General features: G+C 34.2%; 1 protein-coding gene across 1 annotated transcript; it reads left to right on the top strand.

The window, feature by feature from the left end:
• Nucleotides 1-48,626: 48,626 nt before the first annotated feature.
• On the top strand, nt 48,627-141,338 carry LOC129220755 (BMP-binding endothelial regulator protein-like). Its single transcript, XM_054855184.1, has 16 exons — nt 48,627-48,687; nt 53,721-53,806; nt 76,262-76,364; nt 84,483-84,565; nt 89,376-89,469; nt 102,522-102,601; nt 103,899-103,998; nt 107,227-107,333; nt 117,367-117,516; nt 118,449-118,608; nt 121,563-121,750; nt 122,826-122,961; nt 128,581-128,753; nt 128,875-129,035; nt 131,513-131,646; nt 140,923-141,338. The coding sequence occupies exons 1-16, from the start codon at nt 48,627-48,629 to the stop codon at nt 141,099-141,101; spliced, it is 1,995 nt and encodes a 664-aa protein (XP_054711159.1). The 3' UTR covers nt 141,102-141,338.
• Nucleotides 141,339-144,179: the final 2,841 nt, after the last annotated feature.

Raw genomic sequence — 144,179 nt, 5'->3', positions numbered from 1 at the left:
TCTTTTGTAGTAAGCAGGGTTTAAGCTACGTTCAAATATTCTTCAGAATAAAAGCTAAAATTAGGGAAAAGTTTTAGCAAAATGCTAAAATGTGGTACATGTTCTCATATATTTCTAAATGCCTCAGTGTGTTTCATCTCACGTTAAAAATAAAATTTAAATTTTATCTATGACAGCTTTAAAGAAATAAGTGCACAGCTATTTTTTTTCAAACGTAAATTAAAAAATCTTGGATTATGTTAACCATTAAGAAAACACACCATTAGTTTTTAAAACGTTGCAGTCCCCTCCTCTTAACAATACAATTATTGGGGGGACATGCCGGATAAGACTGAGTGTCATTGAACTTAACAGTAATTTAAACATCTTTGCCAAAATTTGAAAAAGCTTAAGTTGACTATCGCAATACTTACTTCCTCTCTTGGATCACATTGTTCCTTTTTTAAAATTAATTAATTTTTTATTTGATCAAAAAAGCGAAAATGCTTTGCTTTTTTTTTTCTCAATAAAGATATTGTTTTCACGTTTAACGAAAAATGCGACCGTTGCGGAAACCATGCGTAGTAAGTGAGCTTAAAAATATTTGTTTCGCTAAGAATTACCTTTTGTGTTAAAAGTTAAGAGTAAATGCTTATTTTGAAAAATATACGCTTCTATTGTTTTTTAATATACGCATTTTACTCCTCACTTGTAGCATTATCACAAGAAAATTCTTCAGCAATTAAACGATTAATGTGCACGGTATATCCTTATCAAACAGCTAGGCTCGTAGTACTTTTCAAGAAGACTTAAACCTAGAGATCTTTTTTATTTGACTGGAAGAAAAAATTTCATTTAGTGAATATGAGACAGTTCCCTTAAAGCTATTTTAAAGATCATTCTTTAATTGACTTCTGATTTAGTGGTAGAGATAATTGTATCCTCGTGTCAGAAAAATTTCAGCCAAGTTTTTTGAGCCTCTTTGTTCGACAAATATCCCGTTTTCAAAATTTTTTCAGTGTTGATTGAAGTTCAACACAGAATAATCAGTGTTTATTTTTGGTGAATTTGTTTTGCATTCATTTTTAGCGATCATTTTAATTCGTAGCAATATTTATAATTCTATGTTTTACAATTATGTTTTCGTTCTTGTTATAAACTATGGAGCAGCATCAAACTGGAAAAAAAATCTCCCAGATTTTTCTACTTGTGTGTGTGTTTGTGTGTATGTATGCGCGTGCTAGTGTTTTTTTTTTTTTTTCGCTTGTTACTTATTAACTAGTACTCAAGGGGTTCGCAAGGGAGAAAGGTTGGGAACCGCTGGTATAAAGTTATTATAAGGGGTAAAAAAGCTGTAAAAATGTATAATTATTATTTTGCTGCTGTTAGTTTGTAAATTTATTATTAAGAATAACAATAGTATAAGTATTATTTATTTATTAATTTTATTATTATTTATTTTCTAAATTCTTTTGTTACTAATCAGATGGGCAATAATTTAGTGTGATATAATAATAGCAAGGAAAAAAAAGACAAAATTTTTTCCATTAACTAGAAACTGAAGTTTAAAACAATTTAATTTTTATCATCATATTTTGAATGAAGCTTGAATGTACTATATAACAAGAACAAACTATGTATGATAAAATATACGTTGTATTGTTTAGCCTTGTAAGTTTTCTTCTTGTCGATCCAATGATTAAAATATGCTACGAAACTGTAAAATTTGATTGCGAGCAGAGTTTTAAAGTTCTGAAAAAAATATTTTCTTATTTACAGTTAATGCACAATTTAAACTGACACAACATAGGTTACAAACCTTTCAATGTAATTGGTATATACGTATATGCTTCACTTTAAAAAGTTTTTCGTTGAAATATGATGCTTGTCCTGCTTTTTTCAATCGTGTTCATATGTGCCCCTGACCATCAAATATTTTATAATGTAAAGAAATATATGTATATTTTTTAATCTGAAAAAAAATCTAGGACACAAAGAAAAGACTATTTAATCATGTTGACACTTTTGCTCGGAGAAATTGATAATACTTTTGAGAAGTTATGAAAAAAAAAAAAAAAAAAAAAATGGCATGAACCCCCTTTAAACCTATACTCCCCTATCCTTTCTTACAAACTAGTGGTGCGACATTGATGAAAAAACATCAATGTTTCAAAACACCGATATTCCACATTTAAAAATCGACAGCATCGATGCGTCGATCCCAAAACATCGATATTTTGAAACATCGATGTTCTGAAACATTGAACCTTTTAAATAAATATTCCTGCATAATTAACTCTGATAAATGCTTTAACGCTAGAACTCAATTCACAACCTGTATTTAATAATTAATATTAAGGATTTTTGAACTTTTAAAGAAAACGCAATAGCAATAATGAAAATGAAACACTAACATTTTACACAAAATATCTTAAAAATACAAAAAATTGAAACATCTCTACAAGTTCATAGGAATATTTTCGTAATATCTTTTAATTTACCTTCTGACTGATACAAAAACTGAAGGTAAGTTATTTAATAAGTGATGAGATTTAATTTGAAAAGTTTGCAGCATTTTTCAACAAGAAAAAAAAACACACAAAAGAAAAAAAAAGAAAGGAAGGAAAGAAATAGAAAGGATAAAAAAAACACTGAAGGAAGAAAGAAAAGAAAAGGAAATATAACTATAAAATTATTGTTTTAGTACATTTAATTCCAAGGAAATTGCATGGAAGATTTGTATAAATCATAATTTTGACCACAAAATATAATCAGATTAGAAATTTTTATAGCGACTTGAAAATACGTACCAGTAACAGTATACTTTCTAGTTCTTTTTTAAAGTAAGTTTATTATTATTATCTTTACTAATAATAAAGCTCAAAGTCTGTCTGTAGGATGTCTGGATCTCTGTGACGCGCATAGCGCCTAGACGGTTCGGCCGATTTTCATGAAATTTGGCACAAAGTTAGTTTGTAGCATGAGGGTGTGCACCTCGAAGCGATTTTTCGAAAATTCGATTTTGTTCTTTTTCTATTTCAATATTAAGAACATTTTCCGGAACAAAATTATCATAAGATGGACGAATAAATTACGAAATTATCATGACGTGGAATGGGAGAGCGAATGAACATAGCCAATTGGCGAGAAATTCGTCATCCATTATTTGTAAATATACAGGCGAACCGAATGACCTTTTTATTTTCAACTACGGGCAAATCCGTGCGGGCACCACTAGTTTTCTAATAAATGGCTTACTGAGAGCGGAGGATCATAATTTAGGTTTATATAAAAGGAATACTATAATATAAACTCATGGTTATGTATGGGGGAAGACTGAAGTACTAACTTATTACTCAATGTTCTAGTTAATAGTCTGCTGAAAAAAAGGGCTGTTAACTTTTCAGCAATGTAAGTGTATTTCTATATAGACAACTAACGATGGAAAACTCTTTCCAATATGAGAGATATCACGATAACGATATATTTAATAATGAAGTTTCATCATAAAAGTAAACACGTTCACCTTTTTGAAAGTATATCAGGTTCAATTATAAAACATCGACATCGAAAAAATATCAATCGCAGAATATCTTTAGAAAAAAAATCGACCTAAAACATCGACATAGATGTCGCTCCATTGCTACTGACCTTTTTTTAGTACAAAAATGAAAAATAACAAAGCGTATTGCACAAAATTACAGATTACTGCAGACACATGTTTTGGGGTTACAAGGAACCCATTTTTCAATGCAACATCAGTGAGTTTAAAGATGAAAAGATGCCAGACCGGCTTTTGTTGGATGTCTTTTCATCCATAAGTTTCCTCAATTCTGTTAATGGTTTGAAAACTTTTTGACATAAATTTTAAACAAGTTAAACTAATTTTCTATGAACAAAAAAAAAGTCTTAGTCACCCTCCCCCTGAATCTGCTACTTAGAATGCAAAAAAGAAAAAAAAAAAAAAAGAAGAAGAAGATTTGTACGAGGAGCAACTTTTGAAATTCGCTCGGTGGGTAAATTTTATCAGGTTTTAAATGGCACAAAAGCCTATGAGCTTGTATTTGACGCCAAACTTAAATTTCGTTTTTTTTTTCACTCAGAAGGAGAATTACCGATCCCGACTCCGACTCCTAGATTTTTAAAGCTTCGGAAACTATGAGTCCGACTCCGCAGCTTTGTAAAAAAAAAAAAAAACTCTTGTTTTCGATTTTTTTTTTTATCATTTCAGTGTGCGTGCCAGCTAGTGCCACATTGAAAATTATTCAGTTTTGCTTTCCTGATGTGATGATATTCTAGGAAGTGACACGCTTTTTTTTTACCTAACCTTCCCCCCCCCCCCCAAAAAAAAAAAAAAAAAAGAAAAAGAAAAAAATTGAAAGACTTGACTCTTCTTGAGAAAATGATCTCTATTTCTTTTTCTTTACTGTACGATTCCGAAAATTTTAATCAATGCAGTTTGAACTTGAGTCTATGTACTAGGAAAGAGAGATTGCGCGACCGGGACTGGTTACATCTCAAGCTGTTTCGTCTCATTTTATTCAACTTTGGAGGTCTTTTGTTCCATTATCTAGCCAAGTCGTACAATTAGAGGGAGAGTAAGCGAAGAATAATTTACCCGCGCATTTTACAGTTATTTCATTCTACGCGGGAGGTCCTTTTGCCATAAAAATCAATATGCATTGCTGCCCGCTCTGCAAAATATCTCCGCAAGTAGAAGATAAAGAAGATGCGCTAAATATGTTTTAGCAGTTTATTTTTGAAGAAGCAAAAAGAACGGTGACTCTCGGAAAGCTATTTTATTATAGTTCCGTCTAAATATTTACGGGTTCTTAAAAGGGAGAGCTTTTAGGTAGCTCTAAGGCGACTTACCCCCTTGCTTATTAACCCACTAAATTACCGAATAAAATGATGTCTCGTTTTGAAGATGTTTATTCTCAAGAAGTACTCAGAAATTTTTTTGAAAAGGAACGGCTGGACAAGGACTTTTTATAAACTTGCCAGTCAGCAGATACAAGATTTTGTAATAGTCTGAAGACCTATCCTTTTCTTGTTTTTGACCAGCAAGAACTTGCGTAATTTTTATGCGTTGTTTTAAGAAGCGAGACTACGGTGAAATTTCTTTTTTGGTACATGCAGAAAGAAAAGGACTTAAAACTTGATATCGCCCGACGCGTGGCCTGGCTTAACCATTTTTCTCGGAATCAGAAAGTCCTGGGTACTAATCTCGAAGTTTTGCTTGTGTTTTTCTACCTTTTCTCGAAAGAAACGACGGGATAGGGACTTTTTATAAACTTGTAAGTCAGCAGATACAAGATCTGTCTGCACACCTATTCTTTTTGTGACAAACAAGAACCTGCGCAATTTTTATACCTTGTTTTATAGACGTGAGAATAAATGAAATCTCTACTATTGGTACACGCAGAAAGAAAAAAACTTAACTTTAAGTCTTTTTACCGACTTTTAAACCCGACGCGTATCCCCGGGTTAACCATTTTTCTCAAAATCAGAAAGTCCCGGGCACTAGTCTTGAAGTTTTTATCTGGGTTTTTAACCACTTCTGGAAAGAAACGACGGGTCAAGGACTTTTTGTAAGAAGATTTTTTGAGATAGTCTGAGGATCTATTCTGTCTGTGACAAGCAAGAACCTGCGCAATCTTTATGCGTTCTTTTAAACGCAATGAACACAATGAAATTTCTTTTATGCGTTTTGTGATACTTTAAGACTGTTGTCTTATTCGGTACACATTCAAAGATAAGTCCTTAAAACTTTATATTGCCCGAAAGCTCCTGGTAGGAGCTTTACTCGTTTTTTGATGTGTACATAAATTATAAAATATCCATCAAATATGAAGCGTGGGGCATGCACCATTAATAGTTCTCCAGTAAGGCACCTTTCCATTAAGCTGCTGTCCGTCGAAGAAAATTCACGAAATAAAACTTCATCTGTCTCAGAATATTCATTTGAGTTATTAAACACTACAAAACAAGTAAACAAATGAATCTTTATACTGTAATTTATCTAAGAAAATATAGTTCGTAAAACAAATCATACGATAAAACAGATCGGAAATCAAACGAGAAATTCTAATCTATATTTTTACTTCCTTTGACAAAAAAGGAAGTATTGTATTCGCAAAAAAATTTTCACTCAAAAATCGACCTTAATTTCCATTTTGCTCACCCCTGAATGAACGCCGAGTTTTTTTTTTTTTTTACCCAAATTGTAAAATACCCATTTTGACAATTCCCGAGTTAATTACAAAGAGTTTTCTCGTGACGTCTGTATGTACGTATGTATGTGCGTACGTGCGTATGTTGCATAACTCAAAAACGGTATGTCCTAGAAAGTTGAAATTCGATACGTAGACTCCTAGTGAGGTCTGGTTGTGCACCTTCCCTTTTGGTTGCATTCGGGTGTTTCTAAAGGTGTCTTTTGCCCCTTTTGGGGAGAGAAATCATTGTTAATTTCGATGTTAACTCAAGTGGTGTTATAATTTGGCGGACACTTGGCGATATATCCCCAGTCTTTTGGTCGTCAAGTTTTGTCGTCAACTTGGCGACAAATTTGGATTTTTTTTTTTGGTTTTAATTTGGCCCCTGTTGGTGATATTTAGAGAGTAAACTATTGAATCAAATTAAAATTGCCAGTTATGAGGAAATGACATTAAATTGGAGTAAAAGGAAGTCATGTGATGCACATATCAGCTCGTTTCCCCTCGAATCGTTCCAATTTTTAAAAATAACCTCCCAACTATCTTCTTATGTATATAATAGACGATGATCGAGTAACCCGTGTATTTCGACAATGAAACTCGCACCATGGTATGATAATTTGATAATATGTTTTGGTAATGTTTAACATGCAGGGAAAGGCTTTATCGTGACTAGGCTGAACTGGATCCGGTAACTTAACTGTTTTACTGGTAAAACTATCATTTCAGGGGAATGAAGAAACGAAAAACGGTCAACAATAACCGCTTCCTACTGGAATTTAGGGTTAATCCACTGGAATTGGGTTACAATTTCAACTATCAAAATATCACCAAACAGGCAAAGGCTTCGTTCAAATGTAGAAGCAATTTTCACCCGTCATACCTTGACGGGCGACTGTCTAGTTTTAAAGCAAAAGTTAAAACACGTGAAATACCTAAATTTGTAAATTATTGCAGACAAGAGTTTCGGTTATGCACAAAAAAAAAGTTCAAAATTAAAATTTAGGTTTTGATCAATTAGCATTCGTACCAAAAATTAAAAAGTTAGCAGTTATCTGGCGCTGTGAATTCATTGTTTTGGCTCAACTGGCAAATCTCTACCCTTCGTCAATGTTAAGTCTATGAGAAAATGAATTTTGATTGTTGTTAGTAGCTATTTCTCTATTCGCTAGAAACAAAAAACAAGAACTTATTCCGGATCTCTTCATTTTTCGTAGTTTTTCTGGTTCAAAACGTGATTTCAGTGTAATTAGTTTTTAGATGAAAAGGTTTGTTTTGAATTCCTCCAGTAAGTGTTAATTTTAAAAAGGCTTTAGTTGTTCAAAAAACACCCTTAAGAAAAAAAAAAGATTTTTTTTTTTTTTTTTAAATTTAAAGCTTTTTGCCACAAAATTATTTCTAACCAAATCCCCTTCTAATTTCCCTGAATGAAACGGTGCCTTTTTGAACTGATTGAACGAAAAAATTTTCAAATCATGAAGTGAAATACTTAAAAGAGATTCATGTCCGAGATCTTTCCTAATAAAAAACAAGAAGTTCTGTCTAGACTAGAACTAAACGAGCCTACTTTCTCATATACCAATATCGACTTTCTAGTATCTGATCAGTATTCTCAAAATTATCTAAAATTGTAAATTATTTCAAACATATCTTTTTCATATTTTAAGCTGATTTCGAGATATAAAGTATGCCTCGCTCATCTAAAGAATTAGACATGTAAAAAATAAATTCGCAACTCCAGAGCCCGAATACGCTACCTTGCGGTGATTAATAATACTAAAGAAAAAGGTAAAACATTCCATTCCACGTGTTTTCCTTGGGGCAAATTACAGGCTTCAGACAGTTTATGGTGTAGTGTATTTTCATAAGAATAGAAAAGAAAGCTTCCCACTAAAACGATGAAAATTACTGTCATTCACTAAGCGTCAAAGCAAGTTATAAGTTACGGCATACGTTTGTTTTACCTTTTTCATCCGCCATTAGACAGTGACTGCAGCGCCCCCTATAGTTTATTGGAGTTGCGAATAAAAGAACAAATAAAATAGCAGCACCTTTTAAACAGAGCAGCTAAATACATTTTTTTCATAAAAAAAAATCTTCAACCGCTTTCAAAAAAGAAAAAAAAAAAAGAATTCAAATTAAAAGCTCATTAAAATAAATACATCATATCAAAAAAAAAATCGTTTGTTTTTTCCCCTGATGCCAAAAAAATTTTTAAGAATGAATTAATGTACTTTCAAAAATAGATAAAAACAATAAAATGTCAACTGAAATAAATAATTTTCTCTGTCGAAAAAACAATCGTCTGCGCATATCTTTATGTAGAAACATGAAGGACTCTGAATTTCTCCGCCAAAAACTGAATACATAATTTAAAACTTTAGCTTGAAAGTAAAATCAAAACACATTAAAAACAATTATTTCACAGTAAAAACCGTGGCTGCGGAGTCAGAGTCGGAGTCCATCTGATTTTGGGACAAAAGAGTTACATTCAAGAGCCGAAAGGTTTAAATTCAAAGACTCGGAGTTTAAATCGGTCATTTCCCCAAAAAATCTACAAGTCTACTAATATTTGCAGAGTCGGAGTATGATTTATTATTTGATACAGGAGTTGGAATCAGAGTCGAATTTCCAAGAATCGGTCATTTTTCCTCCGTGCATAAATTTTTGCCAAATCTACGAAGTCAGATTTAAAGTCGGGGAGTCGGAGTCCGAGTAATTTTCGGGCACAGGAATCGGAGTCGGAGTCAGGAGCCCCAAAATTATCGGAGGTGTAGTCGGGAGTAGGTGGTCAAGAGCTATTTCCAACAAAGTTTGTTTGAAGTAAATCCGCCTTTAAGTTCGGAATCTATATTGACTTTCAGTTTCCCCGTAGGTGCTAATGTTAAGAGATTTGAACTGTTCAAAATTGAACGAAAACTTGTTCAAATCAAAAAGATATTTTCGATACATGGTTTTTCATCAAAAGCTTTTCCCTACAAAGTTTGTTTGGAGACACTTCGCCTCTAAGTTCAAGATTTATTTTTGCTTTGAATTTCCCCGTAGGCGCTAATGTTAAGTTTTTTTGAACTGTTCAAAATTGAACGAAAAAGTATTCAAATCAAAAAATGAATTATGGGAATGAAATGTCCTTGCCGAGATCTTTCTAACAAAAAAAAAAAAATGTTCGAATCGGACAATTCATTCAAAAGTTATTGGGGGGGGGGGGGGACAGACAGACAGACATTTTTCCCCATCTCAATACCCTGTTTTCCGATTTTTAATTTTTCAATATTTATCTAACTATTTTATTTATTTTTGACTTTCTTTTTGTTTTTCGGGATATTTTTAAGATGCATTAAGCCTTCTTTCATGCTTTTTTTCTTCTTTTTTCGACTTTTAGTGGGAAAGTAGGCTAAAAAGAGAAAATAGTTTGTTTGAAACCGATAATTCCTTAAAAATTTTTTTGTTCCTTTTTTGTGTGTAGGGGGAGCTTGACACACATTTCTCCAAGTCAACAAAACTCTATTTTTCTTTAGTTATTCTTTTTCTATTATTATTTATTTATTTATTTATTTATTTTTAATTTTCAATACTAATTTGTTTTTGAAAACTTTTTTTATGTATTTTTACGAGTCTTTCTTCACACTTTTTCAACTTTTACACTGAAAGTAGGTCAAAGAAAAAAAAAGTTCTTCACTAAAGAAGTCAAAAAGGAAAAAAAAAAAAAAAAGAAACCGTCCAGGATCATTTGCGCATTGCATCATCTGTCAAATTTTCTCGTTATGCACAGAGATTTATTTGACGACAAAGCATTGCTAAGTGTATCGTGTTATTTTACCTGCTCTCGAACTGTACACGTGTTCGTACTGATTAATTTATTGCAATTAAATATTCACTCTAAAACTATTCAGCATACATAGATGCAAACCATAGAAGTTTTAAACGGTTCAAAAGAAAAGAATTAATAACAGAACTTGTCAACAAATATTATTGGTTTCAAATCATTCAAATTCCAAAAATCCATCAACATAACGTCATAATGGATTAAAACAGTTCCATTATGTTTTCGAAATGTCAATTTTGGTAGCTGATAGATAATAAATTATTAATGTTTTGATGTTATCATGTTCGAATAGTCTTAAGGTCGTCAAAGTGCAAAGTTAAATTTAAAAAATAGCACTGTGCTAATTTTGTTGAAACAGGTTGTTGCTATGGGTCTCGCACGAATATGAGAGGATTTATCTATTTTATATGACGTCATAGCTGTAGCTCAATTAACAAATCATAATTACAGGTAAAAGTATTTTTTAATGATGGAATAGTTGAAGCCATTGAATAAGAAAAAAGGGCGGCAGTTGATGTTGAATTATGTCGGATCAAAGACAGAAGTTTAAAGTTTGAGAGAAAGATTTTGTTACGGGTTGCCGATTGTGCGAAAATATCATGACGTATTACAGAGGTTTTCAAAGTCCAGGACACCACGGACCCCCACCTGAAAACGAACCAACTTTCAAGACCCCCTCCCCTCCCCCCAAAAAAGGAAAACAATTTGCATGATACATTTAAACTTTATTTTCTTATTCGTTTCTTAATATTGTTTTTGAAATTTATTCATTTTTACTAACGTTTTTTTTTTACTCTATCTAGTTTTCATTACTAAAATAATTATTTTGGGCTTTAGTAGAAAAACTTGATTCAAAAATTAATATGTCCAGGAATAAATCTTGTCAAATTATTTCTATAGGAAGTTTACTTGTAAATAAAGAACTTGTTGGAGTTAATAGTGAATAGAATAATTTAGTCTTGTTTAAATGAGGTCATCCTTCATATGAATTGTGTTATGCACAACATGACGTATTAGGATTTCGGTAGGTAAAAATACGGAAATTTATAAATGTGTTTCACTACACAAAGAGTGAAACACTAAATCATTTATGATCGTATTTATAATATATTTTTGAATAATGTTCAGCGAGCTTCCTTTCACAAATCCTTATTTGAGAGACGTACTCCTATCTTCAGTCTTCACATCAGTAGCGTTTGTATAGGATCGAGCGCCCCAAGCGAACTTTAGGGATGGTGGAAAAGTTTTCATCATTTACAAAATGACTTTTCTACACATTAAGATTATTAATTTATTTTTTGAGGTTGTTGTTGCATTGTGTTTGACGACAGATTTTTCAATCGCATTGTGACCGGTGGCAATCCTCACCATTTTGCCCCTTTTATATTCATTCTAATTTGAGAAACAAGCAAAACGACCTTTTCACTTCTGATAAGCGAAAGTCCATTCGTTTAATATTTCAAAAATTCGTGAAGACATACGCGTCATCCTAAGGAGTGAATGGCTGATATCAAGGAATTGTGTCAGAGGCATTAGGACATGATCCTTTTCATCACATTTTGCTTTCGAATTCACAAACAGCGGGGAAATGGGTCAGAGACAAGTCAAATGTAGGAAATAAAAATGCAGAATAGATGCCCTCACACCTAGCAAGGAGTGGAAAGTAAAAAAGAACGCGCGCAATTCGTATGAGTTATGGGATGAATAATGGAATGCAACACCCGATGAAAACGTGTTGATTTCCTTTCTCAATCAGTTACTTCCTTTTGTGAGAAACTGTAATTTTTAATATTAGGCAACAACCGCCTTCTGGATACATTAATCTTGTGCAAATTCCTTTCATATTCAAATCCGAATGATTAATTATTTATGTTAATCTCGAGTAATGCGGTAAAACCCTCTAATTTGGAAAGCAGTGTGATTTATTCAATGCATGCAGCACGAAGTCATTTTCTTCTAAAACCACTCTTATACCGAGCACAAACGAATCTCGTTGATCCGAAACTTTGTATTCCAAACTTTCTGTAGTTCGAATGCGATCGAGACATTCGTTACAAACTACGCTGGGGAAAAATGAAGTTTTCAAAAATAAGTACATTCATACTTTCAAATTTTTTAAAAACCTTTTGACATGTTTTTAAACATGTTTTCAAATGGTGTGTTGATTTATTTCTTACTCAAAATGAATACATAACTCGGTTAATACTCAATTTAAAATTAATACAAATTAAAAAATGAGCACAAATACCTCAAAAACGAACGCATGTTGATTTGAGTACTTGATGAGTATTTGAATATTTCAAATTTGAATACCACATTGTCGGAGCGATTTTAACTGTGCGATATGTTCAAATTTTAGTACTTTTTCGTCATTTTTGAAATTGTTGTTTTTAGAGTGTAGCCAGACTTTTGTTTCGGGGAGGCACCAAACACATTTTCTCATGAAATCTATAATCAATGCAATTTGATTTGATTTCTTTTTTTTTACTGCTTTTGATGCAATATGTTATTTAAATGAGGGGGAGCTACTTGATGGACATTAACATGAGCTAATGTAGGAAATGACGCATCTATTTAATGGAGGAAAATAATCTGATGTGTGCACTGTAACTTAACCCCTGTTAAATAAATATTCGAAGTCTTTTCAACAACTTACAAGAATAGATGCCTGTACCCATACACGTGAGTTCGAAGTAATACTTCTTAAATTCGTACTTTATGACACTTATAAAATGTAGTAACTATAGAGTTTAGTACTGTCGAACTTGCTTATAACGAGCCCTGATTTACCGAGAACTCGGATTTAGCGAAGGAATTAGAAGTACAGTGAAACCTGTGCAAGTTGACCACTCGCGGTGCAGTACTTTGGCGGTCAACTTAGACAGGTGGTCAACTTATACAGGGCAGTAATTATTATTATTATTATTATTATTTTTTTTTTTTTTTTTGTGACATTTCTCGCACCATGTATTCATTTTTTAAATAATTCACCCTTACTCTTTCTGTTCAACTGACTTTCATTGTTTCACATCATTAAAAGTGAAACAATAATTAAGAATACTATTCAAATAATTTTGTTTTTTCCTTGTTTTTAACTATATTAGACACTGTAGTTTTAAAAATTCCATATGTGCCAGCTAATTTTCTCTGGCTTTCTCCATTTTCAATTAATTTTTTTAATATTTCATGTTTTTTGTTAATCTCAAGTTCAACTAACTTTCTTTTTGAAGAATTTTTATGTGAAACTTATAGCACAAAGAGCAACAAGCTCGACTCTCCCAGTTCATAAAGACAAAATTAAAATGTCCTATCTCTTAATCCCTTGCACCAGAAATATTTAACTTTACTCATTAGCAGGCGCAGATCTGCGTATCCGCAGTGCGAGGGGCCCTTGTCCTTAAAGGGGTTAACAGCCCTAGAAATTGAAGAAAAAATAGAAAAAAACTAGCACTAAGACTTATTTACTTTACAAATAGACACTGCTGGCCACTAGGGAGAGGCCCTACATATTTTGTTGCAGGGGGGGCCAAAATGTATAGATCCGGGCCTGCTCTTTGTAGCACAAATCCTGTGTTGCCACAAGATATTGCAACTGAAAGAATAGACTTGGAACTTTTCTACTGACACCTATTTTCATTGAACAGTACAAAAAGCTATCTCAAATAGAACAACAAATGAAAAACAAGTTTGGAGAATAAAGAGCAGCATAAGCTTTATGCTGCTGTTTAGTTAGTAAAATGCTAGTCTGTCATCAAAGCATTAAAAACATTCTTGGAAGCTATCAAAAAGATAATAATAATAATAATAATCAAAAAGAAAATAATAATAAGAATAATAGTAATAAATAAATAAGTAGATAATAAAATAGAACAATTTGCTGAAGAAAGTTTAAGAAAATAAACCAAGTGGTCAACTTACAAAGGGTTTTTTACAATACTCCAAACCAAATTTGGTGTACATTAGTGGTCAAGATAGAGAGGTGGTCAAGTTACAGAGGTTTTCCTTCATTATATGAGATAGGACTAATTCCGTTCCTGACAAAAGCGGTCAACATAGACAAGTGGTCAACTTACAAGGGTAGTCAACTTTACAGGTTTTACTGTATTTGGTTGGTGCAATGTTAAGTCTATGGGAGTATAACTCGCTTTTAACGAGCAAAGCCCGCTAATATGAGCAATATTTTTATAATTCATAAATGTTCTACTGACTTACCGCTCAGTTTATTCTTTTTTGGTATGGTAAATTTTCTTTGACGTTCCGAAGTCAACCGAATGTTAGTGAAAAATCAAAAAATCCTAAGAATAAGCGATGACATCACTTTTTACTTCCTTTTACAAAAAAGGAAGTATTGTATTCGCAAAAATATTTTCACTCAAAAATCGACCTTAATTTTCATTTTGCTCACCCCCAAATGAATGTTGAGTTTTTTTTTTTCGAATAGATCACTCGTGGATAAGTGCCTAAGAACGCATAGACACGCGAAATATCCATTTAGACGATTCCCGAGTTAGTTACAACGAATTGTCTCGTGACGTCTGTATGTACGTATGTATGGATGTGCGTATATGCGTATGTATGTCGCATAACTCAAGAACGGTATGTCCTAGAAAGTTGAAATTTGGTACGTAGACTCTTAGTTGGGTCTAGTTGTGTACCTCTCTTTTTGGTTGCATTCGGGTGTTTCTAAAGGGGTCTTTTGCCCCTTTTTGGGGGGAAATCATTGTTAATTTCGATGTAAACTCAAGTGGTGTTATAATTTGGCGGACACTTGGCGATATATCGCCAGTCTTTTGGTCGCCAAGTTTTGTTGCCAACTTGGCGACACATTTGGCGATTTTTTTTGTTTAAAATCTGGTTTCAATTTGGCCACTGTTGGTGATATTTAGAGAGTAAACTATTGAATCACATTAAAATTACCAATAATGAGAAAATGGTATTAAATTGGAGTAAAAGGAAGTCATGTGAGGCACACATCAGCTCGTTTTTTAATTTGTGGAGAAAAGGAGCATTTAAAAGTTATTTATGTGTGTATCTGTGAATCACCTCAAAAACAGTGACACGAAAAAGAGACATTGAGACAGTTAGTTCAAAGTAAATTAACCAACGTTTTTAGTGCTGTACATAAATTTAAAAAAATAAAGTAAAAAAGCAACTGATGAATTTTTATGACTTTTTTTCACGAACTCACTCTTTTTTTTTTTTTGAGTACTATATTGCGGTCCCTTTGCGCTCGTTAAAACGAATTCAACTGTACTTTCAAATTCAAGGAATTTGTATGTTTTCCTTCGCGTCAGGTACTCTAAAAGCTGAAGGAAAACGCTGTATTGTTTTGAAAGAAACGGTGATTGCAATAACTATACCATAAAAGTAAGTAGTGCAGATAAAGCACTGAATCTTGGCAATTATTCCATTAAAAAAATTCATTTTTCAAATTAAATTGAAAATAAATAAATAGTAAATAATAATTATTTTCGCAAAATAAATAATAAAAAGCATTTCTGGAATAGTTTGGAAAATTTTCGGGAAGGAGTTTGAACCTTAAAAGCCCGAATACTTCAACCAAAAGTCACTGGAGCTGTTAAAACATTTTCATACCAATAAATTAAATAATGCATTGCCGCCTGTCTTGTCTAGTGGTCAGTTTGACTGTGACAAGAAGGTCCGGGTTCGAATCCCGGCTCGGGCATGGACTTACTTGCTCTCTCCTGTCCTTGTCCTTTCTTTGTGTGAATGTGTTGTTATGCTGTGAATGGTTGCCTACCCTATAAACGGGTTCTTATGGCATGTGTGTACTGTAGAAGACTTCACACCAAATTATGGTACAGTTGGAAAAGTGAAGCAGCGCACCTCAAATTGCCAGCATCGCTGGCACAGGACAACAACAAAAACAAATAATGCATTGCATAATTATTTGATATATTTTATGTTTCAAAGGCCCTAAATACTCTCATAGAAAGGGTATATTTTTTCTTGTGACTAATTCCTCGCAAAAAAAGCAAGGTTGCAAAACTGCAGTTCTTGAAGCAATGTTGATTTTAAAAGTAAATTGTATGAATTTATGGCAAAAATTTCCTTCTTACTTAAAATCAGCCACCAATGTATTCAGGTATATTTTATTCCAAATTACATAGCACCGATTCTTCACTTTAAAGAGTTAATTTCTGTTTCTGTCTGTCATAAACAATTTTTTTGAAGCATTTTTCTTAATATACCCTGGAAGATGCCTAAAATTAACAAATGTCTCGTTTTGGGGGGGGGGGGGGAATTAAATGGCCACCTTACCCAGGGGTGCCGACTTCGAGGGTGCTGAAGTGCTCGGACACTCCCTTCCCGAAACATTTGTGGGGGTGCTTAGCACCCCCCACTGCCAGGAAGCAGAAGAAAAAGGGAAATATAATAAAAAAAACAATTTGAAAATTTTTCCTTTGTTCTGGACCCCCCCCCCCCCTCCCTTCTTTTTTAGAATGTGTATTTGAGCACCCCAACTGATTTTCGAAACCCGGCGCCACTGACCTTTCGGCATCACCCATGATCCCACTCCCCTTTGGATCCGTGCCTGTTTTTAGGCACCATCGCCTCCAGGTTGGGAAAAACTGTCGTAGACAAAAACAGTATCAATTTATGAAGAAAAAAAAAAGGAAAGAACATTTTCGAAAATTCTTGAATTGAACTGGCTCCGATGCAAAGCACCTCAATTATTTTACAAACGACTTTCTGCATTTGCTTTTACAAATAGAAATCCTTTCAACTGCCCTTGTCCGAAGGCGAATTTGCAAACGAGCATTACTTAACAATAAATAAAAACGATCGGAGAATTAGAAAAAGAACGAACTCTCTTGTTTAAACCAAATCAAGGTCGTTTAATGTTGACTACAAATGCTTCCTAGTCTCTCATCTCGGGAGGAAGAACGATTCGAAAACCTTCGAGGCTTTCGTGAAGCTAAGGGCAGATAATTTATGGGTTGTTGACTGTAATCTTCTATAAGCATCAGTGTAGAATTATTCAATCAACACAAGCGATTATGCTAATGTAAACCGAGAATCGGCAGGTCAATATTTTCCATTATAAAGAACAAAACTTTAACCTTAACGGACGCCGATTTCTTTAAACGTTCCAAAAAACTTCAGTGATGTAGCAATTTATTCTTTTTTTTTTTTTTTTTTCTGAGCCGGCTGTTTACAATTACTGTATCTTTGGAATTTCCTGTAAGTAAACTTTCTTGCTTTATGGTTTGTTAATAACATTTGTTGCTACCAACAGCACCTTTTTTTGACAAAGTGACGCAAATAGTTTGACTCGGAAAAGAAACAGCTCTCCCAATTTATACATACTTCGGAATAAATGGATCGTCAAGCCTGCTTCAATTAACTAATGAATTAGCTCAAAGGAAATATACTTCCGGCTGTAATATCTATACCGGAAGCTTTTTTTTCTGTTTCAATTTCGTAAAGTACTGCAGAACTTCATTCAACGTAATATTAAAATTCAGTTTTTTAGGGGGGTAGATATTATGACCGATCGAATGAATCGGAAGTTTATTTTCTTTGAACTAAAATTGTGTGTGCACAACTTTTCTTTCGAGAATATTTCAAATAATGTGTTGCCAGTATATTAAGCATCTGGGCAAAATTTCAGAATATCGATTCTTCCTACGGAGGAGATCGTGGAATGCAGAATTTAAAAATAGGTATACTTTTTAGTTTCGTGTTCCAAGACAAATGAAACATAACTAACAGTCACTAATATTAACAGTTAAAAATAATTTCACCATAGGAAGATGTTTGACTGTTTTGTTGAATGAAGTGAACAATATCGATCTCGACTGAGGTTTTCGCTACATGCAAACAATTTTCCAAAATGAGTATCAATAATTTGCATTCTCAATGGGGTTGTTTCCTTCAGTCAAAAGTAGTACTTTTAGTCACTGAAATTGATAGAATAAGCAAAAAAAAAAAAAAATAATAATAATAATAATAAATAAATAAATAACATGGACCCAGAAAATTCTTTCATTTTCCCAACAGTTACTTTTTAATTATTTTTTTTTAATGTCCAATTTTTCAAAGAAAGCGTGGTCTTGATGACGTCACAAATGATGCTCTTAGGCGCATATTGTACCGCGTTTCTACGTTATGATAATCAAGAAGTGAATGAAAATTGCGCTCAACGCTTGCTATCAACCATATCGTTGCCAATACACGTGAGTACAGATACGAATTAAATATTTTGCTCTGTGAATGGCAACACAGAATGGCACATCATCATTTGTGATGTCATCGGTAAGGTAAACAATGAAAGCGCACCTATTTAAGTAATTTTTTTAAAATATTAAACTTAAACAAATTATTTAAAAAATGGTTAGATCCTCTGTTTTTAAGCATGTTCTTTCAGAAAAAAATATTTTTAAAATTTTAGAAACGACCCCATTGTAATTTGATGTGCTTTACGGGACTAGACAGCTGTTCACCAGGCATAAGTGTTTCTAAATAGCAAAGTAATGAACAGAGCATATTTGAAACTGGGGAGCAGTAACGCAACGGGAGAATTGGCCTGTCATTTCAAAGTTTTCCGGGGGGGGGGGGGGGGGGGGGGGGGAGAGAGTTTAAGGGTTGTGTTCAATACATTTTTTTGGGAGAAAACTAGGAACTACGCACAAAAATGCATAATTTTACTACGTTTCTAAAATCTAAGGGGGGAGGGGGAGAATTGACCTCCCTTGATTGCCCAAATGACAGGCCTGCGGGAGGAGAGGGGGTTGACAGGCCCGACGAGAAGCCATGTTTGCCTAGTCGGAGTCGGAAACTAGGGGTCCGGGCCTTGGGGGAAGGGTCGACAATGATGCAAAAAATAAAGAAAGAAGAAAAGATAGAAAGAAAGAAAAAGAGGGGAAAACTCCGAAAAAGCGGAAACGTAAAGACAAAGTAAATTTTACTTTTTTGGTATTTAGTAACACTTATGATAGAGTTAATTATTTTCTAGTAAGCAGTTTTATTATTTTTCTTCTTTTTTTCCTTCTTTTTCTCCTTTTTCTTCTTTTTTTTTTTTTTTTTTTTTTGAGGAGCAAGGCGGCGACAAAACTGACTAGGGGCCCACCTTGGCTCTCTACGGCCCTGGGGGGTGGAGGTCAATTGCGCCAGAGTTTTTGGTTTTGACAGAAATTGCAAATCCTAATATAATGGATTTTCATGTGAGGAGTATTATAGCCCCCCCCCCCTTCTCTCGTCCAGAAGATAAATTCGGGCTGCGATAGTGACTGACGGTGTTTATCTTTTTTCAAATATGATTTATAGAACTCTTTTTCATGGCAACTTAATGAAATTTTTCTCTAAAGCATGGAATAAGTGATGGAATTTCTCTTTGTAATCTTCCTGTATACAAAAACACTCGGCGTTGACTGGCTCTGTAGGGTATTGTGGGGCAAAGTGAAGAGTGGTTAAGATCACTTACTTTTTTCAATATGAACAAACTGGAATTTGTTCTAAAATTTACGGTTTATAAAGAAAGAAAAATATATTTTATGATAAAACTTGCACTGAAATATTATTTTTTATTTTTGGCAGTAGATTTGTACTTCTAAAAAGAAAAGTGGAAAATTTTGACTTTTTTTTCCTTGGGCAAAGAAAAAAATACATTTTTTTTCGAATGAAACATTTTGTAATTGATGTATATTTTTGAGCAAATGAATGAGTCAATAAAAGAATGAATGAATTAATAAAAAAATACATTAATAAAAATTAATTAACTAATTAATATACGAGAAAAAATAAATGAGTGAATAAAATAGTGAAGGAATAAGAAAATAAGTGAATGAACAATTAAATAAGTAAATTATTACATGAAGGAAAGTAAATTAATAAATAAATACGTAAGTGATTTAGTAAATGAGTAAATGAGCAAACGAAATCACCTATTTCACTCTGCCCCGCATGCACTTGAACTACTGTATAAATTATTTAAAACACAAATAAGCTTGATATTCAATAGATACATATTGCAACGAATATTAATAGATATCAATTAATATTTAAAACGTTAATAACAAGAACTTTTATCATTTAGTGATAACAAAAATATTTTTTGACCTTCAACAAAATATTACAATATGAGTATCAATTTTTGAAAATTGCTTTTTTATCATATTCTTTGATTTTCAGAGGTAACTTTTTCTTTACTGGAATAGACTACAAGAATTATTACACAGTTAAAATATTAATAGATAAGTGGTGCTAAAAGCGGAGTAAATATTTTACCATTTCACTTTACATCACACTCACTTACTAGTCGTGAGAAGCAATAACTATTTGTTTCGCAATAAAAAAGTTAGAGTTTTTTTTGTTTTTTTTGCTTCAAACTTTTCATGTCTTAAATCTGCTTCTAATTGTGACCATTTTTGTAATTGGAAGTATGCACCAAGGAATAACAGTTGCGAAAATAGAGGTTTTGCAAATTAAACGAGGACACGCTGCACATTCACGAAGGTGCAACAAAAGCTTTTACTTATTTTTTGTGAAGGGGGGGGGGTAGGGGGTCATGAATAACTCTTATACACATACACTTAACAATGGGGTCGCTTCCAAAATTTTAAAAGTCTTTTTTTCTGAAAGAGCATGCTTAAAAACATAGGATCTAACCATTTTTTAAATAACTTATTTAAGTTTAATATTTTTAAAAAATTACTTAAATCGTTGCGATTTCATTGTTTACACTTCTGTCGTGTGACATCACAAATGATGAAATGCCATTCAATGTTGCCATTCACAGAACAAAATATTTAATTCGCATCTTTACTCACGTGTATTGGCAACGATATGGTTGATAGCAAGCGTAGAGCCCAATTTTAATTCGCTGCTTGATTATCATAACCTGGAAACGTAGTAGAAAGATGCGCCAAATTGCATCATTTGTGACGTCATAAAGACCACGCCTTGTTTGAAAAATCGGACATTTAAAAAAAGTAATTTTAAAAAAACTGTTGGGAAAATGAAAGTATTTTCTGGGTCCATGTAATTTCTTTTGCTCATTCTATCCATTTCATTGACTAAAAGTATAGTACTTTTGACTGAAGGAAACCACACCATTGACTAGCAAACCAAGAGGTTGTGGTTTATGTATATGAATTGAAAGTGTATTTGCTCTACTAACTATCAGTTTCTGAGATAATCAATTCATATCTGAGAATATCTATTTTTTTTCTCATTGCGTTTAAGCTAAGCAACTACTAACAGTCTTTCAAACACCTCTTTAATCTTTAATCATTTGAAAGTTACAAATCTTTTTCATATCAAGCTTTTGTACATGTTAAGGGTCAACTGATAGCCAAGGTCTTTATGTTTTGTTAAGTTTACATGGTACTAGATAAGCGATGATATCGATAAAACATTTCTTAGGTTACTCTTGTGTGAAGGGAAGGATAAACTGATCAAGTTGTTACTGATCTGTTAATTTGTGCTAACAAAGTTTTATCAGTTTCGTATGAATTTATTTGTTTTTTTCGGTGCTGATTTGAACAAATGTTTTGTTTCTCTCTTTTTTTTCAATTCATTGAAATAAAAAAAACACCCAATAAAGAAAAAAAAATACATTTTTTAACAGTTATAATACGCTACTTACGCTAATTACGGAAAGGATATGTGAACTTTTCACCTGTGCCACTACATGTTGTGTTCACTAGTGTCCCATCATTTACTGGCAAAAATACTGGCAAAAATAAATAAATAAATAAATAAAATCGTAATTTAATAAAAAAATTTTAAACATTGTCATAAATTTACTGGAATGTTCACATAATGGTTTACAGTAATTAAATCTCTTACCTAAACAGTTACTTTAAAATATGTTTTTACGAGCAAAAGACAGTGATAACATTCCATACAACACCTGGTCAAACGAAGATGCTTCCATCAAAGAAACACAAAATGTCTCCTTGCTCTGAAAGTTTGTCCAAGAGGTAGGACAGGTACTGCCATTACTCGAGAATTTTTTAAGATTTTTTGCTTCGAGTTATTTTACCATGTTCACAAGTTCCCCGTGTTGACATATGCTCCTCTTCACCACTTATTTTATCTTATACTCTTTAGTTACAAAACAAGCTCATAGAAATAGTCTTTATATTCAAAAAAAATTTTTCATATTTTATTTATAATCAAGATCTAGGTTTCATTAACATCCTCGTGTAAATATCTTTCTTGTATTCCTTAAAAAAAAAAGTGAGTAATTACTTTAATGGAATGATAATGAATGCAAAAAAGAAAACAATCTTTCCCAATGATTTACTTCAAAAAAAAAAAAAAAAAAAAAAAACACAAATTACACAAAATAAATAGATAGATGCGATAACTGAAAATTTAAAAAAATATGATCGATACTATATGCTGCTGTCCTAAGCAAGAACGGCGTCTTTCAATTTTTCAGTTTACTACTCGACCATGGCCGAATAGAATACTATGCAAAAAACGTATTTTATTTCCACGCATTGAAAGTTTTAAAAAAGCGTATTGATGCTTATCTTATTTGATGGCAGTTTGATTGAAATCTTGTTATACTGTAGTGCATTACCATTTTTAAGGGTATTCATGAATAAATTGCGAGTTAAAATGTCTGGACAACAAATCTTCACCATCTATTAACACATAAAATATATCTATACAAAAATTTTCAGATAAAGGCAGAAAAAACAAAATACTTTTCCTGGCATATTAGGAAGGTTGATAGTTTTAACGAAAGTAGTTCTAATACAAGAAGAATCTCAATAGGTAAAATCGAAGTATAAATCACAAGGGAAGCAAATGTTAGTTTTCACACTCAAAATAAAATACATAAAAATTAAATTATGATATAGATCAGGGCTTCCCGAACTTTATAGCCGGCGGACCCCTTTTATTGACAAACTTTTATATTGGACCCTTTCATTCAGAGCGGACCAATGTCATTAAAATGCATAGGTACTTATAGTTTGTAGTTAATTGAAATTAATTAAATTAACTATTACTAATTCTAGGGGACTATCAATATTTTTAAAAAAAAATTGGTAAATACAGTTTATTATGCTGAACTTTATTAACAAAATCTGGAGCTAAAAAATCAAACTAATCATATAAAAATCAATTGGTAACAAAACGATTAAAATTTATCGGGCACAACTTGAATATATTGGGTTTTAAATTTTGACTTGATAATTGATAATCAGTTCAGAATCGAATATTAGTTCAGAACCTAGACAGCTTCGATATTTAGTTTTTGTGGCTGCATAGGTAGAAAATCTGGATTCGCACAGGTGTGTCGTGACAATGGAATAACACGCACTGCTTTTTAGTCATTAAGCTCAAAGTAAATGCATAATCTTCCAGGATTGAAACATTTCGAAAGTTTTTCCCCTGGTTTTTATGAGAAAGAAAATAGTATTTCACTATTTCTAAGTTCATCAATGCACAATAGAAAGAAGGGACGGGCTGTGCTTTCGGTTCTTCTTGTTCATCTTCATTGACGGAGGAAAAGTCCATAAGGACGGCTACGGATGGAGCAGTAGCATTTCTGTTTTCATTGATTAACTTTCGATAGCTTGGACTACCTTCTTAAAAAGAACAAGGGAAACACAATGCTTATTTTAGAACTTTTTTTGAGCAATCACATTGCTTATTGTTCTCATTTGACTGTTTTGATGCTCCTATGATTTTATTTTCCCCCCGCCTCCCTCTGCATCACCACCGTCAACCGGCCTCACGATACTGCTACTCTAGCGAAAACTGTCTCCAGGTTACGTCCATATCCTACATACACATACGCACACACCTACACACACATACACACTAACGTACACACATATATACACACACACACACGCATACATACATACCTATACACACGCACACACCTACACACACATACACACTAACGTACACACATATATACACACACACACACGTATACATACATACCTATACACACGCACACACCTACACACACATACACCTACACGTACACACACACGCATACATACCCACACACACCCCTACACACACGCATACATACACACCTATACATACACACACATACTCACACATTCATACCTGCACACAGACATAAACACACACGCTTATATACACAGTCGTGATTGCGAAAAACATAATTTGAATTCCAAATGTCAAAATTCAACTTTTTTTTTTATTTTTTTTTATTTGGACAACGTAAAATGTGGGAAATTCATAACAAGCAAACGAACAATTCGGATTAAATTAACGTTATTAGTGTACGGAAAAACTGGGGACTGATGAAAAAACGTGAAAAGCGGGGAAAACGTAGATATGGCGACGTAAAATCAGGGTTTCACTGTATCAATTAATGTAAAATTCCTCTCCAAATGTATCAAAAATAAGTAATTCAAAGACGTGAGAGAGAGTTATTGGAAAGATGCTCACTTCAACAGATTTACTTTTTCCGAAGAGGACGGCGTTGTTGTTGTTATTTTGAAAAAGAGTTACTAACGATGACGGAACTGAAAAAGTGGTTTTGAGCTCATCTTGACTTTTAAAATTAATAGTCAGGACAAAATATTCACTATTTACTTATTGTATGTCATGTAACTGGTACTTGTCAAATGAAACGAGGGCTTAATTGCTGAGTAAATCCCGGTAAATTCTTTGACGCGCGTTAAATTGAATTTATTAACCGACGAAAAATCGGAGGAGGTTCTCAAGTCAACCCGTATATTTTTTATTTAATTTTTAATATGTATATGACCACGCATAACTTTTTACAAAAGTATCCGATTTCGATAGTTCTTTTTTTTTTATTGAAAAGGGTGGTCCCATATAAAATTGGAAAAAAAAAATCCTACCCTAAGGGTGGAAAAAGGTGGGTGATTTGTTATTCACTCACAAATTTTTAAATTTTTTTTTATATATGACCACGCATAACTTTTTACAGAATATCCGATTTTGATTATTATTTTTTTATTGGAAAGGGTATACTTTGAAGTTGGTCCCATGTAAATTTGAAAAAAAAAAAAAAATCCTGGCCTAAGGGTGAGAAAAGGGGGGTAATTTGTTTTTCACTCACAGATTTAAAAAAAAAAAAATTATATATGACCACGCATAACTTTTTACAGAATATCCAATTTTGATTATTCTTTTTTTATTGGAAAGGGTATACCTTGAAGTTGGTCCCACGTAAATTTGGAAAAAAAAATCCTACCCTAAGGGTGAGAAAAAGGGGGTGATTTGTTGTTCACTCATAGATTTTTTGATGCTGAGTTGGGTATTACAAAAAAAAAAAAAAAACTCACGATGAGTGGGCTTCAGACCTGTCTGTCTCTCGTGTGTACTGCCGTGGGCAGGTAAACGGCAGTATCCGCAGAAATGAGTATTCGAGATGCTTGAAGAAATGTGTGTTGGATTCAATACTAACAATAGGAAAATGTTGGAAATTAGACGTTTTTTTCTGCGGAAAACAAATAAGCAAGCTTGTACAACAAAGCTAACGTACAATAGATGACAAAATGCAAAAAAAAAAAAGAAAAATGAAAAAATTGCAGTTACTGCCCTTTACCTGCCCACGGCGTGTAGGCCTCTCAATCTCTGGCATTTGTGATTAGGATTAGTTTTTAGGGCCAGTCGTTTAAAAAATTTTACATTCAGGATTTGTATGAAAAATAGGGTGAAGTTTTAGTGATGGTGACATACTATTTTTGTACATTTACACTGAAAAGAATGAAATAAAGAATTTTAAATAAAAACATTATAACCGACTTCAGAAATTGCAGCTGGAAAATGCTCTGAAAAGTATAAAATAATTTCATTATTTGAAAAACATCTATACTACTTTTTGAACATAATTTTTGAAGTCGGCGCAAAAACAGTAGATAAAAAGCATAGTTAAACATAATTCAATGACAAACGTAAATTTTCATAGACCTAGGTTCTTCAATCGAACTCGCATACAACATTTTTAACAATATATTTGTGTATCAATATAAATGTTTCGTTCGAACTTTGACTTGTTTTCATGAAAAATGGTTACACATCATTTTCCCTATCATTTTTGCGCCGACTTCAGAAATTATGTTCAAAAATTAGTAGATGTTGTTCAAAGAATGAAATTATTTTTTACTTTTCAGAGCAATTTCCAGATGCAGTTTTTGAAGTCGGTTCTATTTTTTACTTTAATTTTTTTATTGTTGTTAAAAATATTTTGCACTGTGTGTGAGATATTTTTTTTTTAAATCTCTTAAAACTGTTTTCGCGCCCCCAGGATTCTCAACCTATGGTTTCGCGGACTACTAGTGGTCCAGCAGCTAGTAAAAATCAATATATATATACCATTTTTTTTAGTTGTAATAAATTTCATTAAAGAAAACTTTCGGATCTCGTTTAACCTGATATAATTGGTGTGAAAACATCACTTCTGTCGCATGTGGTCCACTTAGGAATCAGAAGTGGCTCTCAGTAGTGAAAAGGTTGAGAACCACTGCCCTAGGACACTAGAGAACCCTGGTTGAGAGACGCTGTTCTAGACTATGTCTAAAATTAGCGAAGCATTCATTTTAAGGTACTTTAAGAAACTATTTGAATTTTGATACTAAAATACTTATGTACACATATTTTTTTTATAATGTACCGCTATCATTTTTATTTTTTTCTCCTTTCGACTTGTTCTCCGAATCGATTCTACTTTTCCACATTGCTAAATGCATTCCAACGAATCGCAGCTCGTTCGTTTATATGTTGAGTGGTCATTTCAAAAACACGTTAAAACCTTTCCTAACCTACTGGTATTAAAACAACTCTAATGTCTTTGGGAAGGAAAAATGCCAGCTACTCCAGCATGCCAGAAAAGTAGCGCAAAATCCCCCGGGCTCTCTGGACTCAGGGAATTTATATCCGTTACGGATACATGTCCTAGTTTTCTCCCTCGCTACACAAGGGTTAAAAGCATTGCGGGATAAAGAACCTACGGATTCGATTGTCTTTGTATCAGTTGATTCCAAATATTGGACGTAAGTTACATTTTCAACCTCTTAAACACTAAAAGTTCTGTTCTGATTCCATAACTTTTACTCCGGCCTTTTTTATTCAATTTCAAGATAAGATGGAAAAGAACCTTGTAGGTAGGACTCAATTTTCGGCAAAGAAGTGCGCGAGCCACTGGCGCAGCCAGAAGTTAGGGGAGGGGGGTATAGTATAATTGTTTATAAAATACCTTGCATGTACATAAAATGCCATACCGTTAATAAAATACCGTTAGAATTAGCAATATGGATTAACGTAAAAGGTTCGGAGGGGAAGATCTATTGAGGGAGGATCTCACCTCCAGCAAGAGCCCTACAAACCTTCAGAAGCAAAAGCCTGTGTTATTTAACATGAATACTGCTACGCTACGATGCGCAAAATCTTTCTTTAACTGTAAGAAAATTTATACTTCTCTTTTTATCTTTACTAGCTTCAGATGAAACAGTGCGCTTAGATGCCATTTTATTAAATGAACTTTCATGTTTAGAATGGAAAATGTAAAGGGAAATACGTACATACTAAAAAACCTTCACTAGTACGGTGTGGAGCGTTCCGCCTTCAGTATGCTCCATTCACGAAGCTAATCTAAGAGTCAATAGTGAAACCGACAGTTACACCCCGCGCTTTGCTTCCGAAAAATCTTCTGTAGCGGGCGAGGAGCTCGCGTTAGCTCTGAGATACGTTATTCGTCAAAGCTCACGTTACAGCCCTCTCGCGTAATTCAAATCGCGATGTAGCTCGAGTCCACTGTAGTCAAAAGTTTTGCAAACATCTGAAGGGTGTGGACTTAGTGCAGTATAATCCACTTGGTGCGTATGCGAATTTTTAACGGATAAAATTCTAATTTCAACAAATTATAATTGAAACTTACATGTTTTTTTTTTTTTTTGCAAATTCGAAGTTATATCTTCCAAATGAATTTGCAGTGCATTTTGGATATGTAGTTTTGATTTTGATGTTTCATCTCATGTGATGACCGAATGGGATATGTTGTTCATAACGAAAATGAATCTAAAACGAAAATTCAAATAGAAACTTTTAAAACTATAGTGTTCATGCGTACGAAAAATTCTAATTTTTTCGTGAGTGATTCCAATTAATCAAAAGGAACTTTGAAGTTAAAGAAAAACAGCTTTTAAGAAATTATTTATTCGATTCAGCACAACTTGTGAGAAGGTCAATGATGCAACCATACCTGCTTTTTTTAGAGGGGCTTGTCTCGCGCCAATGTTTTACATACGATGCTTGGCAGTATCACCCTAGACTTTTCCCTGTTAAAGGGGGCAGGAGAGCAGGGCCGACGAGAGGCCATGACATCCTGGTCAGAAACTTGGAGCTCGGCCCTCGGGAAGGCCAGGCTTGAAATCGAAGAAGTATAAGTTTAATTTTATGGGGCAAGGGGAACCGGTGAACAAATTGACAAGGGGCCCGCCTTGGCTTTTGGCGGCCTTGCAAAGGAGCGTATATGTACCAGGTTCCGAGTTTAAAAACGGTTTAAACTCTAACAGATTGAGGAATCAAAATACCAAAAGAATTATCTGTGTCATGCATCAAAATATACGACTCTGACATGAGGCTGAGGGTTCTGGAAAGAAGGAGAATTGGGATGGATTAATCCCTGCTCATCGAACCCAGCTAAGGACGTACGGGGTTAAAAAATGGGGGGTGTTTTTCAATGCGAGAAAGTTTTGATCTTCCAACGCAAATCAGCGGTAACAATGCGTTTAGATGGCAGTTTTAATTGATGCAATCTAAAGAAAAGGCTATTAGAAGAGATCACTCTGCTTTTACCCTACTTACTACCATTTATATGTATAAACAGATATCGCTTTTCGTTGCATACTTGAAAACACTTTCACTAGTAGTTACAGATTCGAAAATCTCCTAAAAATCTGATGTATTCTAATGCTTTACAGAAAGGGAGAAGGGTAATTACTCAGGTTTATAAAAAGAAACATTCTGAGAAAAGATTCGAACTGTTTTCGTAAATAATGGCATTTAAATTGAAGGGCCAGAAAAATTGTTTTGTCCTCTTTTCGGCAATTTCTGTGTTTCTTAAATAGGTATCTGAGCGCCCCGAGCGCTGACAACAAAAATCTCCTCGGACCTCTTAATGAACTTCCATCGTCTGCAGCCTTGACCCCGAAAAAATGGCAATTGGAAATCTTCTGTCTGATGAGCTCTTGGGCTAGAGGGAGGGCAGTCCCCCCGGGGTGTAGTAAAGAAGAAAAACTAAAGAATTAGAAAGATGCTTAACCTGTACTATATCTCCGCCCCGTTTGGGCATTTCCGCCATTTCAAGCCCGGATCCTCAAAGACCTTTTTAAATGCACCTTCTTGCTTATATTAAATGTACGAGGAAGAAGTCCAAATGCGATGCTACTAAAAGGTACAAATAAATAAATAACGTATAAATATAAGAATAAAAAAATGCGCGGTAAACCGGCATTGCGAAAGATGGTGGCTGGGGGGGGGGGGAGGTCGGAGTTTTCTCGTTTGAGCCACGTGATCTCGGTCCCTGCCACTTGCCGAAGGGACCTTGGGGCAAGGTGAAATTCTTCAAGTGCCCAGGTAAAAAAAAAAAGGAACAAATAAACTAAAGTAGGAAAAAATAAGATAATACGGCGTCCGAGTTTGGGTTCAAGGTCGTTTGACGTCACACCTGACGTCATGGACTCTCGATTTCGACTTCAGTAATCGAAAACTTTAGCATTCAAAAATGAAGTTTCTGTTTTAAGTTGCCGAACACTTGAGTTAAAAAAGAAAATTAGGTACAGGTGAGAGTCAAGAACCATATTCTACTATTTGATTTTTGTTTTGTTTATTGAATTATTACGCAATTTTTACAAAAATTAGAAAAAACATTTCTTTCGCTCTTCATTTATAAGTTTTTATCATACTCTTCGAATCGTTATTATTTAAGGGGCCCAGAAATAAATTTAAAACTGTTCATTCGACTAAGAATTTTGATATTATTCAAATTGATATTTGGAAACTTCTAATAATACTTAATTTGAGCCCTTCCCGAAATAAATTCGCGCACATTCTTTTGATTGTAAAATTATTACCAATTACAAAACATAAGAAATTTCTCCGAGCTTTGTTTTAAAAAAATTACTTTTGCTTCTTGTTCTTTTTTTATTTTCTTTCTTATTTGAAAAGTTTGTTGATTCCCTTAAAACGGTGGTGCCCAACCTACGGCCCAAGAGCCATGTGTGACCCGTTGCTGTGGTCGATATTACGAATCGAAAACTATGTTCTGGAAACGTCCAAAACGACCGATCATCTTCAATTAAGACTGCTTGTTGCGTATTTGGAACCAAATAGTAAAAAATTGCGTGCTGAAAAAGTGGTGGAATCGTTGTCAAGCATGTAATAATGGTAACAAGGCAATTCTATGGGTAACTGACTGATATTTTTAAAGCAAAACAATACGTATTTTGTAATGATCAACGCAAAATATGCATTGTAAAAACAATCTTTCCCCGTGAAATATTTTATTTTTTAGGCTGAATTCAATGGTATTGTTAAATTTTTAAAATATATTTTGGGCGATTAAAAAAAAAATAGTTAAAAGCATGGTAATTGACTGACATACTTCTTTTTAAAATTTCAGTTAGGTACCATGTTTCTGATAAATATTTAAAAACGATCCAAAATGTATTTCGGAAATTCTACCATTAAATTCTGCTTAAAAAATACAATATTTCAGGGGAAAAGATCGTTTGTACAACATCGTTGAATGTTGCAAAATACGTAATGTTTCGCTTCAAAAATGTCAGTTACCTGTGGAATAGCTCAACAACAAAATTCTTGGTTAATAATTTCCTTTCTGATTGCCTGTGATATACACCTTAATATGAGGTGCGGCCTTCGGGAGAAAAAAACGGTTGGAGAGCACTGGTTTAAATAGTTAGTGCAATTTAACAATCTGGGCATATCAAATCTGAACTTAAATCTGGCTTCACTGTAAAAGAAGTACTTCGTTAAGAAAGCCGAATTTACAGGATCGTATACTCCGGGTAGTTCAAAAATTTTACTTAATTTTCGAGGTGCGACATCGATGTTTTTTCATCGATTTCTAATTAAGGAACAAAGTAGAGAGTAGCATATTGGAGAAACTATGGAGGTTTGACTATAGGGTAGGTTTGACCTACCCTCTCTTTTCTATATTTAAATATTTATTTAACAGATGAGCACCTAGTGGGCAGCAGAGTATCAAATAGAATCAAAATCTGCATCTATTTTTAGGCTTTTTCGGCACCACAATTGTTGCTAAAGAAAATACAAAATCTATGTGTGGTTTCTAAAGCTTAAATATTGTTCAATACACTTTTAAATTATTATTTTTAATTAAATATATGAGATGGAACGTGCGACTTTTTCGTGGATAGCCCAAATGCAAAATTTTGAAAATGAGTTTGTACCTACTTTAGGGAGAGAGAGGGGGGGAGTTGCGGGAAGAGGGGGGAGCCCCACAATTTACAAATAAATGTTAGCAGTTAAATACTTTCAGCACAAGTGGAAGACATTTATTGCTCACACAGTGAAGTCACGTTACAACGAGCTTCAAGGGACCACAATTTTTTTCGTTGTACTGGAATTTAAACAATGATTTATATTAAATCTGTACTAATAAATTATTTCGTAGAGATTTATATTTCGTTGTGTTGGTATTCGTTATAAAGGGATTGCACTGTATTGCATATCAGAATCTAATAGCTTTTTTCCTATGCTATTTTGCGTGGCGTTGCCATTTCTTTTGTCCAGACAACTTGTAAAAATTCCTTACGTTTCAATAACTTTTTTTCACTTCATATACACTTTTCTGTGTGTTACTTAGTTTTTGAGGTCGAGCATTGCTGTGTGGAAGTTAATATAATACGTACATTAGGGTGCGTTTTATTTTTAAAGGTGTTACTTTTTCATGAGGCACCCTCTCATTTTGTTCCTTTGGAGGAAAAAAATCACATATCTTAAAAATAAAAATTGAATAATATTTAGAGGTTGCTACCATTGCTGTAAAATTTGTGAACTTTTACTTTTTTTTGCATTGATTATTATAATATTTATTTATGTAACCTTTTTGTCATTCATTTTAATTAATGATAAATGAGATTGCTATTCACTTTGTAATTATTTTATACTTCATTAAATCATGTTAATTAACTATAGCTACAATCAACTCTCAACCTCTTAACTAACTGTTAGTTAACAACTCAAAGAAACACAAGTTGTTAGCTAACAACTCAGAAAGTAAAGTAAAAGCATCTTATTTCAAACAAAAACAAAATTATTGAAATCTATCATTAGATTATTTGCTTGACATTGCTCTTGCTGGTGATACTTTACGCAAGACTACGATTCCAGACGAGAAATTATTTCTGACTGAACAAAAACTAGGGTGACAAGGCAAAATTGGTAACTAATAAATATCTATTAAAAAAGGCAAGAGAACTTGCGCAAATGAAGAAACTTTGAAAGAAAGAAAATCATGAAGAATATGTATCAATTTTCTTGAAAGTGTAGTTGTTTTAGCCTCTGTTGTAACTGAATGTACTTCGACTGATCCTGAAGAACAAGAATTTGCATTAAAGTTTATCTAGATTTGGTCCTATGTTGTTGAAAAGCGTTTTTACTATCAAGAAGGAAAATGCCAAAATTTCAATTGTTGTTTCAAGTAATTTTATTTGACATCTACTTGTCAGAAGAGGATGTTGCTTTTATTTGCTTTGAAGACTACATTTCTGAAGAGACACACTCCAAATTGGCCTCTTTCTTAACAAAATCTAAAAGAATAACTCTTCCAATGAAACACTGTATAGCAGATGTTGTAGAACTAAAACCAAAGAAAAAAGTTAGAGGATTTTATTGCTAACATTCAGATTTTTCTCCATAAGGGTCTTTTCATCAAGTTTTGGAAAAGATACTATCAAATAGTTTGGATGATGAGTAGCAATCGGAAAAAGGTTTGTATGTCTCACATACTAAGTAACTGAGGGAGAAAAATTACAATATTGGTGGACGTAAAGACTGAAATTGTAAACATATGAATGGCGTAATCGAACTTTTGCTTGCTTTTTGTTTGACATTATTATAACAACAACCATGAAATGCTTATTATTTTTTTGTATATATAAGAAATAAGTATTTGGGTTACCCTAACAAACCCAATTTCATGCTGATTTCAAATATTGCAATAAAAATTGGGAGCATATTTTTTACTCTTTTTTTTTTTTTCACAATGAACGCAATTTTAATCGCTGGTAGCAACCTCTAAATTTTCTCCAAATTCTATGAAACTTTTATGTGTGTTTTTTTTCATCAAAAAGAAGCAATTAAAGGGGTGCCCCAAAAGAAATTCAAAATTTTTTTTAAAAGTGCAATTTAAGACGCACTCTAACGTACATAATTGCAAGCACAGATTTTAAGGAATACCAGAACCTTCATCAGTGGCGTACCTAGCATGAGGGACATCCGGGGCGGTAATTTGTGGTGTCACACCCCTCCTACAAAAATAAATAAATAAAAAATAAATAAACGAAATAACGAAACTGTAAATGGGCTAATGTACAAAAAACAAACAAATGTGGGGGGGGGGCTTGGGGTCTGAGTGAAAATTTTCAAATTTGTAGTCTTAAAAATGCATTTTAGCTTCATGTTTTTCAAAAACTTGCAATTCCACTTTTGGTGTCACCCTCCTGACGGGTGATACCCCGGGCGGACTGCCCCCCCCCCTCGCCCACCTCCCGTCCCGTAGCGACGCCACTGACTTCATGTCTAATATCTTTCTTTCCCCTCTCACAAAGTGTACTAAAATGACTGCTCGATTTAAAAGCATGATGTATATTAACACGTTTCCTTTCTCACTTTGCGAAAAATTGTTTCCTGTTGGCACGAGGTTCGAAGGCTCCCACCTACGTAAGTGGCGAGAGCCGCAGAACACCCCTTGTTGCCAATTTTGCAAAAAAATGGATCTTGGTGCGGATACTTTTATAGATCGTTTGGCGTCAGAAGTACAGACGCCGCTTCCGCGTTCGATGAATGAAATCGATGAATGAGAAGCAATCTGTCCTGCTGGGAGTTGAAAAGGGCAGACTTTTTCTGGCTTCCCCCAATAATTCACTCATTTACTCTCAAGAACTGTATAGTCTTCGAAGTTAGTATGTTTAAACTACAGAGATCCTTTGCACTTCTTCCTTTTCGATGTACAGAACGAGTGGCAATGTCCCGCATTTGTGAAATTAAAAAAAAGAATATATATATATATATATATATATATATATATATATATATATATATATATATATATATATATATATATATATATATATATATATAGCTGTATGTGTGTGTGTTCATCGTTCTTACACAGGTTCACAGTTTACGTCGGATCTGTGCCGAACTTATGACAGAGGTCCTTTTATGTTCAGGAATTCTCATATTAAAGGGAGGGGAGTGCCAGAAAATCCGCGATTGTTTACACTTTTTTATAAAATGACATTGTTGGAATTTAAAACCCCCCAAAAAGGTTAAAATTTAAATTTTGATTCACAAAATTTCTCTTTTTTGTACGTAGGCGAGAAATTTTATGCCATTTTTTTTTTCATTTTATTTAACTCTGATTGTTGAACATGTGTCGCTTGACACAACATTTGTTTTCTTGTTAGACCGTGCAACGCCGGGCATCACAGTTAGTTCATCGTAAAGCTGCGAGAGTTAGTGTCCCACCGAATCCACCTACTTACGTCAATAGTAATCTACTTCCTTTGCCTAGGTAGGAACTTTCTAAGGCTGTGGATATTATATTTACTACGAATCCCCTTCATTCAGAAAACAAAGGGGGGGGGGGGGGTGGAATGGCAAAAATTTAACTGATTTTTCTCAATAATCAAAATTGACTTTTTTTCTTAAGCCAACAACAACTCCGATTTTTGTATGCACCAGACCACTGGAAAACATTTGGCCTGATAAAAGAATAAAGAAAATGGGAACGCTTGAATGGGGTTGTTTCCGAAATTTTAAAAGTATTTTTTTCTGAAAGAGCATGCTTAAAAACATAGGATTTGACCATTTTTTAAACAATTTGGCAAAGTTTAATATCAAAAAAAATATTTTAATCGGTACACAGATTGAATTTCCTTTTTTAAGTTTCTGCACATGACATCACAAGTGATGAAATGCCATTCGCTGATGCCATTAGCGCAGAGTGCAATATTAAATTCGCTTCTTTACTCATATGTAATGGCAAAGTTATGGTTGATAACATATTTAATTCGCTTCTAAATAAGCATAATCTGGAAACGCGGTAGACAGCAAGCGTCAGCATTCAGCGCGCGCCTAAGTTCATCACTTGTGACGTCATTAAGACCACGCCTTATTTGAAAAATCGGACATTTAAAAAATTAGTTAAAAATTAAACGTTTTGAAAATAAAAGATTTTCCTCGTTGCATGTGTGTTATTTATTTATTTATTTATTTTGCTCATTCTATCAACTTCAGTGACTAAAAGTAGTACTTCTGACTGAGGGAAACAACCCCATTGTGTTAAATTTTCGGAAAATAACTAACTGTATTTTTCGAAAGAGAGCCAACCGTCAAAGACGTTCAAAATTTTAAAGGAGAATAAAGCTTCCAAAAGTTTGCTTCTCCGCGTTAAAGTAACAGTAATCACAATCCAGAGGTGAATATTGAAATATTTTACCCTTTTAAATTAATACCCTTTCTTAAATGGGGTGGTTTCCTTCCGTCAAAAGTACTATTTTTAATCATTGAAATGGATAGAATGAGCAAAAAAAAAAAAAAAAATATATATATATATAACATGGACCCAGAAAATACTTTCATTTTCCCAACAGTTTTTTTTTTAATTAATTTTTTAAAATGTCCGATTTTTGAAACAAGGCGTGATCTTGATGACGTCACAGATGATGCACTTTACCGCATCTTTCTACTACGTTTCCCCGTTACGATAATCAAGAAACGAATTGAATATTGCGCTCCACGCTTGCTACCAACCATATCGTTGCCAATACACGTGAGTAAAGATGCGAATTAAATATTTTGCACTGTGAATGGCAACACTGAATGGCATTTCATCATTTGTGAGGTCATCGGCAGAAGCCGTAAACAATGAAAACGCTCCGATTTAAGTAATTTTTTTAAAATATTAAACGTAAACAAATTAATTAAAAAATAGTCAGATCCTATGTTTTTAATCATGCTCTTTCGGGAAAAAAAGTACTTTAAATTTTAGAAACGACCCTGTTACTTCCTTTTCCATAATGCCTGCGTTGTGCTTCCGCTTTTTAATTGTTGCTAAAAACAGGGAAGAATAATAGTTCTTATCAAGTTAGAATACAGTAAAACCCCATTAATCCAGTCAGTGGCGCACACAAGGGAGGAGTCCAGGGTGTCCGGACCCCTCCCATAGGTCTTGCTTTTTTCCCGATTGTTTACGAATTACGAGTCTATGTATTTTGTATGTAGAATATTTTCAAACAAAGGTAACAATAAGTTCAGTTCTAATAAGTGAAAAAATAAAATTCTGATGTTAAAAGATTTTTGAAAATATTGTGCACTTTTGCTATTACGAATTTTCTATTAGAAAGAGAATGGTGATTACAAATGAATGCACTGTAATAACGATGTTTTTATTTTCGTAATTACATATTAAAATGAGATTCTATGAACTTGAATCCATTTTTTAATTATGAGAAAAGTAAAGGTGCACTAATTATTTTGCTTTCTGGTTACTTATTTAAGTCAAAATTAAATAATGCTAATTATATTTATTCAATAGTTTATTTCTTTAATTCGATAAAACCAAGTGAATATGGTCGACAGCGTTTGAGGTATGATATGAGAATAAGGTTTTCGATCTTGAACCCTCCCCTTGCAAAATTCTTTTGTGCGCCACTGAATCTGGATCCTACTAAACCGGACTTCTGTTAGTTCAGACAGGCCTTTAGATGAATGCATTTTATAAATAAAAGGCGAGTTAGCACAATAATGTGTTTTTATTCACCTGTTTTGTATTTTTGTAATGCATTTTCGTAATTTTGCATTGTGCGGCTTTATATTTCATTCTCTTGAATTGAAAATAGAATTTTTACTGTGTACAGTAGTTTATTTATATACGTTGACTCAATTTATTGGTTATTTTGTTTAATCTGTATTTTCATTAATTCATTAACTTAACTAATAAGAGACCTGGATTAGCCCAGATTAATACGGTTCGACTACTTTCGCTTTTTAATTGTTGCCAAAAACAATGGAAAATAATAGTAATCATAAAGTTAGTTTTGTTAATAAATTTAACTAATTAATTTGAAGACTAAACGTAAGCAATCATATATTTGTGGATTTTGAGCATTTTAAACTTTTTAAATACTGCAGGTTTTCTAAGCATCAGTTTAAAAGTGTTTTTATCCACTATACTTGTTCAAAATTGCCTTTAAATTCAAGCGTAGAAACTTGCAATATTTAGAGTAGATTAAAGTAACAAAAAATATTCTCTCTGCATGGGCAATACATTTGCTAGAACAAAATTTAATTCGGTTTCTTTTTTTTTTCTCAATTTTAAAAGGGACAGTTACTAACGCCTTTTTCAAAGCTGAATTTTAAGTTATATCCTATAAGTAGGAGAATATGAGACAAAGTGAAATAGTTAAGTTATCTTATCTTTTTCTAAATGAACAAATTGGAAATTTGTTTTGAAAATTATAGTTCATAAGGAAAGTATATAATTGATTATTTTCAATAAAACCTGCATTGAAATTTTTTTTTTTCATTTTTGGCAATAAGTTTGTGGCACCTTCGTAAAAAAAGGGGGAGGGGGAGAGGTCGAAACTTTTCTCCTTTTTTCAATGGGACAAAGTGAAAAATAAAATGTTTTTTACTGAAATATTTTCTGTTTGATTATGAAAAGCATTTTCAGCAAATGAATGACTAAATAAACGAATGAATGAGTAAATGAATAAATAATGCAACAATAAACAAACAATTGAATTAATTAATTAATAATGAGAAAAATAAATGAGTGAAAACAATGGTGAATTAATAAGAAAATACTGGAATGAATGAATAAATAAGTGAATTAATAGGTGAAAGAATGAAAGTGAATTAATGAATGAGGGCGTAAATGATTTAATAAATGAGTGAATAAATAAACGGTATTGATTAGTGCAAACATTTATTTGTGCATTAATTATATCATTCGGTTGTTCTGCACAAATATAAGCGCATTATTTCTTACAAAGAGAAAATCTATACATCCCAATCGTTTGTTTCCCTTTTTAGGTTTTGACTTTTTGAGTAGTTCAATCACTTACAGCTCAAACATCCGAATCCCTACTGACTATTATGTTGGGCAAACTAATGCTTATTGATAGCATATTTTTAATCTTTTATTTTAGATTAAAGTGCAAAGAAAGAAAAATCCGCCAGCTTGTATTTTATTTGACCTGGTGTTTTCGCTCCTCTGTGTCACTCTCACGTTATCACATCGTATAAGGTCTTTTCAACCTCTTGAAGTTCAATGAAACCTCTTTATTTTGATCCAGCTGTGTTTTTGCTCAGACGAATTGAAAATATTATTTTAGATCGGTGACGTCATTCCGATTAGATGACCGTTAAAACTCGACCAGAAATTGAAAAACATTTAAAATATGGACAACTCTTAGAGCAGCATATGGGCAAACAAAGCAATCGGCAAAACTATGGTTGAGATAAAATTTGCCTGAAAAGATTTTGTATCCGATAGGAACAAAAGAAATAAACTTAATAAAAATATTTTATGATTCAAAGGCTTGGTAAAATTTTGAATTTTGAAAATAACAATAAGGAAATAAATAAAATATTAGCAAACTAATAAAATCCATGAAAGCCCAAAATGTGTAAGGAATAAGCTTCAAACACCAAAAACAAACCTTACTGCACGGAACAAAAAAGATAAAAATAGATTTTTATTGGTCTCTAGTTGACTTTTTGTTTTAAAAAAACATGTGTTTACGAAACATAGGAAATGTGTAGTTGCTAATATCGTTGCCAGTAGCTAATAAACAAAAAAATGTTTTGCTTAATTATTGCAAAGGAAATTTAAAAAATAAGCCTTGAAAAGCCTGAAAAGAAATAAATTTCATTTAACACATAAAGAAGCAACTCGAATCATTTTACCAGTCAAATGTTTTTCATTGATGCTCTGACTTTTTTCCTTAGTATTATTGCAGCCACTTTGGTGTGTTATTAGTTGGAGTCAATATTTCGTTGGATGGAATCTCCTTTTTTTTCGCTTTAAAATATGGGTTCAATATGGGGTCAGGTACTTATAGAACAATTCTGTTTACGCATACCATAAGTAACCTTTTGGCATCTTCCCATCCTTTCCATCGAATTTCCGCAATTAAGAATTTTGATAAATTGGATGACCCTTTCTATCAAGTGAAAAATATTTCATTTTCTTCTTTATTCTGCATTAGACCTAGTTCTTGTAGTCTTTTACAGTGCGTTAAATTTTAAGATCAAAATTGATTCGTTGGAGCACTTCGCTTTTTAGTTAGATTTTTCTTCTAAATTCGAATGCTCAAGTGATTTTAGAAAATATTCCTTTATTTTTTTCGCAGATACATTTATTGAGCAGGTGAACAAATTCTACTTTCTAGCTACAAATCTGGGTACGTTCTGTTCCTGATATAGGGGTGCATTCTATATACCTGTTAAATTCGATGGATTCTGTTGAGTTCGACGGATTTTTTTTTTTTTTTTTTTGTTCTCTTTCTTAGTTATTTTAATAAGTAGAGCAAGATTATACGCAATTTACGTATGTATGCATATGTAATCGGCATATCATTGGCTCTTTTTCCATCAGAGTACATAACTGACAAAAAATATCAATCTTTAAAAATAAATAGATGCACATTTCTGCGCTTCTCACATGCCCAGAAACACACCCAGAAAATTTTGTTTATTTATTTATAAATATTTTGTTCTTTCTAAAAAAAAGAAAAAAGCGGGCGACCCATAAAAATCCACTAAATGGAAATGAATATTGTGCCTTCCCAAACCCATCAAGAAAAGAGAAGTATTTTCAGAGGGGAGAGAAGGTTCAGTGAGAGACAATGAATGAGATTCGTATTTGTCTATGACAGGCGGTCGACTACCTTAATGAATCAAAAGCCGTTTTTTTACAGGTGCAGGAAATTATATTTTTAAAGAGCCAAATATAAGTAGGGAAATGTGGGGCAAAGTGAAATGGTTCAGATGACTAAGCTTTTTCAAAATGAATAAATTGAAAATTTGTTTTGAGAATTACAGTACATAAAGAAAGAACATTGTATTTCAAACAAAACTTGCATTGAAATAGTACTTTTTTTTTTTTTGACTGAATTTTTGCTTTCAAAAAAGAGTCGAAAAATTACACTTTATTTTTTTCAAGGGGCAAAGTTAAAGATGAAATATTTTTGTAATGAAATGTTTTCTTTTCGATTACAAAAATGTTTTTGATCAAGTGAATCAGTAAATAAAAAGTTGAATGAATAAATGAAACGATGCTGAAAAAAAAAAAAATTAAATAAATAAGTTAGTTAATGTATGAGGACAAATTAACGAGTGAGTAAAAGAGTGAATGAATAAGAAAATAAGTGAATAAATGAATAAATTAGTGAATTACTAAATTAAGGTATGTTAGTGAAGTAATTAATAAAAATACGAAAGAGATTTAATAAATAATTGAATAATTAAACGAAATTAACTATTTCACTCTGCCCCATCCACTTTACCCTACATGTGCTTCTCTAATTGTACAAAATATTTAAAATACAAATAGGCTTAATATTAACTAAATAAATGTTGCACCGAATATAAGAAAGTCTCATTGAATATTTCAAATGTTAAATACAAGAACTTTATCATTTAAAGACACCAAAAATAATTTTTGACTGACAACAAAATATTACACTATGAGTATCATTTTTTTTTTTTTTTTTTTTGAAAATACTTGTATTATCATATTCTATGATTTTCAGTTTATTTTTTCTTGACTGGAATAGGCTACATGTGTTACTACATAGTTAAAATACAGGGTGTTTCAAAATGAATAGCGGGGTTTTAACATGTTATAATATTTATTACACCAAACTTACAGCCACAAGTGATATATCAAATGAAAGAGAAACTCAAATAGTTTTTTGTTTGTTGGCATCAGTGCGCATGCTAACTGGTACTTCTTATCTGTAATTGGTACTTCTTATCTGGATACTTTACAGCTACGGCTCTTCCCTCAACTGACACAAGATGAACCAGAAAACTTCATCTTTCAGCAAGATGGTGCGCCACCTCACTGGCATAATGAGGTACGCGATTGGCTTAACCTAACTGTACCCGACCGCTGGATTGGCCGTAAGGGGCCTAATGACAGGGCTTGTTTCCCATGGCCTCCACGGTCACCTGACCTAACGCCGTGTAATTTTTATCTTTGGGGGTTTATTAAGGACCGTGTGTATGTGCCTCCACTGCCAGCCGACCTTCCCGAATTAAGGAACAGGATTGAAACAGCTGTTGCAGCAATTACTAATGAGACACTCATCAAAGTTTGGGAAGAACTCGCATATCGTCTTGACGTGAGCCGAGTGACGAATGTTGCTCACATTGAACACTTGTAGGCTATTATGTAAAACTGTTTGAGTTTCTCTTTCATTTGATATATCACTTGTGGCTGTAAGTTTGGTGTAATAAATATTATAACATGTTAAAACCCCGCTATTCATTTTGAAACACTTTGTATTACTAGATAGGTGACGCTAAAAGCAGAGTAAATATTTCACTATTTCACTTTTCCCCCGCTATTTCACTTTGCCCCACATTCCCCTCTATAAATCACTCTTAAGGGCTGTCCATAGATGATGTGACACTTTTTTTCCACCATTTTCACCCCTTCCCCCCTTATTCACAAAGTGTCACACTTCATGCCATCCCTCCACTTTTGTCACATGTTACACGCTATTTTCCATAAACATATTCTTATAAAAAATGCGTGATGTCACAAACTCATAATTTGACGAAACCCCCTCCTCCCTCAACATGTGGACAGTCCTTATTAAAAAAATTGAAAAATGATTATCTGATGTGAAAAATGTATTTAACATGAAACCAAAACATTTATTTTACGTAGTAGCAAAACATTTAGTCCAACGTCTTAAAAAAGGGGGATTAACTTTTCAAAAAAAAAAACTAGTCAAAATAAACCCTTACTAATGCGAAAGGGACTTAATTTGTAGTTTGTTTGTTTGTAACTCGTTCACACCTTAATCACTCAATCGATCATCATGAAATTTTGTGTAGGGGAAACCCGGTTAACGTGAATACCTTAAGATTTTCTTGATAATTGTCGTTTAGTTATAACTTTAGAAATTGAAACAAATGTTTATAATCAGTCTTCATTTAATGAACTTGCGTAATGCAATAACAGTTATTCTTAATATTAATTACACTATTAGATATAAAGACGGTTTTCAAAAATGGCAAGAATATCCACTTTGCCCAACACCCCGAGTAAAGTGGATTCGTTACTAGGGCAAAGCAAACAGCAACATTATTTGTCATGAAATTAAATATTAAAAATAAAATAATCATCGAAAATTAAAGGAACATATCCAAAAAACATTTTTTTACTACAATGCTGATTATTGTAGTAATTGCAAACAAAAAAATTAAAATTAAAAACAAAATAAACGTTCAAATTAAAAGGAACATATTTAAAAACATTTTCTTTGCTGCAGTGCTAATTATTGTTGCTATTACAAACAAAGAAACTGAACTTAAGAATAAAATAAGCATTGAAAATTAAAGGCTTGCATTAAAAAGCATTTTTCTACAATACTAATTATTGCAGTAATTATTGTAACAAGCAAAGAAATTTTTTTAAAAATGTCAACATACAAAATTTAGGAGCATATTTTAAAAAAACATTTTTCTTCTAAAATACTAATCATTGCAGTTATCACAAACAAAATCATTTCCATTTTCGAATGCTGAACACTCTGTATGACACACTGAGTACAAATACAACATTGTATCCTGTTTTCCATTGGCTGATCATCTTCTTCAATGAACATTTTATCACAGAAAATGCACGTTACATCATCAAATTTCTTTACTTCCTTCTTATTATTCTCTTATGCAGTCCTATGTTTTGTAGCAGAGATTTTTGATTAGTCTTTTTGATACTTCGTCTTTTTAATAGTCTTCTGAGAAGCTTTAGTCGAAACATCATCTAGTTACTCCATGACAGTCTTTTTCGATTTTTCAAATTTGTCTCTGATTGTCCTTTACTGGAGTACTTGTCTGGAGGGTAGATCTCTGTAGTTTTTGTCTAGGTGTTGTTATTGGTTTAACAGGCTGAGGATTAGGTAGTAAAAATGAAGGACTGTAGTACTTTGTAAAACATCCAGGTTTTGGTGAAGCGGCGGGAACGTCATTGCCTTGGATTTATTCTGTTGTTTCAGATCCCATGGGAGTATAAGGAGAGTCTTCAGTGGTAGTATTGTCTTGAGATCTTAATATTGAAGGACTTCCAGATTCGGATGAAGTGACTTGTCATGACTGGGCAAAGTGAATATGGTATTCACTTTGCCCGATCCGCTTTGCCCTTCATGTACATTTTTGAGATTACTAAAAAACCAGAGCATCTAAACTCGTCGTCTACGGAGAGTTGAAAGCTACATAATCGTACATCAAATCCTACTCATAACAAGGAACATGTCACAAACAGTATTAAAGTTATAAATGAAACACTAACCTCTGTAAACTAATTCTGTTTTCCAAAAAACATACTTTGTTCGGTCACTGGCGTCGCGTGACGCGAACTCGTCTCGACATGTTTGCCGCACACGGAGCGGCGACAGACGACCGTTGCTATGACAAGGCGGCTGCCGGCCAACTAATTATTTGGGAGTTATAGGCAAAAGTCGCTTTGCCCGGGGTATCCACTTTAGCAGGGTTTCCCCTACACATTGTCAGGGGTGCATAATAGAACATAGACTACCTTTCATTCATTAAAAAAAAAAAAGTATTCCAAGATTTTTGTTCCTATTTTATAGAAAATCATAAATTTGCGAGTTCGAAAAAAGTTATCTATGTTTGATTTTTTTAGAATTTTAAAGCCCTTAAAAAGTTTCACAATGTGAACTTTACCCGAAGTTCAAGGAATAACTAGAACACCCGTTAGTTCTTCCTATTAAGTTGATTTCATATTCTAAAACGAGGTTTATCTTCATTTTTAAAGCATCGTCTGCCGTTTTGATCACGGAATTGAAATTAAATAAAGTTGAATTTCTGATTCGCAGCAGATGGTATTTTCGTGAAGAAAAGCAATTCGGAACTCCAGCGCTCGAATACGCTACCTTGCGGTGATTTACAAAACTGCCGATGAAACTAAAACTTTGCCACGTTGCGTTCCACGTGTGTCTGTTGACGTAAACAAATCTGAAATGCTATTTTCATCCAAAAGAAAGACATTGAAATAATTTAAACAAGGCAACCTCTGACAAAAGAAACCTTGAAGAACGGATTGTGATTTATTGCAATAGTAAACGTAGTTAAAGTGCATTACATTTTCTGTTTAAATGATTGTCTTAATACGTATTTATCACCTTAATAACAAAATGTAAAACAGAAAAGCTCTTCTTTCCTATTCAGTTGTAAAGACTTGCTTTATGTAAGATCAAAAAAAAAATTATTAATGCATATTTTAGGGACTTTTAGTGCAGCTCTGTGTGCATATTTTAATGGTTTTTAAGTTTTAATGGTTTTGGTAGTTAACAATGCTTAAATAATCTGGGAAAAATGAACTTAAATCTGGCTTCACTGTAAAAGAAGTACTTTGTTAAGAAAGCCAAATTTACAGGAACGTACACTCTGAGTAGATTTAAAGTCTACTCCAGCTTTAAAAACTTCAACCTTTTCCTTTACAACTCCCCCTCCTCCCAGTTATTGGAGCTGTCTATATGGTTGAAAGTATTTTTTCCTAATTACAGTTTTTTCTTTTCAATTCGGTCATTATTAAAACTTTATTTCTGATTGCCTCACAAATCATCATGTTTAAGTCTTTGATCAATTATAATTTTATTTCTCTAAATTGTATGACTTCCATACATATGCATCAAAAATAGAGCATTTCACTAAATGCGAAAACATTTTTTTTCTGCATTTAATTGGTAACTTAAACTTTTTATTATATCTATGGTCAATTATTAATTTTTTATTTTTATACATTTACGACGCTTGAAAATATAAAAAAACGTAGACTTTTAACTGTTGAATCGTTTATTAAAAGCTCTTACAAGTTAAGAATAAATTTCAACTTATGTAATTGGTTATATGTTGAAAATTCACCCCATATCAGTAAACCTGTCTGGAAATTTATCAAAAATCCGAAATAAAAAAGCACTTTATAGTTTAATATAATATCTAGAATGATTATTGAATTATTATTTTTTCTAAACAATATGAACATTGGGTTAATGATCTATGTTCTATGCGGACTACAGAGAACATAAAACAAAAATGCAAGTTGTATACAAAGCCTTGTTTTGAGAAAGAAAATTTATTAAAAAAAAGCTATTTAAGAGCTATATATAAATATTTTTTTCTCAATAGTAAAATATTAGCTGAAATCATGTAGGTGGCGCTTGCGTCGAAAACTAAAAATGACATCCATAAAAGAAAAAACTACCAGGGGCGTTGCGAGGGGGCTTTTGAGGGATTAAGCCTTCTATAACCTTTGGTTTCTATTTAACACATAGTATTGCCGATTTTATTATGAATTAATGTCCATATGAGGACTGTTATGACCACCCCCCCCCCCACCCTTCCAGAAAGTACATTCTGGCTGTCCTACTGCCAGGTATTAAGTTGAAGATCTAGCCGAACAAAAATACAAACATAACAAATGTTTAAAATGTATCGCATATGGAAAATTTCAAACCTCTGAATAATGCATAATTAAACAATTATGTAGCATGCTCTCATATTGCCTTCAGACCTGTTTTAGCAATCGCAGTTAATTGTTTCGAGGTTGGATTTTTTCCATACTTAAATAACAATGTTTGGAATGCGTTTCTTTCCTTTTTCATTTGGCTACGGTGATAAACTTGTTTCTTCCTGATAGTCAGAGCTTTGCGGGCTCCTTCTGCAGAGCTCTCCTTGAGCATTAAAATACATTAAGTACCTTCTAACTCACAGATTAATATTCGAAACAACCAATGAAATAAGCTTGGTTTTAAATAGCTTTTTCTAAACAGTGTACTACTGCGAAATTGTTAGATTTTTAATTTAACGAATCTGATATCCTTAAAGGGTATTTTTACTTCTAATGATTTAATTAATATTAAAAGCACGTACTTTTTTTTGCATTTTGTTAATTTTCATTTGATGACTAATATCGTTTATAAAATTATTAGGTATTCAGAACGTAAATAATTTTTGACTGATATTGGTAGAAATGTGATAACATAATTATAGCTTTGAAATGTATGTAATTGTTATCTGTTGTTTGATGGATGGGAAAAAAATAGAACAAAGTATCATTTGAGTGGCTCGAAGTCATTGCGTTTAAATCTATTTCATGAGATCATTTTGTTTTTTGTAAATCTAGAAGCGGTGAATTTAATAGTTATTATACATAACATACGCTTAATTGTTATTGTACATAACATAATTAATAGCACATAACATAACCTTTCTGATAAAATGAATAAACCTAAAAGTTTAAAAGTTAATGTATTAAAAATCAAACCTTTTCAATTTTTATTCTGAACTTTTCTGGATCGCTTTGGCGTCAGAAGGACTATGAATCTATCTAGAATAGTGAGGAACAAGTGCAGATAAAAAAGTTATTACACTTGTCATCCATCAAAATAAAGATAAGAATCGCTTCTTTCTTACTAAATGTGAAAATAATCATATACAAAAAGAATATGGAGCCTCATTTCTCTAAGTAGAATATGTTTGACATTTTTTAATTTTCATTTTTCAGGCCAATCTTGCAATATGTTTTTCTTACAAGCAATGCAATTCAAAATGGCTGAATACATTTTCTAAGTTAGTAGGAATACTGAAGAGGTGATTTTCGGCAAAGAAAGGTTTATACAATGAATTTCAAAATAATAAATAGCAAATTGAAAATAAATTATTGGTGTGTCGCAACCGTAACAAAAATTATGTACTTAAACAAAAAATATTTGAATTAAGTCATATAATTGCTTCTTGAAATTTTTCTATGTGAGCAAAAGTAATGTTGACCATGTGTTTTAATATACAATATGTGTTCACACTAAGTTTCAAGACTGGTCTGAGAACACAAAATATACTAAACATTCTTGTGCAGTGAACTAAAAGTCTTCCAATATGAACCTTAAACATCAACACACCGCTGCTAGTACTTTTAGCCAACTTTCCCAGTAAAAGTTAAAGAAAGTAGAAAACATGAAAAGGCTTAATGCATCTTTAAAATATCGCAAAAAACAAGAAAATTCAAAAACTGTTCAATTTTGAACAGTTCAAATCCCTTAACATTAGCGCCTTTGGAGAAACTAAAAATCAATATAGATCCCGAACTAAAAGGCGGATTTATTTCAAATTCGTTGGAAATAGCTCTTAATGACTAACTAAATTTTAAGGCTTATGAACGAGCTAAAAACTGCAAAGAATATAAACAATTTCAAAGGTGCATGAAAAGAGTGTTAAAGGGAAGCATTTGAATAGCATTAGGAAAAAATTATAACTTTTAATTTTCATAAAAAAAATCTGAAAATTGACCATTTTTTCCTATTTTTGGAGAAATTCAAGCTTTGGTAGAACCCCCAAGGAGTTGGTCAAACTGGATAATACTTTAAATATGTTTTTTATTAATCAATGCACAACTTTTGGGGGAATATCAAATCAGGATTCCAACTTTTTTTTTTTTCGGGACAACCTAATGTACACATATGTTCGTCTAATAAAAAAAATACATCAAACGTCATCATTTTTTTTTTTTTTAAGTTTTAAAAAATGGCAATATTGACATGCTGTCTCCAAAGTTGTCGAATCGTCTGAAAAAACTTGCCTAAAGAATTTTTTGGGAGTTCACAGTGACCTCCCGTGCCCTTATTTCGGGGAGCCTCTGATCTGCGATGTAAACTCGCACCTGAGTAAGTGGAAAAGAAAATCGGGAATGGGCAGGGGACCCCCGAACTTAAGTTTTTGGGAAGACAGAAATTCTCAATTTGCCAAATGGAATTCTTTTGCTTTGCCGAATAGAAACAGTGGCGACTAAAGGCCATGTCAGCCTAGTCGGAAACTAAAGGCCCGGCTCTTGAGGGGGTCGGGTTCGGAATCGGAATCGGAGCTGTATAAGTTTTATGGGTTTAAGGGGCCATGGCGACCAAACTGACCTCCCCGCCTTGACTCTTGTCGGGAGGGGGGGAGGGGCTAGGCTCTCGTTGGCAATGAATAAAACTAACTCCTGCCGAATGATGATATTTGCGCCGAATAGTCAGACAAAATTTGCCAAATGAGGAATTTATTTTGGAGGTCACAGTGACCTCCTGTGACCTCCCATCGGAATGCCCCTGGAAAAATGGGGTTTAGTGCACATGACGGGCTTCAGAGTCGTAACGACGAAAGGTAATTGAAATGCTACAGTAGCTGACAGTTTGGGAAAACGGCTCACATGTGTGGAGTGCCAGAGGGACGGGGGCCTAAACCGGTAACAACTTGAAATTCAATTCCGAGAAATGAATTAAGGCGTAGTTGAAGTTCTCTCGCTAATCTGGACCCGGACATCCTTGTGGCTAAATTGAGGGGGAGGAATAAAGAGCGGGGAGGTGGGGGGGAGAGGTGAAGAAGGTTAAAAACGCATCTCGCTCGAAGGGAAGAAAGGCTGCGAATATCAAAGATAGCCGAGAGTGAGGGCGGTGGTTCCCATTCCCGGATGAGATGGAGGAGGAATACTAATGGCAAGATGCTTGACAAACATTTCTCTGCTTTTGCTTCTCGGGTTTCTTATTAAGATGAGGAAATAATCACTTTGAATTAAATTGATAGATTGAATTTACGAGCCCGGAGTGAGTTGTTTGGATGAAAGGTCGCTCTCTGGACGGACTTGTCTGGCCGTTAACGAGGGTGTAAAATCCGAAGCGCACTAGTAACGTGTTTATGATCGCACGACTGATGAGAGTCGCGAAGTAATTCTCGCAGCAGCTGTTTTCGTCCTGTTGAGAAAAACTGATTTCCTAAGTTGAGGCAGTGAGAAGCAAAGGGATGTATAAGCGCCACAATTTAAATTGTGGAGATAACCAGTGCAAATGGTAGGAGAACCTCTCTTCTATTTTGGGGTAAGACATGGTAGGGGAATGTGGGGCAAAGTGAAATGGATGAGGTGACTGAGTTTTTTCAAACTAAACTAATTGGAAATTTGTTTTGAAAATTACAGTACATAAAGGAAGAACATTGTATTTTATATTAAAACTTGCGTTGAAACAATATCTTTTATTTTTGGAAATAAAATTGAATCTTCAAAAAAAAAAAAAAAAAAGAAATTTTTCAAAATTTTTTTCTATAGTGCAAAGTGAAAAATAAAATATTTTTCTACTGAAATATTTTCCATTCGATTATAAAACTTTTGATCAAAAAAATCAGTAAATAAAAGCTTGAACGAATAAATGAAAAGATAATGAAACAATAAAAGAATAATTAAGTGAATAAATCAATTAATATATGAAGACAAAGAAATGAGCGAGTAAAAGAATGAATGAACAGGAAAATAAGTGAATGAATGAATAAATAAATAAGTTAATTACTAAATGAAGGAATGTAAACGAATTAATTAATAAATAAATCATAAGTGATTTATATTAAATGATTGAGCGAGTAAATGAAACTATTTCACTTTGCCCCATCCACTTGGCCTGCATGTGCTTGAATGATTGTATAATTTATTTAAAAAACAAATAAGCTTAATATTAACCAAATTAATACCTACAGTGAATATTAGGAGTCCCCAATTTATATTTAAAATGTTAATAACAAGATCTTCATAATTTTATAGTATCAAAAATAATTTCTTAATTGCAACAAAATATTACAATATGAGTATCAGATTTTTTTAAAATTGTCTGTATTAACAAACGCTTTTATCTCCGGCGGTATTTTTTCCCTGACTGGAATAGACTACATATGGAATGGACTACATCATGGTTAAAATAATACCAGATAGGTGGAGCTGAAAGCAGAGTAAATATTTCACCATTTCACTTTGCCCCGCTATCTCACTTTGCTCTCTATTCCCTTACTAGTAAGTAGTTCTGGTATAGTTGCTGTTATACAGCATAATGTTTGTAAGACAGATATTATAAAGATAACTAGCTGCGTGCCCGGCGTTGCACAGGCTACTTAAAAAATGAAAGAGATGTCCAACTGGTGTTTTTGTATTACTCTGACATCAGTTTCTAAAGCGCTAAGGAATAAAAAAAATAAGCATATTGCAAGGTTTTCAGAACACCAGTAGAGCATAATTTTGGCAAAAATCTCTTTACGCTAATCATAGTTATCAATGATACAAAGTTATGAGTATTTTCAATTGGCACAAAAGATGAAAATATATGCATTATCAACTATAATCTGTGCTCACTTTAAACTGAATTAAATTTGATAGACTATATCTGAAGTATTTATGTACAATTACAATCAGCTTTTTGCATAAAATGACACACCCTTTTTTGGTTGATTATGTGAAACTAAAGCACCAAGACTTACTAAGTACCAATAAGTATTAATTTAATATCAAATCATCAGATTTCAATTAAGCTTTAGTTAAAATCCTTAAAAACAATCTTTTTTGTTTAACTCTGTTTCACTTAAAGAAATCCAAACAATCTTAATTTAACGTGTTCTTTTAACGATACAAACTGTATTTCAAAAATAAAAACAGGAAGGAAAAAGAGTGCTATTGCAATTCGAAAACTCACCCATGTGACGGTAAAAAGTCCAACAAAATAAACATAATTAGTTGCACATCCTAAATGTACCAAAATATGAGGCCAGTAAATGATAAACTTACACTACAATCAATGAACATAGCTAAAGAAACATTTTTCATATGCTGAAAAGAGTTAAGAACGTTGAATGTAAAAAAAAAAAAAAAGACAGACGATAAATAAGGGCTATGTCCGAATACAGCAACCAATTTTAAACTAATTTAAAATGAAATTCCAGATGGAAACGTTGTTTTAAGATTTGGACAGCAGCCAAAAAAAATCTCTTTTAAAACATTTTTTAGAATTTTATTTTCTCACCCATATGCAAAATGGCAACAGGAAAGAAATAAAAATTCCTGAATAACGTTATGTTAATTTACGTTTTAATTAATATCTCCGCTAATTAAAGTCGTACAATTACGAGATTGGTTCTATTGTTTTCATTGGAAAATTTCAAATTGATTGGTATCTCGTTCGACTCTCGATTCGCAGCGGTTCTCGAGAAGATCGATCTTCAGACAGACAGACGGACGCGAACAGATTTTAATATTATAGTGGATTCTATGAATGCTTGCCTAGGATCTAAACTTCAAACGTGATTTGCTCAAAACCTTAATACTATCACTTAATCCTTTTTTTTTTCTTTCTCACTGCCTCAATTGAACGGTTTTTTTTTTCTTTTTTTTCAAAAACCAGTCAAGCGACTAACTCTAAAATTTCGAAAAACAATTTTACCTTCGTATTAAAATTTTTCTATAAGGTTTACAATGGTTCAAACTGAAAGGAATACGTATTTTGGTATATTTCTGTCAATAAACAATTAGTAAGCTTCATTGAATAATTTTGTAAGGCGACATAAATGTTTTCCTATAATTAACAATTTTTGGTATTGAACTGGTTTTTGAAAAAGGCGATTCAATTCAATACTGTTCCATTCATTGCATTTTCATTATCTCATATCTACAAAGTTAGTAATAACGGATTGGAAGTTTCTAATCAAATCCTGCTGTAATTTATGTTTGGGTTTTTAACAATGCTTGAGAATACTCCTTAACATTTTTTAGATGTTGCTAAAAATTAAATGAAAGATGATAGGAAAGGTACAATAGAGCTGCATACAATTTTTATTTTTGACATTAAGAAATCTAGCCATTTTGTTTAAAAAATATATTTTTGCATTCAAACGTAATATTTTTAAAAAATTCCAGTTGCTTCCTACAACCTTCTTTCTACGATGCTAAGTGGTTGGTTGAAATGCTAAGCGTGAAAATACGCTTGAATAAATACGCTTGTAGAGACATTAAAAATACCCGTGTATGGGCATGAAAATGTATGCAACACAAACGAAAAAAAAAATGTACAGAAAATTTAAATATGGAGAACAAAACGATTATTCTGCGCAACGGGACCTGATTACTTTCTTTCCGAACAGAGTCGTTTTTTCGATCTCTCTCTCTCTCTCTCTCTCTCTCTCAGCAGTGTTTTTTTTTTTTTTACTTCCTCTTTCATATGCAACTGTTCACTATGGTTTGGAAAGTAAAGTAAGAAAGAAAGCGTATCTACGGAGTTTACATAGTTTTATTTAGTTAAAGTTGAAAAATTACATTCATTTTTCCACCTAGATCAAAAATGTGACTGGGTGCATTTCATACAGGTAAAAGGGCACTTCAACTCATTTAAAAAGACGCTTTTTTTTTTTTTTTTCAAAATAGAAGAGAAAGGCGCGCAGCGCCCTTCTAAATATGCCTGGAAGATGAAACATTATTTCGAATACAGTAAACTCTCATTGCAACGAATAACAATACAACGAAATGCCGGCTAGTGCTCAGTTCCGTTTTGATTCACATTATATTGCATGAATTCCATTTAAACGAAAGTCTCATGACGACCTCATTCGTTCCATGTTCTTTATTATTATTAAAATAGCTTTTACGGTGTCTTCAAACTAAAAAAAAAATTCCCCAAAAAATATATCATTGAACTTTTTGAACAGTCGTATACTACCGTAGACAGGTAAACGGCAGCATCTGCTGAAATGAGTTTTTGAGACATTTGAAGAAACGCGTTTTGGATTCAATGCCAACAACAGAAAAACGTTGGAATTGGACGTTTTTTTTCCGCTTTTTTTCAGCAGAAACCAAATAATCAAGCTTGTACAATAAAGCAATATATACAATCGATGAAAACAAACAATAGATGGGGGGGGGGAGATGAAAAGTGAAATATTAGCAGTTACTGCTATTTGCCTGCCTACGGCAGTATAGCTTGTTGACTGCCATTTGAAGAGAAAATTTGAGTAAAATTGTAATATGACGTTATTGACTTATTACAGAGAGTTATTTTCAGGCATTGTGAACGCAACGTTCATTGTCGTATCTGCATTTACCAATAAGTTTTGAACTTTCATTGTTCAAAAATGTTCGTGTACTTGAGCATCGTGTTTGCAGCATTTTGAAGCTAAAAAAAAGAAAAAGTTTTTCTTAGCGGAAAGTTAGTTCAATAAAATGTTCAGAAGTTGTAACCATATCGCGTGCTCACCTACCCGTTTTTTCAATCACGTTCTTCAATTTAATGTGTAGAAAAGCATTCATGTAAAAAGTGTTCTAAAATTTTCTTGATTATTGAAGCTGTTTTTCTTTTTAAATATTTTGTTGCTGATTGTATGTTCGTTTTTATTCATAGGTTCTCCAGTGCCTTGTGATAAAGAAGGTGCAGAAGTTGAAGTACCATGGATTTCTACTGATCCGTGTATAAGTTGTAAATGTCAAGTAAGTATTGTATTGAGTAGTTCATCGTATTGCTCACTATATCTTTTAATTATCTGCACTGTATACAAATCCTTGTTTTGCACTAATAAATTTTGGGGTGATTTTTTAAACAATGATTTTATTACACTTGCTCTGTTATGTGGGTGGGTTGGGAGCAGCCCACTCTTAAATGTTTGAAAGGAGGAAAAATCTGAATTTACCGAATGAAATTCCGAAATTTTCCGAATGATAAGCGCGTGTGCTTTTTATGGACATCGTTAAAAAAAAAAAAAAGCGTTATACTGCCCTCTTGTCTCCCGAATAAGGAAAATGTTTAGAAGGTCACAGTGACCTCTCGTGATATGAATGGGGTTGTTTGCTTCAGTCAAAAGTAGTACTTTTTGTCACTGAAATTGATAGAATAAGCAAAAAAATTACATGGACCCAGATAATACTTTCATTTTCCAAACAATTATTTTTTAATTAATTTTTTAAAATGTCCGATTTTTCAAACAAGGCGTGGTCTTGATGTTGTCGCAAATGATGCACTTTGCCGCATCTTTCTACCGCGATTCCACGTTATGATAATCAAGAAGCGAATGACAATTGCGCTCTACGCTTGCTATCAACCATATCGTTGCCAATACACTTGAGTAAAGATGCGAACTAAATATTTTGGACCGTGAATGGCAACACGGAAAGGCATTTCATCATTTGTGATGTCATCGGACAGAAGCATAAACATTGAAAGCGCTCCGATTTAAATATTTTTTTTTTAAATATTTTACTTAAATTATTTAAAAAATGGTCAGATCCTATGTTTTTAAGCATGCTCTTTCAGAAAAAATACTTTTAAAATTTTGGAATTGACCCAATTGGTATACAATAATTGCTTAGTGCTTCAATGTGTTTGTCAGTAAATGATTTTTAAAATGTTATTATTAGTTGCCTACCTACTACAGTTATTTACGTATATATATTTTTAAAATAGTGATTATAAAAAACACTGCTCGTCCAATTTTTTTCACTAATTTCCATGAGACAAAAAAGGTCGGGAAACACTGTCCTAAGCTATTATACTTATCATGCATGCCTTTTTTAGCTTTTGACATTTTTGTGCAAACAATTATTTATTCATGAATACCTGTTGTAAGACGTTAAAAGTTCAAATTCGAAGTAGAAAATTCTATGTTTAGCACATAGCAACATTCGTAACACCTGTGTGTAAGATTCACTCTTCAAGCAAACAGTCCTAAAGATTTTCTCTCTCTCTTTCTCAAATACCGCTTGGAGAACCCTGGACATGACAGCACGGAAATAAAATGAAGAACTCCGCAAACAACATAAATCTTCTGAATCGTCTCTTTCTTTTTTTCCATTCCTTCATCTTGTTCGTGTTCAAACGTTTCACCGAATATTTGATTTTTGTCGAGTGGACACTCCATTTGAAGTAAAGTTGTTTGTAAGAGAGGAAAGAAGCAAAAAATAACGAGCGAGCGGAATTTGAAGATTAAGTTAACCACTATAGATTTTTTTTCCTTTTAATGCTTCTTTCATTACATTTCATTAACGTTGAAAAAAAAAAGTGTGCTTAATTGTTTGATAGATGGTGTGCCGAAATAGTTGGGAAGTTGGGCAATAAAAAAAGAGGAACTGAAAGTGTTACTTTTATTTTTTTTATTTTTTCTATTTCAAAGAACGTTACTCAACGTTATTCATGAAAAAATTACGAATGCGCCAAATGAATATCAAAAAAAAAAAAAAAAAATCTATTTTCATTTTCAAATAATTTTCCCCAGTTTTCTGTCATTTAAAATTTTTTGTAGCAAACGAGGATAGCACTAAGTTGAATAAATACCTTTGTGCATAAAAAATAAAATAAGAAATAACAGCGTCAAACAGCACACATTGCAGGTTACTGCATCCACGTGTTTCGGCGTGACAAGGAACGCCTTTTTCGATAGAAAAGAAATGAGCTTTTAGATGAAAAATCTCATTTCTTTTGTATCGAAAAAGGCGTTCCTTGCAACGCCGAAACAAGTGTCTGCAGTTTTGCAATTTGTGCTATTTGACGTTATTTCTTATTTTACAAGGTAGTACTGTTTCCTTTCAAGCATATTAATGCCAAAATTAATAACCTAATCAAAAGAATTGCATTAATTTACAAAATAAGAGTAAATGTACAGCAATATTTTTAAAAAGTAAGTTTTGTTCCTTGTTTACTATTAATATCGTGTTCAAAGTCGACCTTAGCAAATACAGGATCCTTTACAGAATGATTGTACAAATTTCAGCAGTGCATGACCTTCGTTTTTTTCGAGGTGGGCAAAGATTTCCAACTGCTGCAATTATCTGTCTTCCTTCAAGATTTCTGCATCACATTTTATTTTTACTTATTTATTTATTTTAAAATGAAATGAAGGAATATCCACAAAAATGAGGGCGAATTTCAAGAATGTAAGATAAGTTTAGCTCTGAGATTTTTTCTGCGCAATTTACCGCTTTGACGGAAAAGGAAGCAACAAAATTTACAAGTTCTGAAAAAGCAATTTTAGACTGTCTTTGTTGACGTCAGTAGTGGAGCAGAGTTGCAGGAAAGGGACTACTCCTGGGGAAGGAATTACTCCTGGAAGTTTTTCGAAGTTGAAGTTTAAAAAAGCAGTTTTAGCACGGAAATGAGTTTCGGGGGGGGGGGGGGAGGACAGGTCAGTTGAAATGTCCACGATCCCCGGAAGACTGGCATCACACATTTGATCAATTTTTCACAAAATTAAGGGAAGGGAAGAGGGGTTCCCTACCATTCAAATTATTTTCAAAATTTAAGATAAGTTCAGGCTAATTTTGGTGACGATAGGGAATTAAGAACTCCTCTCAGAAAATGTTTTCCAAAATATTAGTCTCAGTTGTAGATGATGCTTGATAAAGATGGAGAGGGCAGGTAATTTGGTGATTTCCTCCGGAAAACTTTCAAAATCGAATTTTTTGAGGCATAATTTCAGATTATTTTTGGTGGCGTTAGGGGACTCGGTGACTTCGAAGTTTTTTCGCCATTGAAGTGTTAAAAGCGCCCTGTTAAACCAGAGGAAAAGGGAGAAGAGCCTCTCCAGAATTTTTTTCAAAGCTGAAGTCAATTTCAGGCCATCCATGGGAAGGAATGATGGTAGTATTTCTCATATGGTAGTATTTTCTAAAAGCGAAATTTTAAACTATTATACTGACGCTAAGGAAACGAGTCATTTATTCGGGAAAGGGTTTCAGAGGCTTTTTCTAGAAATGTTTCGAAATTGAAATCGTTAAAACACTATTTTAGACTGCCTTTGGAGACGTTGAGGGGGAAGAAGGGAGAGGAGGTGAAATTTAGAAATTTTCTTTGGAAATATTTTGAAATGGAAAACTTAAGAATATAAATCTTTGGTGGTAAATTTGAGGTAAGGGTGAACGTTCAGGTAGCCTCCTCCTGAGTTTTTTTGAAATTGAAGTTTTAAAAACGAACTTTACGTTATCTTCGATCACGTCAGGAAAAATTTCAGGGTTTAGTGGCTGCCCCTAAAAGTTTTTCAACATTGAAGATTTAAAAACAAAATTCCAAGCAATATTTATAGATGTTAAAGAGGAATGGGTGCTACACAGGCATTTTTTTTTGTAATTGTTATGGAAATGTTTTACGCGTATCAACCACGCTGTATTGAGGTTTATTATTTTTCTTATTTATGTATTCATTTTTCAGAATTGCAGTGTTAATTGGGTTTTCCTACTTTTTGCAGACTTTTAAAATTTCCTCCCCCTTTAAATATATTAAAAGGTAAGGTTGATACTTAAAAACAGGGGGAAGGAAATTTCGTGTCGGTTAAAAGTTGGAGCCTCCTTTAGTTGCACATTAGAGAAAACTGTTGCTGAGTTTTAGCCTTTTTTTAACAAAACAAATAAAGAAATGAAATAAATAAATAAATAAATATATAAATGAAATAAATTTAAAAGATAGCTTTGGGAGTCCCTCAAATTTGGGGTCCTCGGGTCAATTCCTGCATTGATCATGCTATAGCAAGGTGCACAAAAAATAAATCACGAAAAAAAAAACCGCGTCAAGTTCTAATGTTTCCCTATTGTTAGTATTGGATCTAGTAGAGTTTCTTCAAATACATCTCAAAAACTTATTTCTGCAGACACTGTCCGTTACCTTCTCACGGTAGAAAAAACCTCTAAAACCTTGCGCCGTTTTTGCTTAAAAGGAAGCAAAATGTTACATTTCACAGATGTAAGGCAAAAATTAGCCCATCTCTGCTATTTTGGATTAATAAACTGAAGAAAATAAAAGTTACTTCAAAATAGTGGCAAAAAAAAAAAAAAAAAAAGAAGGGGAAAAAAAAAAGGGAATGCATATACAGAGCGGGGCATTTTGACGTCACATTACAAGTGCCACTTAGATGGAACGTGCAGTGGCCTTTGCCTGGTTGTGTACACTCATTCATTGTTGATGCGCTGCGACTGGGAGGCGAAGCCAGAAAAGGAAATGAAGAAATGTTAAGAATGCTACAGGAATACTGAGACAGAAGCGCTCGGTTTATTTCTATTTCGAAAAGCATTTTCATCATCTTGGAAAAAAGAACCATTTAGAGCTTTTGAGCGATGCAAATGGCTGAATTTTGCATTGGCCAACATCAGCATCAATCGCTTGATTCGCGTTTCTCTCTTTGACGTTAAAAAAATTCCTAACAATTTGCCCCGATAGCATTTGAATTTTTATTAGATTTCGACAGTTTAGGAAATTTTAGAATTTTTAGAGAAAGTTTTTACACGCGCACGGTGTTTTGGAAAGATAAAACAAATGATACAACGAGTTCAGAAGGGATAGAATAGTCGGTCTGTAAGAACTCAAATTGCCATTGACTATCGTAAATCGCGAATACTAGGTGAAAACCATGAAAATACTTGTGATGAGGGTGACAATGACGAAAAAAAAAAAAAAAAACAAGAAGCATCAAGATCATCTGAGGACGTAAAGTCGTTGTATGTTGTGCCCTGTATGTTGTGCCTTGTATGTTGTGCCCTAAAAAGTACAAGATGATTCAAAACGAATCGCTGGGTTTCAAACGTGTATATTTCTAAGAGTTCAAAATGGTACAGACTAGAGCACACACAGAGCGATATTTTCATCTTCACTTTCACTTCTTCCATTTCTGAAGAAAAAGAAGTTTGCTTCGACTCATTTTCGTATCTTGCTCGATATTAGACCCTACTCCATATTTTGCACTTCTCCCACCTGATTTTCATTTTTAATTAGATGCATTAATTGTACTTGAAATCACGCACTTAAATCACACTAAAGAGCAAAGCGTCAAAAGCAGGACACTCTATGTGTCCTGCTTTTGACGCCCGAATGATATCCGACCCGCACTCCAATTCCTGCCGTACGCTAATGCAGTCACAGGTGCAATCGCTACACAGATCCAATTTTTCATTAAGTCAAGATTAGCAGGTATAGATACAGCATCTTTTACGTGTCCCTACCCAAAAAATCCCATGGTTTAAAATGGGATGGTTAACATGGTTATAATGGTCCCGTGTTAAAAATCCCATGGTGTTAGATCTGGTGAGCTAGGGGACGAACAATAAAGTATAGGGCAAAATCAACTCTCCATTGATCACCATTTTGAACAACTGAATAATAAATAACAAGTGGGACACATACGATAACACGCTGTGACATCTAGCCAATTGAAGCTTTACAACTAGCTGTTTCATTCAAGCTCTAATAGAGAGCTGTAGGTCCAATGTTCCCAAACCGGTAGCTTTGTGAAATCCCACCATTCTTTTTGAACTATAAAATCTCCCGTCATGGTATGACGGATGAAAATTGCTTTTAAGTTTGAACTAAGCCATTGCCTGTTTGGTGATACGTTGATAGTTGACATTTTAATCCTAAATAAAGTGAATAACCCTAAACTCCCGTAAGTAGCGTTCATTGTTGACAATTTTTTTGTTTCTTAATTATCCTAAAATGACAGTATTACCAGTAAAACTGTTAAGTTGCCAGATCGAGTTCAGCCTTGTCAAAATAAAGCCTTTCCCTGCATGTTAAACATTACCAAAACATATTATCAAATTATCATGCATGGCGCGAATTTCATTGTTGAAACACGCGCGTTACTCGATCATCGGTTATTATTTATCTGTGGATTACCCTGTACAGTAGCGTGTTCAAGAAATAAAGTGCAACAATTAAATGCGATTTTTTTTGCCTAATGAGCAAAATTGAATTCCGCGAATTTCAACCTCCAGAAATTCCGCTATTATCCTTATCAGCCACTTTTGAGGTAAATAATAGAAATGCAGGAATTAAAAAAAATTATCACGCTAATTTATTATTATTGGTAGTAATTTAATCAACGGTTTATTAAAAGCTGGAGACTATAATCTAGGTTCATGTAAAGGGTAAAAGCACCGAATATGGAATACCTTTTGCTTTTGTTCCCTACAACTGAAATGACAATGAAAAAAAAAATAAATTTAAGCGTAATACAAATTTCAAGATTCTGGAATATTGATCATATCAGTTCAAAAGCTTAGTACAAAAGTTTTAACTATGAATTTTAATTTAAAAAAATGCGGAAAAAATTTGTTTACACGGGTTGCCTCCTACTTATGGGGTACTACAAAAATAACATTAGAATGCAAGTGTTAGCTTTTCATAAATCAACTATATGCACTTCAAAGAAAAAAAAAATGTTATTTTTTCGATAACTAACGAGTTTATGCTAGTCTATTTGAGGTATTTTTTACACGAAACCTAACTTTCATCCTGATCATTTGAAAATAAATTTGGGCAATGAACCACACACAGAGCGCCATTTTCATCTTCACTGTCACTTTTCCATTCTTTCATTTTTGAAGAGAAGGAAATTTGCTTTGACTCATTTTCGTATCTTGCTCAATATTAGACCCTACTCATTTTGTGAGCTTCTTCCACCTGATTTTCATTTTTAATCAGATGCATTAGTTTTATCAAAACAATACTGGGGGAAAAAAAAAGAAAGAAAGAAAACATGTACTAAATTTCAACACAAGAAAACATTACAACCTAAAGAGTAAAGATTCAAAACATATAAAAACGGTGTAATCTGATTTCTGTAACACTAAAAAAAATTGGAACTTATAAAACCAAAAATTCTTACAACTTCTACGACTACAGTTCAGACCATTTTCTCTGGTCACACAGCACAAAGAATCGACTCTTAGACATCTAGTTCCGTAAATGTCGGATGACTGTACAAAAAAATACATACAGTGGCTCCCAAAAGTCTTCGTACACCTACGACTTTCAACGAAATAGGCCCCAAATCATTGGTTAGAGTTAATATTTCGGAATAGGTATTTAATTATAAGATCTATGATCAATTTTTAACAAAACTGCATGAAAACTTTTTAAAAAATATTAAAACTTAATTTTTTAGAAATCAAAAACCGAAAAGTGCCGGAAATTTTATTCCACAGTCTTCGTACACTTTATAAAATGTCTATATATTATTGAATTATCTAACTTTTGATTAAGTTATTAATTAGTAGAATATCATACAGTATTCATATCACGTTTTAAACGTCTGGGAATAGATTTCATTCTTTTTCTTTCTTTTTTTAGCGTAATTTCTGAGTAAGTGTTCTACAACACTTCGAGTAGTATTACTATTTCTAGCTCTATTTTCGTTTTAAAGCCCTATTTTCGTAATCTAGCCTCCAGATATCTCTAAATACGTTACATTAAGTTACAATCTGGAGATTGAGGGGGTATTTTCTAAACTTTAGGACATTTTTCGAGGCACTAGACGCAAACGTTGAAAACCGTGTGCTTTTTATCGTTATTTTGATAAAAAAAAAGTTGTTTCCAATAACCAAATTTTTGGCTAAGAGTTCAAAAATGGTTTTTAAAATAGTTAAAGGAACAGCATGATTCATTGTTTCATCAAAAAATTACAGACTACCAAGTCCTGATGCTGATATGCACCCTTACACTAAAACACCTTCACCGTCCTGATTAACTGATCCAACTAAGTTCTTAAGATTAAGTTCCTAATTCTTTCTTCTACTTACAGTTATACAACAATTTAACCAAAAATGTTGAATTAATTTTTATCTGTAAGTAAGACATGATTCTAAACTGGTTTTAGCTTATTTATCATTGATTTTGGGACGAAAAGCGTAAGCTTTTTGTTTTTCGCACGACCAAGAAAATTTCTGTGGGAAGAGGTCCCATTTAATCCAGCTAATCAAAGAACTTGGCGAACAATTTTAGGTGAAAATTAAATGTAAAATGTTTCATTTAACTCTGCAGAAACTTTTACAGTACTCAAATGTGTATTTTTCACAAATTTAACTTTAAATCTACAATCACATTTTGTCAACTTTGCCGGTTGACCTTTTCTTACCTTGTTTTCGGTCCGATTCCTTTCTTTAAAGCATTTTATCAAGCACTTTACTACACAAACAAATAAATTAGCTAATTTCGAGACATTTCAAACCAATTTACCACTACTGTGGGACAAAAAAATCAAATTTGGAATGGCGTTTGCGGTTTTTTACGAATACCAGCCATTTTACAGTAATAAGCAATATATTAAGGAATAAATAAACAAAAAAAAATAAAGCCAAATGACTTATAAGGGTCAACACAATGCAAAAATATTAATAAAACGGCATATGATAATTTTAATCATGAATTTATTCGAAAATATTCGAGTGTACGATGACTTTTGTGGCGTGTTATTTCTCTGTCTCTTCATTTTCTGACCCATTTCAAAAAAAAAAAAAAGATCCGTCAATATTTTGAGAAAAACCAATGGGTTATATTTAGAATGACAGAGGAATGATGTGAAAAAAATATTGGACTTTATATTCGAATTCAGTTTTGAGTTATTTTGGTTTTACTAAAAAATTTCAAAGTGTACGAACACTTTTGGGAGCCACTGTAAGTGCCCCATAAGATAAATAAATACCTTTGTGCTGAACAGTAAAGTAAGTAAAAACAACGTCAAAAAAGCACAAATTGCGAATTACAGCAGACACGTGTTTCGGCGTTACAGGGAACGCCTTTTCAATGCAAAAAGTAATGAGCTTGTGGCTTAAAAAAAAATCCGCAAAAAGCTAATGCTCTGCTTTGCATTGAAAAAGGCGTTCCATGTAACGCCGAAACACGTGTCTGCTGTAATTGACAATTTGTGCTTTTTTGACGTTGTTTTTTCTTAATTTATAGGTGCCCCATATTAGGAAGTCATCGTCATTTTGTTGGTGACTTTTTTACCTATCTTAGAGGAAAACTGTAGAATACCCTCACATTTACATTTGCGGAAAATTTAAGAAACACCCAATATTCTAGTTAATAGTGTGCCGGAAAAAAGGATTGTTAACTTATCTGTAAAATTTTTATTTATAGACAACTCAGTGTAGAGACAAATCTTTCCAATTCGATAGATGTCGCAATAACTAATCTTTACTAATAATAAAGCTGAAAATCTGTCAAGATGTCTAGATCTCAGTGACGCGCAGGGGCGGCATTTCAGCGTTTCATTTGGGGGGTCGAGTTTCTTTAATATGTATTACCACAGTGCGGTCCCAAACACACATTAGCTAACAGGAAGTGGTCAAAAAATCGGTTTAATATGAATAAAAATTAGTGTTTAGAAACAAATAAAATTTTGATTAACTTTCTAATAAGTTATCGTACAAAACATCTCGATACTTAAGTTTTTATACCTTTTGGAAAAGTTTTAGTGCACGATTTTTGAAATTCGGAAGAGCAGGGAATCCTGTTACTAATCTGTTAGTGCCCACTGCCGTGCTGTTTTGCCACTATAGTCAAATAGATTTTTTTTTTTTTTTTTTTTTGCCCATTGTGCTTCGAAAATAAGTCTTTAATCTCCTGAGACAAAAAAATCTTTCTCTACTAGCTGAGCTAATTGAAATAGTTAAAAAACAATTAAAGTAACAAAGTTATGTATGCTTTTTATATCTTGCTCTTCAAAATCACCCAGACAGCTTCAAAAATTGTGAGGAGCTTAATTTTTCATCATTGAACAATCTAGTCTCCTGAGCGCTCTCAGCTTCAATGAGACGTCATCTGCCTCCAGCTCTGCTATTCACTATTCCAGACTGATGAGTCCATTACAAGGACAAACTGCAGTCTCTGGTTGTGATAACCAGTTTTTAGGTATATTGCTTGTAATTTTTCCTGCCTCATGCTAAAATTTTTACTTATAATTGAAACATTTTATTTTTCGTTTTCAAAATCCAATCCAGATAATATAGAGCCAACCATACAGAAAAATAATTATCATCAAATCTTGTGTTAATTTCATTCGAAACTGAATCTATTACTTCATACAAAATATTGAAAAATCAATGTTTGACTTCACATCATCATGTGGATTTTTTTTTTTTTTTTTTTTTTTTTTGCGCCTTTTTAAAAGTGGCTCGGAGGAAGAATTTTTTCGAAAAGTTTCACGATTGATTGAAATATACATCTATGTAAAATCCATTTTCAGTTTTAATTGTAGATTGAACTGTGGTTTGAATAGTCCAAAAATTAAGCGCAGCGGATTCAAGATGTTTTGATAGAGTAAAGCATTTCTCAAAAACTTTCTTCAATACAAACAAATTGAATAAAAATTCAAACGAAGTCATACATGAAAAAGGGCATGAGATTTTTCACCATTGAAAGAATGGTTATGCAATCATTCTTCCAGTCGTCAAATCACTGCTTTGAAGTTATAAAGAAATCTTTTATGGTTTTAACTCTTGAAGACCATCTTGTGTCACTTCGAGATTGCATAATTATACAGCCCAATAAAAGGTATTTGCTGATATATTTTTTTTTTTCAATAATCACATACATTTTTAAGAAGTTTCTATGAAAGCATATAATGCATTGAGCAGCTGAAACGTGTTTCTAGCAGAAGAATGCGATGAACACTCATTAAATAAATATACACTTAAAAAATGAGCGTAAATGTGAATGTAAAATATCAAGGAATTTTCTTGCGAAAACCTTGCAGCCACACCACTTTGCACGAGCCTCTCATATTGGACACACCATACTGGGCACAGAAGTATGAAATATTTAGCCTATATGAGGAAATGTCTTCTTTAGTTAAAATTAATCATGGTTCTCGATCAGTTTTCGGTGTTCTGAAAAGGCTGGAAAATACTTCATGAATTTCTAAGTCATTATACAAATAACGAAAAACACTTTTTCCAGTCTGAAAATGTGTCGAGTTTCATCAAATAGTTACTGAGAACCAGCGAGATTTTTTAAAAATGAACATTGATTTCCGATTTACATAAATTGAATTCACCCATATTCTATCATTCTGCTCAAAAAATTTGGGGGTGCGACCGCCCCCTCTTGACCCCCCTATTTGCCGCCCCTGGTGACGCGCATAGCGCCTAGTCCAGTGGTACCCAAGCCATGGACAGCGGCCCACAAATGGGCCACGAACAGCGTGTTACTGGGCCGTAGACACTGGTCGAGAATCTGAACCAAAATAAATCTTGGTCTTAATTTCCACTTTTTGCGAAAATTCACTTATTAGATATACTATCACTCAAACTCTCCCTGGCTCATCTCCAATAAAAACGATTACGATTTTTCATATTCCTTAGGATTTCTCCCCTATAATTGAAGAGATGAAATGTAACGAATCGGACACTCCTTTAAAGAAAATTGCCACAGGAACTAGTATTAGCTCAAAGTTAAAAATGCTCCTCCTTTGCTGAACTGGCATGACTAACAATTGAATTGAGACACTTGAGGGGCTTTTCGACAAGCTACATATTTGAATGAGACGTTTCATTGCAGTTTTTTAAAAACAATATAAAATTACTTAACTATCCAGTTTCAATCCAGATATCAATTCCTCCGTGGGGGGGGGGGGGGCGCGGGAAACAGCGTCAAAACACTCATGGAGCTTTAACTTTGACTTGCTTTTGAGTTTCCGTACAGCGATGCTAGCTAAGTGAATATCAACAAAAAGTTATGCTCTTCCTTAAAAATTAGTTTGAAAAACTTTCTTGTACAGTATATTATTAGTGGTGCCGTATGAGAGAAGAGGATTAACACCTCCAGAACTTTGTTTTAAACACACTTTCAGCTTTAATACGGTATGTTATTCACTAAAGGACAGTTATGAGCAAATGCTACACCCCTCCTCCAGAAAGAAAATTTTGGCTGTACAAGAAATATATAGTAGTTAGTGGGTCTCAATGGTGTTTTCTACAAAACTGGTGGGTTGCACAACTAAAAAAATTGGGAACTGCTGGCCTAGACCGTTCGGCTAATTTTCATGAAATCTGGCACAAAATTAGTTTGTAGCATAGGAGTGTGCATCTCGAAGCATTGTTTCAAAAATTCGATTTGCTCTTTTTCTATTCCAATTTTAAGAACATTTTCCACACAAATATGATAATTTGGGGGAGAAATATGTCATTCACATTTTAAAGTTTTATATCATTCAAAAGCTCAGAGTTTTCTGCATCAAGTGAAGTTTATTCGAAGTTTCTACAAACATTAGGGGGCTGTAGGAATTGTTTAAAGAAAACCAAAATCCAAGGCTTACCTTAAGCATGCTAAACGATTCTAAATGAATAAGCTCGATAATAAAATAAAAATTAAAGATAAACTAGCTGCGTTGCACGCACTACCTCAAAAATGAAAGGGATGTCAAGTTTATGATAGTAGACTTTATTTTTCTTGGAAAATGGCGCCTGGAGTATACGTTTTATGTGAAAAAATTACAGAGCAATCGGTGTTTTATTTCTCGAGAAATCCGTAAAAATATGAATTTTTGAAAGTGTCCCAATCTTTATGGTCATATAGTGTATATAACGTGTGCGGTCCGGTTAGGCTTCAGAAGGGTACCAAGCGATCCTCATTAGTGAACAGGTTGACAGCCACTGCTATAAATTATAACTTGCACGCTAACGTTTCGTAAACGGCGATATGATTTCCAAAACATGGGTTTTGGCCCTCGATGAACCAAAACTCAATAAAAATGTTCGCCAATGTACCAAACGCCCGGTTGCATGCTTATAAGAAACTTGTACCATGTTTTCCAATGTCGGAATAATGAGTTTTTTGCAAAATAAAAATTAGTTTCATATAAATTTCATAACAAAATATTTTCGAAAAAAAAGGGAAATCTTATTCTGCAGGAATTCATGGGCGATTTTCTCTCAAAAAAAAAAAAAAAAAAATCCAGAATTTGAAGGGAACAGAGAGCCTTTCATTTTGGCGCGAGTCCAAGACAAAGAAACTAGCCAACAATCGAAGACAGTCACGGCTGTAGTTATAAATGTGAGTGAAGTGGACAATTTTATTTATACTTGTTCATTCTGTTTTTTCAATAAAAGAGGCTTTGGAAAAGCTTCTGAAAAATACAAAGAGGTTTATTGAGCACTGAAGACCTTTAACCTTTGTTAAGAATCTAAAACATTTACGCATAAGAGATATAAGAATTATTTGTAAATTTTTTTATTACTGTTTTGGAAAATGTAGGGGTATTCACCCGAACGGAAATTTGTCTTTTTATTTTTAAATTTATCCTTTACTTTTAATACACTTCAGGAATTAGAAGATAAAATCTATAGCTGCTTGAAGAGTGCTTAGTTTTAGAGTAAAACACATTATGCCCAATTAAGGCTTTAAGAATGAGCATTGCATCTAGTTACTTAAAGCTGATTACCAAATATGTCTGAGTCTTAAAAATCACTCGTACTTGTTTTGATCTTTCCCGGGCCTTGAATGAAGGAATATTTAAAATATTTAAAAAAGTTGTAAATTTATTTATGGACCAAAAAATGTATTAAACTGTTACGGACAGTTACTGTTTTAAAAGCAAATAATGTATGCAAGAAATAATGTATATGGAAAAATGTATATGTAGTTGGAAAATACAAGAAAGTGCGGATTTTACAGGAGGCGCAGGTGGTGAGATGCAAAGGGATGTAAGTGAACTTTTTTAAGTTTGGAGTAAAACGCCAACTAAGTTCAAACTCTTGGTGAGCTTTCGTTGAAACACTTGTTTAAATCAGTGGTGTCCAATACGTTTTTTTGTCCGAGGGTCCACCTCATGTTAAGATGGATTTCGCGGGGTAAAACGCATATGAAGTTTTAAGATACTTTAATTATTTTTCTGCATAACGTGGGAAAATGTTAAACGGAAATCAAACTACAAACCAGGAAAGCGCCAGGTAAACGGCAGAACCTGCAGAAATGAATTTTCGAAATATTTGAAGAAACGCGTTTTCGATTCGATACTAAAAATAGGAGAATGTTGGAATTAGACTTTTTTTCGTGCCTTATTTTCAGCGGACACCAAATAGCAAGGTTTTACAATAAAGCCAACGTACAATTGATGACGAAAATGCAAACAATGAAAAATGTGAAGCTTTACCTGCTGCCCACGGCAGTGTTGGTTCATTTTTACAGCTTATTTTATCAGTACAAGTTTTCCACCTGTTTCTTAAAAACCAATTTCTGACGATTTGGATTCAAATTTGCAACAATCATTTTTCATTAACCGAATAAAGATGATCGGTAGTTGTGAAAGTTTTTAGAACATAACTTTTGACTCATGGTATTAAACAGAACAACAGTTCGAATGGATCAGCTTCCCCGGTTACAAATAGCCCTCAAGCCTTAGGTTGAGCAACACTATTCTTAATAAGGTTGTATAGCACAGGGGCGAGCGAACCTCAGAGTGAAGATGATGGGGCGAACCGGATCCCGCAAGAGGGCGCCAACCTTGGGGATGACGCCGAAAAGGGCGCACAAAAAAAAGTGCAAGAAAAAAAAAAAGAAATGGGGGGAAAAAAAGGAAAAAAAGAAAGGATCAAGAAAGAAAAATGGTGCAAAAAAAAAAAAACGATGGTACACAAGTTAACGAGTTTAAAGGGGGGGGGGGGGGGGGGGGGAAACAACCAAGGAAAGTTGCACCAAAAAATAAAAATATTAAATTAAATTTTAAAAAATAAAATAAAATAAAAAAGGTGTTCAGGCTTGAGAGCGCAAGGGCGCATAGGCGGGAGGGCACGTCGGCCTGCGGACCGATGGGCCAGTCCGCTTCTGGTATAGCAGCACCTACCAAGGTCACAAATACCATCACTTGTCTACAGAAGAAATCAGAGTTTCTTCTACTATTTATACTAGTGATCTCCAAATTTTTAATTTTGACAATTGGTGTAAAAACAACTAAAAAGTGGTTCCCTGAAACCCCAAAACACGTATCTGAAACTTCTTGTAATATCTGTGCATTAATTACATTGTTTCTTACGTTCACTCTGTTGCACAAAAGTACTAATATTAATTATTTGCAGCTAACACTGAAAACTCCGGTATTTTACATAAGAAATAGCTGTATTACGAAGTTACAAAATATCTCAGAACACTAGTATTCGGAATAACGGTATTGCGATAACTGCATCTACGATATCGGGAGAAATGTTTTGTGCTGGAAAAACAAGATAGGAACTAATTCCATGTCTGAATGAACTGCTCTAAAGATATCTCGGGATTCGTCAGTTTTATTCATAAATTGCGTAGCAGATAATTGACACAAATCTGCCGTGGCAGACTAGTGCTTGTGGTAAACGGCAGTATCTGCAGAAACAAGTTTTCGAGATTGTTGAAGAAACGCGTTTCGGATTCAATACTAACAAAAGGGAAATGTTGTAATCAAACGTTTTTTTTTTTTTTTTTCCAACGGAAAACAAATAAGCAAGTTTGTACAACAAAGCAAACGTACAATAGATGACAAAAATGAAAAAATAAAAATTAAAAAATTGCAGGAACTGCCTTTCACCTGTCCACGGCAGATAAACCGAAACTTTCCTGGAAGATTTTGAGAAATACTGCTGTTTACCAAAAAAAAAAAAACTGATATTTGGGATTAGGCATTGAATCTAAATTTCAAAATCCCAAGTCAATTATTTGGAACAAAATTTCAAAAATTGCCTTCAACTACTGAATTCTTCGTATACATTTATACAAAATCACAAGCAGGTTGTTTTACACAAAGTATCTAATATTAGGAAAAATATCATCTCCTTCTTTAAATAGTCCAACTTCTGTCAAAAGATTGCAAAACATTTATGTCTTACGCTCTTATTTACGTTCGAAATTAAAACTTCCTGACTATTTATTTGATGACATCTCAGGGTCTGAAGACATAATAGAACTATGAAGGGCTACTACAGCTTTTCTATTGCGATTTTTATTTTTAGATTGCACACATGTACAACGGAAAAAAAAACTCGCGACGAGGCACGTGGCAAAATGCAGTGCCAAATAGTAACTTCATCAAATATAAGTACTTGACCAGAACTTCGCATGTGTTCCTGGTGTGACAAATTTCTAGAGCCATACAGAGCATGCGTCTGACGTAATGCTCTTGATTTGGACACCTTTTTGTGACTGCTGTCATGTCATAACAGAATCAGAAAATGAAAGAAAAGCCGAGACTGTCACTTCGATTCATTCATTGATTGAAAAGTTCAATCTTTTTCATGTTACCTGAACCAGGATAACGCACCACTTTCTATTTCTAAAGATATTGTATTCTGTCTCAGTAACTGCAACTTTGATGAATGTTTTCATAACGAAACCAAAGAAATGGACAGTATTGTCCAAGGTCAAATGGAATATAAAGTTTTGAAATGATGAGAGCAAAAGATTTTTTAGTGAAGCACACGAACAAACATTTTTGTGGAACTATATCAAATCTCCGAATTCAACTGCTTAGAATGAGCAAGTCAAGCATATAAACTAGAAAGCCTCTTTTGCAAACATCCGTAAATACATGATTTTCGAAAGAAATGAATAATTCTTGAGATATCCTAAGAGTAGTTAATTTAGACATGGAATTTGTTCGTTTTTATGTTATTTTTTTACTGTATTTATACCATTTATGGTGTAATTAAGCCAAACCTGATTTTCACAATGTGATAATAGAATGCATGAAGAAATATTTTCCGAAAAAATAAACAATAAAATTCACAAATATTTACTAGTTATTGATCATTTCAAAAAGTTTTTTTCAAGACATAACTAGCGGATCTCCTGCGTTTTTCTTTTTGTGGGTCCAAAATGTCGGATGAGTTAGCTCTCGCTTTAGTCGCGACAGGTTCGACTAATCGAAGCTGTAAAATTTTTTGCATGGAAAGTTTTCTCTTTCTCTCGAACTTAGCCTCTACATAAACTGGGAACAAATTCACACTGAGGTGAGATTTCAATGCTTCAACTGTCAAGGGGAACATCATATCTAAGATCAACTTTCATCAGAGATAAAATCGTAAGCACATTTTTCTTACTAAGGTATGATTTTAACAAAACAGAGCTAAAAGGAAAATATCCTCGGAGAAACTTTTTCCTGATAGGGGTAACTGACTTTCCGTAAGCTGGAAGCTCTTCAAGAATTTATTTACCCTCTGGTAGAGGGCTAACAACCGCGTTAAATTAGAATTAACGGATTGGGTTTGATTCGACTGCGTTTCATTTCCCCTTTGACAAGGCCAGCGAGCGCACGTTCACCCAAACACCGATCTGTGGGAGGATCCACTGTTCCTTGCCAAGTGGCTCTTCCGCATCAGTCCGATGACGTCACGTCAAGAAGGCTTGCTTTTGAGTCGCTAACATAGTATACTCCGCTGTTGTTGGCACCTCAGAACTCATACGCGTACTTTACCTGCGTCTTGCACTGGAATTTCATGCGTGACGTCATAATTGTCGTTTACAGTTTAATCAGAGAACGCTGTGCAAGTAAAAGTAGTAAACTACGTAGTTGCAGCGGTGTGCACAGAAATTTTTGGGCTCGTCACAAATGACTTTCACGGCACCCTCCATATTGTTTAACCCCATATTTCACCCCTTATTTTGGAAATATTGATCCCCCTTTAGGTTCGGGCCCGGGCCAACAGGTGTCCCTCCCCCCCCCCCCCCCCCCCCCGTGTGCATCCCCTGTGTAGATGGAGCTCGAGTTAGCAAATTGGTTTCAGACACTTGTTTTTTGGAGTTTCAAGGAACACTTTTTTTCATGCAAAGCAGAGTAAGCATCTGGACGTAAAGTCATCCATTCAAAGTGCCCAAAGCTCTTCCGAGCTTTTCCCGAATGAATTCACATCCACAAGCTGACACTTATTTGCTTTGAAAAAGGGATTCCTTGAAACTCCAAAACACGTGTCTACAATCAACTTGCTCTGTGCTTTATTTACGTTGTTTGCTAATGTTGCTTTGCTGCAGAAAGGTATTTATTCATAGCGTTACGCAAGATTTAACACCCGCACAAAACTGTTTGTGCTCGATCTAAGAAGTATTAGACAATAAGCAATAAAAGTCATTGGAATTATAAGTACGCGTCCTTGTGGCGTACGCTTCAACACATGCTTTGGTTCCTGCGTTTTCAAAAGCACCTTTTGGCCTAGTAGCGCAAGCACCGACTTCGATTGGAAGGTTACGTGTTTACATCATTTCCGATCCATCACTGAAGACGACGCAAATGTATTAGCGAACCTCTTGACTTTCAGCAAGAATCACAAACATAATTTATTCCTACAAACACATGAAAAGCTGCTACAACCATCAAAATTTTTCGAAACTAAATTAAAATACGATTTTCGTCTTTTAATTTTTTGAAAATGAAGTGTTGCCATTCGGCAAAGCAAAATAAACTTACAAATTTAACAGTTCAAAAAATAAAGCAATTTTACAAATGTGAGAAATATTAACGTAATCTTACGAAACTTTTTTTTTTTTCTATTACTTGAGTGGAGCACCACAACCTTATTGACTTGATGCGACTTGTTCAAACAAGACTCCACATTATATTTTTGCGAACCTCTGTAAAAAAAAATGCATTACGCCATTTGACCTTGATAAAATCTGATAAACACAGAAATATCTGTCAATTGCACCACTAAATTTGTTTGACTTATTTCTCCAGCTATATTTTTCAAAGGAATGATACGTATTAAATTGTAAATTGACTCTAATTTGATGTAATGTACATATTATTACGTGTATATATTATATATCTATGCATAAAAATGAATTATGTATTTCATGTCAAAAACAAGCAGCAATAAATAAATGCATTTCATCGAAGAAAGATGTTTCGCGAAGAAAAGTATTTGAGTGTATTTTATCTACTTTTGATGATGTGACCTTTGGAGAAGAGTTAAAAGCCTGTTTTTTCCATCGGTATTCAGCGTTAAGAATTTTCAATTCATATTCAGTCGAGCTAGCCTTTCAAAATCAGAGAATAATATAAGTAATATCCTCTTACTGATGCTTTTTTTTTTGTAGTATATCAGTGTTTCTCAACCTTTTTACCTTTTTCAAAACGGGCACCGTCAGGGGTGGATAAGGGGGGTCATGATCCCTCCCCCTCCCGGCTTCTAAACCGTCGACAATATTATCCGTCCACCATTGTGTTCAAACACTTTGTGCATAAAATGTAAACGATTTCAGTCATCTTTTCAATTCATTAATTACAGTAGAACCTCCCCTTAAGGGACACCTCCATTTGAGGGTCCTTTTTTTCTGGTCCCAGTCCCTTTGAATAGGGACCTTCATGTTTTTACCTACAACTAAGGGACACTCTATTTAAGGGGCAGTTACAGAGAAAAAAAAAACAAAGAAATATGTACAAGTGCATAAGAAAGAGTGTATTTACTGGAATTAAAAGTTTCAGTTTTCCTCTAAAAATTAATTGAGGAGAGTTTAACATTAACATATGTTAAAGAAAAAAGTATATATTGTAAAAGTCTTGCTGAAAGTTACAAGCATGATTTGCGCACCCAGATATTTATTCAAGTAGGCTCAGGGCCAAAAGAGAGGGCGCAGAAACGGACTAGTTTTTTATATAAAATTGAAATGCGAACACTAATTGTAATTCATAATGTCTTGCGCTGTAAATTACATGACATGAAGCTGATTCATGCAATGAATTATTTCAAAATAATTGCTTTATGCTGCAAAATATTGTACTTACAAAATTTTTGGGTTAATTATAATTAATAAAATAATAAAACCATTAAGTGTGAATTTTATTTCGGTGTGTATGAAAAATGATAAGTATTTAATCTTAAATGTAAATAGTTAAAGTTCATAACAAAATTATACTGAGTTAACTCACTACATGCATAAACTAAAATACCTCCGAAGAAGGGGCACTTTTATTTAAGGGACATAACGTCTGGTCCCATTAGTGTCCCTTATTGAGAGGTTCTGCTGTATTTTTAACCCTTTCAGACGTGGCGTCCGGTATGCTGGACATGAACTTTAAACAGCTGCTAATCATTTATTAATTGAATAAATTACTCAATTTTTTTCGTAGTTGACTCTTTACAGTCTGCTTATTATTATCTGTACAATAATTTTTCATTTTGGGATTAGCAACATAAAGAAATAGGGGTTAGAAGAGAGAGAGAGAGAATGGGACTGGGGCACATTTTCCCAACCACGGATTCTCGTCGCAAAAGCGACTTTTTTTTTCTGATTTTTTTTAAAAATATATAATCTTATATTAATCATTTGGTGCTTTTTTGTGACACCCTAGAAGTTTCAGTAATTCTTCAGACCCAAAACCGTAGATTCGTTCAGAAAAGAAGGGGGGGGGGAGGTGGTTCTTTAGCCTAAACCCCTGCAATGGTAGTCTCGAACCGCCCCTGGGCACCGTGCTGTGTAATTTACTGTTCTAAAATTTATATTTTTCTTACCTCGATAAAAATAAGATTTCAACTTCAGACAGAAAAAAAAGTCACGGAAGTAATGGGACAAAAGTGACGCCAAAGATTGACGAGCACTTTTCGACAAAATGCTGATATTTTACCTAATTGAAAATCCAAAATGATATGACGCACAGTACATGACTTGCGTACATGTATGCATGCAGCCATGAATCTGCTTTCTTTTGCCATTTCGCACAAAGTAAAGTTGTTAACGTTGTACAGTCAAACCTTGATATCTCGAACCTCCTTATCTCGAAACGCTTGATGTCTCGAAAAAAAAAAAAAAATTCCCCTGCATTTTCCACAAAAACTTCTATGCATTTACCACAGTTATCTCGAAATTTATTTTAATGTTTTGCACAGATAAAAGTTTCAATTGCCGTTTTCCTTAGAAATTTTTTAAGTAAAACCAGTTCGGAGACATTTACTTGTAGTTTTTCATCCATTAGGTATTGTCACATAGAAACAGGGATGTAAATAAACTTAAATCTAGTAAAATGTTGAAGAATAAGGTAATCGTTACAAAAAAAATCAAATAGAGCATATATAAATCTATATGATGTATGAGTGTTTAATTTGTGAGTTTCTAGTATAATTGATTCATAACCTTGTAAACTCGAAAACTCGATATCTCAATTTTCCCTTCTTCTCCAGAGATTCGAGATATCGATGTTGTACTGCATAAGGTGATCAAATGGTGGCCGTAGGTGGAAAATTTGCTGCTCTGGAAAAAGCTCGGGAAACAAACATTATCGTCTGCTTTTATCATGTTAACATACAGCATTTTTTGAAGGGGGGGGGGGGGTGATGTCACAAATTTTTACCCCGGGAGACACACGTGCTGGGAATTCTACTGCATTTTTTCAGATGTTGACACCAAAAGAAAATTTTCTTTGTAAATATCAGAATGAAACTACAAACAATTGGTTAAAAAATAATAATAATTTGCAGCTTCATTTAAGCGATTGTGATTTTTACACCGATATCTGATTGCGAAAAAAGAAAGGCTCGATAGCGAAAATATTTTTTGCGCATTTCATTCGAGAGCAATTAAGAGCTAATGTTACCTTTTTTGGACTGGATCAAAAAACATGGCGGGCCATATGCAGCCCATTGGTTTCAGGATGAGCATTACAGCAAAACCTATGTCCATTTTATTTATTTCAGCGTAGTGACTTGAAATTTAAAAAATTATATGCATTCCAACTGGAAACAGCTAAGCTGTTGTTTGTTTGTTATTTATACAATGCTTTTACGTTATATCGCTAAACAAATTTTGTGAGAGAATTATTTCTACACCCCTTTTGCATTAAATACCCTGTTTTCATAAAGAATCATAGGTTATTTTGTGCGTAGTAGGCACAAACATAAAGGTATGTTGAAAAGATGAAATAATAGTAATTTGTGTTAGTGTGTTACGATGACCTTTCGTTGTTTATAATAATTAATATTAAATATTTTGCAGAAAGTAATTACCTTTATCTCATCTATAACCACAATTTGATGGAATATTTAAAGCTCTTTAAAATCCATTTTCTTTTCTGAGATTATTAGTTTGTTACGATAGAACTGTCCTATTATTAGAACAACGTTTGAAATTTTATTTATAAAACTTGTCTATTTAAGGATCTTAAGCATCTCGCGTCAGATAATAGCGTGGTACGTAGTTTGTGAATGTCATGAATTCTCTTGTCTTTCTCTTAACAGAATAAACAAGTCAAATGTGATCGGGAGCTATGCCCAAACAGGAAGCCCTGTTATCTGTTTCTATTTGGACAAGAAAAGAAATCGTGTTGTGAGATGTGTAAAGGCAAGTATTGTTTCATAGTTGTCGTTGTTTTCAGCTTTTTGCTTTTCGAAAAGTTCTAAAGTAATTTCAGAGGAAAATCATTGTTGCATTTGCAGAAGTCCAAACAGAGCTACTAATAAGTTGCCACTTTTAGGAAACCATGAGACAAAATTAACAGCATTGATAAATTTATGAAACTTTTTTTTATAAAGTCATTTTAGACAACTGATTTATAGTTTCTATATTTTTAACTACAGCGCTCCTAATACTTAAGAAATACTCCTATTGATTGGAGAGTGATGCCACAAATTATCACCACGTGTGACACCCCGTGCTGGGAACTCCACTGCATTTTCTCAGATATTGACACCTAAGAAATACGTTACAGCATTGTTTTCTTTGTAAATATAGAATGAAATACAGAAAATTGGAAAAAAAAGTAGCTACTTTGCAGCTTAATTTATCCGACAGTGATTTTTACGCAGATGGAATTCATTTTCGTTTCAATAACCATTGGTGTACGATCTCATTTTTGTTTTCTTTTATAAATTAGCAGTATTTTCTAATAAATTACGTTTTAAAATAATTTGGATGGAGCTGGTTTTGAAATAAATTATAACTTTTATTGTTATTTTTTAAATTTTCCTTTTAAATTTCAATTAAATTCATGCGGTACCTCAATTTTATGACATGTATTGTCCTGTTAAATAATGAAAAAAAAAGAGTTAACTGAACACTCTATTAAAATAATGTTGTTGATGCTACTCGTTGGTTTTTAATTTACGTTCAGAACATTAAAAAAAATTCCGAAACGTTTCTGGAACATAATGAGCAGCTAATGTGCCTTATTTCTGCCAATAAAATATCTGGCAAAAACAAGCAAGTGTGGATCCAGAGGGGGGGGGGCATAGGGGTCATTACCTACCCCCCCCCCTTAAGCTACCAAATATAGCTTAAATTAGCGTTTTTAGGGCTAATATTTCAAAGAATTTGCCCCAGGCCCACTCACTATTTTTGCCTAAAGGTTGCTTTTTGACCCCCTCCAAAATCAAAAGATGGATCTGCCCTTGATCCGAAGGGGCCGTAACGAAGCTGAAGGCGAAACAACTAATTAAAAAGCCTAATACTATATATTTTTCATTGTTAGCTTAAAATGTTTTTCACCACAGTGTAAAAACGGTATTCACGGAACTTGCTGCGATTCAAGAAACGTTTTCGCAAAAAAACTTGTTTTTCACAGGAAACTGGTGCAAACCCTTGAAATCCCGGAATGTTTACCCGGAAGTAACCAGTGACGTTTCGGATTTTTTCAGTGTAGAAGCGTGGATTGAGCTGATTTTGAAATAAAATCGGATTTTGGCAGCGGTTTTCGATCTGATCGAGATTGGGTCCTTTCAAACAGGGGCGTAGCTAAGGGGGGGGGGTTTTGGGGACAACCCCCCCCCCCCCAAAAAGTTAGTCTCAAAAAAAAAGAAGAGAGAAGAGAAAGAAAAAAAAAGAAGAAAAGGAAAAAATTCCAAGCGATTATATATATATATATAAAATATATATATATATATATATATATATATATATATATATATAAAAGAAGTAACCCCCCCCCCCGAAAGTCGGGTCTAGCTACGCCACTGCTTTCAAATTGCTTTGTGGCGTGATATGAGGAGTATCTACCAAGAAGTATCAAATTATGAAATATAAACGCATTCAAAAATTCATGGGATGAGCTGGTTTTGGTAGCAAACGCCCCAAATCTAGCTTTGCACGGTTTAAATTATTTGAAGTTATTAATGAAGAAAATGACCACAAAAATCCTTAATAAAAAAGAAGTGCTCAAAATAGCTACTTTAGGCAATACGAAACTTTAACATCCACTTCATCAGTAAATAGACTTCTTCCTATTTGCTGGCAGTGAAAAATGACTTATTTTAAAAAAAGTTCTAACTTTTGAGTTGTTTTCAACTCGACGTTTACACGAAACATATTAATAGAACGGAATTTTGTTTTTGAAGGCACTATTTTTGAAAACAATGTTAGAGAAAAACAATGCGTTTTTAAAGAGACGTGTTTTTGTAAACGGTTGGGAGAACTTCTTAGATTTATTTTTGAAAAATCCTTAAAAATTACACAGTTATTGAATTCAGTATATTTCTTCTTCTTTTTTTTTTCTTTTTTCTTTCTTTTTTTTAACAAGTATTTTTGTGATTTTATATTTATTTTCACCATTTGAATAAAATTAGAAATGCAAACTTAAAAGTTTAAGTGAACTCTAATCAAAACATGACTAGTGATTGCAATACCGGTATTCCGGTATACCGAATACTGGTATTTCGAGAAATTTTGCAATTTCGTAATACCGATATTTGATGGGGCAAAATACCGGTATTTTTGGTATTAGCTGAAAATAAATAGTTTCAATTGAAGAATTTTCAATTTAACTTATGTTTTAATTGTGCATGTATCTTTTTCCAATATGCAGAACCAAATTCAATCTATTGATGTAAAAGTGTGGCTGCAAAAGCACGAGCAAATAAATATCATTAAACAAAATCAGTGGAAAGACTGCAAAATGATATTGTCCTTATTAGATGGTGAGATTAATCGCATTTTGGTGAGCTTTTGCGCACCATGTTTTTATTTTTTTTACTTTCCCTGACCACTCACTTTTCCTTTTGTGAAAGTCAATTTTGAGTGTAATTTTGAATGCATTTATCCTATGAACAATTTATTCAAACCATCGACTACAGTAATACTTTATGATTTCTTTTTTAATTATTTGTCTCAACTGTACTAAATTTCAACAAAAACATTTTCTTGTTAGCATAACAAATGGTAATTTACTGTCACCAGAATTGGTTTGGTGTCGTGTCTCGCTACTTGGCTTTATACTTGTCAAGATAATATTTAGAAATTATATAGTGCCTTGAAAGTTTACATAGAGGTAAAGCATAATCAAATGAAACATATTTTCAGATATTTACATAATTATAATTGAAGAATTTTGAAAATAAGGTGGAAATAAGAGAAACTAATGAGATCAAACTTAGTCAAGCTTATCGTAAATTTCAAAGCAAAGGGCAAAAGGGTAATAAAAAGCAAACACAAACCTTTTCTGTTCAAGAGAAGATGATGTTAATATTGGAAAAATATCGTCTTTCGGAAAAAAATTACAATTAGCCTTAAATTTAAAAATAATAATATTAATAATACACACAATACAAAAACACGCGCACACACACACAAAAAAAAGGAATTTATCCAAAAATAACACGCAAGAGACCGAATTATTTGAAGATGAAGGACTTCTAGACAGTTAGGGGAGGGGTATCGCGCATTGTTAACAGTACCATCGACCTGCGTGAATTCAGTAAGAGTATTTCCAACTGTAAGAAAGTTGAGCACTAAAATAAAATGAATTCCAGACTTAGAGATAATTCAATAGTTGCATTATGTTTTACATTAATTTTTTGTTATGACATTTGTTTTTTCATTTTATATTTGTTCACAATAAGTTTTCATAAATGATACAATTTTTGTACAAAATAAAGAAATGTGGCAACGAAACAATATGCTTTGAAGCATTTTTTGAGAAATTTCAAATACCGCTATTAATACCGGTATTCCGGTATTACGATTTAAAAATACCGAATACCGGTATTGAATTTTTGGTCCGGTATTGCAATCCCTAAACATGCCCGATGACGTAATATGAATTTTCTTTTCCTAAATATAAATTTTAGCGATTTAATGTCTCATATAAAGTAAATGGTTGAAACTACAATTGAAAAACTGTGCAGAATATTGACACTTACACGGGTGCGAAAGTAAATAAACAAGATACTTCAGTATTTTACAATTATAGGTTAACTAAGTTATCCACTTAACCCTAGCTTAAGGCAGCGTTTCTCAACCTTTTTTAACCCATGGTCCGTCAAAAACTTTTGAAAAATAATTACGGACGGTGATGTTTTTTTCCCCCTTTCCTCCACCCCGGACCAGTGAGATTATTTTCCCATTCTTTCTTTCTTTCTTATTTTTAACAGAAAAAAAAGGGGGAAGAGGGATTCGACTCAGGGTCCGTTAAACATTTGAGAAAAACTTTTGAAAACTGCTGAGGGTTTATTTTTTTCTTTTTTTAGCATAATAATATTCTCAAGAAGTGAATTAATAAATAATATAAAAATTTCTGTTAAAGAATTGTTGCTAAATAAATAAATAAATAAGTATTAAGAATAAAATAAGTAATTATTGCGCTAATTATACATATAAAATAAACATCGTTGAAATAATATAAAAAAACTACGAAAATTAATGACAAATTCATTTAAAAAATGTCGTATGGGATGTAAATAGTTATTATGTTTTAACCAGGAAATTTTTTTAACGTGGATGGGCCTTTGCGGGCCGGTGCCGGTCCGCCGGACCACCGGATGAGAATCGCTGGTTCAAAGAATATTTTGAAGCGCACTCCGGATTCAGATCATTACACTTATCTCTGTTGAACGGGAAATTTTCTTCGGAAATCTTCTTGGAACTCTTAGTTTCAAAGAATGTTTGGAATGTGGCTTTATTTGTCAGAAATAGAGATCGCATTGTCTAAAACTGAAGAGCCTTCCTACTCTCATTCCAAAAGATAACGTCATGGACATGCACTTGAATGACGACATAGTTGTGGGACATGTGAAAGTAAAAGGAAAGTGTTTTCTAATAGAAAACAAAAAATATCATCAGTCTGCTGAAGATTCATTCTTTTTAATTTATAGTATGATTGCAATTGATTTAGCGCCTTTCTTACGGAACAATACAGCGTGTTTCTTCACAATTTGAATACCTGACGTTGACAAAAGCATCAAAATTACTTAAATTTGAAATTGCTAGACTATATTATTCTATAGTTATAACATATCTCGTAATTGCTAAAAAATATGAAATTAAGAAATATTGATTCGAATGCGCGTATATGAGTACACTCATCTACTCTTTTGAGTTGTTAAAAAGACATCGAATATTTAACAGGGATGAAATTATGTAGTGTATTCAAACAGATCACACAGATTTCTTTTCTTCGGTCATTTGATGCGTCAGTTTTTACATTCGCTCATAAAATTACGATAGATAAAATCATTCACAGCCATAACTCAACTACAACATAAATTAAACCAGGCCCAGTTTCTTCACTACCACATGCATTATGCATTGATGACAACATATTTGAACATATTTGAGTAACGATATAAATGTTTCGTTCCTAACTTTGGATGATTTTCTGAAAATAACATGAACGAAGCATGGTTACATTGGATTTTACTTTTTGTTTTTACGCCAACTCCAAAAATTATGTTTAAAAGTAGTATCGATGGTGTTTAAAGAATAAAATTATTTTTCATTTTTTGGGGCAATTTTGAAGTTTTTTTTTTTTTTTTTTTCAAAATTTTTTTCTTTTATTCTTTTTAGTGTAAATGTGTTTCAGTAATAGTAACAAGTTACCATCACGAAACTTCACCTTATTTTTTCATAAACATGCTGCATACTAAAAAAAAAAAAAAAAACTATAAACATGCTATTACGTTTTCCCTAACTAATTTACATTTCACAGCATACAAGTTGCTTGTGACGCAATCCTGTATCTCCTTACTTAGCCCAGATCGTCTGTTATCGGCATAGATAATAACGATAAAAATACTACTATAGTTAAGGCAAACCTAACCTGGTAGCAATGTTAAGGCTACGCAGATCCTAATCTCTGTATTACTTCGCTTCCAGGTTAGGTTTACAAATACAAATACAAAAGTGACGACCAGCAACAGGCTCTGGGCCCAGCTAGACTGATCCTAGTCAATTTACAATCCCCAGTGAAGATCAATGGCCCTCTTAAAACTGTCTACTCCCTTGTTCATTACCACCTCTTCCGGTAAGCTGTTCCAAGGTTCCACTACCCTGCTAAAATAATAATTTTTCCTAATATCCATGTTAGCCTGAGATTTAAATAGCTTAAAACAATGACCCCTTGTCCTGTTTTCAGTGCTAAACATCAGCCCCGTAACATCTTTCATTTTAATAAATTTAAACAGCTGAATCATGTCCCCTCGGTCTCTTCTTTGCTCAAGACTGTACATTTTTAGCCTTCTAAGCCTGGAATCATAATCTAAGTGGGAAAGTTCACTTATTAGCCTTGTAGCCCGCCTTTGAACCCTTTCCAATACATTAATGTCTTTCTTAAGATAAGGAGACCAAAACTGAACAGCATACTCCAAATGGGGTCTTACCAAACTTATATATAAGGGCAGAAGAACTAATTTAGATTTGTTTGAAATAGACCTATTGATAAACCCAAGCATCTTATTGGCTTTGTTGCTAGCAATGCTGCACTGTAGGCTAAACTTTAAATCCTGACTTATTAAGACCCCCAGATCAGTAACTTTGTCTGCCTGACTAATGACTGAACCTTGCAAATAATAACTTGTACACTTATTTCCATGTCCTAAATGTAGCACTTGACATTTCCCAACATTAACAGTCATACCCCATTTATCAGCCCACTCCGTAATATGATCTAGATCCTCTTGCAGCTGATTTGCTTGTTCTTCATTTTCTATAGTCTCCATAACTTTGACATCATCAGCAAAACAATTCATGTTCCCAGAAATATTTTTGTGAATATCGTTCATAAAGAACCCCCCACTATAGAGAAACGACACTGAAGAAACTTGATGCTTGCTTCAGAGAAGCCTTCATTCAAAATTATCACTACAGTTACTATTAATATTACTGTTGAATGGCACCAAACTTTTGTAACAATGGGTTTTATATTTAATCATTTAATAGGGAAATTGCATGAAATTTACTGTCTTTTGCCCCTAACTTTTTTTCTAAAGAACAAATAGGATCAAACAAAGTATCGGGATCTAAGTTGAGTCATCTCCTATCCATTAGAAAAAGAATCTTCAAAATCGGTTCACTAGTTGAGACGTTGTGAGTGGATAAATAAACAAAAAAAAAAAAAAACATACATACGGTATGAACTGATAACCGCCTTCTTTTTGAAGTCGGTTGAAAAGTAACTATTTCCAGTTTAGGAGTTAAAAATATTAAAACAAGCTACAACAAAGTAATTGTAATTGAAAGAGTGAGAAGAAAAGGACCCCGACGATTGAATGAAAAAAAAAAAACTACATCTCCATTCCTCTTCTTCCTCTTCTTATCTTCCACTCATCCTAGCTCCAACACAATGCCATCCCACCACTGCTCGTCAGATGCTTCTTTATCTTTCCGAAGCTCCTTTCCGAAATTTGTTTTCAATTAAGAAGAGGATAGAAGCTGAGATGCCGTCAAGGAGAACGTCGGGGAGGGGGGGGGAGAATCACTGCCGAGGATTTGTTGGCACTCTGGACGGACAGACGCCAATTAGAGCTGACGAGAGAAAACGTCCTTCGCTACAAGAATGATGGCGAATAAACTCCGAATCATCCATCACCATCCGCTCCTCGTGGAGTTCGACACAAAAATCGTCGCCTTGTGACAAACCGCTAGGGCATGGCATCGTAAAAACTGACAGGTGCAAGGATTACGGCATCAATTTTTAGACAAGCAAACAGGTGTGTTTACATGGCTTATGACCTGCGATTTAATCAAGAGTGGGAAAAAACTAACTAGCTGGGCATAAAAGCAAGGTTCTACCTCTAATCTTTAACAAAAGTGTACTACTATTAGTTGGACCGGAAAGTAATGTAGTTTTTTTTTTTTTTCAAACAAATAAATCATTTCTTTTCTTTAACTTACCAAAAAAGACCCGCAATTGCGTTTTAAGATCTCAATTCCAAAACATTTCTGGCTGAGAGTCCCCTTTAATTCATCTAAGATTGCCAAAAATCAAAAAGCCACTTTTAAAACTTCAATGTCGAAAAATTGCCGATATGGTCCCTCAAGGGAGGGGCGATAGCCCCCATCGCCCCTCCCTTGTATTCGCCTATGGTTTTTTGAGACTTTTCTTGTTTCAAGTCCTCAGTATAAACGTCTTTTTAAAACCTTTTTTGACCATATTCTTTTTTCTTGAAATACTTATTAGAACTCACTTACTTTTATACTTATTTATATTACTCGCTTGTTTTAAGTAGTGATTTTTAATTATTTTTTTTTCAATAGCATGCACTTACAAAAATCAGCGGTATGAAAATGGTGAAGAGTGGATTGATGTCGAGGATCCATGCAAGAAGTTGACGTGCTTGGTAAGAGAAATTAATTTTTATTTTTAAGGTAAATGCTCGTAATTCTTGTGTTGGGACCTCTTTAAGTGCTGTAAATTCCGTTTGATGTGATTATTCACTATTTCGATGAAAATGCAAATATGAGTTTTGCCAAGTTCAGTTCAGTTTGAGTCTTGCAATTAAGCCAAAGTTGCGTAAAAATCCTTCATCTACTACCAGGATCTTTTCTTTAAAAAAAATTGCAAAAAATCTGTTAAGGTAATTTAACTCTCAAGAAGTTTCCAAAAATTTTGAAGCCTATCGAATGATAATATAAGACGATAAAAAATTACTTGTAGCCCGTCAAACTTAAGGAACTATTTTTCAGACAGATAATTCAATGTTTTAAATTTTGAAATATTAAAATGTATATAGTGAAAATATTTATGTCTCTTAGTATTGAAAAACCTTAATGCATAAAAAAATGAATAAATAAATAAAAAAATACTGGATTAAAATTTGTTTAAGCTAATAACATTGAGTACAAATTGCGGAAATTTTTTACTTCATTTTATTCCAGTCTGCGTGTCTGAGATATTATGTCTGGGAAGCTATCACGTGACCTTAAAAGTGTAAGGGCTTTGCCTCTTCGGTTGATCAATTTCTGAGAAGGTCTAACTGCCAAGAACCGACTTCGCACCAGCCGCTTCCGGTTGCTGACCGGAACTGGACTCCAAACATCCTTGCAGATATACGTCAAACCGTTTTTTCATTACGCAAAAAGATTTTTCTGCTTTTTTTTAATCTGTTCTTTTTTTCTTTTTTTTTCTTTTCTCATTCTTCCGTATTTTTGCTGTTTCTATGTATGCAACTTCTGTGAATCGGCTGTTTAATTACCTCTATGAGAAGATTCCGACTGAAAATGTCTAAGCGTCAAGCGAAAACAATAATTTTTCCAGGGGTGCCGACCCCCCCCCCTAAGAGCAAGGGCGCACCCCCCTAAATATTGAAAAGACCGCCTAAAAGCAAGAGTCCCCTCCAAATGAGAAAAATACCCCTCAAAACACCCCCCCCCTAAAAATTTTAAAGGCGCAGTCTGCCCCATGAACCCCACCTAGGTGGGTACCCTTGATTTTTCGTGGAAAATCACCATGAAATTAAAATTTTGGTTGGGCGGAAATTCTCAATTTGTCGAATGGTACTTCAAATTTTGCCGAATGATGATAATTTGCCGAATAGAACTACAAACTTTGCCGAATGGTTAGACAAAATTTTCCGAATAAGAACATTTTTGGAAGGTCATAATGACCTCCCGTGCTTTCCCATCGGGGCACCCCTGGCTGCAAATAGAAGAGTACGAGTTTGGGGGAAACGATAAGCTAAAAAGTCGATTAATTTTTTTTCTTTTTGTCTGTGTGATTGCAATTAGAATATAAACGCTATCAAGGGCAAATCCAGCTTCTGGTTTTGGGATCGGTCGTGATCGGAAAGGGGGGGGGGTCAAAGTACGATATTCAAGAACAGATAGGGGACATGGGGCTAATTTTTCGACACATATTGGCTGCTTTAGGCTATTTAGTTGCTGAAGAGGGGGTCGTGCATAACAGGAGCGGATACAGACTAGCATTTTAGGGGGGGGGGGGTCATGCTGAAGAATGAGCCCCCCCCCCCCCTCCACCCTTTGAATGAACCTTCGTTTAGCTACGAAAAATTTCTAAAACTTCTTGGGTGTCAATAAAAAGTACCAAATTGGTTAAGAATAGGGTCCCTAATAGGCATAAACGTTAGAAATTAATTTCATAAGCAATGAAAAGAAGAAGTATTAAAAATATTTACTTTCAAAAATAAATAATAAATTGTAAAAGCTGCTGAAATCCTTAACATTTTATTCATACGGTGTTTGAACACAATGTTGACGGATAATATTGTCATTGATGCCGGAACACCTTTTTGGAAAAAACAATTTGCAAACTTTATAGGGTTTTTTAAATTTCAATTTGGAAGGTCTCGTTCTTCGGAGAAGCTCCGTCGTATTTGAAGAGGACGCGCCATCGTCCTTCGAGGAGGAGCATCCAAACATTCTGGTTCTGGAAAACTTGCGAATTCGTTCCCTGGTATTTTTATGCACTCTTTATATATATAACATCCACTCTATATGTGATGTGTGTATGTAAAATGAAAAACATTACCTTTTATACACATTGCTGGTTTTTTTTTTTTTTTTTTTTTATATAAATCGCTAAAGGAATAATAAGTTGAAAAAAAGACATTTTAAATTCAAAACAAAAGCTTGATCAGAAAGAATTAATTAAATATGAATGAAACTAATTGTGCATGGTTCCTTTCTTCTGTCTTCAATTTTGCTACATTGCATTCTTTCACATTTTGGACGAGTTAAAGGGTTTTTCACGGAAGGGTGCTGCCCTTGACCCTCTCCGCTATTATAGGAGCATTTAATTTTGCAATTATTTCGTTGTTAAGTAGATTCCAACGTAACGCGTTAAGTTATCTGGAACAAAGCCTCGTTAATTCCTACCGAGGCACTCGCATATTCTTGGAAGTGGGAAATACTAACTGTGTGTTCCTCGAGTTCCACTGGCGTGGATAAATCGCTTCAATGGCATGTGCTTGAGTCTTAGGAGTGAATAATGAACGTTGTTAACTAAAGAAAGAATGAGATCATTGGACAATATCAAATTTACCTTGTATTGTAGTTGTACGTTTGTGAGTAACTTTTGATTTGAAATTTTTCTGACAATGAAATCGGATTAATTTGACTTCATTCATTAACTCTTTAAGAGCCATAGGATGTACGTACGCGTCCCCTGAGTTAACTTTTTTTTTCAGTTATATAATTCAAACAAATTACCAGTTTTTTTTTTTTTCCGTGTTTTTGACGCATTAAAATCTTGACAAAAACAAAAACAAAAAAAATGTTTGTTGTAAAGACACATGATAGAAGTGAAACTTTTATCTTTCTTTTTACATTCTGAACTGTCACTTCACCCGCCCGTTTGCTCTCAAGCCTCGCTCTTGTTCTTTTTGCACCTGACCTACACATACTCACAACAAAGAGAAAACTAAACAATACTCGAAATCCGCTTTTTAATTGTTGCCAAAACAATGAAAAATAAGAGTAATTATAAATAAATTTTGTTAATAAAAGTTAAAAAACTAATTTCAAAACTAAAGTTAAGCAAAGTGGATTTCGCTTTTAAACTGATGACTTTTCTTGAATCAAAGAAATCTTCGAAAACTTGCATCACTAGAAAAGTTTAAAATGCCCAAAATACAAGTATACCCAAAATCCACTGACTATGAGCTGGCGTCATATTTGGCGAAATATCGCCAAGTGCGTCAACAAATAACCCAACAGTCACTGAAGCCCCTAAGCATTTTATTAATAATGTTTGCTGCATGAAATTACTCGTAATTTTACGCAGCATAAAATCACAACTTTGAACTCGTCATCACTTTAGCCGATGATAGATCATGAAATGTAAAGCAACGTTTTGCTAATCTCAAGGTAAAAAGTTCTGAGTCATAACACAGATTAAGCATTGGAAACAAATTTCTTCACTTGTTCCCTTCTCTTTATTGACGGAAGCACAAAAGACTAGCAATCAGACTACTAGTCGAACAAGAAGAAATAAATAAGTAAATAAATACCCAAACCGAGATGAGGGTCTGAATACTAAACAGGCTTACCGAGAACTCATTGAGAATTCGCATGCCATCATATCAAGCAATAAGAGCTGAGGAGCATTTAGCAATAACTTTCTTGAATTAGGTTCATTTTCGATTTGTACGGATAAGAATTCTCATAATTGGATCGTTTGGTATTAGTTCGCTGTTATATTGTACTCTGTTCGTTCTACAAAAGATTGTTTTGTTCATCGACAAAAATTAAGAATTTATCATGTTTCGCTAGTTTAAAAAGTTTCATGTTCATTTTATTATCCAACTCTCCCCCGTTTTGCTGCTCAAAAAAAAAAAAAAAAAAAAAAATGATTAACAAATGACGTCATCATTTAAGAATAAAAAATATTGTTTGTGGACAATGATGTTCCCGTCAATATTTCTGAGTGTATACTCCCAGTAATCAGTTATGCACAATATGTGTATGCGATCATATACATAATGTGTCATAATATGAAAATATTTGAAGCTTCAGGGTATACGTTATATGGTTTAAAAAATGTTTGAGAGTATACAGCTTATATGGAGTGTACCCTATGGGAACACCGCTGTTTGTGGAAAGGATAACTAAATTGTATGGTGGAGAGTTCTGACCAAGAAACCACACGATAGTGTAATAATGAAAAAATACATAAATAAACAAATAAGTAGCAATCGAAAGAGGACTGTAAAACATGTTTCTGGACGCATGAATTATTTGCCCTTGTGTCCCAGTCATCGAAATATAAAGCCTCAAAGTCAACTAAAATTTTAAGAAAAGTTGCCAAATTTTGCGAGTTTCAGTGAGTTTTGGAAGACATCTTTTACACGATGGATACAAAGAGTGAAATTGCGCGATCAATTTCTCGCCAAGTCTTTAATTTTTGCACTTTTCTTAAAATTTTGGTAGACATCAAGACCTTACATCTTGATAATGGGCGGATATAATTTTTCTGTCAAAAATATATCTCAAGATTCACTTCCATAGTTACACTATTAGTGTGGTACCCTCGTGATGATACCCGAGACGTCAGATTTAATGAAAAGTTAATCCCCATCGATATAATTATATTCATCTTTTGATATCGGTAATATTTCAACACTTATCGGAATTGGCTAGTATTTTTGATACTTATTGTACAATACTTTTTCTTGACTAAGCTCTTATCTTTAGAGTGGTGTAATTACCGAAACGGAGATCCAATGCTACACATCATGTAAGAATCCATTAGCTCCGGAGCCCGGAAAATGCTGTCCCAGATGCCCAGGTAAGTTCGTTTTTAGTTTGTTACTATGCATCGTCCTTCTTATGAATTTCATAGGGTCGATTTAGTACTTCTTATTGCCCTCCAAGCAGTTTCAGAAATTTTTCTTACCCAAAACCGTAGGTTCGCCCACGGAAGGGAGGGGCGGGGAGAGGTCATTCTTCAGCATGATCCGACCTAAAATGGTTTTCTGTATCCACCCCTGATTTTTATGTGGTTCGTTTTTTCTTTTCAAATGCTGTTATATGTATTTTAAAACACTTTTATTTTCCAAAATTTTTCATTTTATTCTAATCTTAAAGCGTATTTAAATCAAATTTTTCTTAGCAGAGTATTTAACTCCTCGCGAACTAAATTAAAGATTGAGAAGCAATCTTCGGGGATTGGTAAGAATTAGCGAGTTGGAGCGGGGAAAAAAAAAAAAAAACACTGAAAACTGTTATGGCTCTGTTTAAGGTTTTTGGAGACTCAAATAAAAATAATTACATCAAATCAGTAGAGGAACACTTCTAGCTAGCGAACTAACTCGAAATTTTCTAGTCAATGAACAAGAACACGCGGAATTATCATCCCCCCCCCCCCAAACCGCAGTTTTATTGAGACTTCTTCGCTATCGGTATTTCTTCCATTATCATTTTTTCATTGTACTCTTTACGAGTTACTCCTCTCTTGTTTTCGCAATGGTTTTTTGGTTTATTTCTTCCTTCGTAGCTTTTCGCATTTTTTTTTTTTTTTCACTTTGTAATTTCGTTTTCTTTCATTTTCCCCCTTTTCTTTTTCTTATTAGAAAATTGCTCGTAGAGATATGACGGGTGAAAATTGCTTCTAAATTTGAACGAAGCCATTGCCTGTTCAGTAATATTTTGACAGTTGGAATTTTAACCCTAACTCCAGTGGATTAACACTAAACTCCAGTAGATAACGTTCATTATTGACCACTTTTTCGTTTCTTCATTCCCCAGAAATGACACAATCTTACCAGTAAAACACTTAAGCTAGCGGATCCAGTTCAGCCTGGTCACAATGAAGCTTTTCCCTGCATGGTAAACATTACCAAAACATATTATCAAATTATCATGTCGTGGCGCGAGTTTCATTGTTGATGACGTCAGGAGTGTTTTTCGATCATTAGCTATTATCACTAACGCAGCGAGAAATATCTTCGAGAGGGTTTTTTTTTTTTTTTTTTTGATCAAAATACCTTCTGGAGGCTTTTTTTTTTTTAATGAAAAATACCTTCAGAAAGGGTTTTTTAAATCAAAACAGCCCTTTCATATGCATAAATCACTTTATGAGAATTAGCATTTATTTTAAAACAAAGGCCTCTGGGGGGTGTTTTCACCCCCAACGTCCCCTTCCCCCCTTATAGCTACTGGCTATAATATATGTGAGGATTTCGAATTAAATACAAGGAAGTTATTATTGCTTATTCATCTCGGAGAAAAAATTTTGAAACCTCATTTAAGAAGTTAAAAACACCCATTCGTTAGGGACTTCGTTTTCTGGCCTATATATTCTGAAAACGTTTGCTATTTCACATGCTATTTAGGCATTCGTCTTGCAAAGGCGCCGGTCATCTCCATGAAAAGAAAAACTCTAATTATAGCTAGAAACAACTTAATCTGCAAGAAAAAAAAAATCAGAATCATTTCTAGAAAAGCCATTTCCCATTTCACTCACAGCCATGAAAGCAAACATTCATTCTAGCTTCGATTAATAGATAGGGAACTGCACCCAATGTGACGTCATTTGCAGCAAACAAATTCTTGCTATAGTTAAATCCCGTTACAACAAATTTCAAGGGACCACAAATTTTGCTCTTTGCAACGAGAATTTCGTCGTAATAGAGTTCAAACAATGCAATGGCAGTTAAAACGAGATTGAACATTTAGTTAACAACACGAAACAGATGTTTCGTTGCACTGATAGTCGCTGCAATTAATGCTTACTAGCAGAAGCGGCGATTGGGACTAAAAAGTGGGGGCAAAAAAAACGACAACTAAAAACCATAAGACTTTTATTGGCAGCAAAAAAAAAAAAATAAATAAAACAATAATAATTTTAAAAAATAAAAAAAAGAGGGGACAAATGTACAACGTTTTGCTAGAGCTGGTTTTAACTGATGTAAATCTAACTACTTAACGCACGTTTTTATTAAGATTTTGATGAATTTTGTACTAATAACTTTCCCCGAAGAAACACTCAGACATGAACTAGACTTACATTATTTACCCCAAAGTATTTTGAGATGTCACAAACAATTGGTAATAATTTCATTGAAGAAGTATGGCTTGTTTAAATAAAACAATTGATTTACTAATATCTAAACAATGAATGCATAAACTAAAAATTACTGCTTGTGCTAAATAATGTTTCATAAACAGATATACAGTGTAAAACAAATAATTATGTTCTGAAACTTTTGACATTTCTGCTTTTTTTTTAAAATAATTTCTAGTTTTGGTTTCTAAATTGAAAGGAAAAACCATAAAAAATGGAGGGGGCCTCCCCCCCCCCCCGCCCCCGAATCGCCGCCACTGCTTACTAAGCTAATTTTGTCAGGCGCAATCTATTGTAAGTGTAGATTGACGCAAAAGTGAAGTTAATTATTTTACAAAAGTCTTCGTTTAGTGTACAGTGCAATCAAAAAATATATTAAATGTGGTAGAAACGACATTATAACTCACAAACATCTATATATATAAAAATGGATGTATGTTTGTGGGTGTGTGGGTATGTTCCTTATACAAATCCAGTTTTCGTCGGATTTCTTCCAAATTTGGCACAAAGGTAAATTGTTGCTCAGGAATTCATATAGGCGGGTTTTTGGAATTTTAAAAAGACCCAAAGAGGTCTAATTTCATATTTTAAATCATAAAATTGCTCTTTTCTGCATGAACGAACGTTTTTAAAGTTATAAATTTAGTCTAAATGAATAGGCCGTAAAAATCTACCCTAGATGAAGCTTCTTCAAAGATTAACTTTAATCGTTAAATTTGTGAACATTGGTTCAAAACAAATGAAAACGGATATCAACATATAACCACCAGGAGCTATTTTAAATGCAATCAACACAAAACGTATCCTGAACGATGGTCATCAATGCCGTTTAGCGATGAGCGTTAAAGCATGTTTGACGAGAAAGCCGTACATATAAGAAATGATGTTGTAAGTCGTTTCTTGAACTGCGACCTACGAAGCCAAGGGGTCCATTGATGCTACTCATGACTCTACTTACTTAGAATGCTACTGTTAAATTATAATTTTTAAATATTGTTTGATCGTAAAATCCACAACAGTGAAAAGGGTTGTGTGTAATTTTTGACCCGTTATTTTAATGTTTTTCCCGTTAATGGCAAACAAAATACAAACATGAGTAAGATAATAATATTGCATTCAATATTGACGTACAATCTTCAACTGTTTCAACATTAGACTACTTTTATTAAAACCACATCTATTTCATCCTTGCAACAGAAATTTAATCTAAGGTTTTATGATCTTTATATAACCAATTTGCAATATGTAAATTTTCTTTATACTATTCTTTAATTTACGTCGAATTTTTAAGTAATTCGGTTCAACTATAACCGATAATCTAATTCGGTTTGATAGAAGTCGCTCCAGGTGATCAAAGAACAGGGACAAATCTATATATATATATATATATATAAATGGATGTATGTTTGTGGGTGTGCGAGTGTGTGTGTGTATGTTCCTTCTACAAATCCAGTTTCCGTCGGATTTCTTCCACATTTAGCACAAAGGTAAATTTTTGTTCATGAATTCATATAGGCGGGTTTTTGGAATTTTTTAAAAAGACCCAAAGAGGTCTGAATTCATATTTTGAGTCATAAAATTGCCCTTTTCTACACGAACGAATTTGTGTATAGTTATTAATTTAGTCTAAATGAATAGCCCGTAATAAATTGCCCTAGATGAAGTTTCTTCAAAGATTAACTACTATTGTTAAATTTAGGAACTTTGATTCCAAGCTAATAAAAATGATTTGCAACTTATAACCACCAGGAAATATTTTAAATGCAATCAAAACTAAAGGTATTCTCAAAGTTTACCGTGAATGCCGATTCGTGACTAGCGTAAAGCATGTTTGGCCAAAAAACTGAACGAAATCGGAATGCTACTATTTAGTGTTTTGAATAGCGGTCTCCGACAGTTCTACTTACTTTGCACGCTTTCTTTTGGGATTTCCGTTGCAGTAATGGTAGAACGAAATTAGAGATCAGTATTTCCCACATGAACAGACCAGAAAATACCAAAATCATCTCGGTATCAATAATTCATTCATTATCCATGTACAAGCTTCAACAATTAAATGTTGGATGGTCCTTAAAACCAATATGCATATGTTCTTTATACGTTTCCATGATTTAGTCGGATCTTTACCTAATTCAATCCAACTAAGTTTAATCGCTGAAGTCTAACAAAGAACAAGGGTAAAAAAATACTAATTTCGCAAATATATTGCAAAATAATCATATTTGTGCGTAGGAATTTGTAGAGTATCTGGAATTGTTTTTCAAGGGGGAGGGGGGAGTTTTAAGTTTGGAAAAAGTGCAAATAAATATTGATTTAAATTTAAACTGTTTTAAACTGCAAAAAATTGCTATAATGCAAAAAATTGCTAATATGAATGAAAAATTATCGCTGTTAATTTTCCATTATACAAAATAGCTTCAACTCTCTTTAACAGTATAGGGACAAGGTGAAACACTTTGCATCTTACGTGTAAACACAATGGACGATTTAGTGCTGTAAATGTATTTGAGATGTAACTGTTTTCGATATAGATAGCTTTATGTTACTTGCTCAAGGTTGGTTTCACTTTGAAATGAAATTCTTCTTGCTGCTGAGAGGGGGACTAAGAACAATATTTAGAAGAAAGTTAAATTTATGGATTAGAAAAATTTGAATCATTTGAGTTTTAAATTTTTAGACTACGTTTCGAAACGTGAAATACATTTCGTTTGCTTTTAAGCTGTGGATGAGGGGAACAAAATATGCAACAAGATTCTGTAAAATAAAACAAAAGATTTGTCTATCATACAGTTGTAAGCACAAACAAGACTTTTTTTTTTTAATTTTCCGTCCTGAAAATGATCAAGAAACAAAATTTAACACGGATAGTGACCAGAATTTGCATGCTTACTTCTTTCTCTATAACGCAGTTTAATTGACGGTTTTTAAAAGTGTGTTCAATAGTTCACGTGCACCCACTTCCATTTTTAATGTTTTACATAACTTAAAATAATGACTGTAATGTAGTCAGTGGACCTATTCCCACCTCTCACGACTGTGGCTCTATAAATTAAAATTTTGATGTTCTCTAAAAAATTCTCTGTCTAAAGCCACAAACTTAAATACGTGCTCTCTCTACCTGCATCAGTGTGAGATATCATGTATAACATTTCCGTCAAGTATTACGTTTTAAAAATTTGAACTAGAACTTAAATCTTGACAAATTTCAAATCGTTACACGATATGAACCTTGGGAAGAGCGAGCAGACACACTTTGTAAAGTTTTTTTATACTAAGCAAACTTTTTCGGCGAAATGTGCTTGCCTGAAAACATATAAAATAACCTATCACTTGATACCTTCATTCGAAAGACACCGCCAAAAAAGAGTGTTATCGTCTATTAACAACACTGAGTGAATTCTTTATTTTCTGTACGGTGCACTATCTGTTTAGCTTTTGGACATTGACGATGATTTTAAATTAATCTGAAAATATTACAACTGTGTCCAAGAAGTTTTGTATATATTTGTGCCTGATAATAGGGATTGACTTTTTTTTTTTTTTGGTAAGCTCACGACTCTTTCTAAGGAAACATTCAATGATTTATTTTCGAATAAATTGTACGTGGAAAGTACTGTTGCATTTTTTTAAGTCTTGGGGAAAGCAAAACCTACAAAGGCGGCACAATGCTTTTCGTTCGAAGCATCACGTAAAAGGTTGTCCCACAAGACGTGCAAAAGACAATCATTTGTCTTTTCATTAAGACAATTTATGTACCGCCCGTCTGATTTAACCTCAGACAATGTACTGGTGTAAAGTAAGACAAAACAACGTTAGAAGAAGCACAAATTTGTAAACTACAGCAGACACGTGTTTCGGCGTTACAGGGAACGCCTTTTTCAATGCAAAAAGTAATGAGCTTATGGATGAAAAGACATCCGACAAAAGCCAAGAACAGATAAGCATGCAGCTTAAAAGATAAAAACAGCGGATTAGCCAAACACCAATGACAAAGTTATAAACCGATCAGGAACCAATAGGAATGCAAGCAAAGGCCAAGAGCTTTCACTTAGGTACGAACCCAGAAAGAAAGAATTCAATTGGACAAAGATTAAGCCGAAGCTTAAAGAAAAAGAAAAGAAATTGTCAGTAACCGTGAACCGCAAGAAAGGAAAAGCTGAATGGGAAACCATGAAATAAAATAAACAGAAACAAAAATATTCGAAAAAAGGAAAAATAAAAATAAATAGAAGAAAATTGGGGGGGGGGGGGTGTCAATCAAGACAAAAAGGTAAAAATAAACAAAGTAAGATCGATAAAAATGAATAGGAAAAAAAGGGGGGGATGGGGAAAGGACAGTATTAAAGATATGGGAGCCTAATGTTAGAAAAATATGGAACTGCACTAAGATCGTTAACTAAGTTAGAACTGTTCCTCAAAATATGAAAGGATTCCCAAAAGTCAAGATCTGATGAATTGGGGCATTTTTGGATAATCTGATAAGAGTTAAAATCAAAAGAGTGATTCGAATCCCAACAGTGTTGAGCAATACTAGACTTATTTAATTGTTGTTTTTTCACATAATTTTGATGCTCTTTCAAGCGAATTTTTAAAGCACGCCGAGTCTGTCCAATATAGGCAACTTTACAACTACAATTAATTCTATAAATTCCGCAACAATTAAGAGGGTGAACAGGATCTTTAAGAGAAGAGAATGAAAGTTTATTAATAGGAGAGAACACCACCTGGAATTGGAAACGTTTTAGAATCTTAGCAACCTGATAGCTTACAGATGGAAAGAATGGCAAAACAACCAAATTCTTTCTGATGAAGGTTCGGTTAAGAACATTAGTTTGGGATTTATTTGAAAGTTTTTTATAAATGGAATCAATCAAAGTTGGCGGATAGTCTCTATCAATTGCCACAGCTTTAAGATAATTAAGTTCATCTTTGAGAAGTTCTGACGAAGAACAAATATTAATTGCGCGATAAACAAAAGAATTGAAAGCAGAATATTTTTGATTTGGAGGATGAGACGATAGTCTATGAGGAGGTAAAGAAACAGCAAAAGGTTTGCGATAAACAGTAGTTTCAAAACCAATTTCAGTACGAGAAACAAGTACATCAAGAAATGAAATGCAATTATTCCGTTCTTTCTCACAAGAAAACTGAATATGAGGATCAATGGAGTTTAAAATAGATAAAAACTTCATCACTCTCAAACTGATTCTGGTTCATTAGAACAAAACAATCATCAACATACCGAACATAAAATTGAAACTGCAGTTTTTGGAACAGCTTAACCTCAAAATAATGCATGTAAATATCACTAAGAATGGGGCTAAGTGGGTTTCCCATAGCCAGACCATCTAACATAATATAAAATTTCCCATTAAAAACAAAAGAACATTGCTTAAGACAAGTACGGGTAAGGAAAATTAAATCCTCAATTTCCGTATTGGTGAAATGAAATTTAGAAAGTCTTCTACGAAGGCATAACAATGAACCCTCGACCGGAACGTTCGTAAATAAAGAGTTAACATCAAAAGAAGCCATAAAAGAATTATTTGGAACGAAACTATGAATTTTTTTAACAAACTCAACAGAATTTTTAATAGTAAATAAATTGTGACTCCTAAGGGGAGAAAACACAGAGACTAAATATTTTGCAAGTTTGTACGAAGCCGTACCAATATTGGAAACAATCGGCCTGAAAGGAATACCAGCTTTATGCACCTTAGGTAAAGCATAAAATCTAGCACAATTAGCAATAGATGGAACAACAGAGCGTTTAACATTTGAAGGAATAGACCTAACAGACTTGACAGCAGATGAAATAGTTTTTAACTCTTTACCACTAGGATCTTTAGAAATTTCAGCATATGGCCCAGAAGAAATCAAATCTTTAGTTTTATCAACATAAGATGATTTTATATTATGTTAGATGGTCTGGCTATGGGAAACCCACTTAGCCCCATTCTTAGTGATATTTACATGCATTATTTTGAGGTTAAGCTGTTCCAAAAACTGCAGTTCCAATTTTATGTTCGGTATGTTGATGATTGTTTTGTTCTAATGAACCAGAATCAGTTTGAGAGTGATGAAGTTTTATCTATTTTAAACTCCATTGATCCTCATATTCAGTTTTCTTGTGAGAAAGAACGGAATAATTGCATTTCATTTCTTGATGTACTTGTTTCTCGTACTGAAATTGGTTTTGAAACTACTGTTTATCGCAAACCTTTTGCTGTTTCTTTACCTCCTCATAGACTATCGTCTCATCCTCCAAATCAAAAATATTCTGCTTTCAATTCTTTTGTTTATCGCGCAATTAATATTTGTTCTTCGTCGGAACTTCTCAAAGATGAACTTAATTATCTTAAAGCTGTGGCAATTGATAGAGACTATCCGCCAACTTTGATTGATTCCATTTATAAAAAACTTTCAAATAAATCCCAAACTAATGTTCTTAACCGAACCTTCATCAGAAAGAATTTGGTTGTTTTGCCATTCTTTCCATCTGTAAGCTATCAGGTTGCTAAGATTCTAAAACGTTTCCAATTCCAGGTGGTGTTCTCTCCTATTAATAAACCTTCATTCTCTTCTCTTAAAGATCCTGTTCACCCTCTTAATTGTTGCGGAATTTATAGAATTAATTGTAGTTGTAAAGTTGCCTATATTGGACAGATTCGGCGTGCTTTAAAAATTCGCTTGAAAGAGCATCAAAATTATGTGAAAAAACAACAATTAAATAAGTCTAGTATTGCTCAACACTGTTGGGATTCGAATCACTCTTTTGATTTTAACTCTTATCAGATTATCCAAAAATGCCCCAATTCATCAGATCTTGACTTTTGGGAATCCTTTCATATTTTGAGGAACAGTTCTAACTTAGTTAACGATCTTAGTGCAGTTCCATATTTTTCTAACATTTGGCTCCCATATCTTTAATACTCCCCCTTTTTCCCACTCATTTTTATCTATCTTCCTTTGTTTATTTTTACCTTTTTGTCTTGATTGACACCCCCCCCCCCCCAATTTTCTTCTATTTATCTTTATTTTTCCTTTTTTTCGAATATTTTTTGTTTCTGTTTATTTTATTTCATGGTTTTCCATTCTGCTTTTCCTTTTCTTGCGGTTCACGGTTACTGACAATTTCTTTTCTTTTTGTTTAAGCTTCGGCTTAATCCTTGTCCAATTGAATTCTTTCTTTCTGGGTTCGTACCTAAGAGAAAGCTCCTGGCCTTTGCTTGCATTCCTATTGGTTCCTGATCGGTTTATAACTTTGTCATTGGTGTTTGGCTAATCCGCTGTTTTTATCTTTTAAGCTGCATGCTTATCTGTTCTTGGCTTTTGTCGGATGTCTTTTCATCCATAAGCTCATTATTTTTTGCATTGAAAAAGGCGTTCCCTGTAACGCCGAAACACGTGTCTGCTGTAATTTACAAATTTGTGCTTCTTCTAACGTTGTTTTGTCTTACTTTATTGTTCAGCACAAAGGTCATTTATTTATCTTAATGTACCGGTGTGCACTACAGAGCCGAAACAATATTCTTCATACTGTTTTGCTTTAAGTAGATGTTACTTTTTCAGCAAATGATTGATTTTCTGTGTTATTTAAAATATTTTGAAGATTTGAGCATAGAAAGCGTGATGAATGCATTTTTTTACGCTCAGATAGAATTCATACATTTGATAATCCAAAAGATATGTTGCATTAAAAAGCACCCGGGCAACGCCGGGTAGTAAGCTAGTGCAAAATAAATTTCAATTACCAAAAACACGAGTTTTGGGGTTCGAAAGACTTCTTCAGCAATGGAAGAGTATGAGATTCTAGGGTCTAACATCCTTGAAACATACACTGGTGTGCAAAAATTAAGGACGAAGTCAAAAAATTTGCATATCAGCCGAACGAAGAGGCAGAGCGAACAGAAAGACCAATCAGGAGATTAAGTAAGGTGATGTACGGCAGCACATGCGCAGATGTGCAGGCAGACGTAATGGGGGGAGTGTCTGAGTAGTCTAAAGCATGTTGTCGGTGTAAGATCAGTATTTCTGGCAAAGAGATTGCACGCCGTATAGCAGTTAAAATCACACCAATTTGCTGCCTCAGCGAGAAATGGCGAATAATCAATCTGTTAGACGACATCTGGATGCTTTTACCCGAGGTCGAATCATTGGGAAGTTGGAGGAAGGCTGCAGTGTGATAAGTGTGGCTGCAGAGTTCGGAATTGCTCACAGCATCGTTTCACGACCTTTGGAGACAATTTCAAACTACAGGAACAGCTATCCGGGGGTTCAGTAGTGGTCTTCCACGAGGAACCACACCCTCAGATGACCGGTATATTGTCTTACAGACCAGAAGAAACAGGCGGCAGACAGCGGGAGAAATCGCTAGACACACGACACAGGCGACTGGACGACCGATATCGCGTTTTACCGTGGCCAGAAGACTGCACGGTGGTGGTCTGTTTGCACGACGCCCTATACGGTGTGTACCTCAAACGCCTGTCCATCGGAGAAGGCGTTCTCTGTGGTGCCGTTAACACCGGAATTGGAGAGACAATGAATGGGGACGAGTACTCTTTACAGATGAGAGCAGATTCAGTCTGAGTAGCGATTCTCATCGCATACTCATCTGGAGACAGCGGAGAAGCCGCAATCATCCCTCGAACATCATTTAAAGGGACAGGTATGGAGGTCGCGGTGTTCTCGTTTGGAAGGTATCATGCTTAGTAGTCGTACAGACATTCACATCTTCGACGCAGGTTCAGTCAACGGGACCCGTTATTGTAATGAGATTCTTCTTCCATATGTGCGTCTTTTTAGAGGCGCTATGGGTCCGCAGTTCCCTTTCATGGACAAACAATGCACTATGTCATCGCACCGTAGCTGCCGAACAGCTCTTAGAGAGTGAGGATATTGAACGTATGGATTGGCCGGCACGATCTCCGGATCTCAATCCCATCGAGCATATATGGAATTTTCTAGGCAGACGCTTGGCAGCTCGTACCTTACCACCAGTAACGATTCGGGAGCTTCGATTGGCACTGTAAGAGGAATGGGCAGCAATGCCTCAACAACTCATTGACACCCTCATTCTCAGCATGGGCAGACGCTGTGAAACCTGCCTAGCAGTCGGGGGAGATCAATATCCCCTACTAAAGACCGGATGTTTCTTGCTGGACACCCATCACAGGGATGTTTCGGCCTTCAGTCGCATTGCGCTCCATGCTACTTTTTCAATAAAGCTTATTTTTATCCCTCTGATTTCTCTTTTAGTAAGTGTTGCTTACATTACACATGTCCTTACGTATTGGGGATCTTACGGTATTAAATGTGTTGATTTGGAAAGCTTTTGTACAAAGTTATATTGAAAAAACCGTCTCGTCCTTAATTTTTTGCACACCAGTGTAGTTTAACACTAATAAAGGGATTCTGAGTAACGTATCTTTTGTCATTAATAAAGGTTCTTGAACCCAGAAACCAGTGTATGAAAATTATTTTGCTTGCTCGTACGTCATCAGGGGTGCCACCCCCCCTCGAAGCCAATGGCACAAATATTCCCTTCCCCCATTTTTCTCAGCCCTCTTTCCGTTTTTTTTATTTTCAATTATAATGATAACTAATATTTCAGTACAAAAATTCTGTGCTACGCCAATGACATACACAAGTCACAGACACACAAACTAAATAAAAAAATGGAAGAAAATATAAATAGAATAAAATAAAATTAACAGCTTAAATTAAAAAATAAGTCAATAAATAAACTTCAATAAATTAAATTTTAAAAAATTAAAAATCCCCCCAAAAAATTTAGATGGTGCAACTTGCGCCATAATCCCCACCTGTGGGCACCCCTGTGCGCCATAACATTTTTTCTACTGCATTCATTTTCCCCGCGAAAGCAAACATTGTATTTTAAAAGAACATTATTGATTCCCGGTAGCATTCGATAAATTTATAACTTGGGCTTCGCGAATTGCGACAATTCAAATTTGTAAATGGGATCAACAATTCGCGGTTTTCTGAGCGTATGCGTGATTGACCATTTTACGTGGTTTCTTTCCATAAAACACCTCAACACGCCGCTTACTTTCTTAATTCAGTGTTATAAGAAGCAATGATTTATTTTGGTACTACTTATATAACTAGTAGATTTATTATTATTGAGCAATCACGATTGCTTATTGCTTTCATTTGACTGTTTTGATGTGCTATGATTTTATTTTCCTACCAGCACCCTCTGCAGCACCACCGCCGACCGGCCGCCATGATGCTCCTCTGACGAGCAAAGTCTCCCCGGTTGCGTCAATATCCTACACTTACACGCATACATACACGCATCTACACACATACACATACATACACCTACACGCATCTACACACATACACATACATACACCTACACACACATACACAAACACATAACACACATACAGACACCTACACATACACACACACCTATACACAACTACCTACACACTCATGCTTTCACACAGACACAAACACATATGCCTACACACATACACATTCCCCCACACACATACACATTTCCTCGCCCCCCTACACAAGCACTCATACACACAACTAACTACCCACACACTCATACCTGCACGCAGACACAAACACACATGCCTAAACACATACACATACCTCCTACACACAAACACACATACCCCCCACACACACACACGCCTACATACACACACACACACACTTGATTGCGAAAAACATAATTTGAATTCAAGATGTCAAAATTGAAATTAACTTTCCTTTTATTATTATTATTTTAGATTGCTCTAAAAAAGAAGGCAAAGAAGGATATCATTTAGCATCACTTCAGACGGATCCTTGTGTAACGTGCTCTTGTGAGGTAAATTTCTACTGCTTATTTTGTAAAACGTGAAAATGTTTTTGTTGTTTCACTCAGATGAGGGTAAAGGAAGAAGAAAAAGTATCCTTTTCAAACTCTTCTATCCATCATCCAACTGTGACTTTTTAACTATATTAGGTTTAATTAATTGTGTGTCTAATTTTCTTTCTGCTGATGTTCTGTTAATTTTATATTTTTCTTTGATGTATTCAGTTCTCAATAATGGTGCTCTTGCTTGGGGCCAAACAACTAAAAATAATCTAATTAGAATAAATATTTTATTAAAAAGATTTCACAGAATAATTAATAGAGATAATATTGTGGGTAACAGTAATAGAAGCTTTTTAAAGACCGTGGAGCAAATTTATAAATATAATGTAGTTATTTTTATGCCTGATTTGGTAATAAATGGTTGGAATTTGGAAATAGTAACAATCTGTGAAAATGTGAAATGCCTATTTATAAAAAATATTCTTACCCTGATTGAAATGAAATGAATTGAATGTAATTGAATTGAATATGGTGTGGTCAGAAAATGTGTAGCCAAATTTTGAAGAATTAGAAGGGACAATAACAAGGCAAGAATAAAACAGAAACATGTGGTCGCAAACGCAGTGATGACGTGCTACGTGCAACTGACAGATATGAAACAGCAGACTTGCAACTCCCCCCCCCCCCAGATAAGGTCAGAAACCCTGTAAAATTATTCCCTCTCTAAAAATGCCAATGGGCCACTCTGCGCCATGAACCTCCACGTGGGCTCTCTACGAAACTAGTCACAGCTTTATTACAAGTGATGTGCCGTATATCCGTATCGGCGGATATCCGCGGGAAAATAAAGATCCGTTTTACCTTAACGTGTTACCTTACTTCTGTTTAAATGTATCAATTACAGTCTAAAATTTTATTGCATATTTGAAATTCTACACATGGGTAACTATAAAATATACTGCTAAATTTCATTTAGATTTTATTTCTCTTAAAATGTATGAGGTAGAAATTTAACAATTTTAGCAGTTAATTAGTCAATTTTTCAATAATGTAAGAAGTGAGAAAAGTATTCAGATATACGAAATCAGATTACTCTTAACAGTTTTATTGCTGCTCCGCGTTTATTATATGCTTGCTCTCATTCGTTATTCGAGATTAACTCCGATTTTAATTTAAAAAATTTAAATCATTTGCAATATTTTGCGGAATAACAAGACAAATCTTCCGTTTTATCTTACATTAAAGAGGAAAAAACTAGTTAGGGTTTTTTTCTGCATTCTGACGATACTTTTTTTTTTTTTTTCAGGGAAACGGCACTGTGTGCTCCAAAAAGGCTTGCCCTGTTTTACCTTGCGAGTCACATAAATATATTTATAAAAAAGGAATGTGCTGTCCAGTTTGTACAGGTAAGCTTTAAATTTAAAAGTCTGCTTCTATTCCTTTCTTTCCTCCTCTCGTTTTTTGTTTTAATTGTTCTATTGCAATTGTCAAATTTTTGTATTGGCTTGGCAATGCAAGGGGCTTGATATTTCTTTGTTTTTAAAAAAACGCAGTTAAAATGTTTTGACTTTTTTAGTGACAACTAATGAAATGTTTCTTAGAAAGCTGTAACTACTTTTAGACTGAATGAGTATTTTAAAGTACTCATGTAATGGACTGACAGAATTGTAAACTATAATGGACTGAATGAGTATTTCATTTTTTAAATTTTTTAATTACCAAACAGTTGGCCAAAAATTTAGTGGTATATACTATTTTCAAGGAAAATAATGGCAAAATATTTTCCTTTAACTAAAAACTGAAGTTTAGAATAATTTTAAAATTCACCATCATATTCTGCATAAAGCTTAAACGCACTATATAGCAAGAATAATATTCTTTGTATTTTTTGGTCTTATAAGATTTTTTCTTGTCGATCTAGAGATTAGAACATGCTAAGAAACTTTTACTTAACATTGAGCAGAGTTAGATAATCCGGAAAAAATATTTTCTTCATTACAGTTACAGTACAATTCAAACTCGCATAGTATAAGTTACAAACCCTTAAATATAATTGGTGTATGCGTATTAGTTTCATTATAACGAGCTTTTCGGTGAAATATGATACTCGTCCCGCACTTTCCAATCGTGTTTACATGTGCCCCAAGCTTGTTCACATGTGTCCCCTATTGAGGCACATGAGAACAATTGAAGACATTTTTAAAACATTCCATAAAGTAAAGAAATAATTTTTTTAAAAATCCGAAAAAAATCCATGACAAAAAGAAAAAAGGCTATTCAATCATGGGTACTTTTTTCTGTGAGAAATTGATAATATTTTATGAGAAATTAAGAAATGAAAAAAATTGTTTACATGTGCCATCTTTTCCCCTATCCTGTGACTGTAAACTACGGTATAGTCCATGAACACTCACAAGACACGATTGCGTAAAAATGAACAATATTTTCTTGATCTTTTACAACTTTGAGAAATGACATTTCATTGGAACGCTTTCCCAGAAACGTAAAGAAAAAACAAAAAAACAAACAAATAGAAGAAAAGCACTGAGGAAAAACTTTTAAGTATCATAGAAAATTCTTTTTGATGTATTTCCACATATGGATGTCTAAATTTCCTAATCGATTAACTCCACTTTTTAAAAAAATCTTCATTTCTGCTTTATTAGTGCTTTATCAATACTTAGCATGTGAATTTATATTAAAGCTTTGATTCAGTACATTTCTGATCATGTGATGGCAGAAAATGTAACACGAGGGCCTATTTACTCCAATGGATAACACTATCTTCTTCATAACTATTCTTTACTTTTTGTTTTATGGAGTTAGTCGATTTAGCAAGTGAGGCATTCATACATTGAAAAATAAAAATTTACACTAAGATTATCAGGTGGAAAGTGTGGGTCTTTCTGTCTGTTTATGTGAGCAGACAAATGTGCTTCTCACCCAAAGTACACCTCGTTGTGATGTTCTCTGTTTAGACTTCAACAATTTTTACTTCAATGTTAAACAGTAAAACAAACGATCCCTTGGATCCGTCCTTCCTTTTGAGAAATTAGAACGTCCTGCATACTTTAAATTTGTCGCGTTTAAAAACAAATGTATAGCATTTACTCTCCCTTTCGAATCCAAGTTTTGGTTTTGAAGGGGTTCGTATTGAAATATGAGCGCAGAAATCCGAAATGCGTTGTAATTGCAATATTAGGGCACAGTTATGGGTTCTGGGGCTTTCCACTAGTAATTTATCAATCTAAATTCCACAAAACGCACGCTTGGTAGCCTGCGTGCCTTTCAGTCGGAATTACAAAATAATTAACCAAAAATGTTTATATTTGGTACAAAGTGTACTATGGAAAAGAGTATCTAATATACAAAATTTCAAGTTTTTAAGCAAAAAATTAAGAGAGTTATAACACATCCAATATTCCGAACTTATACTTTTAAAATTAATGTTTCAGGTAAAAAAACGATGAAATATCAAACAAACTTCATTGTAAAATGTTCTTCAAACAAAAATAAAACATAATATAAGCGTTGATTAATAAAAAATCATATTTTTTTTTAAAAAATCATAAAAAAAACCTCGCTTTTGCGAAGAAAATCCATGATTGGAAAAATGAGCCACTCTCTATCTCCCAATCTCTTTATGTTAATGTTAAATGAATCCCTATACGAATAATAATGAATACCAAAGCAAAAAATCCCTTCACAGATAATAATAAGCAGAATGTAAAGAGTCAACTACAAAAAAAAAAAAAAAAAGTAATTGAATCAGTTATTAAACAACTAAAAAGTCGCAACTCAAGGTATGACTGGTGGATATTGCTTCTACATTTGAACGAAGCCATTGCCTGTTTGGTGATATTTTGATAGTTGAAATTGTAACCCTAACTTCAGTGGAATAATCTTAAACGCCAGTGGATAGCGTTCATCGTTGACCATTCTTTCTTCATTCCCCTGAAATGACAGTATTAGTATCAGTAAAACAGTTAAGTTGCCGGATCGAGTTCAGCCTTGTCACAATAAAGCTTTTCCCCGCATGTTAAACATTACCAAAATATATTATCAAATTATCATGCCGTGGCGCGAATTTCATTGTTGAAACACGCGGGTTACTCGATCATCGGCAATTATTTATATGAGGATTCGCAGCTGTTTAAAGTTTCTGTTCGGTGTACCGGACGCCAAGTCTGAAGGGGTTAAAGAGAGGTCAGACACCTTTGGAATTACCTTCAAAGTGATGCTTGTATTAATGATTTTGCTCATATTTAAATGTTTATCGAACGGGAATGTGCATATTGAACTTGATTAAATGCATTTCCTAAATATGAACCGGTACATGTATTTCTTGAACCCGCATGAATGCGTTTCTTAAGCAAAGCGCAAATATATAATACGGTGCATAAAAAATGACATCCTCTGAAAGTAAGCCCTGCCCTATCGTATATTTTGCAAGAATATCAATATAAGACGGTCTTATTTTCGGCGAAACACATCATGTTATTCTTTTACATAAATAACGAATGTTTTAATTGATTTTTTTCATGTTTGTTGTTCTGTCTCGTACTTTTCAAATAACTCTTCTGTCTAGGAAAGTAATAGCTTTTTTTTTTTAATTATCAATCCGTTTTACGAAGGTCTTCGAAAAATATTCAACATGGATGGCCGATGTCTGTTGGGCTTGCAGATCTACAAGAATGGTGATTTCTTCCAACAGGATGAATGTACCACCTGTCAGTGCAATGTGAGTAAGGATTTCTTTCCTTTTTTCTTCTTATTTTCTTTTTGTGATCCTTGTAACTTTGACTTGCCTTTTGAAAAATCACTTTCTGACCCCCCCCACCCCCCTACTCCGCTTTGTTTTCTGTTTCGTTTTTTCTTCATTCTTCCTTTCTTTTTCCTATTTCTCTCTCTCTCTTTCTTTTCTCTCCCCCCCCCCCCCCCCCCATCTATTGAGACTCCCTTGCCTGATGTGCACCAAATTTTGTTTGGATAATTATTGCTAGAACAAATTTTTCAAAATTGATTTTTTGTAACAGTTTAAAGAAATTGACATCTAAAGCAGGTACAAAAGTAAGGTTTTCGTGTGTTTGTGTGGGGCAGCACTTTTCGAGAAAACGGTAAGGAAATGAAATTTGGGACACAGATGTGGTTTTTGTCGACAACTTGCACCTTAGATTTTTTTTAATAAATTAATTTTTAAAAATATTTAACAATAACTAGGATAGCTTTAAAAAAAAAAGAAAAAGAAAAAAACTTTTTCTGTTGTTGGTTGGTGGGACAAGCTTTTTAACATTGATGTGTAATAGTAGTACTAGCTGCGTCTCCCGGCTTTGCACAGCCTACCTCGTAAATAAAAGTTATATCAAGCGATGCGTCTTAAACAATCAGGCTTGAACAAAAAAAAAAAAAAGTCAGTAAAATTTTTTGGCAGATTGCGGGAAAGTAACCAAAAAGGAAACATTTTAAATTCTCCGATTACAGGTAAAGCCTCGAAACAAAATCCAAAATTTCGTTTCTTCATATTCGAGAAAAAAATTGCACCACACCTTTCTTCTCAATGATTTTCTTCACGGTACAAATTTTAATAAAAGCATTGTTGTGGAAAGTTGAGATGAAGCACCGAATAATAATATGAATGAAGGAAAGCCTTCGATAAATAGGGATTTTATGTCAAAATCTAATAGCCATAATTAATAGTTTTTAATTGATATCTCCGCTAATTATTATCGGAGGATTATGTTTAATAGCCAAACATAAAGACGGGAAATACACAAATCTATTGACGGTTCGATTGTCAGTTCATTGGCGTTCAGGAGAAGTAACTCGGACATGGATGAATACTGTTTGACCACGGATTGTATGGAAAGACCCACATCCTTTTTACAATCGGAAATGGACGAATCTATTATTTTTTAGCGATGCCAGCTTTTGCAGAAGCAGAGTCTCATTCAAATGAGCGGAGTACCAGCATCAAATTTTTACTTTTCCCCTCATTCAGATGGAATCGCCTTATCTGGACGTTTGAAAATTCCATACAATCCGTGGTTCGACAGTACATAGATATTTACGTCTTATATAATTAAAAACCGAGCGTATGTATCTATGTATGTATCTATGCATGCATGTATCTATGTCCAAGTTTTTTTTTTTTTTGACTTATCTCGGGCATGTTTAGCAATGCTAAACAACCCCCATGAATCCAAATATCTGCAAAAAATCCAAGAACAGCAATGGGTCACTAAGGACCTCATCCTTCGTAAAACCCAAACAAGATAGAATGTGCTCAGGTGAAACCTCTCCAGCAGAGCACCAGTGACACTCCGGAAAAGTCTTGATATTCCCAGAGAATCTAAGAGCTTTTGTGTGGCCACTCAGGAATCTCGAATATGTTGTCTGGAGGAGTCTACCCTTGAGTCTAAAGGACTCACCAGGACGTTTTGCAAAATACCAGGCGTGTCTGGGAGGTGTTTTAAATTGGCGATTGAGCTCCATTTTTGAAATTGTGGAGATCTCACTGAAAGTAAGATCTCCACAAGGGCTCACACCCTCCGCAGCAGCAGATCTAGCCAAAAAGTCAGCCCTTTCGTTACCCTCAACTCCAACGTGGGAAGGGATCCATTGAAAGTGAATTGTATGTCCTAATGAAAGAGTATGTAGTAGACTCAGAATGTCCAGGCTGGTCTTGTCGCCCACATTACTCCAATTAGCGAGGTGCTGAATTGAGGCACGACTGTCAGTCAAAATCCAGATTTCCTGGAAACACTCCTCCCGCTGAACAGCACACTGTAGACCCTTCCTGATAGCAATCAGTTCTGATCTAAATACTGAACAGAAATTCGGGTTTCTGATTTTAAATTCCAAGGCCCCAGAGGGAGTAGGAATGAATACTCCACTGCCCGAAACGCCATCTTCTCCCCGGCTTCCATCTGTATAGATTTTCAAGGAGAAATGTGGTATATTATGTATAGTTTCCAGGGCCATTTGTTTAACTAGGTCCGGTGGATCTGAACTCTTGATCACACTAGTCAGGAGCTCGTCATGGAAATAAATTCCCTCAAGCTCCAAACCATCTCCTGCGTAACCCAGGAAATGTGTTTCCACATCGGAGGGAGGTAAGTTCAATGACCTTGCATAGGAGAAGGGGCTATGTTTCTTCAAACGAGTATTATCATTCCATGCAAGAAGGTAGGCTGAAGTCCGGTGTTGTTCTCTATAACTATATAATTTGCTAAAATACCTTGTAAGGCCACACTGTCTTCTTTTTGCAAGGGCAGGCAAGTTGCTCTCAAAGAGATGTCCAAGTTACTTCTCTCGAACGACAGTGAACTGACGATCGAACCTGGTATCGATGGATTCGTAATCTTCCCGTCTTTTTGTTTGGCTTTTTAACATAATCCTCTGACCGTAATTAGCGGAGATATCAGTTGAAAACTATTAATTATGACAGATTTCGACATAAAAGTCTTATTTTTCAAAGGCTTTCCTCCATTTAAATTATTATTCAGTGTTTCATCTCAACTTTCCGTAACAATGCTTTTATTAAAACTTGTAGCGTGAAGAAAATCATTGAGAAGAAAGATCTGTTGCCATTTTTTTTCTCGAATATGAACAGATAAATTTCTGGCTTTTGTTTTAAAGGCTTTTCCTGTAATCGGGGGATTTAAAATGTTTACTTTTTGGTTATTTTTCCGCAATCTACTACAAAATGTTGCTTTTTTTTTTTTTTTTTGTTCAAGCCTGATTGTTGAACACGCGTCACTTGACGTAACTTTTATTTTAGAAGCAGACCGTGCAAAGCCGGGCGAAGCAGCTAGTAGGTACATAATACGCTCAGTTTTTAATTATATTTGATTATTATAACTCGATGCTTTTTAATCGTTGCCAAAAGCAAACATGAAACATAATTAATTATGACGTTTTTAAGAAGAAAATAAATATTAATTTCAAGGCTGAACACAAGCAAAAACAGATTTGTAGTTTTGGGGGGTTTGAAACTTTTAAATCAATACATGTTTTCTGGGCTTTTTCTTTCTTTAAATTTAGTTTGTGTGGTTCATTTCATTTGCTCTATTTTAATGGGATATTTTAAATGCTTTTTTAATACTTTTATTTAGTTTTTAGAAACTTTGTTACTTTTTTTTACTTTAAAATTATATGAAATAAATTAATAAGTTTTTTTTTTAAAGCAAACATAGGTCTTCTTTTAATCCTTGCTTGTAAAAAAATTCAGGATATGTCTAATCATGCTCGAGCCGTAACCCAAACAAGTCGAGAAAAAAAAAAAGAGTCTGGGAAAAAGTGTTTGAAGGAGCCGAAAAAATACATGACATTCACCATATACAAAATCCTTTAACTGCGAAAAACTATATAGAAAAAGTTGAAAATATTTATCCATTTTCAACGTAAATAATTCCCAACGTATATCTTTCTTCGAGAAAGGATAAAAAGCCTTCTAAAAATAATAATCTTTATGAGTTCCATTTTTCCCTCATTGGCCTCTTCTGTGTATAAAACTTTGACTGGCGTTGACAAATACCAGATCTCTGAGAGGTAGCCGGAGCAGATGGCATGTATGTGGATATATATATATACATATGGATATGTATTAAGCTCTTGCTGACAAGTAGCACTCCGTGCGTGGTTTATATAACAAAGAAATGGTTTTGAAAAATCAGTTCTCGTGAGAGTGAAGTAGATATGATTTATTATGTTTCTCTCGTGTATTTTTTTAATTGGAATTTTCTCATAGTTTTGAAAATATTATGGGAAGCGTTAATTTTACTTTCTTCATTCAACTTTTTCAACTTTTTTGCACAGAGCACTCTTAGTCAAATTACCGTACTTTCCTACAAATTCACTGAAAACTGCAACTTATTAGTACAACTTACAAAATATTTTCGTTTTTGCAAATAGCCCACCACAATTATTATTATTATTATCATTATTATTATCATTATTGCTTTTTTTTATCAGTTACTCTTTTATCGTTGTTACTATCATTATAATTATTATTATTAGCATCACTATCACAAAAACTATCATTGCTTTTATGTTTATCATTATCAATATTTCTGTCATCATCATCGTAGTTATTACTATTATTATTGTACAAAAATTCCCAATTTCGTGATTATTATAATTATCCTTATTTCTATTATTATTATTGTTGTTATTATTATTCAAAATGAATTTATTGATTGATTGATCGTCTTTTAAAATTCTGAAAATTTTAATCAAAAGTTTTTTCAACAGAAATTTCAGCTTTTGACTGAACTAATTATGATGTGATATGAAGATCCTCGAAGCAAAAGCGGCTAGAGTTTTTCATTAAGCAATAAAATTCAGACAATATTAGCATTTTTTTTTCAATAAGAAACTTTTGAGGTGCAGACTTTAGAACTACAAATATGACTCACTTTTAAAAAATGCAATGAAAGTAGATCCCGGGGTTAAGAGTATCGGGTAGATGTTTAATATCGTTTTTATTTTATACAGTGAAAAATGCCTAAACAACAAAAAAAAAACGAATATCTTTTCTATTAATTTTAATATTTTGATTACTGTATTTTCTATTTCTGCTCCATGGCAAAAAAAAAAAAAAAAAAAGAATCGAAACTTTTTAATGCTTTTTTTTTTCACTTCATATTCAAATGTTCAACATACTACTGAAGTTTTTCAGAGCATAATTTATAGCTTTAATCTCGTTTTGGAAGATACGTCCCATTTTCCTCTAAGATTTTGATTTATGTGCTGCATGCTAGGGTCAAGACAACTCGTCCTATAAACAACGTTTTTTTGTATTTGATCCATAGAGTTTGTTACTAAATTGCTAAAACCATTACAAGGGTTATAATTAATTATATGATTGCTAGCTTTGAAAAAAAAAGTTTTGTTGAAATGTACACTTTATTTCAGTTCTATTACTGGTGCAACTCTCAATGCAGAGGGTAGCAGGGGTGCCCACAGGGGGGATCATAGTGCAAGTTGAGCCATCTAATTTTTTTTTTTTTTTTGGAGGGGGGGGGATAATTTTTTTTTTCATTTGCTTATTTTAATTTATTTATTGATTTATTTTTAATTTTAAACATTTATTTTATTTTATTTTGTTTATATTTTATTTCATTTATTTATTTAGTTTGTGTATGTGTGTGTTTCATCGGCGTAGCACAGAACTTTTCTAATAAAATAATAATTAAAACTAAATAAATAAATAAACAAGTAAATAAATAAAAAATGTTTGAAAAAAAATAATAATATGAAAGAGAGCTAAAAATAAAAAAGAGAAAGGTTTAGAAAATAGGGGGAGGGGGATTTACGCCATTGAACTTGGGTGGGATGGGCACCCTGGAGGGCAAGACCAAAAACTTGCCATGGTGCACAATGAATATGTTAAGATGACAGCAATCAACCACAGAGCAAATGTCCTGTCTTAGAAACAAAAAAATTAATTGGGAAAACGTTAATGCTTTTCCATTCGGCAAATGCTGGTGACTCATAGCTTAATGGCTATCATAAATGTACCACACGCACTCTGCAAGGACCGAAAGCTGTAGCAGAGACCCCTCCAGAGATTTATATTTTGTCGGTGTGTAGATACAAAATGGTTGATTTAAATGCTGAGTACTCGAGCGTCCATCTTGTACTCAGAGGCACAGCAAACAGTAGAAGTGATCAAAATGAAGCGAAAGATAAATATACTGGTAAATTTAAATTGAAATGAAAAAGAAATAAAACTATCTTTTTACTAGCTGAGATTTTAACCTTATCGTGTGAGAGGAAACGCGCTGAATATGATATTTTTCTCTTAATTTTGATTTCTAAGTATAAGGTGGAAAATTATTTTAAGTGTCGTTTGACAACTTTCAATGATGCATTTAATTGAAATTGCCTCAGATATAAATCTTGAAAGCCAAAAATCTCGTTCTTGTTCTTAAATATTCTCTTTTCTCCGAAAGATAATATGTGATTAATTTTAGCAAATGACACTTAATAGTACGGTGTATTATAGGTCAGCCTTAGCATCAAAAGCTAAGCTGATTTGTTTAACACGTGGCCTTTGCTGAGGAATGACCCCCCCCCCCCCCTACGAACGCGCCTACGATGTTTTGTATGAAAAATTTCTGAAACTACTTGGGTGTCGGTAAAAAGCACCAAATCGGCCAGGAATAATGCACCTATAAGGCATAAACGTTACTTAATTTCATAAGCAATTATTATTTATTTATGTATTTATTTCTCATTTTGTTTGAACACAATGTGGATGGATAATACTGTCGATGGTTTAGGGGCCTTTGTGTGTGTGGGTATGTGTGCGCGCGCGCTGGTATGTTCACTTGTGTCTGTGTCTGTGTGCGCGCTGGCTTATGAGTTTGTGTCTATGTGTAAGCGAAGCTTGTGTGTGAGTTTGTGGCTGTGTGTAAGCGAGCGCTTGTGTGTGAGTTTGTATCTATGCGTATGCGACGCTTGTATGTAAGTTAGTGAATGTGTGTAAGCGAGCGCTTGTGTGTGAGTTTGTGTCTATGTGTAAGCGACGCTTGTGAGTGAGTTAGTGAATGTGTGTAAGCGAGCGCTTGAGTGTGAGTTTGTGTATGTGTGTAAGCGAGCACTTGTGTGTGTTCTTGGGTATCCTTGTGCATGTACGTGTTTGTGTGCACGCGTGTGTAAGTGTCAATTGAAAAAGTGCCAGTTGAGAAAGAAAAAAAACGCTCAATTCTATACATAGAAACATAAAGGCACTGTATCCGCAAATTATTCTTTCTTGATAAATAAAATGTAAAAAAATCGTAACAAAATTTCACATTTCTATTTCCGATATAAAACCCGAAAACGGATGGGAGCTCAAAAATGTCTGCCGCACACAGTAGTTCATCATTTCACGAGCTTTCTTCGCCACCATTAATCACGACATAAACGCGGGTGCTCTTGTTCGCAATTCTGTGTTTTCTTAATATGAATATTATGATGATGTAAGTGCAATGGGTCCTCCGCCTTTTTGCGTGTGAGTCAATACCGCCAAACCACAACCATGTTTTCCCCTTTCCGCTTCATTTGCATCGTGACTCATTGGCCACAAGTTGAAGCATCAGGTTAATTGTTCCACTGGCGGTTTGTTTCGGGCATTTTTAGACCCAGACAGAAGCTGTTAAACTAAAGCTCATAGGCTGTTTTTCAAAAATGAATACTGTTACTTACTGCTCTATTTCTGCACCATGTCCCAAAAATATTGGCAAATATTAAAAAGGACATTTCAAGCTAAAATACCTTTCATGAATTTTCAAAAATAATTCACATGCATTTTTTCGATTGAGTTTTTCGATTTTGTAGCAGAAATTATTAGAGAATTGTGTAGGAATTTTAAAAAAATAAATAAAATCGCCTTTCCCATAGTTGTAGACATTGTCTAACTTTACTTAGAAACACTTTTTTTTTTTGAACCAGACAGTTTTTACTTTAAGTTTTTTAAAGTGCATATCTTTTCTGACTCTAGTTTCTTTGGCATAATTGTTTGGCTAATTTACAAATAATAAATTAATATTTGCATGAATTCAACAAAACGCTTTAGGAAAACGTGGTTTTGAAACAAATGAAACTTTGTTCGAGATTTGCACTAATTTCTCGATGCAAAAAGCAATGGATTTCATTATTTTTCTAGGTTTAAATGGGCAAAATATGAACGTCTTCGGAAGCGTTCCGAATAAATTAGGAAATAGGAAGTATTTAAAAAAAAAATAAATAACAAATAAAATTTATAAATTTTTGGGGTAAAAAAAAGCGGTGCAATAGAATGTAACCTAAAAAATAAAAGTTTTATATTGAGAGAGTTTGTGCATAAAAACGGAAAATTAAAATTGATTCAACAAGAACATAAAATGAAGTTAGAATAAATGATAATTGACGACAAAAAAATCATTAAAAAATGATTTTTAAAAAATGGATCAACATTAAAATAAATAACGTAGAAGTTGTTTTGATCTTAATCCAATTTTATTTTTTCCAACTGAAATCAAGTTCCGTGAAAGTGCTGCATGTTGGCTTCTTTACTGTGCTAGTATTACTACAAGGAAAACTCTTTTACAGTACTGAGATTACATGTGAAGAACCACTTGAAACTATCGACTGATTGAATCAAGGTTGCCAAATAAACAATGCCAGCTCGTATCTGCTTAAGGGGTTTCAACAAATGATTCTCGCCTTGAGGGGGGAGGGTTTATGTAATCGTGATAAACCGTGAGAAGTTGGGGTGCCCATCTCCCCCAAGTTCAGTGGCACAAATTCTCCCCTCTCAACCTTTTTTTTTTTAATTTTTTTAGCTCTCTTTTTTATGTTATTTATTTATTTTTTAATCTTATTTACTTTTATTTATTATTATTATTTTATGAGAAAAGTTCTGTGCTACGCCAATGACATACAAACACACACACACACAAACTAAATAAATAAATGAAATAAAATATTGACAGAATGAATGAAATAAAACAAAACAAAATAATTTAAATAACAATCAATCAATAAATTTAAATAAATAAAAAAAATCACCCCCCCCCCAATTTTTTTAAGGCACAACTTGCGTCATAATCCCCCTCTGTGGGAACCCCTGTTGAGAAGGGGAACGAAGGGGGTGAAGGAGTTGTGACATCACATATTTGGGTTGAAACAAAAGCATTTTTTAGAATAAAATATATGTTAAATTCAAAAACTTGACATGCGATAAAATTAAAGGAGCGAGTAGAATGAAGTGTGACACTTTGTAACAAAGGGAGGGGGGGGGGGTAAATATGTGAAAAAAGTGCGAGATCATTTATGGACAGTCCCTTAAAAGGGATGCCCTGCTTACGCTGGAATCATTTCATTGCGCAGTTGCTGTTTTTTACGTTACTGTACAAAGTTTATTTGTATGGATTTTCGTTTATCCGGATTGCCTTTGATTACAATTGGTATTGGTATATAAACGAGGTTGTACAATACTTATTAATAATTTTAATCGAGAATGCCATCTTTGGCCAACATTAATGAAATACTAGAGACATAAAATATTTTAGTGACAAATAGCTAAGTTCGAGTACTATTTTAAATAATGCAAAAATCATGATTACTCCTAAAATTGAATTTTCCTTTTCTTCTTTCCTTCATTATTTTCAATTGTAGTTTAAATATTTTTATAACTTCGTATTTCATTTAAGGGTACTTAGAAATATTTCACGCTGACCAGTGGCGTCGCTACGGGCAGGGGGATCCACCCCGGGTCTCACCCGTCTGGGGGGTGACACCCAAAGTGAAATTGCAATTATTTTAAAAGTATAAAGCTAAAATGCATTTTTAAGACTACAAATTTGAAATTTTTCCCGGGGGGGGGGGTCAATACAAATTACCGCCCCGGGTGTCACCCATGCTAGGTACGCTACTGACACAGGTTTATGTACAGTAAAATGTCAGTTACTTGTTTGAGGTTATTAAACATATGATAGTAACTACATGCCATATACATCAGACAGCCCCCGCTCAGACCCAGACAGAGCCTCCAGCTCGGTTTTGTCAGACTGATGAGTTCTAATAAGGACGAAATTGCAGTCTCTGAATGTAGTAACAACCGAACTGTCTGGCATAGTGCGTGTAGTTCTGGCCTTAGCCATGGCTTAGGGACGGTAACTTACTCTTTTTCAATAAATAAATATTTAGCAGTTCGTTGACCTTTAAAAAAAGTGAGACGTAAATCAATACAAATCGAATGTATTTTAGTGATTTCATCAATAATTCTTTTGTTTTGATGGCCATAGGATTCTACTTTGTTCTGTGAACGAAAATCTTGTCCTCCTCTTGATTGCTACGCAGGACAGCAAGTGAAGGATCCGGAAGAATGCTGTCCTCGTTGCAGATCACCAGAAGAGAAAAAGGCAGTCTGCTCTTTTCAAGGAAAAATAGTAGAGGTACGTAATGAGTAAATATGCATACGATTTATCATACACTCTCACCAATTAACCATTATAAAGAGCCCAAAGTTACTCCTAAAGTTCTGATTTTAGCTAGGTTTCTTTTCTTTCCATTTATCGGTACGTCAGTTTTCTTCAAATCGAGAAACTTTTGAATATCATTTTTTCGTAAGTGATAGAGTTAGTTCAAAATATTTCTTTGAATTTACATTACATTATTTATGTATTTATATTACAAAATGGACATGATGATTTTATTTTTCTTTGAAAGAAGCTTCAAAATTTTACGGTAAGTAAATCAGCAGCCAAGAAATAATTTAGCAGATATTTTATTGGGCGTCGTCCATATTAAAACCCAAAAGATATTTGAATGGATTAATTTCATTATTTAATTCACAGATTTATGTGCTTGAAATTTTGTTTTATGTTAAGTTTTATATTAAATCAAAGAGAACCTCAAAGTCATGTTTTTAAAACTATACGATTTAATTTTTTGAGAGTCTAATTTGTAAGGTCCACAGTCGCAAATATTAATACTTAAAGACGTTAATAACAAACTTTTATTATTTGTTTAGTAAATATTTGAAAAATTGCTTTCTTTCGTTTCTTCTGATATTAATTTAAAAAGCTTGCGCCATAGCAGGTGCCAAATTGCTCGCCGATTCAGTACTTTTTATTGGCATTCAAGCAGTATCAGAAATCTTCCGTACCCAAAGAATTTCAGCATGACTTCCCCCACCCCCTAAAATGCTGGTCCCAATCCACCCCTAATTGTGTTGCTATTGCTAACAATAACTATTGAACTATGATATAAATGTATGAGTTTTCTCAAAAAGAAAGAGAGGAAGAGTAACTTGGGGAAAAGTCTGGGAAACAAGGACCTGAATTTCGTTTCATCGCTCTAAAGTCTAGCTTTCGTTTTTCTTCAGGATGGTCATCAATGGCGGATGGAGAAATGTACAGAATGTGTCTGCAAGGATGGACAGGTGCACTGTGCGGTGGAACCCTGTGAATCCCCACAGATCACGTGCCCCCGCGGGCAGACCCTCAAAGCCAAACCCGGAGACTGCTGTCCGTCTTGTGTCGAAGGTGAGAGAAAGAGTTTTAATTGGGACAAACAGTCATCCTAAATAATTTTGTTTCTTGGGTCAAAGACTTATACAGTGTCATCCCGAAGCATATAAAAAAAACCTTTACTTTGCTAGAGAGCATGTAAAAATTTGGAGACTGCTGATTGAATGCCACGTTAATAACGTCACTCATCTCCTTTATGCTTATTTCACGTGCTCTTATTGTTTTTTTCATTTCGAAACAGAATCTTTCAGACATTATTAGATGGAGGGGAGGGGCTAATAACATTAAAACGTGAAAAAAGAACTTCTTAGCAGCGAAGTTTGTTATTTTTCGTTGGATAAGAAAAAGAAATATTGCCGACATATTTGCGTTGCGTAGCCTATCAGGAGTCCTAAAACTATTAGCAGGTCTCTAGCAGAGTTAAGTTTGTTTGTAAGCCTTCCCAAAGGTTCGAAGAGAGGAACAAGTAGGAAAGAAAAATATCAAACCCGGACGTACTGTATAAAGTCGTAGCTCTAAAATCCGTTAGACCATAGTGGTTCCCAATCTGTGGACCCCCCCCCCCCAGTGTCAACCCCAGGGAAGCATAAAATAATTTATTTTAAGCAGGGGCAGACTGGGTCCCGCAAGAGGGCGCCAACCTTGGCTCCAAAGAGCGCTGAAAAAAGTGCAGAAAGTTTAAAAAAAAAAAGAAAAAAAGAAAAAACGATGGTACACACGTTTACACGAATTTAAAGAAAAGAAAAAAAGTCTTACGGGTTTGTAAGCGCAAAAAAAAAAAAAAAATAATAATAATAATAATAATAATAACAATAATAGTAAGGCAGTTTCACCAATAAAATAAGATAATTTTTTTTACAAAAATTTAAAAAATAAGAAAATTTGCAACAAAAATAAAAATAATAAAATAAATTAAAATTTTTTTTTTAAATAAATAAAAAAGGTGTTCAGGCCATGGGCGCCCATATACAAAATTGTAAGGGGAGCTCAGATATTTTAACCATGGTTCAGCAGGATATTTTCCCCATGGAAGCAGATTTCAGGACAGATTAGAGTCATTAAAATTTGACATTTTTAATTACTTATTCATTAATGCCTGGAGAACAAATGTTTCTACATTTTTGCAAAGAAAAAAATAATGAAAGCAAGGAAGATCTAATTTCTAAGGGGGGGGGGCTCGATCCCCCCCTTTGCCCCCCTGTATGGGCGCCCTTGGTTCAGACATGAGGGCGCATAGGCGGGAGGGTGGGCCAGTCCGCCCCTGATTTCAAGGAGACACGCAGCTGTTATCGTTTTTAACACACACATAATTGGTACCCTATATACGCGTAATGTTAAATTGCTGAAATTTATGTATCTTTTTTTCAAAAAGTTTAATAATAGAAACTTACAATTTTTTCAGTATTTTCAAGAGTCATGACTCTACCGAAGTAAAATTTTCAAGCAATTTTGTTTACTTCATCTTTTATTAAATTCTAATCAATAGTCACTTCTTAATTGAAAAAAAGACCGTTTTTTACGATAAAGACAGCTGAATAGGAAAAGTTCGAGTGCAAAAGCAAAAACTTCACTTGAGTATAATTATGAACATATGAATGCAATGTGGTAAAAACGGAGTAATATTAGTCCAGTCAATGAATGTTCAAAAGAGGGGTGTAGTGTGCATGGAATATGCGAGTGTTTTAGACTTCAGAATATAATTAGGGGTGGTTAGTAACATACTAAAAGTCCCCGCTCCTAGGGGGTGAGCTAAAGGTGGGAGGGAGGGGGAAGGCACTTTTGGGGAATTTTCGAGTAAATCTCGAACACGGTGAAAAAAAATTGTTTGAAACATAAATTCAAGCCCACTTAACTTCCCATAAAATTGTTTCTGCACATATTTGTCAAATTTTAATGGTTCTCGAGGTATAAGTTATTTAAAATCCATAATTTTCGGAGAAATCATATTTATCGTGCAGTTTTCGTCAAACATTTGCTCCTAGTGCCTTCCAGGATCGTTAATCATAAAAATTGTCGTTGAGGAAGTTGTATAGCTTGAAATTTTCTTCAATTTGATATGCTACTCTGCTACTTTTTCTTCAATCAGTCAAAAGTTTTTGAATTTATAACATGCACCCTTATGGCAAAAATGGGAAACTTGCCATACGCAAACATCAAACTGGCTCGCGAAGATCGCGCACTTTCTCTTTTCTCAATGACTTCGACAGTCCAGATTAGCAATAAAAAGTTGTTTATATAGTCTTGCTTTTCAAACGAATTTTCATTTCAGCTTGAACACGAGGCGATGGCGGGTGACCTTGAAGCGGAAACACAATTTTTATCATTTGTAGCATATAGAATCAGCCAGAAAGCGCCATGTAGTAAGAGATGATCCTATCAATTTCAAAATAACAACAAACATCCTAATACAAATGATACAAATTATCTTTCCGTTTCAAGGTCACCCACCATCTCTCCGTGGTCAAGCATTACCGAAAAATCAGATGAAGATTTAGAGAATTATATGCAGTATGAATTAGCTCCCAATTTCGATTCGAAATTAGCTCCAAATTCGAGTTTGGGGGGGGGGGGGGAAAGCTTCATTGAGTCCAAGGTACTTAACCAAAATGCCGTATTTGCGGACTGACATTTGGCCAGGAGACGACAGGCAAACGAACGCACATACCAACTCTCTGGTTTATTTTTATCGGCGATAAGTGTAGAATTATTATAACTTTTATTCAGTGATTTAAAGGCCCTGTTTTCAAAGCAAAATGTTGTTACTGGGACTTAAATAATTTTCACCTATCAGTAACCAATATCATAAATGTTATCTTTTCATTTTTAATTCTTGTCTTATGACCATTCGCCTTTTCGATAGTAATACTAATAAAAATTAGTGTATGTTGTCAAAAATGAATCAGCAATGATAATAATAATAATAGCTGCTGTTATTATTGCATCTAAACGCAGTACGTTTTGCTTTTCAGAAGATGGTATCTGTACAGTATTTGGAGACCCACATTATAAAACATTTGATAATAAAATGTTCAACTACCAAGGGTCGTGCAAATATGTCTTAAGCAAAGACTGTGTCAATAGAACTTTTTCAATAGAAGTGTTGAACGAAGCACGATATTCTAAATTGTTTTCCTGGACTAAGTCCATCACTATCAAGGTAAGTTAAATGTGGTTAGTAAAATTACTTTTATAAATTTCCATTTGAAGACTTGCCTCTTCAAAAGAGGGAATATAAAAAGAGGATACAGACATGCTTTTAGTTATATGGTTTAAATTGCTTTTAACTAGCTAGGTTAGCTGTTCCCAAAGTGGTCCTCCATTGACCATCTAAGGATCTATCTTCTTTTTTTCTTCTTGCTAAACCTAACTGATCTGAAATCAGATCAGATCTATGAGTTCATTCGCACTCAATCTCTTCAGCACCAGAACAGGTATATCCAGTCTATCCAGGTCTATTCAGGCCAGAACTGAAATGACTGTTTTTGATAGAATTCTATTAATTAATTTATCTGACAGGTGATAAGAATTCTGTTGTTTATGTTCATAACTGAATTCTCCTTTAGACTGACTTTTTACTAATTATTAATGCAATAGTTTTTTTACGAGGGCAAATCAAAAAGTCTTTGCGCCTATTTTTTATTCGCCAAAAACAGGTGCATGCAAGTATTTACAAATACAGGTAGCGTACTACGTACCTTACATTATTTCTGCACATAGTCAACATACTGGTTCAGACATTTGTCCTATCGCAGCACTCCATTACAGATCCCCCTGTCGTAGAATTCATTCGACTGCCTGTGGAATCACCGTCAGACCGCGTTCTTGGTTTCTGTCCCGCCAGAAACTTCTTCAATGGACCGAAATCGTAAAAATCACTAAGGGGAAGGTCTGGACTGCAGGTGCATTTCCCTGTGAATTGCTATGGGCTTTTGTCCCTTGCTCGAAACAAAATGAATAACACTTCCCTGTTCATAAGCTGTGGACCGTCTAAAGAACAACCGCCATCTGACTGATAGTAGCTTTCGCATCGGAGCAAAAGGCAGATACGGCTGGTACGGTTCAAGGAACGGTCACTCCAGGGAATGTATATGTTCACTTTGTATTGACAGCCATATTTTGGCTTAAAAAAATAGGCGCAAAGACTTTTTGATTTGCCTTCGTATATAGATGTGGAATTTGAATTATTTAACAAATCAATGGACTGACCTTTAATATTTTTCTTCCTAATTAAGGCAAATGGCACAAAAATTCGTCTGGGACAGTACATGAAGATTCATGTCAACCATAAACCTGTGAAGCTGCCTTACATTGAGCAGGACATTACCGTGCTTCAAGAAGATAGGAATGTCATGCTTAGAACAACCCTTGGTAAGACCAATAATTATTCCACGGCGACAAGAAATAACTTGAACAAAATAAAATACATTATAATTTTAATGCTGGAAAATATTACAACCAATCTAAATCTTCACAAAATAAATAGTACACTCTTGATCATCTACGAAATTGGGTGGCACTGGTACCGCGGATAACGAAAATCGCGAATAAACCGTAGAAAGATTTAAAATGAGGGGTAAAGCAGATAAAAATTGTTTTTTGCTTAAAAAATGATCCTTATATATTATTTCTGTAGCCTGTTTTTGGTTTCTACGCGAGATCTTCCTCAATTCTTGATCGATTTCTTTTATTTACACCTTATTTTAAAGCTTATCGTGCATTCTACTGACGAAAAATAGACCCACGGTCTAAAAATTGTTTTTTTTTCTGCCAAAACACCTGTTTTAAAGAACCAGAATGAGGTTTTCGGTTAAATTTATAACTTTAACTTGCACTATGACCGACAGAGCTGAATAGCTTGATCGGCAGAGCGTTCGACTGGTAACCAGGAGAATGTGTGTTCGGGCCCACGTCCGGACAATCTGCATCAAAAAAATAGAGAAATATCGCGCATTACATGAGCACTTAATAACCATGAATAACAAATATGAGGGAATAATACAGATGAGATCGAAACGCTCTTTGCTGTTATGAAAACTGGATGCAACGTGTAGCTTCATTGTAAGCTTTTTTTTTTCTTTTTTCAGCTTTGGCTTCGGTAAGAAATGTAAAGCATTAAGTAAGCAAAAATATAAAGTATCAGGTTTAAGATTTCAGACTACAGTGAAATTGTTTTTTGTTCAGAAAAAAAAAAATCGTATATTGAAATATAGATATTTCTAATGAGTTTTTCACTCTTTGTACAAATAAAACAATTACTACCTCAATTTGAAGGGTAAACTACATTTTTTTTCTTCTTTTTGTAAAAAACAAATAGCATATCAAATTTTTACTACTTTCGAAAACCTACGCTTAAAAAAGAGCTTAGTTCAAATTATTTTGTATTTTAACCGTGCTGTTAAATGATGAACACGTGCTGCCATCTAAGTCATAACGGTTCAAGCAGCCTGCAGGAACAAATTGTAAAAAATTTCAAAAATAAAAACATTTCTCTTCAATATCTTATCTTATATATTATTCCCCTCTCACTTTAAAACTTATGAGGAAGACTAATGACGAAAAATAGACTTACGGTCGAAAAATCAAGTTTTCGGAAACGCCCCTTGCTGTTGCAAAACCTTGATGCAGCCTGAAGTTCTTATGCAGATTTTTTTTTAAAGAAAAGTTCTAATAAAATTTTCCAATTTTTTACGTCGCTTTCGGCAAGAAAAATAAAATAAAATTAACCTGTGTGTGTGTGTGTTTTTTTTTTTATTTTATTTATTTTTTTTAAATAAAGCTTAAAAACACTGGACTTCGTTGTTCAGTTAAATTGATAAGTGTTTTTCGGTAGAGCGTTCGGCTATAAACTATCTGAACTTCGGGCAAACTCGGGCTGTCCGACATTATAGCAAATTTACATTAATATTACGCATTACATGTACTCATAACATACAACAGATAACACATGTAATAAAATAAATGCAGTGGGAATGCTACTTGGTGTTTTGACTCCTCTATGCAGGCTACAGTTATCATTCAGATAAGTTGACTGTTAATCGAAGGGTTTCTTCCTGTTTTTTAAAGCTTTGACTCCGTCCAGACCACTACTCCAAATTGAAACTACGAGTTTCACCCAGTAAACCTTCAATTATTTTTTCGAATACGATATAAAACATTAAAATTATTATCAACTTCATTAGTAGGAAATCATTTTCTACTCCTCAGCTTTCGACTGAAAAAAAAAATACATTTTGTCTACGTTCGAAAAATTACACTTAAAAAACGGACTCAGTTCAACTGGTTTTGGTTTTGAATTTTAAATGTTCGATTAAAAGAAAAACATGTGTGGGCATTTAAGCCGTAACGGTTAAAGCAGCCTGCTATGGGAAATTAATCAATATTCCAAAAAAAAAAAAAAATCTTATTTTCAATCTAATTTATTACTTCTCTAGAATGTTTTAATCGCTACGTGAGATCTTCCTTCATTCTTTAATCAAAATCAATGTTGTACGAATAATTTTAAATCGTATCATTCTGGCTAATGACAAAACATTGACGCATGGTCTTTTTTTTTTTTTTTGGTGAAAAGTTATTTTGCTGTTTTTTATTACGCATTCCTTCAATGAATAGCATTCGAAAAGTAAGCCGCAATTCCTAGGTTTGTTGGAGTGTCGAGCTGTTAATCAGAATGGTGCCAGTTCGAATCCGTACCAATAAATATTTCTTTAATGTTCCTTTTTTTTTCGTCGGATGTTCACGTGGGCAGGACTGTATTTGCCACAATCTGTTTTTTCACATGCAAAATTACTGCTTTTTCACGAGTCACTCAGACACACTTTTAATGATATTTATGTTTGCATTTAAAATACGTACAACCAAAAGGTGAGCGATGATCAAATTGTCACAACGTTGTATTTAACGAGGTTTTGTTCGTGATGTCTTCAAATTACATGCCTTCATTTGTGCGTTTACTTTTTTCCGTTTACTTAAATTCGATTACTTTTTTCGGTTCTTTTTCATAATAATCTTCTTTGAAATTTTTAAAGAGAGAAATGCCACGTGAGACGATTCAAAGCAGAGTGCGGAGTTCCGCACGGGTCGACTAGTTGTACTCATAGTACATAAAACATGTTGCCGTGAATATAGGTACGGTGCTGAAAATTATTGCTAGTGAATGCAATTCACGCAAAAACTAAAAAGGGATCGCTTATTCTTGCAAACGTATTTCACATATACACGAGCAAAGTGGGGAAACATATTAACTGCAGCAGATCAAACTCGGTTACACCAAAAAGACAGGAAAGAGGAAGAGAAATTTTTCAAGACTAGTCTGATTATTCGTTTATTTGCGTAAGTAGCGTAGATTTCAGTAAGTATAGTTGTTTCAAAAGTTAAAAATCATTAAGTGGTGTAGGTCTGAAGCAGTAAGATCCAAAAATAAGGTTTCAACGTGTCAGATTTCGGTGACCTTGAAAGGCTTGATGTCATTGGAAGGGAGGAGGAAGAGAGACATAGGGAATATCTAAAAATAGATTTTGCACCAAGAAGTTTAAAGGTGTAAATTTATATACTTTTTAGAAATTTATCGGCGATTTACTTTGTTATTTTGGTGAAAGGTCGCGGGTAATCGGCCCCTCGGATAAGCCGCCCGCGGATAATCGGGAGTTTACGCAACTTTTTGTCTAATATATTTACAAAGTTTCTTTTAGCCATAATACAGAGCTTGAAACGTGTCAAAAAAAATTCGGCTATTTGCCGCAACTCATTTACTGATATTTTGTCCGATTCTTTGCATAAGAATGGGGTCGTTTCCAAAATTTTAAAAGTACTTTTTTCTTTAAAAGCATGCTTAAAAACATAGGATCTGACCATTTTTTAAATAATTTATTTAAGTTTATTATTTTTTAAAAAAATACTTAAATCGGTGCGCTTTCATTGTTTACACTTCTGTCGTGTGACATCACAAATGATGAAGTGCCATTCAATGTTGCCATTAACAGAACAAAATATTTAATTCGCATCTTTACTCACGTGTATTGGCAACGATATGGTCGATAGCAAGCGTAGAGAGCAATTTTAATTCGCTGCTTGATTATCATAACGTGGAAATGTAGTGGAAAGATGCGCCAAATTGCATCATTTGTAACGTCATAGAGACCACGCCTTGTTTTCAAAATCAGACGTTTTAACAAATCAATTTGAAAAAAACTGTTGGAAAAATGAAAGTATTTTCTGGGTTCATGTATTTTTTTTTTTTTTTTTGCTCATTCTATCCATTTCAATGACTAAAAGTAGTACTTTTGACTGAAGGAAACCATCCCATTTCTTTTGGGGTGCCAAAGTTTTATGAGGTTTACCACACCCCCTTGTCTCCAAAACGGACCAGGCAGAATAATCTATTGGTTTCCAATCTGGGGGTATACGGTGGCCATTCTTGAGCTCAAATGAAGTAACTAAATGTGTCTTGCACCAATCTTGAGCACCTTTAAGGTGCGAATCCTGTTGGAAAGTCCATCTTTTGTTTCCAAAGAACTTCTAGGACTAAGGTAGGTAAGACATCTTCTAAAATGAGTTTATGATATGTTGCTTGATTATTCTTTATCTTTTGATCAACGAAAACAAGTGATATTTTTCCACTAGCACATATCCCATCCCAAACCACAAGATTGTGTGCTAAACTTCATAAAACTTTGGCATGCCTAAATAAAATCCTTATGCAAGGGATGGGATAAAATATCAGTAAGTGAGTTGCGGCCCAGAGCTGAAAATTTTGTGACACGTTTAAAGCTCAGTATTAATTTTAAAGGTAGCTACTACTGTGAAAATTTATAAATATATTAGACGAAATAATGTATTTATTTTTATTTTGAAGTTTGGCCGTAATATTTTCATTGGGGTTAAAGTTATGACTCATTATGTGTGTTCAAGTTATTTCTTGTCACCCTCAACATCAGTTTTTGTTTTTATTGTTATAGTGCGGTGCAGTTGCAAAATTGTGTAACTATCTCATCCATGTGGACGTTAATTAAACTTTACTATACTTAGCACCGTTTCTTGTTTCATTAGGAGGAAGTTAGAAAGCATTATATATCATGGAATAAAATCAGGAAAACGGCATTCGCGATTTCAAGATTGATATTTTGTGGAGTAGCGTTTCTCAACCTTTGTGAGGAAGGGGGGGGGGCGTAGAAGAATTTCAAAGGAGGCGTGAGTGTGTGAAAGATAAAATAAGCAATAAAGCAGACAATAATTTACTCATTTTTGTGGCCACGTTTGAACATTAAATAGCAATGTTAATCCCTCTCGTTAGTGTTGGGAAAGTTACTGATGAGCAAGTCAACTCGATACTACAGGGTGCGGAGAAAGTTCCCACAATTTTGTTTAAAACGTTTTTTTTGGCGTTGAAATCGTGTGTTGGCGATTTATTTGGCACATATTGTTTACTAGCATTAAAAATATTTGAGGTTTAATCATTTGTTCTTTGTTAGTTCATTGAGTTAGTGAGTTATGAATCGTGAAAATGCGTGTTACTGTCGTTGAATTACACAAGAAGGGAATGAAAAAAGGGAATGAAAACAGCCGATATTATTCGAACGATTGGATTCAAGAGTAAAACAGTCTATGACGCTGTGAAACGCTACAAGGAGACTGGAGGGACTGCCGACCGTCCACGGAGTGGTCGTCCAACCACTGCAAAATGCCTGGAATGAGATAACGGTGGATGCGTGCGCGAGCATCGTCGGCAATTTCAGACTGCGGCTCCGTAAATGCATTGAAACCCAAGGAGCCAATTTTGAACAATTGTTATAATTATTTTGTTTAATGTTATTATTATTGTTTCAATAAAGAGTTTTTATTGCTTTAACTTGTTGATTTGTTGATTTATGTGTTAGTTACAGTCTATTGAAATATCTAATAAAATTGTGGGAACTTTCTCCGCACACTGTAATTTTAAGTTTTTCATTCAAGATTTCTCGAAACTAATTATTAGGTTTAATTTCCTTGTAGGTCTAAAAGTGGTTTGGGATGGCAACAGCTATCTGGAGGTATCCGTACCATCTAGTTATAAGGGACTTCTGTGTGGTCTGTGCGGCAACTACAACGGAAATATCAGCGATGAGTTTAAGACGAAGCAAGGGAAGCTAGCGAAAAATCCAGAGGAGTTCGGAAATTCATGGAGAGTAAGTATTTAAATAAAAAACAATTATTTTGGAATGTTTAAAAAAGCGAAATTTCACTCTCTCTCTCTCTCTCTGTATTGATAATATGAAATTTATTATTTTATTGATCGTTTATCAACAGGTAGGCCAAATGAAACGCTGCACGATTTCTCAAACCTCTACGCCAAATATTCGAAGAGAAAACTGGGACGTACACTTAAGAGCCACTAGGGACTGCAATATTTTGAAATCAGCAGTGTTCAAGCCATGCCACAGAATCGTCAGTGCGGTATCTTACTTTGAGTAAGTTAACTTATACTCCTTATATTGCGTTTATGAAAAGATGGACCAGATGTAAGTTTAAAAAAAACACTCCATCAAGCGACGTCAACCGCATGTTTGACGGGAACAATACCAAATCAGCGCTAAGCAGACGGCGACGGCGAATATTGAGTTACTTTTTAATTTGCAGAGAATGTTCCCAAAAATAACAAACCTTCTGGCGATCCATTTGTTCACTTTATGTTCATCTTTTCTCTGAGAAGAGAAGGAAAAAGTGAGGTTAGATGACGATATTAAGCTTGAAAAAAATATCTCTCGCTTTAGGATGTCAATTAAATTTTTGAAACTTATACCTACGATTTCTTTAAACTGCAAACTTTCTTTAAATTCGAAACTTTCTGAAATAGAACAAATATGTCATCAAAAACAAAAAAGCGTTTTTCTGCCATTTTACCCCATAGGTGGGGTAAGATGAAAACAGCTAAAAGTAAACATTAAGAGAAAAAAAATAATACTTTAAAATACGAAAAAAAAAAAAAAAAAACAGATTAAACTGGTAGTACCTGTATTTTCTCCTGTCCCAAACCCTAAACATGTTCGGAGCCTGTTGTCCACCATCTCCCTCGGAATCAGCTCTTCAGTTGGAAAGCGCTCGGCTGGATGGTTCTTATGGAATAATTCTTACTGATTAATTTCCAATGGTACTCTCCATATGTTTAATCATAGCCCCAGTAAATTTCCGCTTACGCTTACGGGCCTTGAGAATTTTTGACTTTTCTGTGTTAGACCGATGCAGTTCATGTATCCACCAATCAATGTCAATGTTTCAAAGATGTTTATTTTTAATTGGACGTCGCCCATTTTGACCGCAAGAGGCGCCATATGGAACCCCTGCATCCACCAATCAATGGCAAAGTAATGAAAATAGGGGTGCCCTGTAGCAAACTCTTTGTTGCCATGGGTTTCAGCGATTGCCACGGCCCCACTGATTCAGTGGCTCTGTGGTCTAACAGACTCCCTAAATATGCAATTTTGCAACTCCGTCAAAGAAAGTTATATCCACTATTAAATGGGCTTTCCTAAATTTAATGTTTCGCTGTTTTTGAAAAAAAAAAAAACAGCTTGTTAATTCACTAATAGTTGATATTTTTGGCAATAAGTGTGTACATAAATTGATATTTAAAATACATTAATTGCATACGTCAATGGAGAAAGTTCTGTTTCAACTTTTTCTGACCTGTTAGGGGATTTGGCCAGACTAGGGGACTCAGGAAGTCGATTCCCCTCCCCTCCCCGCCCTCTGTTTTTAAACTTAAGTCGGGGTGGTTTTAGGTGTTTTCCGAAATATATGCATTTTGAGTTACCCTTCCCCCTCCCCCCTTCTAGGAAAATTCGTGCCTGGCTTTTTTTAGTCTCCACAAATAATAATAAAATTTTGGAATGGACGTTCATTTCATGCTTTATTTTCAGCGGCAACAAAACAAGCAAGTTTGTGCAACAAAACTAAAGTAAAATAGATGACAAAAGTGCAACAAAATGAAAAACGAAAAATTTGTAGATGCTGCTGCTTACCTTCCCAAGGCAGATTTTCAACATGTAAATCAGTTGCCGAGATTAATAGAAAAGTTACAGAGCTAGGAAATGTAAAAAGGATCCGGGCTGAAGCCAAATTATAATCTTACGACAAGGACGGATGCAAGGAAGGGGCGATCGCCCCTCCCTTGAGGAACCCTGCACCAGCAATTTTTCCAAATTGAGGTCCTAAAATGAAAAGGTTCGCCATCCTTGATGCGTCGTTGAGGAAAGGAATCGGGTTCGAATCTAGGACACTTTTCAGAATTGAAGTTTCAAAACAACAATTTTGGGCGATCTTTGGTAATTTTAGGAGGAGGAATTTGAAGGACTTCCCACGGGCATTTTTCAAAATTTTAAGCTTTAAAGACGTGATTTTACACATCTCAGTTAGGGTTGCGAGAAGGAATGGATTCTCAGACTTTTCTCTGGTAACTTTTTGAAACTGAAGAACCAAAAAGCGCAATTTTGAACGAACATCAATGATGAAAGGGAGAGTAGCTTTCGAATCATTTCCTCTGAAAATTTACAAAATTGAATTTCTAAAACGCAATTTTAGAATACCTCTTTCAACGGAAAAGAAAAATAGGTTGGGGGATCTCCATTGTGCGAAATCTCAATATTTTAGTTGAATTAAATAAAAATAATGTGGTAGCTCCCCCCACCCACCCACAAGCAGGTGTAAATCAGATACATCGTAAGAGGCAATGTAAAAATTAAAAAACTATCGCCCCCTCCTTGAAAAATTTTTGGATCCGACCTTGTCTTTTTATAAAGTAGCTTTCATGGTTTGCAAATTATGTCAGCCTGAATAAAGAGGACCGTTAACAAGCCCACCGATGGCTTAGAAATTAAACCAAAAAGCATAGTTCATATCTTAATCTTGTTGAATTTTGTTGTTGTATGACGCATTGATCCTCTTGCAGATCCTGTTACGTCGATGCCAGTGAATGCAGGACCCGAGATCGCTGTTACTGTGAGTCCTTCACTGCTTATGCTCGGGAATGTGCAAGATCCGGGAAAGAGCTGGGAAACTGGAGAAGTGCTACGGGTTGCGACGGTAAGCTATTCCTACTTCATGCGATCGTTATAGTACCCCTCAGCATTGTTAACACTCGGAGGAAGGGTCAAAAACAAAGTTCGTAGGAAATGAGGAGGGCAGTTAACTCTATCGGCAAATCACGACTTCCACAATGTGTTTTAACGGGCAGTCTGGCGCAAGAGTTCCACTGAAATTTATCTATTATCGGACAATGTAACGACTCTTCATGGGGAAAAAACCCTTTGCATCTCTTGTTTTCAACCGGTTTAGATTTGGACTTGTCCAAGGTTGAATGCTAACATTCAGGAGCGTGCAAGGCGGGGGGGGGGGGGGACCTGTTGTCCCGGGCCCGAGATTTTTAAGATCAGGGGTGAAAATGTAGGAACGTAGGGGTAATAGGCTGGTTCAAAAAAAAATTTTCAGCTACAGTTCAGAAGATCTCTTATTTAATTTTTTTTTTTTTTTTTTTTTTTTTTTTTTAGACTTACTAATAGTATCATGCTGTAAAAGTTTTAGCTTCTTACTCAAATTTTAAGAGGGTGCTCAATGACCCCTAAGTTTAACATTAGCCGTAGCATAGAAAATGCCACAAATTTAGAAACGTTTAATTTTCCCAGCTGTTTTTTTTTTTTTTTTTTTTGTAAATAATTATTTTATTGCAGTGTATATGCATATTACTAGTAGTCCAAGAGCCCAGGGCCGCCAGACCTAAGTTATTTTCTAAGTAAAAAAATGTGTAGAATATAATAGAGTTAGCATGTACTTTCAACATAAGCGTTCAACATAACCCTACGTTTTTCAATTTGTTTACGTTTCGGAAAGGAAAAATTATCCCCGCGCATGCATTGGTGCCAATGATTTGACGCCAATAGAAAATGATCGCCAGATTCCCAATTATCGAAATCTTCCCTGTACCTCTTATAGTTATGTAATTATTACTATCTGAAAAGTGTCATTTTTTACACTGACTCACTCACTCACTCATCAAAATGTTTACGAACTTCCAAGTGTCTCACATACTTGAAATTTGGCATAAAGATAGATTTTCATGCATATGTAAAGGGAAAAATCTAAAAAGTCAAAAAACTACATTAAAATAGCAAAAAACTACGCTATTTTTTATGAGCATCACGACGTAATCACTTCACCGCGCGATTGCAAAATATTTTGCCAAATAAATCAAAACAAATGGGCCCGTCAAACGTTGCCAAAACAAGGCTGTTGAAGTTTTAAATTAACAATTTAATTTCTAACCAAAATGGGGCTTGAAACAATACTTTAAGTTCCGCTAAAATGAACTAGTATGTTGTGGCCATCACGAAACTTTCTTCTATATTTTTCCTTTTTCTGATCCCTCCCCATGCTTGACGAGGAAGCAATATTCCTAACAGAAACAAAATTACACATGCAAAAACTTGACGACCATCCCAATGTCTGAATTATTGTAAAAACAAAACAAAGAGCGAAAATTGAAAGTTACTTTAAAAGCCTTACTTGAATTAATTACAAATATTTTATTTATTAACAAACATAAGATGGCAACAGTTAAAAATTTTAAATCATTGAGATAATATTTCCGATCATTTCCATACAATTAAAATCACGAGAAATACGCAGACGACAATCTATTACGATTTATCTTTCTTATTGTTGCATTAATAAAACTATTTTTATTCGCAAAAAAAAAAAAAAAAAAAAAAAAAAATCAACACCTCTTGGAGCGATTGGAGTCAAAATTGAACCAAAGCCTATTTACGTATGGATTCACATATATTCCAAATTTCAACCAGAACGTAGCATTACTTCTTGAGATAGGGCACTCACAATGGAAAAAAAGAACGGACGATTGCGCTACCCCCTTTTTAGCTGTTGACACCAAAATGAAATCAGCTCTTATACCCACTAAGGGCTACTTGTCAAAAAAATTTTGTTTGATTCCGTTCGTTATTTCTTGAGATACAGCAGTCACAATTGACGACAAAAAACGTTCTATAGCTCAACCCCCCTTTGAGTTATTGACACCAAAATTGAATCAGCACCTGCTCCTGTTAATGGCAACATATGGACCAAATTTTGTTTGATTCCGCCAGTTACTTCCTGAGGAATAGCAAGCACGCGTAACTCAAAAAACGTCCCATTGCTCCACCCCCCTTGGAGGAATTCGCGCCAAAAACCAATGGGCACAAGTTCACATAGGGGCACATATGTGTACCAAATTTCGTTCGATTTCATGCGGTAGTTTTTGCTGTAGAGCGGCCACAAAAAACTGGTCACACACAGACGTGACACACACACATACATACACACACACATACATACATACACACACACACAGACAGACAGACATTTTCCAAAAATAGTCGAAATGAACTCAGCACACCTCAAAACGTTCGAATCCGTCAAAATTCGAAATTCGAAAATTTGCACGAATCCAATACTTTCTTCTATATATTAGATATAGAAGAAAGTAAAAATGATCCATCAAATAATTAAAATTGCAAATCTAGAGCTAAGTCTTTAAAATCAAAAATTACTGGCTTTAAAATTTTATAAAAACTTTAGATCTCAATTAAATGCAAAATTTTACAGGAGGAGCGGAAAATGGCAGCAATAATTTCAACAGTTGAGAAATATTTTCGCATCTGCATATTTTACGATCTACGTTATGATAATCCCCCCGAACAATAAAGAAACTCCTGACAGATTTTGAGATGAGTCTTTGCAATTTTCCTAATTTTCGACAAATATGAGGAAGCCAAAGACCAAGAGCTAAAGCTGATAAATGGGAAAACAGATGATTATTGCCCAAAATTGGCGATCGCGCCAAATCATCAGTTATCAAAATATTTTCATAACTTCTAATGAAAAGAAACCGCAAACCAGTGCACCAAACAGCAGGGAAAAAAGGAAATCATATATTTGTAATATACGCTTTTGCATTTATAACTGTCTAAATTAGAACATAACCTTTGATTTAGATTTTCAAAAAGTAATGATATCCCAACAAAACATAAATGTGAAAAAGGAGCAAGTTCGGTTGAAATGAGGTGCGGGACAGACGGTGTCACCGACAAAAAAAAGTTCAGATCTAAACAGTTACCAAGTTCCATTAGTCCAGTCAATAGATACATTTTACCTTGCAAAAAATGGGGTCAAAGATTTTTTTTTTTTAATTTGTACATATTGGTGCCGACATGGAAAAACCAAGTTATCCAACACGAAAGACCCCGGGAGAACTTTTGGGGGCCGAAATACCACAAAAATCTATGACTTTTTTTGTTTTTTCCAAAATATCTCCGAAATGATTCAACTTAGAAAAAAGTTTTAAATGTGAAGTTTAAAGAACATAAAATTTCCTACAACTTTTGTATTTACAAATTTTTGTAGCACAAATAGCGAGCTTGCTATAGATCTTTGAAAATAGGCAGTTTTCCTCCACTCCGAAGAAAAAGGCTTTCACACCGAAAGCAAGGCGTCATAGCAAAGCGTCATAATTATTAGAACTTGAATAGAAACTTTAGTTTCAGAGAGTTTATCGACAGTTAGAGTAGTTTGAGTTTCTTGCTCACCTCCCCCCCCCCCCGCTGGACACAGACAGCGCCGTGTCCAAGGGGAGGGTTTTAGGGGTTAAACCCCTCCAATTGGGGGAAACATAATAAAAAACAAAAAAAAAAAAAAAAAAGAGTACATATTTGACTTCAAATTAACTTTAATGTTGAAGTTTCTATGCAGTATTAAAAAAAAATTCTCTTTGAAGTTTACCGACATTTTTTCTTTTTCTAGTTCGTCTGAAAAGAAGAAAATCTTCAAAATTCTACTCTTCCGATTCCCCCCCCCCCCTCCAAAAGCATTACGCCGCATCAATTTTGCTTCCAGATCTTCAATTTCTCAAAATTTTCAGAAAAAGCCCCCGAATAGCTAACAAAATCGCTTAAAATTCCATTCGAAAATCGCGTAAAGTTGGTTTTGGTTCAGTTTTGTAAGGGCCCTAATGTTACCAAATATGATCTTACAATCACGTTTTTAAGACTAATTTCAGAAAAAAATCGGGCAAAGGCCCTCGAACCGTCTTCCTTTAGCATCATCAAAAATTAGTTGTTTTAAACAACACTTTCGAAAAATTTAAGTGGAATAGCCTCTGAACCCTTCTTTCTAACATCTTAGAACATTGCCTAAGTTTTTAGCACTTAAAATTTAGCACAGGGGACAGCACCAAAATCCCCTAAAAATCTTCAAAGTTTGTCTGCAATTGCGTTTTTCGAATTTCAATTCCGAAAATTTGAAAGGGAGAGGAGAAATTGATTTCTATCTTTTTTCAAGAAAGAAAAAAAGATCGGGGAGTGTCCCTGAGCTTACCCCTACATCAATAAATATGGCCTATAATCGCGTTTTAAGGCGTAAATTTCTCCAAATTTCCGCGGGCCAAGTACCATCTAAAATTCCTTTTTTAATACTAAAAATGCCGAAAAAATTCCGGAGGAGGACTCCGGCCTCCCGTTATCAGATTAGAATTTTTTTTCAATGTGCCCCCCTTAAAACTATTTTCTAGCTGCACCGCTGTTTTGCAGTCATAATTTTAAATCGTTATATAAGAAAAATTATATATTTTTTAACTGTACAAATTTGATCCGGACAAACAGTGAATAAAAACTATGGGCTGAATAAAAACTATGCTCTACTGCAAAAAACACAATAGAATTGGTAATATTACTTAAAACAACGCCTGAAAATTTGGAACCCCTCATCCCGCCCCCCCCCCCACACACCGCTATGTCCCTCATTGTAACCATTTAACAGAAATGAAATGCAGGTAAGAACGAAGAAACATTCAAACCGAAACCCCTCCCTTTATGAATTTCTGGACACGGGCCTGGACACAGAGTAGCAATTCTGGCTGACAGATCAGTTCCCACTAGACTCCAAAAACAGACGATGTATTATGAAACTGAAATACATATATACACATTCATTTAAAGCACATACGACGATGCAATAATAATAAAAAAAAATCTTCCCCACTGCTCACGAACAAACATTTTTGATCTGACAGAGGTAGCCTTCATCAGACTCCAATAGCATATGATTTATATTGCAGTTTGTAATTGAATTACATAATCTTCTCATTCATTTAAAGCACATAATTCGTACCATCTATTCTATCACAAGCGAAAACGCAATATTTGAATATAAATGTGAATGAATAAATATTAGGGTGATAATAAGCAAACAATAGACATAATAATGCATAAATGAAGGTACAATAGTAATACGTAATGAACACTTTGAAAAAATTCTGCAGGAACTGACTTTTTGAGGCATGAAAAACCCAAAAGAATTATCTTCAAAAATGAAAATTGAACTGTAGAAGCTTAATACATACATCTAAATTACAGGGAGATTCATTCAAGCTTAAAGCAAATAGAGAAAGGACAACAAAATATGCTGTTTATCTTCTTCGAAGCTGTTTTGAAGGCCCAGGTTCTCCCGGTTCAGAATCTGTAGGGGGTAGAAAGAAGCTGTGGTTCTTTAATTGTTCATCTTCTTGTTGCGGTAATTCCAAAAGCTCCTGGAACAAATCATCTTCTTCAGCAGTCTCATCCAAAGATGAAATTTTTGCAACATTTTCACAATTTGTGTCACTGCAGTGTTTGCACGTGCTGGAGCATTTTAAGCCTGCCTTGCGACAAGAACAGGCTCCAGTGCATTTTTTCTTGCAGGTACAATGTACAACCTTCAAAAGATTCTGAGTAACTGGATCTCTTTTCGTGTCAACAGGCATTAGACCTTGCGTTCTGCGTTCCCAACCACATTTCTCTAGATCAATTATGTTGCCCAACCATCTTTAAATTAGGTTGTAGCATCGATATGAGTGATAACGTCCAGCATCCCCCCCCCCCCTGCATGTTGGAGGTAGCCCTGCACGATTTATTTTAGTCCTGTATACTAGTTTTATAAAAAAGATTAAATCGCAAAGTATCCAAAGATAGGTTCAAATACTTTACGTCACCTGTGTATAATATTTTCAAAATGTTTTCTCCAGCTGCAGCTACGGCATCATGATGACCGATTGGGTCCGTCAATACTTCAATAGATTCCTTAAATTCAGTTTTTGTTTTTTTTTTTGACTATTTTGTACAACTTAATTTTGCCTTGCCAAAGATTGCCGAAGTCGTATCACACCCACTAAACGCAGGGATGAAAAGAATATTGCTGGGGACAAACTTAAAAGATTTAGTGGGGAAAAAAATCATAAGCATTCCCACTTCCAGGTTTTAAAAAGAACAAGTTGCTGAAAGGCTGTCCTAAAGCTGTCATCAGCACCAACAGATCTATATCCTCGCCCGCTATAACAACCTTTTCAATTTCCTTCGCTTTTGAAAGAGCAGTAGGTAAGTCGGCATCTTCTTTAGTCTGCCTAACTTCAATGCCACACTCTTCGAAATATGTCTCAAGAAGTTGAATAAGACGATTCTTGCTGTTATAATTTGCCAGAAATCTTTCTTGAGGAATTTAGTTAACATGTTAGGTTCAACAATTTCTTTAAGGGATGTGATTGCTCATTGATATAGCATTTGTGACAGGCAATGTGAATTGTCACCTCTTTTAAGTCCTTCAAAAAACGCTGATGTTCTTCATTTTGACGTTTTGCGCTGCATCTTTGAAGATTTTCTATTCCATTCTCCTTCACAATCTTTATTTCGTATTCATTGAAACTGATTTCACAAATAATAATAATGAAAAAAAAAAACACCTTTGTCAGGCGTAATTTTTTCTAAAAAAAATAAAATTGTAATACGGAACACACAGATTGATAAAACATACTCTCGTTCGAACTCGGAAGTGACCAACATGAGTAGCTATTGAGTCGATTCATCTCATTTGGAGAAAAAAAGGGGGGGGGGATAGAATGGGGGTGTTTTGTTTAAGTTAAAGGGAACGGAGGCATTTACCCTCAGCTGCGAAAGAAATCATTTCCTAAGTTAGACTGCCGGCGTTTCTCCTTTTTCCTCCCGTTATTCGATGCGCTTTCACGCACTTTGCTGAGGGGTTCAGAAAAAGTGTGACTTTCAAGAAGTTGTAACTCGCTTGCTTTTCCTGCTACAAAAATGTTGTAATGACAAAAGTTGAAGGAAATTTAATCTTCTTTAACATTTGTATTCGAAGTTTTTTTGTAATTTTAACCATTTTTGAAATATTTTGAAAATACCACAAAAAGTCACAAATTTTGGGGGGTTTTCGGCCCCCAAAACTTCTCCCGAGGTCTTTCGTGTTGGATAACTTGGTTTTTTCATATTGGCACTAGTATGCACAAATTTAAAAAATAAAAACTTTGACCCCATTTTTTGTAAGGCAAGCCCGTTTTTTTCTACCTATTGACTGGACTACATAGCAGTTCCTCATAGAAGTTGGGTTTTCCCATGTTCTTCAATTCATTTAGAAAACAATTTTTTACTTTCTTCGATATTTGATTTAAAACTTGGCAAGTTTGAAAAAAAAAAAAAAATAGTGATGACTAAAACTTGCCGCAAGTTTAAAATCCATTATCAAAGCAAGTAAAAAATTGTTTTCTAAATGAATTGAAGAACATGGGAAAACCCAACTTCTATGAGGAACTGCTATGGAACTTGGTAACTGTTTAGATCTGAACTTCTTTTGTCGGTGACACCGTCTGTCCCGCACCTCATTTCAACTGAACTTGGCTCCTTTTTCACATTTATGTTTTGTTGGGATTATTCTTGCGCTTAAGCACTTAAAAATATCATCTGCTTTCAAAAGGCAATATTATTAAAGCAGAAAACCTAGTAAAAAAAAAACCCATAAAATAGGATTTCAGTGAAACCCCGATTTTACGTCCCCCGAATCACCGTTTTCTCCACATTTCACGTTTTTTCATCAGGTCCCCCAGTTATGCCTGCTAACTTAGACCCAGGGTCAAATTTCAGGTACGGGATACTGAATGTACGCAAAAACAGCGATTACTTTATTTTTTCTATGCGATCGTACTCACAGCGACGTTTTAACTGTGTCCGGCAGGATGTTTTGCTCATAAGATTGGTATAGCTGCTTACAAAATGCTTTGGAATAGTTCCCTGAGTATCATAATATAAAAGTTGAGACTTAGAAAATAAGCAAGGTTGCGCCACTGGCAGCCATTAGTGCCCACGGGACGTATCTGGTAGTTTGATAGGTTGTTTTAACTGTGGCTGAGGGATGTTTGGCCCATGCGATTGGTCTGGCAGCTTACAAAATGCTTTGGAATAGTTCCCTGAGTATCATAATATAAAAGTTGAGACTTAGAAAATAGGTAAGGTTGCGCCACTGGCAGCCATTAGTGCCCACGGGACGTATCTGGTATTTTGGTAAGTTGTTTTAACTGTGTCTGGCGGGATGTTTGGCCCATGCGATTCGTCTGGCAGCTTACAAAATGCTTTGGAATAGTTCCCTGGGTATCATAATATAAAAAATGAGACTTAGAAAATAACTTAGTTTAGCACTGTTTTTGCGTACATTCAGTACCCAGTACCTGCAAATTGGCCCGCGGACCAAGTTAATAAACACGCGTATGCTGAAAGTACATGCTAACTCTATTCTGTCCTACACATTTTGCTACTTAGAAAATAACTTAGGTGTGGTCAGGTCTGGCGGCCCTGGGTTCTCCGTCTATAGTGTATATGATAATATGTAGCATTGTTTCTTCAGTTCAATGTATTTTAAGCCCCCTTCCCATACTTATGAAGTTTGGGGGAGGGGGTTGAGCACCCTCTTTCAGTTGAAATAGGAAACTAAAATTCTTCCAGTATATTACTATCCACAAGTCTAAAAATATTGAGGGGTGTTCTGTTATCTAGGAGAAACATTTTTTACATGTATTTTTGAACCACCCTACTGTCCAACCACGGATTGCATGGAATTTTTAAACGTTCAGATAAGACGAATCTATGTGAATAAGGGGGAAAAGTAAAAAAATGATGCGCGTATTCCGCTCATTTGAATAAGACTCTGCTTCTGCAAAAGCTGACATCGGTAAAAATATAATAGATTCGTCCATTTTCCGGCGGTAAAACGGATGTTTGTCTTTCCATACAATCCGTGGTCAGACAGTAAGGGGTAAGCGATGTAGAGGGGGCCCGTAAAAGTCATTTCTGACGGGCCCTAACATTTCTGTGCACGTCCTTACTAACAATGCTGAGTTGGACTGTATTAATTATCATTTTGTCGTTTTATTTCTTTTTTGTTTTTGCAAGCGATAAATCTTTTTGCATCTTATTGACTTTTTTCAATACCTTCCTACAGGCATGCGATGCGGAAACGGTCAACAGTTTATGCACTGTGCACCAGCATGTCGTCGTACCTGCAGGAAGCCCAAGAGAGATAAGTCTTGTCGTAGGGACTGCAAGCCGGGCTGCTATTGCCCCCCTGGAACCGTGTGGCACAGGAAGAGCTGCATACCACTTGACGAATGTCCTCCTTAACTGCATCAGGAGGGACTGCTTCTGTGAAGTGGTGCATTCATCCTGACTTTCATCAAAGCATTCATCCTTTCTTTCAGAAATCGCTGGCCGAGCGTGTACTTGTGTTTTTCTTCTCGATGTAAGCTTTACTGCATACCAAATTGTGTCGATTCAATTCATGACAAAAAAAAAAGAAGTTTTCATTTGTCATTCAAAATTATTATTTTGAGTTTTGACTTTTTCTGAAGCACATTACGGGGCGAATCGCTGGACGCTTAGTGTGAAAACGAAAGAAACCTACTTTGAAGAAAAACCGAAGGAATGATTTTGGATTCTTCGGGAGAACTGCTAGTTTTCGAATAATTATGTCGAAAGCATGACTGAGAAGGAGTCGGATTGTCAGCACAAAGGATTACATTGGAGCACGTTTGAAAACTGATCTATTTCTAATCATTTTCTGTATTTATCAACTTTACGACAGATTTTGAGTATTTCACGCAAGTGAGAACTCAACAGCTGTTTTTCACTCATTTTTGAACAGAAAAATATAACTATAAGACACGCATTTTTGCTTTTTTTAGTGATATAGTTTTGAAGAAAAAAAATGCAACCATTTTGCAGGTGCGGATACAGGGGGAGAGAAGGGTCGTAGGGGTCATGCCCAGTTCCCTAAATCATCGACACTATTATACATTCGCATTGTGTTCAAACAATTTACGAATAAAATGTAAACGGTTGCAGTAATCATTGTAATTCATTAAAAATTTTCGGAGTAAACATTTGAAATGCTACTTCTTTTCATTGCTTATGAAATTTACAGTTTCGTTTTCGCCCTATTTGGTGCTTTTTATCGACACCCAACCAGTTTCAGAAATTTTCGCTCCCGAAACCGTTGGTTCGTTTGTAGAATTGGGGGGGGGGCAGGCTGAGGAATCCCCCCCACACCCCTTAAAATGGTAGTTCGTATCTGCCACTGCCATTCTGGGTCTGAGTCATTCATCACCTGAATGTCGAGGTGGGGGGACAACGATATATAAACTCAAAACAAGTAATGAAACTCGAAAATTATTCAAACGTAATTACAGTGATTATTACTACAAATCTAGAACGATATTTACAGAGAACACTATACTTTTCTAGTCAAATAATTTACTGCGTAAAATGTTTTAATCACGGACTATGACCTGCTGCGTTTAAAAATAATGGTGCATTCGGGGAAAATATTGAACAAGTATGTAAAGAATTGCTTTTAAAATATGATTCATATAGACAAAACAAAATCAAGCTGTTTTCTTAACGACTATTAAAGAGGTAGATAAGGCTTTTTAAAGCATGCTTCTGTTATTAGCTCTTTCGTTAAAAATTTTTGCTGTCAAGGTGTAATTGTATAACACTCATTGATCCAACTATTCTTATTTGTTGAGTGTTTTTTTACTCGGCAGTTATAGATAATAATTGTCGAAAACTAAAAACTACTGGTAAGAATCACTATAAAGCAGCTTTAGAATGCTGCGGTGGACTGGGAAATGGCAGTATCTGCAGAAATCAGTTTTTGAGATATTTGAAAAAACATGCTTTGGATTCAATGAACAAAAGATAAATGTTGGAATTAGATGTCTTCATTGTTTCTGGCAACAACTAAGAAACAACTACGTCACTTCCGTCACACAAAAATGCTGCGGATCAGAATTTCAAAGCCCACGCATAATAAGTTTCACTTCAAAATGTCGCGTCTTTGCAAATGGTTTGGGTTTGAACATTAAGTCTTTGCACGTTAGCGGTTCAGGCAATTCCTTCACATACTACTACACTACTCCCTGACAATCGCCCGTTCGAAAAATTGATTCAACTAAGCGCCTCGTGTACATCTATGTAAAGGTAGCCTTATTGAAAGTAATCAGGGCTAAAAGAATCAGTTACATCTCTTACAATATCGTCTCAAGGAACACATTAGTTTTTGCAATTCTGTATAACACTTAGACCATAAAAATGACTCAATCAAAAATCCGATTTAAACACTTTTTTATGCAACCTGTTTCTTTCAATACAACAAACCTTCTATTAAATCAAGAAAAAGGGCTGTAAAATTTGGATATTATGTTGTTTCGCGTCAAAGTAAGTTTATTAAAATCAAATTCATTCTTACCACATATTTAACTTCTTCAACGCTCTCCAAAAGTCGCGGAGTAATGAAACTATTTGAACTGGTCTTCGGATATTCTTGCCGGTAGAAATTATTACACAAGCACATTTTGACAAACACAGGAACTTTTAACTGATAACTCTTCAATTAACATATCAACCACAATGTTAGATAGCAAAAAAAAAAAAAAAAAAAACTTGTTGGATAACAAACACAACATACATAAGAGTTCATTACTACAAACGAACTGCGATAAACTACTGCAAACTGCCACGAGGTGCTGAAAACTGCCACGAACTGATAAAAGCTGTCACGAGGTGCGCTAGTTCGGGTAATTTTTTTAAAAAATAACTACCTAGTTCAGTTCTTAAGGGCGTTTTTCACACATGTTGTAATGGAGGGAGAATGGTGAGGTATCTTTTAATATTGGACACAAGTTTAGAAGGAAAATTCCTCGAGTTAGAATCGGTCAAATTAGCGAACAGATTATATGCTGGCGTACTAACATTTTAACCTATTTTTTAAATTTAATGTAATTTACATCGAAGTTCATCAGAAAATTTTCAATTTTGATTCAAAAACTATAACGGCGTTATGGAATAAAATTATCTATAAAAACACAGTCTAATGTTTTACGACGAACATAAAAGTCAAAAATTATTCATCTTCAATTCAAAACGTAATTTCGACCTCAATTGCTTTGATTCAGTTTTAAGCTGCTCCAGTGTATATCACAGACAATTTAGCTTTAAGCCGAGATTTTTCTTTCATGCATTGAAGCTGTTTCGCAAAGATGTGCACGAATCGAGCATTTCACTGCACTGGCGAATGGTGGAACCTGTAAAATCGATGTTTTGTGTGCGTTTGCAGAATTGTTTATAAAGTGATAAAGGCTCAGCTGTTTATCATTCGAAAATACTACAAGCAAACGAAAGACTCTTTGTTTCCAGCTGGTC

The sequence above is a fragment of the Uloborus diversus genome, chromosome 4 (genome assembly GCF_026930045.1).
Source record: "Uloborus diversus isolate 005 chromosome 4, Udiv.v.3.1, whole genome shotgun sequence".
Lineage (NCBI taxonomy): Eukaryota > Metazoa > Arthropoda > Arachnida > Araneae > Uloboridae > Uloborus > Uloborus diversus.
This window is presented reverse-complemented; position numbering and strand designations above follow the sequence as displayed.

Bases quoted from the DNA above. Each gene is read 5' to 3' on its own strand.
- LOC129220755 (XM_054855184.1), top strand. From the start codon at position 48,627: ATGCCCCTGGAAAAATGGGGTTTAGTGCACATGACGGGCTTCAGAGTC. The intron at 107,334-117,366 runs GTGAGTAAGGAT...TGATGGCCATAG, and splicing joins GTACCACCTGTCAGTGCAAT to GATTCTACTTTGTTCTGTGA. The intron at 122,962-128,580 runs GTAAGACCAATA...ATTTCCTTGTAG, and splicing joins CATGCTTAGAACAACCCTTG to GTCTAAAAGTGGTTTGGGAT.